This window comes from Onychomys torridus, chromosome 1 (genome assembly GCF_903995425.1).
Source record: "Onychomys torridus chromosome 1, mOncTor1.1, whole genome shotgun sequence".
NCBI lineage: Eukaryota > Metazoa > Chordata > Mammalia > Rodentia > Cricetidae > Onychomys > Onychomys torridus.
This window is the reverse complement of record NC_050443.1, coordinates 108605645-108749823: the sequence shown is the minus strand read 5'-3', so window position 1 is coordinate 108749823 and position 144179 is coordinate 108605645. Positions and strand designations below refer to the sequence as shown.

Here is a 144179-nt window from a genome sequence, read left to right as displayed (position 1 = left end):
AAAAAAATGCAGCAAATATTATGATATTCAAAGTAAATGTTGACACTTCAGATGTGACATATTTACAGGAAAGTATGCTTTAAAATAATTAAATAATTTCTGTAAGCTTACAAAAGAATTAAGATAAATATTAGGAGACCCTGACAATCATAAGAACATATTCCTACACTTTTGAATAAGGGTAATTCTATAAAAAGTCCCAAAATAGAGCTAATATTTTGCCACCATGAAATATATCAAATTACCAATACCAAAATATGCTAAAATGAACGTGCACTATGGAGGCTGTACCAAAGGAAACAGCGTCAGGCTCATCAGTACTGCCAAGTATCTGTACATGGGTTCCTAGGTATGTTCATGAAAAAGGAACTTCCACAAGAGCCTGGGTAATGAACAGGGCAGCAGAAGGGTGCTAACTGCTTAAAAACCTTGTTGTCCTATGGTTTTCCAATGCAGCTGCAAAAGAAAAAACTACATGGAACTCTAACATATTAGCTTATGAATACAAAAGGTGAGTGGTGTGTTCTTGTGCTGGGCAACTAAAAACACATCTTAACCCCTAGGCCCCACTTAGTAGCAATTTTCTCATCCTCCAACAAGTAGTCTTAGAACATAAAAAGGCAAAACACTAACACCCATGACTCCAAAACAGAAGTGTGTGGGACAGGAAATACCATGGAGCAGCAGCCTGGTAAAAGCAAACACTTAAACTTTGCCACCAAACAGTACTTGCTCAAACCAGTCTATCACTCAACACTAGAAACTATGGGTTCCTTAGAGAGGTACTTCTAATTTAGGATATCCCCACAATTAAATGCATACTCAAATTTGTTTTTCAAGACATAAATATTGCACAGGTAGTAGAACACCAACATTCTGGTGTCTCTGACATAAAATGGTATCTTATTTAACATATCAAACTATACTACTGAATTAATTTATTCAAACATTTAAAGCCAATCATGTAGGACTTTGGAGTACAATCCTAAATGAGACGAGAAGACACAGGCACTTGAATATAGGTTATCAATGATGAAAAGGTAGAGGCCACAACAATTTCATGACTAAGGGCAGTTATGACTTCACTGATCCAAATTCAGAAATAAGATCTAGTTACAAAAAAAAAAAAAAAAAAAAAAAAGCTGGATGTTGGTAGTGCACGCCTTTAATCCTGGCATTTAGGAGAAGCTGGCGGATCTCTGAGTTTTTGGCCAGCCTGGTCTACAGAGTAAGATCCAGGACAGCAAGGACAACACAGAAAAAACTGTCTTGAAAAAAAAAAAATCAGATCTTCCCCAAATTTATGATCAAATTATTTTTACTGAAATAAAATACTGATAGGTGTAAGTCTTAAGCTTTTTCAAACAAATGTCTCCGGCTGTCAGACACAGGCCTATAATTTGGGAGGCAGGAGAGACAGAAAGATCACAAGTTCCAGGCCAGCCATGTCTTCACAAAGAATCCCTGTCTCAAAAAGAAAAAAGTCCCCACCAAAAAAACTTTGATATAGCTGAGCTCTAGTCCTCCACCTTTGCTGCCCCATTTCAACCTCTACCTGCGTCATCAGTCTAATGGAATCTTCTATGCAAAATTTACCACTCACCTGATAGCAAAAACGGTTAGCGTTTCTAAATAGTCCACATCACAATATACATTTTGCAGCACCACAGACACCATGAGTTTAAGAATTTTTGTCTGGCAATGTTCCATTTGATGTTAACTGATAAGAATGTGACAATATTAAATATTTCATAGGGAGTCATATTAGCATTTTTAAATGATCAAAATAAGAAATTTTAATGTTTTAAGTTATTTAAAATTTCAAAGTCACTAGAAAAAAACCACACACACATTTTTAACACCCAAACATATAAAAGCTTCGGACAGTCAGTATGGGCACATCCTTTTTCCTTCCTTTCTTAAAGAAATTACATTGACTTGGCCACTCCCTAGATTCTTGGTTTGCCAGTTTACAAAGTACACCCAAGAAACAATATAATACACGCACTGAAACCATCCATCCTCTATCATCTTTGGCTAGAAGCCTCATGAAAGGACACTGAGGGATGAGAGGGCAGGCAGGCCATGTGCTCCCACCTTACACATCACTGACTGGCAGGCTGGCATCATCTAAGTCCACTGGCTCACCATCTTTTCCCTGAGGGCCATTTTTACTCTGAGGTCTAAGCAGAGCTTGTTCAGTCACTTTGGAAGTTGGTTCTCTTGGAGAGACAGTCTGGACCTTGAAGTTCCCTGGCTTGACCTTGGCAAGAGATTCGTAAAATCCTCGCTTCTCCATGGTATAGCTTGAGACCAGAGAGTGGCTGCGAGAGGCTGCGGAATGTGAGGTGGCTGCTGCTGCCCCGGCAGGACGGACCGTGCATTTGGATTCTGAAGGACAGCCGGAATGCTCCTGGAAAGAGGAGTGGTGGTCAGACACAGCTAGTCCCTGACAACAAAGTTAGTTAGTAACTCAATGTGAGACTTGATTCTCTGAAAAACAAACAACACACACACACACACACACACACATACACACACAAAGCAGAAGCATGAGCCATGCAGCATAAATGTGCAAGTTCCTTCCCAAAGCAATGCATTTTAGGGGTGAGTTCAAAGCAATTATAGCCAACAACCAATTCCACCTAGAAACTGATTCTGTCACCAAAAATGAATTTGTCAGCTTATGGCACTTTGAAGGCCTAGCTAGCCTAAAATGAAATATGGTGTTCCAACTGCAACTGAATTGTGTTGAAAGAAGAGTCTACCATCATTTAAGAGTAATGGGGATTATCCCAAGTATTTAAAAAAATAAAAAGACAAAATATAGAAATGAAAGACTATAGGTTAAACATCAGGAATCAAGACTTTTCAGACACGATTTTATCTAGTAGTCTGACAACTTGTTTTTTGCCTCTCAATTTCACTGCAACTAATTGCAGCTGATTTAACTGTTTATTTTGGGTAAGTCACACATTCATATGGTTTAAGATTTTAAAAGTAAGAAAGGGTACAACTGAATCACTTTTAAAACTCTGATGAAGTAAGATCAGTTGGGAATACTGATTTTACTGTACTTCTAGTAACAGATCTGAAGACACTGGGGGTGCTATGTAGCTCTGGAGTGTGCTCATTTACAACACTAGCTGCTTTGAAAACAGCACCGCGATCAGCAAACACGACAGGCTCCCATTACATGGTAAACTTCACCAGAGTTATAAAATGCCATGCAATTCTGGTGACATAGTTTATCCAACGTGGGCGCATGCAGAAATTTGCCTGGATCATAACAAAGTCACATTTTAAGTGTTGTATATATATATATATATATAAAAAATCTCAAAATGCATAAAACATGGAAATCAAAACTCTTGCAGCAATTCAGTCAGTTTCTGAAGCTCTGGAAGCTTTCATTAGCATGGTTGCTTCTGTCTTTTGTTACTATACATATTCAGTCTGATGACTACAGTAAAATAGTTTGCGTTAGTGATGACAACTGCAAAAGGCAGTCAGTTAACTCAACCTTCTGTGATCAGTTGTAAGTAGGAGCGAGTCCAGGCCCTCTACTAAGAAGGCACATTTGCATGAGAGCCCACATACGTGCTGCATTCACCAGCTCTTGATGTATACCTCTGTATACAAGGGTTCGACAGCCTTCTGGCCTGCCGCATCTGGAACACAGTGCAAAGCTAAGATTAGAGTTAACCTATATTGGGAGAGGGAGGAAAAGAGAGAATTCTGCTGATAGTCACAGCTCGACAGTCCGATTTGCCCCCACCACAAAGCACAAAACACAAACACCCTTCTCCAACTTTCCCTCTTCCCAACAGACATTGTTTTTGCAGAGAATCTCATACTTGACTGTTGAAAGTCACATAAAATGCAGGCAGTTACAAAACTTAACACCCATGAAAGATATTTCTTCAATATTCCTAAAGGAATACCTGTATAATGATAAATGATTAAAGAATGGGAAAAGTAGGTTACTATCTACTGATCTGTTATTATCAGCACCAGGAGACTGCTAAAAGACAGTATTACCACCAGGAACAATACCGACAGTACAGGATGTCTAGGTATACAGAATGCATCATAAAGGCTCAGGTACAGTACACCAGGAAAGCTGGCAACAGTGCTACTTTTAAGATGTAATTTCTCAACAGGGTTTGCATTTTCAGAGTGGAGATGAATGGCCAAAGTATTCCAAACAAAACAACTTCTTAGGATTCACTTGAACAAGATGAACAAGTGCTTCTCTTGCTGTGTCTGAGCAGATCATTTAGTTGTTCCAATGTTACTATCAAACCACAGCAAAGATACAAGCTTTTCTACCAACCTGATAAAAATCTAAATAACAATATGAAATTGGAAAAAAATTCATGGGAACACAAAACTACTTAAGGCTCTAGTTTGGTCAGTGGTATCCCAACACCACTAAGGAAAAAAATCTTAACTGAAAGTTAGCAAGTCAAGGGGAAACCAAGACTGTGTTTTGCTAGATCCAAAAGTGCCTTGAATGGTCAGGCCAACGCCACATCAAGAGTGCCAAACTGTCACACTCAGACCTACTAACAAGAACCTAAATGCAAGAACAAAGGAAGAAAGGCTCTACTCTTTAGCTGCTCAGCTTGTGCATTAACACAATGTGCACAGAAAGTTATGTACATGTGACACTACAAGGAAGCTCTGAATTAGGGTGAATTATTTTTGCAAGTCCAATTGGTATGACAGTCAACATGCAAATAATCTCAACAAAGAAAGAAACTGAAGGATTAGGGAAGAGGAAGAAAACAACTCCAAAGGATGCAGAGTCTCGCCAAGAAAGAGAAAACCTACAGAAGATGCTGATCTGCCAGGTCCCCGCTGTGCTACAATGGCGCCAGAAACTGCTTTAATCCAACTGTGCATCTCTTCCGGGCTATCAGCCTAAAGGAAAAAAAAAAGGCATATCTCAGACAAATTTCTCTCAAAATCACCTTCTATTTTCATATATTCCATACCTTAGTAACTGCAAACACATTCAAAGACAGTAATTTCTAAAAAATAGTTTTCAAAGCATTTTTATTTCTATTATTTATTTTTGTTTGTTTTCTTTTTCGAGACAAGATTTCTCTCCGTAACCCTAGCTGTCCTGAACTCTCACTGTAGACCAGGCTGGCCTTGAACTCAAGAGATCTGCCTGTCATCCACTTGCCTGGCTTCAAAACACTCTAATAGATTTAGTGTGTGTGTGTGTGTGTTTGTGTGTGTGTGTGTGTGTGTGTGTGTGTGTGTGTAGAGTGGAGTTCAGTAAATTCATGAATCATTGGTCCAGCTGTCCCCAGCTACAGAGGTCAAAAGAGGGCATTGGACTCCACTGGAGCTATAGTTACAGGCAGTTGTGAGCCACCCAATATAGATTCTGGGAATAAAACTTGGGTCCTCTGCATGAGCAGCCAGTGCTCTTAACCTCTGAGCCATCTTTGCAACCCCTGAAGGCATTTTTTTGTGTGAGTATGTGTTATTGGGAAGTTAACTGAGGCACTTACATGTTCAAGGAAAACACTCGGCCATTGAGCCTTTGTTTTAAATTTTGTGTTTTAGTTTTAACACAGTCACAACAAATTGCTCAGGCTGGCCTTCACTTCACTCTTTATCGAGGTTGCCCTTGAAATCCCTGCTTCAGCCTTTTGAGCAGTTGTGGTTATAAACATATGCCACTAAGCCTGGCTCAAAAACACTATTTTCAACCCTGGTTTTTCTGAGCAAGTTACTATGTGGAGACATATGATAGCCACTGCATGCTTTAAAACCAGGCACATAAAATTGTCGATGATGAATGTTTTTAGAAAGGAAATAAGAGGAAGAAACCAAAGAAAGTTCTTATTTTGCTGTCAAATGCTATAGTCTGAACTTGCTACATGTATAACTGAAACTTTAAAAATCATTCTGGCACCATTTTATGTATTAATTTTGAAATAATTTCTTGGGCTGGAGAGATGGCTCAGAGGTTAAGAGGTTGTTCTTCCTAGAGGTCATGAGTTCAATTCCCAGCATCCACATGGTGGTTCACAACCATCTGTAATGAGATCTGGTGCCCTCTTCTGGCATCCAAGCATACATGCAGGCAAAAGACTACACATGACAAAGAAACAGGGTTTGTCTGTGTAACAGCCCTACCTGTCCTAGAACTCGCTCTGTAGATCAGGCTGGCTTCAAACTCACAGAGGTCTGCCTGCCTCTGCCTCCTGAGTGCTGGGATTAAAGGCGTACACCATCACCACCCGGCTAGAAATAATTTCTAATAGGACATTGAATTAAAGATGTACTCGTAGTCAAATTCAGAGGTAGTCCCTTTCCTTTTTTGTTTGTTTGTTTTGTCTTTTCAAGTCAGGGTTTCTCCATGTTAACAGCCCTGGTTGTACTGGAATTTGCTCTGTAGACCAGGTTGGCCTCGAACTCACAGAAATCCACCTATCTCTGCCTCTCAAGTGCCGAGAATAAAGGTGTGTACCACCAATGCCCAGCTATAGGTCTCTTCCTTGATAAAGACTGCCAGTGTGAATTTAAATATAAGACCAGAATGTTCAAGGTGGAATAGCCACAGCACAAGGCTAAGAAGGTACCAACATATATACCTTCTGCTGTTTTAGAATCCCTCAGTCTTGAGAAGTGATCTAAATTAGAATCTAGAATCTACAATTTCCAAAAAGGTAAAATATAGAATGTTTCTGAGCTAATAATAATGTCTTTTTTTCTCCTTAAGTGATGATTCTTTGATTTATTGGGGCAAAACAATCTTCGCTATTTGTTTCAATTTTTAGGCTATGTTTTTTCTATGCTCTTTGTAAACTGCACATTGAATTTTGTTTTTTACCAATTCTTTGTGAATTTCACACAGTGTATTTTGAACATATTCACTCTCCTCTCCTAACTCCTTCCTCTCTACATTCTCATCCTTCCCACTCAACTTCAAGATCTACACCCCCTTCTCCATCAAGTCCAGTTTGTGGTGTGTGGCTAATATTGGAAGTGGGGCCTGCTCTGGTATATGGTCAGCCTACCAAGGGTCACACAGTGAAGAAAACTAACCCCCCCTCTCCCAGAATCTATCAAATGCCAATAACTTCTTCAAGGAGCATTTTTCAGAAGGCAGAACCTGAAGCAGGGACAAGGCAGAGCAGGAGCACGGTGATCAATGCCAGTGTGACAAAACAGAAGGACTGTTGATGGCTAATCTGACCTGGAAACATCCTAAAGAAATCAGTCAGGCCAAATTTTAAACACAGATGCTCCCATCATCACACTTTCACAGTAAATTATGAAAATTATGCAAATGAATGTTTAGTCACAAAAGAACAGAACTTGTGGAGCAGTCACACATGGAGAATGGTGGTATTGTGTTCCCCAAAATATTGTGCACCCTAATAAACTTATCTGGGGTCAGAGAACAGAACAGCCACTAGATACAGAGGTTAGAAAATGGTGGCACTCACGCCTTTAATCCTAGCATTCTAGAAGCAGAAATCCATCTAGATCTCTGTGAGTTCAAGGCCACACTGGAAACAGCCAGGCATGGTGACACACGCCTTTAATCCCAGGAAGTGAGGGCAGAAAGGTATATAAGGCGTGAAAACCAGGAACTATAGCTGGTTAATCATTCAGGCTTTTGAGAAGCAGTTCAGCTGAGATTCATTAGGATAAAGACTCAGAAGCTTCCAGTCTGAGGAAACAGGATCAGTTGAGGAACTGGTGAGGTGAGGTAGCTGTAGCTTGTTCTGCTTCTCTGATCTTCCAGCATTCACCCCAATAACTGGCCTCAGGTTTGATTTTATTAATAAGTACCTTTAAGATTCATGCTACAGTGTAGTGAATGTGGTGCAATTCTAAAATGTTTACAGAGGTGGCTTTTTTGTTTTTGGAGACAAGATCTCATTACACAGCCCTAGCTGGCCACGGATTCACCAGGATCCGTCTTCTGTCTTCTGAATGCCTTTAAACCCAATTAAAGGCATGAGTCACCAGAACCAGCTATTTCCCAAGAACTTTTAATGGAAAAATGACAATATATGAAAACAAACAAGATTTTATGCATTTAGTATGACCTTGCTTGCTGTAAGATCAATGCTTGGATGTGGGACTATATGTATTTTATAAACTCATTTTAACTTTTCTACAATAAGCAAATCTGCTAACTCTCATTAACAAAACAAATGCTCTTTCCAATAATTTCATTTATATACCTGAGGCTTTCCTTTTTATAAAGTTAACAAAAACAATATTAAAGAAAAACACAGAAAGATAATACATTTGAAGGCGTTGCTAAAATGTAAGTAAAGCAGCACTCCCTTTCTTCTGAATGTGACTCTGATCCATCTCACTAATTCATAACAGAACACTCCCATTTCTGAGCATGCACCCCACTACCAACCTACCGTCTGACATCTTTCAATAAGCTGGTAAATTATACTTGTCAAAACTGACAAGCTTTATTTATATTTATTTCACCTCTAAATGTTATTAATTTCTTATAAGAGAATCTATAATCGCCAAGTAACTGTCTTACCTGCACATAAAAAGTTCGAGACGTCGTTACAATTTCAAACAGGTTATCCCTCATCATTATGTCACTGTTAGGAAAAACAATCATCCAGTTGTATGTAAATCACAGTTTGATAGTTTCTCTTTCAGCTGTTTACTCAATACCAAATACGTGTCAATAAATGTTAGAGAAAAAGTGTTAGAGAAAAAACACCAACAAAACCACATTATCTTTTCCCAGTTTTGCATCACAATTCGCATGCTTTACACAGCTCATTTAGAAAAGATACATAAAGCAACTTTAGAGTCCAAGTGTTTACAGTTCATTCAATTCAGCATGGCACAGCTGATGCAACTCCTTGTGACAACCTGTTCTGCAGCACTTTGAAATACTAAAAATACCTCAATTTGTTAAACCTCAGAAGTTTCTTGTAATAATTTTTCCTTTACATTAAGGAGCTACTTCTGAAATGTCATTTACAAATGAGTCATTTCCTAATTGTTAGTTTTCAAATAAAATATTGCAATACTTTAAGATTAAAAAACAAAACAAAAGCGCAGCATATCTTAACCACAGTTAACAATCCACACAAGGGAGAAGCACATGCTGTAAGCTCATGAACCACAGGAGGCACTGTTCTTCAAACTGTGCATGCCAGCATCAGGCAGTCCCTTACCTTTGCTTACACTCTTGGACTTTATGAACTTCTTTCAGTGGTATTACTCGCAGAGGTTCCTTTTCCTGGCAAGAGAGCAAACAGACACAGGACACCTCACCACCAGGGCTAGCTATCTCACTTGGAGCTCACGTCAACCTCAGACACAACCCTTCTGAAACTTGCAGCAGCCGGACAACTTGTTCGATGCCCTTACACACACTGCTGTTTCAGTTTTTGGTCTCGTGACAATCACAAAGCAGCAGACGTGGTCATGGTGGACCAGGAAGGGCTCCACTCCCTCTTTTGGAATGTTTACCTTGGCATAATGGCACCATGTGTAGCAGACCCAGCTTTGCTATAAGCCTGTGCACATGTGTCTATATACACACTTCGGGAATGTCTGCAGGCAAGTTAAAGACGTGCTGTATCTACACTTCTAGGTATTGGGTTTAACTTTTATTTATTTTATTTATTTTTATTTTTATTTTTTTGTTTTTCGAGACAGGGTTTCTCTGTGTAGCTTTGCACCTTTCCTGGAACTCGCTTTGGAGACCAAGCTGGCCTTGAACTCACAGAGTTCCGCCAGGTCTGCCTCCTGAGTGCTGGGATTAAAGGTGTGCGCCACCACCGCCCGGCCCACGTTCTGATCTTAGGTTACCACATGGGATCCTTCGCGGCAGACTTGCTTTACTGTCTGTCTCCCTTACTTCAGAGCGGTTACTTCTTTGGCTCCTGTCATCTTGCAGAGCTATAAAACGTCACCTTATTTCACAGACTATGTCTCAGTCTGGGTCTCTCTGGTGTTTATTCATCCTGATGTGTAGGCCACATGCTTCTAGAAGGAAACCACAGCAGCTGACTACTTCTCGGCCATTCCTTCCAGGAGGTGCACGGTGTGGACTTGACCAACTGCCGATCTATGACTCATATTGGTCACCACTGAGATACTTGGAGCTCGATTTTCCAACATGATCTTCCCACCAGTTTCACCAAATATTGAGGATTCTTACCTGAAATCATTAATGGCATGGTTGCCTGCCAAATGGTGATTTTTCTAACATCATTCATATACGTATCAACCTGGAATTTGAAGAAACACTATTTCTTCTCCGTGCATTTTCTCTGGGAACAGCAGATCTATGATCTTGTCACTCAGCCACAGCCTCTTGATTGATGAGTACCATCTGTGCAGTGCATATCTGCATTTCCCTAATCCTGAGTGACACTGAGAATTGTTACATACTTCTGAAGACTACTTTAGTTTATTTTTATCGCTCTGAAGTGCTGAGGCCCAAGGCCTCAGATACACTGGGTATGCATGCTACCACTTAGCTCCACCCTCAGCCCAGTTTCTTTCTAAATGAGTTGTTTGGATTTTCTGCTTATTTTCCTTCCAGGTATTCCCCTCAATTTTCTGTCTCTCTTTGAACCTTGAGATAATCACAAATTTACAAAAAGACGTAAGAACATGGTCACTTCAAGCTCAGCTGCTGCTTTAGTCTGCTACTCTAAAGTCTTCATGTCATAGCCATCAAAGCCAACAAGAGGCCGCCATACAATCTTACAGGGGGAGAGTGCCTACTTGCTTGCTCTCTCTCTTTTCCTTCGGGATGAAGAATGAGGAACGTAGAATCCTGCAGATCACAACAGTTACCTTATTTTGTAGATTGTCCCTTCCCTTGGATGTGGCCACTACTGTCACCTGGTGACTAAAAACCTTGAACAGGAGCAGCACAGAGCTGATGCTGTGTTCTCTCATGACATCCTATCAGAGGGTAAGTGGTTTAAACATCCTCATCACCAATGAAGTTCACGAAACCTGACTGCCTGATGGAAGTGGTACCTGCCAGGCCTCTTCGCTGTCCAGCTGCTCTCTTCCCTCTGTGCTCACTGCTTGTTTCACAGCTTGTCCGCTCATCCCTATGTAGGCATCTTGTCCTTCACTGTAGTTACATGAACTGGTCACACTCAATCAGAGTCCTATCCATATGAGCACATGGATATGTGGAGTTCAGGTTTCTTTCAGGCGGGAAAATGATCATTTTCCCAAGACACAGTATATTTTACACTCACATGAGGACACAATATTGATGTCTGGTTCCATATTTGTTGAGTTATATCAAGAGCCCATGCTTTTATACCAGGAACCTTGGCTTCTTTTATCCTTGATAGATTTCCTCATTTTATCAACAACTATGTGTGTGACCATTCTCATCTCCGTCACTATCCACTTTCTGTGCATTCCCTCCTCTCTGTTCTTCAGGCTGGGAAGGACAGCCCCCTCATCACATGTGGGCTCTGAATGTCTACACCAGGTACAGGTTGCTTCTGCCATTTTACCCCATAACAGCTTCCTAGAAGAACTGACACTTAAGACAAATCTTAAAACACTCCTAATAGAGCAGCCATTGCCCATGAACAACTATAAATTTAAACTACTAAAATGATAAAATTGGTTTTAATTTTAAAATGAAATGAACTCACCTCCTTACCACATTGGTTACATCACCAGCACTCAAAAGCCACATGTAGCCTGCACAGAACAGTACTGGTGTGGAACATATCTAGCAAGGCAGAAAGTTCGACTGGACAGTAATGTTCTGATGCCTCCACTCAAATACAGCATGGAGTATACAAAAGTCCTCATTTTTGTAGAAGAGGCAGAGAATTTCATTAAATTATGCAATGACCTACTGTAACATTCAGACTACCTGATATCTCAAATAGAATATGGGGTGGTGGGGACAACACTTGATCTTTGATTCTGCCTTCAGAACACAACAAAGGTATCTCAAATGAAACAACTTAGAGTTGATCTGAAATAGGAAAAGAACGGGCTATAAAAAGCAGGGCAGAGAAGGCAGACAAGCAGAGGGCTGGATGCTGTTACGGGATATTCCTTTCACCACCTCTTCCAATGCCCCTCTGACAGAGGTGTACATATGGGGGCGGTGATAACTTCAGATCCACCAAAATGGAATGCTTCCTTGAAGATATAGTAGTTTTATTTAAAACACATTTAAAAAAATGTGACTAACCAAATGCATTACAACCAAGTAGTATGAAATACAGATGCCTTTAAAACCAGAGTCAGATATTTGAAAAACAAAACAGCATACACGCATACAATCACTACAGTGTAACTTGCTAAGCATTTGAAAGTATATTTACGAAGTAACTGCATACCAGTTCAGATTTGAAGTAGCCTATTGTGTTTTCATCCAATTGAAAGTATCTTCTCTTCCAGTTTTTCATCTACCAGAGAAGACACAGACATAGGCTTCAAAGAATGTCCAATGTTAATCACCCTTTAGTCATTCCAATAAAAACCCACAATCAGAAATGCCAAGCTGGTAGAAACAACACACCCTCCCCGAAGAAAGTAGTAAATGGCATTTCTCCTTAATAACCAGGCCTTGAATGATGGTCTCAGTCTTGGGCAGCTCACTCTCAAAAGTTTATGAATGACTCTGGTATTTCAGATTTTTCAAAACTTTATTTATTTTGATTTTATGTGCATTGGTGTTCTGCTTCCATGTATTTGTGAAGAATGCCAGATCCCCTGGAACTATTGGAGTTCCAGACAGTTGTGAGCATCATGTGGTTGCTGGGAATTGAACTAAGGATCTCTGGAAGAGCAGCCAGTGCTCTTAACCACTGAGCCATATCTCCAGCCTCTCAGATTTTTTAAAAAGATTTATTTATACATTTTATATGTATGAGTGCTCTAACTGTATGTATGACTTTATGCCAGAAAAGGGCATCAGATCCCACTATAGATGGTTGTGAGCATCATGTGGTTGCTGGGAATTGAACTCAGGACCTCTGGAAGAACAGTCAGTGCTCTTAACCACTGAGCCATCTCTCCAGCACAGTATTTCAGATTTTGATCTCTAACAGTGGAAAAGAAAGAAAAGGTATTCCCTTCCCTTATTGCCAGCCCAGCCCACAAGGTAAAGATCAGCACAGTAAATGTTATTAACCCATCAGGTTTATCTATCTACAATATGCATTTCAAGTATTTCATATATAACAGGTCAGCAATAAATACCAGATAGAACAAACCCATACAGAAAATATTTAATATACTTTCATAGGAATATTTCTGTCAATTTTTTAGTACCTGAAAGTATCTGTAAATTGGAGAGATGGCTCAGTGGTTAACAATGCTCTTCCAAAAGACCCAGGTTCAATTCTTAGCACCCACCCAGCAGCTCATAACTGTCTCTAAGTCCAGTTCCAGGGGTTCTATGCTCTCTTGCTGGCCTCCACTAGCAGTCCACACACATGGTTACACAGATGTACATTCAAATAAACACACATATACATAAAATAAAAACAGATAAAAATCTCAAAAAAATTAAGGAAAAAAATCTGTAAATGATTTTTTTTTTTTTTTTAGATTTAGGAATAAGGGTTACCTCCTTAAAAGCCTAATTAGCCTACAACTAACCCTCACAGCCTGGGGGAATTCTGCCTCACCTATATAGAGAGCCTATCTTGAGAAACCTCTGGCCCCATCTTCCTTTCCCTGGAACCAATGATCCAACAGGCAGGAAGAATTTTCCCATGCTAACCTATCAGAAATTGAAGAACAATCAAACAGATTACCAAGAGAGTTTGAAGTATTTCTTTATTCACATTTTTTCCTTCTGTTTTCAAATGTTAAACTTTATCTTCTCTTGAGATTCTCAAGATTTATTTCATACAGAATAAACCTTATAAAAGCTGATAAAAAAAACAAACAAATGAAAAAAACATCAGCTGGGTGGTGGTGGCGGCATAGCACACCTTTAATCCCAGCACTCTGGAGGTGGATCTCTGAGTTCAGAGCCAGCAGTCTAGTCTACAGAGTTTCTGGACAGCCAGGGCTTCACAGAGAAATCCTGTCTCCAAAAAAAAACCAAAACCAAAACAGCTCAGGTTAATCTAGAACTTTCTTTCCTTTCCTCCTCAGTCTTCCAAACACTAGATTATAGGTGTGAACCACAGCACCTGGCAGAAAAATATCTGGAGTCTTAGAAATACTGATTTGTAAATGTATTTGTCTTGTAGAAATCTCCTACCATGACACTAATAATGGGGACAACCTGGACTCACCTGTAGTGCTTGTTTAGCACCTGGAGCTGTGTCAAAACCTATACCTCTCATTTACCTATTTCAAAACCCACAGACCATAAAATAGGGTTAGAGAATAAAACTGGAAGCCTGGGAGATTAGGTGGCCCAACCTCAGAGCTGTCCTCTAGCAGCCACTCCTCCTGGTCCTTCTGCTTCTCCTATGGCTCTACACCTGACCCTGTCGGAGGGTGTGGGAATCAACAGAAGAACTTCCTGGGTTAAGATGGCTCAGCAGGGAAAGGCACTTGCGTACAGTGGAGCCTTGGAAGCCAAGTGAAGGCGGAAGGGGAGGACTAACGAAATTGTCCTTCTGGTCTCACAGCATCATGCACTGCACTCATGCTCCCTTCCCTCACCCGGACATGCTCACATATACACACACTGAAGTTCTTAATTAAAAAACAAACAAAAACCCTTTCTGTCATAAACCTAAACTCAGGAAAGTTCACTGCAACTAAATGTGGAAATATACAATAACTTACCCAGCTGCCCAAAGACCTTAACAACTGTGCTGTGTGATAAACATGGAGCAAGCCTTCTCTACCCTTCCCGGTAACAGACTGCTCTCTACTCGGGCTTTTCAAAAACAAAGCACACAACTTGAGTTCTGACTTGCAAGCTTGCTGGCACATGCCCTTCCCGACTTCACAGGTATGGTTAAGCTACTCACCACTGCTCCTTGTTTCACACAATACCCAGCTTTGATGACTGCACTGTCTGGCGGTGGCTTAGGAGCAAAGTAGGGAAGATGGCTTTGGGACCGTTTCAGGTTGTTTCTGTCAACAATTTCACCACATTCGTTTACTTCTTCTTTCTAAAACAAAGCAAAAGAAAGTATTTTCTTGCTTTAAAACATACTTTCATTTAATGTTATCTTAGAAAATCTTAAAATTTGTGACACTCAATTACAACTTTCTTGCCATTGATCAAACCAAACATCCACTTCTATAGTTTTGCAAAACTGTCTTTAGTGCTTTTTCTTGGGGTGAGGCACTTCATATTGAAATAATTTAAACAGATTCACAGGAAGTTACAATAAATATAAAAAGTAACAGAGGTCCTGTATACCCTTCAACCAAATTCTTCGCAAAGGGGAAGTGCATATTTCTAGGGTACATTACCCAAACCAAGCATCCATAAACTTTATTCAGATTTTAATAGTTATATATGCACCCTTTTGTCCATATGTGGTACTACCACATGCAGCTGCTGTTGTGGGATATCTGTACACTATGTGAAGATATATTGCTGTGACTGGTTTAATAATGAGCTGAATGGTCAATAGTTAGGCAGGAAGTACAGATGGGACTTCAGGGCAGAGAGAGAAAGTAGGAGATAATCAAGGCACAGGGGATATGCCAGGAGACACAGAGAGGAAACAGGAGGTAAAAAACGGAAGAGAGGTAACACCAAGTGATAGAACATAGATTAATATAAATGGGTTAATTTAAGTAATAAGAGCTAGTTAGAAACAAACCTAAGCTATAGGCTGAGCTTTCATAATTAGTAAGAAGTCTCTGTGTCACTACTTGTGAGCTGGTGGCCCAAAGAAAATCCAATTACAGGCTCAACAACAATCTCTATAATCAACAGAAAGAACTGCTCACTGTCACAGGGCAAGCTTGTGCTGCCCTTGATCACTCCCATTCATTTGTTCTGACTTTTTGAGAATACAAATGAAGTACACATTAAAGATCTTTTGAGATTTTTTTTTTAATTTCACTCAAAATAACTCTCTAAAGGCTCATTCAGGTGGTTCTTGGCGTCAACAGTTCATCGTCTGTGCTGCTATATCCAGTGCTGTGGGTGTACCACCATATCACGATGCTGACTACCTACCCAATTAACAGTGTGTGTTATTTCCAGCTTCTGGCAACTAGGAATGAAGCTATTATAAGTATCCACATATAGGATTTTGTGTGGCCATAATTACCCACTTTTTTAGGATAAACGACTAGGAGAGTACATACAAGGCTGGAGAGTAACTACAAATTTACTCAAAGATGACAGGAAAACCACCACATCAAATTGTTTTTGGTTTTGGTTTTGGTTTTTCGAGACAGGGTTTCTCCGTGTAGTTTTGGTGCCTGTCCTGGATCTCACTCTATAGACCTGAACAGCCTCGAACTCACAGAGATCCGCCTGGCTTTGCCTCCTGACTGCTGGGATTAAAGGCGTGCAACCACCACCACCACCACCACCACCACCACCACCACCACCACCACCACCACCACCACCGGGCCCCAAATGTTTTTTTAAGAGTGGCTGAACTGTTTTATTTATATCTCCACCAGCAACAGATGAAAAGTCCAAGCATCTCTACTTGAGTGTGATATTTAACTGTGTCCTTAATTTGAATTTTTTTCTACTGGCTAGAGATGGCAACTATCTTTCCTAGTGCCTATCAGTTCATATTTCATTTTTTGGTGAAGTGTCTATTTATAAATTTTGTCTACTTTTAAGGATTTTCTTTGTTTTGTTTTTTTTTTTTTTGTTTTGCTAACTACTGGGTTTTGAGAGTTCTTTCTGTACATAAAAGTCTTTAACTGGATAAGTAGCTTGTAAACTTTATTCTAGTCTATCTTTTTTGTTGTTTTTCAAGACAGAGATTCTCTGTTGTAGCTTTGGAGCCTGTCCTGGAACTCACTCTGTAAACCAGGCTGGCCTCAAACTCAGAGAACCACCTGCCTCTGCCTCCCAAGTGCTGGGAGTAAAGGTGGCTAGTCTATGTTTTCTAGTCATTCTCTGAACAGGGTCTTTCACAAAACAAGCATTTGAAATACTGATGATGTGCAGTTATCAGTCTTCTTTGATGGATAATGTGCTTGTTGTCAACTCAAAGGCTCTTTGCCTAATCCTTAACCTGTAGATTTCTTTTCCCATGCTTGCTCCTGAAAGTGCTATGGATTTTATGTTTTAAAGCTCAGGGTTAACAAATCCTTAGCATACCCAAGACTTCCTGGCTATTTACAGCATACACATTACAATCCCACAAATAAGTCAGTTACATTTTTAAAGCTAAAAAGAACAATTAAGTCTCAACTGTCAGGTGTATCATGAAGTATTTACAACCTGTTCTACATTTAAACAGGTCAATGACACTAATTAATCACTTAACATTTGCCCAATAGATTCTGAATAAATTAATCATTTCAATGAGATTTATATATTGTCTAAATGCTACTTTGTAATTTTTTTTTTTTTTCCCGTTTTGGTTTTTAAGACAGGGTTTCTCTGTTTAACAGTACTGGCTGTCTGGAATTCACTCTGTAGACCAGGCTGGCCTGGAACTCACAGAAATTCCCCTGCCTCTGCCTCCTGAGTGCTAGGACTAAAGGTGCCACCACTGTCAGTGCTACTTTGTAATTTAAAATTCTGCATTATAATAAATAAGATTATTTGAAATGTTTAAAAATGATATCTGTAGAATCTAATCTACAAAGTCATACAAACTGCTACAGTGTCTTAACTCATCTATCTACCAACAGCCACACAAACTGCAACAGTGTCTTCACAAACTTATCCACCAATAGCCAACACAAGTCATAGTATGGGAGAAAGTTCGGCCCAGCTACTCATCAATCACAAGTTTATCAGGCTACAATCATTACTTTTAGATAAAGCAATCACCCCACACCCTTTTCTCTTGTTCCTTTTTTTTTTTTTTTTTTAATTCAACTTTGACCAAAAAAATAAATAACTGTAAACTCCCCCTAGAGCAGAGACTGGTGCTATTATATATACTTTGAAAATCATAGAGAAAGATACTCAAGTTAGTTTATTGATGTTATAAGATTTCTTCTCACTAACCACAATCACCTGGCACAAGGCTTGAAAAAATATGTTATCTGTTAAATTTTAAAAGTCTATGCCAGATGATGGTGGTGCCCACCTTTAATCCCAGAACTCCAGAGGCAGTGGTGGGGGATCTCTGAGTCTGAGGCCAGTCTGGTCTATATAGTGAGTTCCAGGACAGTCAGGGCTACACAGAGAAACCTTGTCCTGGAGGGTGGGTGGGGAGGTGTCTACAAAGCATCAAAATCTTTTAAGATAAAAAGACAAAAGTAATGAGAATATTCAACACTGGCACATAGCCATCACTTTAAATTCTCGTTTCTCAACTATTACTAATTTAATTTGCATTAAAAGTGTATTTCCTCAGTAGCAGTATAAGAAACTTAAGTTCATATAAAAGTTTTAAGTCCATCTTTTAAATTACATAAATTTATTTTTCCTAATACCTGCACATCAGTACTTTTAGGATACAATCCAGCCAGGATTGCAGTCCCCAGGTCACAAGTTTAAAAATGTACACATATTTGCAGACTCTAGCCCAGCAACTTTACTTCCAAGCATTAATTTATCTTGGTATAGACCTGCAACCTCAGCTGCTCAGGAAGCAGAGGTAGGAGGAGCCATAGTTCAAGGCTAGTCTGAGCTACAAAGCAGATTTGAGGACAACTAGGGCAACTGTAAAAAGAACTAACATACAGCTCAGTGGTAAGGCTCTAGCCTAGCATGTGGCAGCCCCTAGTGTTAATCTCTAATGTTTAAGATACATGAATGTTCATCCCAACATTGTTCAATATAATTTTAAAAAGGCCTCCATTTCTCTATCAATAGAAGCTTATAAATTATGGTAAATCCACAGAACTCTTCAGCCATTACAAGTGACAGAGAATAACTTCTGATGACTGATGTAAGATATGCTGCTACAAAGTCTAACATGGAACTCCCATCTACACTTCTATAGGGAGAATACAAAGAACTCAGTTCAGAGAAGGATCCAATGTTTATCTGTGTAACTTCCGATCTTTTTTTACAATAAACATACAAAAGTTTGCGAAACATTTTCAGAATAGGAAACTAAATTAAGAGCTTTTGTAGTTAATAAATACTGAATTGACTCACAAAGACATTCTGTTTCAGTTATGATGAAAATATAAATATCAACAGGTGGTGGTGGCACACACCTTTAATCCCAGCACTTGGGAGGCAGAGGCAGGCAGATCCCTGTGAGTTCAAGGCCAGCCTGGTCTACACAGCAAGATCCAGGACAAGCTCTAAAGCTACACAGAGAAACCCTGTCTCAAAAAACAAAACAAAACAAAACAAAACAAAATACAAATGTGCAGTCCTAAGACCTACATTCAACAGGAGCATTTATCTGTTACCTGAGTTGGAGTGATGATGGGAACACCACCAACAATATCAGTTCTGTAGGACACTTGCTTCTTGCCACAGTCACCTTGGCGACTCAGGCTGTCAGAAGCTGGCTGTGAGTCTGACTGCTTTGGTACCTGGAAGAGTGAGATGGATTATCATGCAACCAGAATTGTATTTGCAACCCTCTCCACCATCACAGAATTTTCAACTAGTTGTCTGTCGATAAATGGCAAATGATAATGTATTTACAATACTGTAATTGAAGCTCTCGGATTGTTCCAGGCTGATAACACTTTAGGATCATCATCACCCACTGCTTGTGCAGTCACTACTTCATACACTTCCTCTTTTCTCCCCTGGCCAACTCTCAGCACAGTTTGAGAAGGAAGCAGGGGTTAGAGGCAGCAGTTGAGATCCCTGCTGTACTGCATTCTAGCCAAGTTTGTACAATAAAATGAAATAATCACACCTGGCATCAATAACATACTGAGTATGATTTAAAAGACATTTTATTTAGGAATTCTCACAGTCATTCAGAAACATTATCAACAATAAGAATGACAAATACAACGGTAATGTATAAAAATGTTTAAGTTAAAATTAAGTCATTTGTCCATCACCTGTGAACTACAGAGAAACTACTAACACTGTAGTCAAAGGCCCTACATGTACTAATGTGATTCCATCCAAGGCAGGGAATAGATATAAAACATCACCCAGAACATCACTAAAAGCTATTAATTCCCAGGCTCCACCCCCAGAATGAGTCTCTAGAACATCCCCCTCAAACTGCAGTTTTGGAAGGAACAGGTGCTTTTGAGGGACAGTGTTTCACAAACTACATTGTATTCTCATTGTACACCACACTGCACTCACCAGATCTGGAGAAGAGCTGGTGGACAATGCAGACAGGGGTTTATTTACAAAGACATTCTTTTCAAAATACTGAATAAGTATGGGCTGTGTGCGTGAGAAGATCTCAATCCATACATACTCATGAACATAACTGTCCATGGGTAAAAATGGCTTACATCTTAGGTAATGTCATTTCTCCCACCGCCTCCATTGTCAGGCTTTCTCTTGGGCTCTGGCAACACCCTCCAGCTTCAAATGCATATTCCCAATACAGTGGTGGAAATGGGAGGAAGAGAGAAAGGAAGCCTGGCACTGGTGGCATGTGCCTTTAGTCCCATCACTAGGGAGGTAGAGGCAGGTGAATCTCTGAGTTAGAGGCCAGTCTGGTCTACAGTGAGTTCCAGGACAGCCAGGGATACACAGAGAAACCTTACCTAGAAAAACCAAAACAGAGAGGGGGTGGTGGAGAAAGAGAAAGGGGAAAAGGGAAGGAAGCGGAAGGGGGAGAGGAAAGGGAAAAGGGAAGGAGGTGAACTCTGAATGCCTGTGATCCTAATAGGCCTCACTCTTGAGTGCTTTTTAAAGGTGATCACAATCGTGGACAAAGTGTTAGTTGTTGGCTAAAATTAAGATACCACACCCTATGGGCTGTAGAGATGGCTCAGGAGTTAAGAGCACCAGCTACTCCTCCAGAGGTCCTAAGTTCAATTCCCAGCAACCACATGGTGGCTCACAACCATCTACAGTGAGATCTAGTTCCCTCTTCTGGTGTGCAGGCAGAACACTGTATACATAATAAATAAATAAATAAATCTTTAAAAAAAAAAGATACCACACCCTAGAACAATCTGCAGATGAAATCTAGTACACTTTCTAGAATCACATAATTTCAGTCGTTTTGCAAAGTGTGATCCTGTCAACTAACTGAGAACAGAAAACAGCAGTAAGAAAATCTGAAGCCACAGAGATGACCTGAGATTGCCACTCTGTGGTGACCCTGGAAAGGGTTCTGCGACTCACAAGGACATCTAAAGAAAAGACTCTCATGAAACTTTAAAATACACTAATATATGCTGCCTTCCCCACTCTCCTTCCAGAAACATATCACACCAAAAATTCTTTTCTGTGCAACTGGCCCACTGCTGACAACCTGACAACCTTCACAATAAAGTCTATGCAAGTACAATCCTCCACTCAAATTTATGATTACAAAATTACCATCGCCTTGTTTTTAAAAAAAGTGCAAGTAAACTATCCAGATACAAAGTAACTCCCTTAGAATTTACAAAACACTCTTAATGAAAAGAAAGTCAAATCCAAGATAAAGAACCCCCACCCTAACACATACACCCCACCTGCAGATCAGCCAACTGTTAATGAGCACCAAATAGCCAACTCACAGAGCAGTGGACAAGTGCCAGAAATTAAATATGCTCTGCTCAATTGCTTCTTCCTCCTTTTTCTGTGACTATTTCTTGGGAGGGGTCTGAACACGTTCTTAGCAGGCATTTACTATGACCCCAATACAGTGTCCCAATATTAGAAAAGAAAATAATGACTAGAGAAGGAAGACTGGAGCAAAACAGACATGTACAACTGAAGTAAATAAGAGGCTACAGGCCTCTCAAAAGTTACAGAGGAGTAAAATTCAGCTAACCAGGAATGAGGACAGAGCTGGAGGACAGACCTATGTGTGTGATAAATTCCTTGGTGGCAAGACCTGTAATCTCTCCATCTGAGCTGGCTTGGTGAACACTGCAGGGCAGCAAGGTCATTCATTCTTTAGATCAATATTCGGCTTATTTGTCCCAGTTGCCATTAAAAAAAAAAAAATCCTTGTGGAGTTTCTGTTACTATTTTAAAAGACTAGTTTTTAGATTAAAAGCTAATGCAGACTTTTAAATCAGAAGTTACAATGGGGCCAGGTGGTGGTGCACACCTTTAATCCCAGCACTCGGGAGGCAGAGGTAGGCAGCTCTCCATGAGTTCGAGGCCAGCCTGGTCTACAAAGCAAGATCCAGGAAAGGCGCAAAGCTACATAGAGAAACCCTGTCTCGAAAACAAAACAAAATAAAAAACAAACAAAAAACAAACAAAAAAAAAAGAAAAAGAAAAAAAGGAGAAGAAGTTGTTACGGTGGAAAAAGACATTTTAGAAATAGTGGACTTCTGCTTAGGCAAAAACTCTGGGCATCTTCATCTCTCTTTAAACCAGCAGGGGTCCAGGAACCTCTACACTGATGGCAGACAAATACACATTTGAAAGCATGCTTCCAATTTTGATTTTTCCAAACTCAAGTCACTGAAAATGTCTTCAAGAATATTTCTTCTAATACTGACCTTTTAAAAATCTTTTTTTTTTAAACTATTTAGTAACGAGTTTACAATGTCACAGACAGGGAAAGTAAGGAAAGACAGACTATTGCTGTGAAAAGCAGTGCACTAGGTGATATACTACTACAATTGGAACAGTAACTAATCACCATACTCTTAGCCACAATGCACTAACAATCTCTAAGGTGAAATCACATAGTACTCAGCAGATCACTAAACTATAGTTGATCAAAATATCATTTGGGAATGATTACAGAGGAAGAAAAACTATACATGTACTAAAATGGAAATATAAATCTTTCAAAGATCTTACATGTAAATCATTAGCTATTTAGATATAAAATTAGACACATCACACTCCAATATACTTAAAAGTGCAAAATGCCTATGATGTCTAAATTGGTAAAAATCTTTAAACACACACACACACACATATTGAGACAGGGTTTCTCTGTGTAGCCCTGGCTGTCCTGGGCCTCGGTTTATAGACCAGTGCTAGAATTAGAGATGTTCGACACTACCACCTGGCTTTTTTTTTTTTTTCCTTTCTTTTTTTTTTTTTTTTAATTTTATGTGTATGGGTGTTTTGCCTACAGGTCTGTGTACCACCTACATGCCTGGTGCCTGTGTAGGCCAGAAGAAGTTACTGTGTCCCCCAGCACTAGAGTTATAGACAACTGTGAGCAGTCATGTGGGTATAGGGAACCAAACTCAGGTCCTTTGCAAGAGCAGCCAGTGCTCTTAACCACTGGGTCTTATCTCCAGCCCCAACAAAATACATCTTATTAAAGCCTGGGAATTCTCTTATTTCCCTATGTTTACCTAAAATTGACTCTAGTCAATTACCAGTTCTATATTTATATCACTGCATTTATAATTACTTTACCAATGATTTTTGTATCTTTATATTTTCTAAATATGAATTATAAAATCATAAAAATCATTTTCCATAATAACAGTAAAAATGTCATATAAAATAAAGCTGTAAGATCCCAAGAGCTAATTAAAGCTAATTAAATATTACCAGTTTCTCCTTCCTGCTGAAAAACTTGCAATGACATGAAGAAATATTTAGTACCACAAATAAATGGGGAGCAATTCAAGGCATTCCAACTTGGTAAAATGATTAGAACATTATTTCACTTTTCTTTAAATCACTAAAAGAAGCCAGCCAGTTCTGCTTATTACTATAGACTTATGAAAAACAAATTCAATAAAGTACTACATATAGACTTCATAAAGACATCTTCCAGGCAGGGAATATTTATTAGGAGTTCAAAATGATCAGCTAAAACCTTGTAAGACCATAAACTTCTGAATCTGCTCAAAATATTGCTATCCTGAAACTGCACAAGCCCCAAAATAACTTCTGCTTCTCATACAGCTCAGATGTGGTATGTAGGCGTTTTCTGTCATGTGGTAATAAGCTGTTCTGATGCAAGACAAAAAATCTGACCTAACTAAGAACAGCCTTGGTTAACTAGCTTAATGCTACTGCTGTGTGGCACAGACATAAAACCATTTACTTTAGATGAAATCTATATGCACTGATTTCCCAAGAACATGCTCTGTGACCGAAAGTAGATTAGGACCAGTAAATAGCTATACTTCACTAAAAACAAACTTTAATGCATAAAACCCCACATGTGAGGAGCTCCTTCCCAGCCCCTTCCAGGCAGCCTACTTTGTTTAAGGATGAAAGCTACAGCAAGGCAGTTCATGGGCTCAGCAGCAATAGCAGCAGCAGCAGCAGCAGCAGCAGCAGCAGCAGCAGCAGCAGCAGCAGCAACAACTTGCTCAGAAAAGTTTGGCTGACTTTAGGAAGGGGCTTTTTGCTCATTGCACTGCAGAGTTCAGGGTCCAGGGACCAACATGCTTGCCTGGGTTCCAGCTTCATAGCTTACCAGTGCTGAAGTCTGTACAAGTCACTCAACCTTTCTGGAAGTTGAGGGAAAACCTTCCATCTAAAGCCTATCTGATGGCACAATGTAAGTAATCAGTAAGTACTGATGTTTATTTTAAAGGAGTTTAATAGCAGGGAGTTGTGGCATGAGCAGGAGGGAAGAGTAGCAGGTCCTGGAACTCCAGGGAAAAGGGCAGATGAGAGAAGGAGTTTACAGCCTCAGACATTCCTAGAGCATACAGACAAGACCCTCTGGTTACCACAGCTCTTCAAACTCAATCTCTAAACCTGAGCCTTCCCTTGTTCAACCCCATCTTCTCCTTTGCCTGACAAGGTTAGAAAAGGGGAATGCTTGTGCCCATCCCCAAAGTAAGTGGTCCAAAGCCTCTTATCCTACTCTAGATGTAAAACAAAAACACAATCAGGATAAACAGTGATGTGAATCCTTACTAGGGACATAGTAAAAGGCATTCACAGGCTGACCTTCTCCACGCACAAAAAAAAGGCTCACATTCAGAACCCATCTTTTAAACCAAGCTTGAATATGCAACATGCTGGTAAGTTGAGGATATTAGACACATTTTAAAAATGTAAAGATTACTTCTATAAAGAAAAAATTTTTAAATACATACTTACTGTAATTTTTATAGCTTTGTTCAAGACATTTACCCACTCCACTAAGTCTTGCTGATCATTGGCTTGTAGAAAGTATTTTCTCATCCCTGCATTCATAACTGTCAAAAAAAAAGTATATGAAATATAGTTGTTACCTCTAAATTATGTAGACAACAGCTGCAAAGGTCAACCATATTCAACACTGCAACTCTTGGATTTCACAAAATACACAGGCCATATAAAACACCACTTTCATCACTGTCATGACCAGTTTTCATTAAATGCATATACCATTAAGTAGTGAGTCAGTGATGTTTACTGACTCCCATGATGCATACATACTTCAATCCCAGCACTTGGGAGGCAAAGGCAAGTAGATCTCTATGAGTTCAAGGCCAGCCTGGTCTTCAGAGTGAGTTCCAGGACAGCCAGAGCTACACAGAGAAACCCTATCTCAAAACAAACAAACAAAAAGAACATCACAATGAAACATCACTTGAGCACTTTCCTCCACACTTTGACCAGTATTGCTATGGGATAATTTTCTTTGGGGGAAGACTGGAGAGAAATGGCTCAGGAGTTAAGAGTACTGGCTACACCTCCAGAGGACCGTGTTCAATTCCCAGCACCTGACAGCTCACAATTGTGTGTAACTCCTGTTCCAGGGGATCCAACACCCTCTTCTGGCCTCTGAGAGCACTGCATACAAGTGGTACACAGACATACATGCCAGCAAAATACCCATACTAACTAATAAAATTATTTTTAAAAGCATTTTAAAAAATTCTGATTTAAAAAAAAAAAATTGTTTCGGGTCAGGCATGGTGGCACATGCCTGTAAACCCAGGACTCAGGAGGAAGAGGCATATGGATCTCTTTGTGTTCAATAACAGCCTGGACTACAAAGGAATCCCAGGCCAGCTAGGACCATATAGTGAGACCCTATCTCAAGCAAACAACACAAAGAAAAAAGAAAAAGAAACTCAACTTTTGCATTATAAATTGTCTTCCCTAATAGAATCCCTATACAAAAGCTTCTTCCCAATTGTGTACACAACGTCTCTAATTCCACTCACCAGTACTGTTATTAGTATCTGTATATTAGCATATACATCCATTGCTTTAAAGTCTTTAAGCTTGGGGGTTTGGAGTCTGAAATGTTATTTCATAGCTTCCTGGTAGCTGCTCCTCCATAGTCCAAGGCTCTGTACTACATTTTCCCTCTTTCTCCTAACCCCAGAGTGAAGCTGCTTCATACTGTTTCCAATGTCTAAGTCACTGCAACATCTCCACTGTACTCTTTCTGTCTTCTGACATTTGTGAAAATAATCCCCTGTAACAATTACTTTGGGACCAAGAAATGCCTCAAATGGTATTTCATTCAACAGCCCCTAACTGATACAGCACTCTATTAACAACCTAATTAGTTGCTAATTAGTAGATAACTAGACCTTGCTTGAATTTGAATTTAATTATTGAGAACAAAAGTTCTGTATGGGTATTAGGCACCTGCATTTACTTCATGAGCGTTGTATATTCTTTTTTTTTTTTTTTTTTTTTTTTTTTGGTTTTTCAAGACAGGGTTTCTCTGTGTAGCTTTGTGCCTGTCCTGGAACTCACTCTGTAGCCCAGGCTGGCCTCGAACTCACAGAGATCCGCCTGGCTCTGCCTCCCGAGTGCTGGGATTAAAAGCGTGTGCCACCACCGCCCGGCCAAGCGTTGTATATTCTTTCACTCATTTCTCTTGAGCTATTCAGTTGTAATGTACTGATCTGCAGGAACTTCTCTATTAACCAGTTTCTTTATCATAAGCACTTTCCCTGTGAATTCTCACTTTGCTCATGGTATCTTTGACTAAACAAATATTCTATCAGTTTTCCCTTTGATCTTATAGACTTCATGTATTTGCAAACCTCTATAATTTAAGCTTATAAACATTTTTTTTAGTCCCTGGTAATATTTTTAGCCCCGAAATAATATTTGTATTTAAAATTAAATTTTGTATTTTAAATAGTTACACTTGAAGCTTTCATCAAAAAAACAAAACTAACACACACACACACACACACACACACACACATACACACACACACACACCAAACAAACAACCTTTTTCTTTTGAAACAGGGTCTCCTTATGTAGCCTTAACCTGGAGTTTGATATGTGTAGACCAGCCTGGCCTCAAACTCATAGAGATCCACCAGCCTCTGCCTTCTAAGTGCTTGGACTAAAGGTATATTTTCTATGAAATTTATACATGCCCCCTTAAGGGACTGGGACTATGCACTTCATAAAGCATATCTGCAGATAGCTGTCTGCAAGTCATAAGGGGCTCTTTAATTAAACCTATTTATATCATATGCCTTTGTTCAGAAAATCAAATACTACTATAGGAGCTAAGGCATCTGAATAGTCACACACTGTTGAAATTGTTCAAATATAACATCAACTTCCAAGGCCAGGCATGGTGGAACACACCTTTATACTAGCACTCTGGGGAGGCAGAGGTAGGCCTACCTCTGAGTTCCAGGTCAGCCCAGTCTACATAGTGAGTTCTAGGACAGCCACGGCTACAGGGTGAGACACTGTCTCAAAACCAAACAAAAAACAAACAAACTAAAAAAACAAGAAATAAAACAAAGCTTCCAAAAGTCTCCACCCCAACAATGAATAATTAATGTACTAGCACTCAGTTGAACATGACCAAGAGAAGGAGGGAATGAAAATCCTCAAGGGAACACACAAATTTGAAATTAGGCCTGAGAACAAGCAACTCTGAACAGAGCTCCCTAGACTAAGTTGAAGATCCCAGAAGTCAAAGTATATCTTATGAAGTGCTACAGAAAAATTCATCTGAAAAGTAAAAAACTGTAACACACCATTAGTTGTACTTCTGCATGTTTCTAGAGCAGTGGTTCTCAACCTATAGGTAGTGACCCCTTGGGGATTGAACAACCCTTTCACAGGGGTTGCCTAAGGCCATCAGGAAACACAGATATTTAATTATGATTCATAACTGTAGCAAAATTACAGTTATGAAGTAGCAACAAAAATAATTTTTAGGGTTGAGGTCACTACAAGGAGAGGAACTGTATTAAAGGGCCACAGTATTAGGAAAGTTGGGAACCACTAGAAAATAAAAACATAGAAAATATCCTAAGTGTATTTTGGCATAACTAGGAACTCCCTAGGACACTGCATCTATCTACAAATAGCTTCTGTTGTTAACATCTGGTAGTCCAGCACAGTATGCATTCAGATCTTGTCCAGTGTCAGCTCAATGGTGACTTCTTCCCCAAAATATTGTTTGGAGTGCCAGCTCAGAACACTGAAGAGATTTACAATCTAAGTATTCGGGGCTGGAGAAATGGCTCAGCTCTTCCAGAATACACAAGTCCAACTCCAGCACCCATGTGGTCATTTACAACTGTCTATAATTCCAGTCCCAGGGAAATCTGACAACCACCACCAGGCACACACCTGGTGCCCAGACACACATGCAAGCAAAACACAAAATACACACAAAACAAAATAGTAAGTTTAAAAATAAATAGAATCGCCAGGCAGTGGCACGCCTTTAATCCCAGCACTCGGGAGGCAGAGGCAGGCGGATCTCTGTGAGTTCGAGGCCAGCTTGGGCTACCAAGTGAGTTCCAGGAAAAAGGCACAAAGCTACACAGAGAAACCCTGTCTCGAAAAACCAAAAAAAAAGAATAAATAAATAAATAAATAGAATCTAACAGTGTACTACAACTGCTGGCACTAAGCAAATGTATAATACACATACTTCTAAATGAGTAATATTTATATGAGGGTCTTTTTGAAAAGAAAAAAAGAGGACAACATAACTGAACTAAAAAGACTCCTTGACATTTGATATGAAGCTCAGTGTTTGCCTACCATGCACAGGCTCTGGGTTTCATCTCTAGCCCCCAAAACCCAAAACTAAAACAAACAAACAAAAAGCCCCCTGCAACTCTTGATATACCTTGTGGTTTGAATAAAAAACTCACATGCTTTTATTTTATGGCAAGAGGGGCAAAGACATCTGCTACAAACTAAAAAGCCAGGACTCAGCAAGGCTGATAAATAACTCACGCAGGGCTCCCAAGCACTGTCTGACTGAGTCCTGCTCTCCTTACCTATGCATCAGCAATGTCACGTGTCCTTTCCCAGAGAAAAAGTACCAATGCATGTGAAGAAACGTACACAATAATCCTCTATCATCGTCCTCTGGAAAGTGGTGTGTATGCAATGCAGGGGAGTGAGTAGACAGGGGAAGGAAGAAGCTGTGAATACCACAAACACAAAGCTAAGATGCCTCTGGGCCACCAAGCTTTTTAAGCAAGAGTATCATATGAACTTTTAGTCCTCAGAGGCTTGTCTGCTTCCTACCTTTTCACCTGAGTACATTTTTATTCAAATCTTTACAACAGAGCAAATGAAACAAATGCATAAAAACCACAGCACAGACATTAGTATAAGCAGCAAAAACCCTCTCTCATGATCCAGGACTAAATGGCTGTGGTTCAAGTGTGGCCACAGATCTGGTGGTGATGGGATATGGATCAGGTCTTTCTCACTTTTTTGGGGGGGTGGGGGGAGAAAGTGGCTCAGTATGCACTCCAGGCTGGTGGCCTGGGACCTGCCATCCTCTTGAAATGCTGAGATTACAAGTTTATTAGTGAGATTGCCACATCAATTTCTCTATTACCGCTTTTTAAATTGGCTGATTTTTTTGCCTTTGTTTTTTTAAAGTTAGCTGGGAGGTGGTGGCTCATGCCTTTAATGCCAGCACTAGGGAGGCAGAAGCAGGCAGATCTCTGAGCTTGAGGCCAGTCTGGTCTACAGAGAGTTCCAGGACAGCCAGAGATACACAGAGAAACCCTGTCTTGAGAGGGAAAAAAAAAAAAAAAGGTTTTCTCCTGAGTTCTGCATTACTTGTTTCTTTTTCTGTCTGATAATTCTTAAATACTAAGTAATTTGGGCTGTCTGTTACCATTTTAAAAGAGGGACTAAAGAGGATGGTTGTTCCCTCTTGGGTTGGGAGGCCCTAGTGGAAATATCCAGATGTCAGTACCGTTCTTCAGTTCTTAAGGGTAATCAGGCTCTACCCACCTACTGCTGGCTGCAGCTGGCTGCAGGTTCCCTGGGGCTGCACAGGACAGGGCTGTGTTCAGTATTCAGATTCTCCTTTAATCCTCCTTTTCAGTTTCATGCTTCATTCCTTCCCTTCTCCAGGATTAGTTTTAGTTTCTATTTCTGGACACGCCACACATCCCATTCCCTGCTGGGCTGGGGGAAGGGTGGCTGCCCACATGAGCCAGATGGAGACAGAGACTGGAGTTTTGTTTTGTTTTAAAAGACATCCAAACAAAGAACCTCAGGCCCCCTTCACTGTAGCTTCCCCCATCCCCCAAACAGGCCCCACCACCTAAGCCTATTAGAGAGGGATGGAGCAGGGCACAGAAATGGTTAGCTCTTCACTGGCCCCTTTCTCTGCTCTGCAAAGTGAGCTGCTATTCCTCCATCTGCTTCCATATTTATACACTGAAGGCCACCTGCTCATGTCTCCTACCTTTATCAAAGATAAGGTTTGAGTGTTTCTTTTTTCCCGTTTCAGGGGAATTAGAGACATCCTGCCACTAAGAATGAAGTCGGCATCCAAGTATCTCTCTCTGAAAGCAACTGTTTTATGAATCTCTTCTGTATTCCTGACAGATGCAGGACTACAGAAAGAAGAACAAGAGCCTCATCTTACTCTTTGATTCCAACTAAAATCACCTACTCTAATTAGGCCCAATAACTATGAATGTTGAGTTTATTACTTAAGTGTTAAAACTAGGTGTGTTTGGGCTGGAGGTGCATTTAGCTCAGTGGTAGAACATTTGCCTAGCATGCTCAAGTCCTAGGTTCGATAACCAGCACTACAAAATAAGCACGTGATCATACATTCTAACAGAATTCTCTGTTAGGTGATCTCGAACACTGTCTTATTTAGTAAATAACTGTAATTCTAATCTGCAGTAATGTATAACTTTTACAAAAGTTTCTTAGTAGTGACAAACACACTAGCTTAATGGCTTTTCTTACTGGGTATATGTGGCTGCTATCTGAACACCAACCTGCAGGAGAAAGCCACCCTCTACACACAGAAGAAAGCAAAGAATTTTAACATTTACTCTGCCCCAAAAGTACCCTTAAAAAAAAAAAAAAAAAAAAAAAAAAAAAAAAAAAAAAAAAAAAAAAAACTTGAATGTAAAATAGTCTCTCCCTTTTTATACCAGTTAGTCAGTCTTAAATCCTGTCCCTTCCACACTTGAACACGTGGAGATGGCGACAATTTTCTCAGTCTGACCTACTGCTCATCCTCTTAACACACTCTAATTTCTCAGTATGATCGCACATTACCTGTAGAAGCCAGAGGTTTCCCTGCTGCTCCGTCCACCCTCCCTGGACCCTCTCTTGCCCCCATGTTTTAGTTACTTGCCTCACTGTTGGAATAAAGTATCTGGCAGAAGCAACTTAAGGAGAGAAGTTTACTCTCGCTTACAGTTCCAGGTGGTGCAGCAGCCCATCCTGGCAGGGGAGGTGTGCAAGCAGGAACAGGAGGCAGTAGGTCACACTGCATCCAGTCAGGAAGCAGAGCCTGAAATCCGTGCTCCACTCACTTCCTCTTCAAGCCCATGTAATGGACTACTCACATTAGGGTGGATATTCCCACCTCTGTTAACCTAATCTAGAAACTCCCTTACTGACATGTTTAGAGGGCTGTTTCCATGATGACTCTAAATTCCATAAGCTGACAATAAAGATTAGGCATCACACCCCAGCATCCTGTTCCACACTGTCCTGCAGAAAAAAAGGTTCTCTTCTCCTTCCCTGGCCCTTTCTATTTTCAGGACATTTTATTTCCACATATAAGGGAAAAAACAAACATGCCACTTCTGGGCAAATGCCTAAGGAAATGAAATCAGCATACAGAGACACCTGCAAACCCATGTTAGCACTATTCATATTAGTGAGGATCTGCCTGGATGGATGTCAATCTCCGAGTCTCCATACTTTTTCTTCTAAGGCTCCTTCCTGTAGCTTCTCTCACCTACATCAGCTCCACTCAGGTTGAAGGCCTTAAGTATATTAGTTCAAAAGTCACAGGACTCATCTACCTGCTTAACTCCCGTGCATGGAGCCAGCACCTTCATTCACCTCACATCTGCTTCAGGCACTCTACTTTCTTCCTTTTTCAAAATAAGGAAATGCACTGCTTGTTAACATACCACACCCTGACTTCTGCCTCCAGCATCTGCCTCCGGTCCCTACATCACATTCCCCCTGCTGCACATCTCTGCCCATGAGTTCTTATTTCTTCTTACTGGTGGTAAAAATTGGTCAGCGATTTACTTGGTCCCCAGCATGGGTTGTCCTCATCTATGGTGGCACCATTGGCTCTATATCCCCTCTATCTTCTGACTGCTGGAATGATAACGACAGGTATTGTGGTTGTCTATCAGCTGGTCTGAAATCCTTGAGGCACTAATACTCATTCTCCCACAGCCGAACGTGTCCTTGGGCATTCACTAAGCACCTGCTCACAGTTTATCTAACATCCTCAACTCCTCCGGCCTCCAAGTTGTGAATACCTCATTCCCTTGCAAAAGACAAAGTCCTTTGCATTATTTATGTGATCAATAAAGAAAATAAGGTACAGAGCTAAAAAATACCTGAAATATTGCTGGGTGAGATGCAACAGTTACACATGAGTGTGGGGAGGTTATAACCAGGATGAGAAGAGGAAAGACACTTGGGGTTGGTAGCCAGGGTCAGATTTTTATTCCCTCATCTAGATGATGGGTGTAAAGGAATTCCTTAAGAGATCCATTAAGCCACAGGTTTGTTTCTTGTGACTGTATTACTTTATAATATATCAGCCTAATTTAAAATAACAGGGCTGGAAAGGTGGCTCAGCAGGAAAAGGCACTTGCCATCAAGCCTGATGACCTGAGTTCAATCCTTTGAACCCAAGTGGTGGAAGGAGAGAACTGACTCCTGTAAATTATTCTCTGATCTCCACATGAATGCTGTGATACACACACACACACACACTTTTTAAAAAGAACTAAGAGGAGGCTGGTGGAATTGTATCATTTGAAGACAAAATAATGTAAACATGGCTACTTACCAAAACAGAACTCTGCCTTTGGCCTTAACTTAGTTGCATCACTAACCTAATTTAAAAAAAAAAAAGAGGTCTGAGTTACTCCTCCACATGCTACAATACTCAGTTTCAAGTACTATACAATCTTCCACACGTACAACTTCCCACCTAGCATACCAATTTGAAATTAAAATTTAAAAGCAACCTAACGATAGCAAATTAGATACAAAATCTGGGTCCCAGTTGTAATATAAAACAATACTTCCACATTTTCTTTGACTAAACTTCTTAATCCAAGAAATGTGAAGAAGTCAAAAGTGTACCTGTAGGAGTTATGTCACACATATATTTTATAACATAACATACAACATGCCCTCAATGCATATAGAAACTATGGGTATCCCAAACTTATTTCTAAGTTAGCAGCCAATTTAAGTAAAAATGGTGGACTGCAAGCTTATTTATCTAGAGTTCAAAACTCCAGAAGGCCTTAATCTCTTAATCTCTTTGAGAAGTCAACCTCCTACTCATTAAACACAGAACAGCTCAACGCATCAGGTGAAACAGCTAGCCACACTATGTCAGTACTATCCCTCTGAGTAAGATGCCCTTAGACCCTATTCATGACCTCTGCTGGGCTGTTCCCAGTAACAGGACTCATATTTTGTATTTCAAAATAAATTCTACTCTGGAGTTCCTGATAAATCCCCACTACAAATTCACATGATGAAGTTTGTTCTAGGAATAAATTCTAGGGGAAAATAGCATACCTAAAGTGGGCCAATAAAATTGTACAATCCAAACTACATTTCACTGCAGGACAGAGGGGAAGGAGAAGCATTACACAAAGGGTTACAGTTTAACTAGGCTTGGTGAAGCAGGGGAAACAGTGGCCACTCCTTGCCTGCCTCACTGAGCTAATACTTCATTTCATGGACAATCTCCCATTTTAGAAGATATAACGCAACGACTTCTAGTTTTATCAACTTAAAGAACTTCTAGTCACAGTAAGTGGGGACGATCTTCAGCATCACTGCTAAATGACAGACAGACACTACTCTGTTCTGTCCACACTACCACCTGGGGGCAGGAATTCACATATGAGAGCAACACAATGAGAATTGCACAAGATGGTACACACATGTAATCCCAGCCCTCAGGAGGATTGAGAACTCCAGGCTAGCCTGGGCTGCACAGTTAAGATTTTTATCTTAGAAACACCAAATAAAGAACAACAACAAAAAAATTAATGTTTAAAAATAATATATAGAGTCTACCTTTGAAATGTAGGTAAGTTTAATGGCTCCAACCCGTGATGATCCTGAAGGCAGGTTCTAAATATAAATATTAAAATACAATTATTACCCAGCATCATTTAGGTATTCTATAATACTAAAAACATTTGAAAATTTTTAAAACACTTTACAAATATACTTTATTTAATTTACATATTTACTAGATCTGACATCAAGATAACAATATAGGACTGTGGGTGTGGCTCTGTGGTAGAACACTAGCCTAGCATTTGTGAGGTCACAGGTTCCAACCCCTGCAGGCAAAAAAGTGAAACAAAACAAAAAGATGACACCTGGGATAAGGAGCTGAGTCTCACTCTGCTCTATGTATCCTACAGCTAAAGAGCTGTCTGTCTCATTGTAGCTAAACTAATATCCTTTTTTGTGAGCTTCAAGATTTGTAAGTAAGATCAAATTTTGTTTATGAAAGCAATGGGAGAATATTTAGAGACACAAAGAAATACAGTTGTAAGATTAAAAAAACTATTAATTTTACATTGATCTAGTAAAACTTCTTTATCAAATACATCTCTTTAAAAATATTGGCCTTCTGACTCCAGGCAGGGAGCAGATCCATGCCTTGCTCAGCCATCCTGAGAAAAGCTTCCTCCTGTAGCTGACGGGAACAAATACAGAGACCCACAGCTAGACACTACGCAGAGTGAGAGACCTTGGAATACTCAGCCATCAACAGCATCTCTCCATCAAATCCCTCCTTCTCGGGGCTAGGGAACCCAGCAGAAGAGGAGGCAGAAGGAGTGTAAGAGCCAGAGGCCACATTGTTTAAATGGTTTAAGTGCTATGCTATAATCTAATGTTTTTTCAAAATGGAAATGTGCTGTGCATACTTTTAAGTTCCTTAGCTCATTTTGCCATATACAAAACTTTTCAAGTCTCTTCAAGTTCCCTTCCTAGTATAGATACTTTATTAATTCTGTATCATTATCAACTTTCTCAGCAAAACACAGCCACAAAATGAGTTCTTATAATAGACTAGAGTGGATTTTCAAACTGATGGTTAGTGGCAAAGAGAGAAGAAAAAAAAAAAAAAAGGAAGTGGCTCCCCAGGGAGAGATGAACAACTGCTTATTTTCATCAAAGCTCTTAAGCACTTGGACATACAGAATGAGATGAAACCATTTGAAGTTTCTATTTCTCAGTAATTCAAAATGGCTCTAAATCTGCAATTTCATATGGCTTAATCTAATAGTTTCAGCAAGATTTCAAGAAAATGTCTTCGTCTTAATATTTAGAGGTGAAACAAACTTGGTATTGACTATTATACTGACTGATAGAAACAAGATTTTAAAAAGTTCTCTTAAGCTAGAAAGAAAATTGTAAGGACTGAAAAAGACTTTATGTACAATGTTCAGAAAACTCAATACACTAATTACAAAAAGGACAAATGTCTTTTTAAAAGTTCATGTGAGAGTTCCAGGACAGCCAGGATGGTTATACAGAGAAACCCTGTCTCGAAAAATCAAGAAAGAAAAAAAAAGTTCATGTGAGCTGGGTATAGTGTTCCACACCTGTAATTCCAATGCACAGGAAGTAGAGGAAGGAGGATCAAGAGTTCAAGGCCTGCCTTGGCTCTATAGAATTTAAGACCAGCTTGGGCTTTATGTGTCCCTGTCAAAAAAAAAAAAAAAAAAAAAAGAAGGAAGGAAAGAAAAGAAAAGAAAAGAGCAGGGGCTGGAGAGATGGCTCAGAGGTTAAGAACATTGACTGCTCTTCCAGAGGTCCTGAGTTCAATTCCCAGCACCCACATGGTGGCTCACAACCATCTGTAATGAGATCTGGTGCCCTCTTCTGTATACATAATAAATAAGTAAATCTTTAAAAAAGAAAAGAAAAGAGCTAGAAGTATAGCTCTCAGTGGGATAGCCTGAGTTTAGTACAGCTGGAACACAACTGCCTTACACACACACCCCCACTTATGCACAAAAAGTCTATGTGAAAAGACCTAGCTGAGTGCAAAGCTGGGAAGACACCTTCATGCCAAGACAGACTATTAATCCAAACACACTGCAGACACCTACAATGACTCCTTTGCCCTTGCTACTCTGAATCCAGGAATCATCACTTCTCCACTTCTAGGCCAAAGTCAAATCCAATCTTCTAGGTTAGTTTTAAATATCACCATCTCCAGTATGTCAGCTCCCTCTGCTTTTTTTAAAACTATAACTTTTTCTGATTCGAAGCCTGTGTTTCATACACGGTAACAAACACACTTCATTTTGTATCTATCTTTGTGTATATCTGTTAAGTGAAAAGTTTTGGTAAAAGGGAGAATTCTAAGAAGAATTTGTATAAGAATAAAAAAAAATAACAAAGAGTTTTATGGAGAATTCAGGAGAACCATATGTAAGGTCCTCTGCAAAGAGAGACCAATCTAGGAGAAACATTGACAAAATATGCCCTGGCTCTGCAGAAACCAGTAGCTGAGATCTTGCAAAGAGGATTCAGTGCTACCTCTGAGGGACTCATGTCCCAGCTAAACACACAAGACCATAAAAGACAAGAATCTGATTCACATGTTGAGGAAAAGAAATCAACATAAACCTTTTATTTCTGCTACCCTGTTATTTCTCCCACTGACTCAGACCAAGTAAATGAAGATAATAACCATGCAGCTGCTGAGACAGGTAACTCCCTCCCAAGAAAGGTCCTTAGACCCAGAGGCAAAGGCATGAAACAAAGTGTCAATAAGCTCTGCATGGACAGTGACAGAGGATGCTATTGCCCTCTAAAAAGCCTCATCATACAAAGTGAGTACATAGCTAATATAAACTGAATTAAAATAGAACCCATCCCATCCACCTAAATTTCCAAGATTGCCTGTAAATAAAGGGCTAAACCTACATGATAGAGAATCAGAGTGTAAAATCAAGATTGATAAGAAGAGCCAGAACTGGGTTTTAGTAGACAAAAATAATAACTGACAATTTCAAATATGATACATACTTTTTAGCCATGCATCACTCAAGCTATAACCAAAGTGAAGAACACGGAGATGCTTTCCTCCATTGAGGAAACTGAACTAATACTAAGGTCATTTGTAACCCCCAGTCTATATAAATGAATGCCTACACGTTGTCATAGCAGTACAGGTAATGAAGAAGAGAGACTAGTTACAGGGGACCTATTTCTGGTTATGTGAAGCATGGTGAAATTCCTGCTCCATCCCAGTCCATACAATCAACACACTGGGTAGAAAGCTGGACAGACTCATCCCTTACTTTCCACATACTTCACTGTAGCACACACCTCCATTTTCAGCTTTTAGAATAATTTTGATTTGAAATAAAGAGTTCCACAGGAAGGAAGTTTTCAACTATTCAGCGGACAATTTTTAATCCTGGGCCTCTCACTGATCTTAAAACTGGGATTTTTTTTTTTTTAATTATATTTATTGGGGCAGAAGGGTTTGAGGGAGGGTGTGCACATCATGGCTCATGTGCGGAGGTCAGAGAACAGTTTTGGGAGTCTGTTCTCTCCTTTTACCACATGGATTCCAGGAATAGAGCTCTGGTCCTCGGACTTGGCCACAGTGCCTGTACTCACTGAACCAACTCTCAGCCCTTAAAAGTGGTATTCTACTTTTCAACTTCTTACATCTATCCCAAAAATTTGCAAGAAAACAACAAAATTAAAGTTAATTTCAGTCACAGACTCATCACAACAACTGACACTCAAGTGATCATCACATGATCAAAGACGAATACACGTGCCAGAGAGTATCAAGTAGCTTCCGTAGTCTTTCCAAATGGTAATGCTCATAGTCTTAGGCAGAGTAACTTAAATCTGTGAATCGTCAGAATTTTTCTACAAGCTGAGTACTTCCAAGAAGGGAAAAATACATATGCATGGATAAATTTTAACTTCAATTGAATAAACTTAATTTTACCCTCTGAAGTTCAAACAAGAGTACAGGTCACAGGTACCAACAGGGGGAAGAAAGTTAAACCAGTGGAAATAAATATAAATATAAACCAGTGGAAATAAATATAAATATAAACCAGTGGAAATAAATATAAATAAACAACTTCTTTAGGATGTCATAAAGTAATCTTTGGTTTTTACAAACCTGTGGATTATCCATGTACCATACAAAGCTGTCTTCTCTGGTATCCAGGATAAAATACCGTCGAAGAAATTTCCCACTGTTTTCATTTTCTTCAATGTCTAGAAAACCACAAATGCGATTCTGTCGATCCACATAAGGCATTTCTGGGCTTGAACATTACACTGTAGAATAAAAACAGTAACAGTAAGCTCCTAGGAAGAAGTAATTTCTAAGTGAAGATCAAGATTAAACTTGGACTTAAATCTATTCCACAAGCAGCACACTTTCCAATGTATGTGAGACCAGTTATCAAGAACTCACACCAACATCAGACACACTGGCAGAAAGCACTTTAGGGCTTAAGTTTGCCACAAATGTGCACGAAATCCAACTTCAAACTGGTGTGAACAAAGGAGAGCCATTCTACTCAGTTAATAACTCACTTGATCTCCTTCTAAAATAAAACCAAGTGTGCTAAAAATTAGCCACTCAAATTTTAATTTCCTCACAAATCAAGATGACCTAACTTTTAAGATTATTCATGGTTTTAATATTTTTTTAAAGATTTATTTTTTTGTTTGTTTTAAGACAAGGTCTCAAAATGTATTCCTGGCTGGCCTAAAACTCAATATGTAGACCAGGCTGGCTTCCAGCTCACAAAGATCCTCCTGCTTCTGCCTGATTTATTTTTAAGAGTGTGAATATGTATGTATGTATGTATGTATGGGGGTGTGTACATGCAAGTGCAGGTGCCAAGTTCAGAAGACAGTGCCAGATCCCATGATGCTAGAGTTACAAGCGGTTATAAGCTGCCTGGTATGGGTGCTAGGATTCGAACTTGGGTGCTCTTCAAGAACAGTACGAACTTAAACCTGGGAGCCATCTCTCCAATCCCGTAGAATATTTTTAAATTCACACAATAATTAACATTCACTGATCACTGCTATATGCTAGCCTCTGTGACAGTTTCTTTTCTAAGCATAATCTTAATCTTCAAAGCAATCCTATGAACAGGCATCAGTATTTCCACTTCTCAGAAGTCAAAACTGACAGGGGAAGTGAGCTTTCCAATTAAGATAGCAGGAAGAGGTTGGCAGTGGTGGCGCATGCCTTTAATCCCAGCACTCAGGAGGCAGAGGCAGGCAGATCTCTGTGAGTTCAAAGCCAGCCTGGACTACAGAGAGAGTTCCAGGCCAGCCTGAGCCATATATGTGAAGAGACCCTGTCTAACAAACAAACAAACAAAAGACAGCAGGAATATAACAAATGCTTAAACATATACTCCTAGGATCTAGACTCCTATCAAGCACTCTGTAAACTGTTCAAAATAAAATGAATCAGAATAAACAGCTAAACAACAAAGAAAGATGGACCAGGTATCCGCATTTCCTGATGGAAGACATTCAAACATCACCTGTGAAACCAACATGATAAGAAAAGATTTTATTTAAATATGATTGAGTTACATTCTTTGATTGAGAATGTAGATTCTCCTACAGTCAACTACTAGAAGACAGGAAGATACTCAACTGCTCCACAAGAATTCAATCAGCAAAAGCCAAAAACTGGGAAACAAAAGGACACACAATCCAATTTCTTCAGAAAGTAAAGAGGAGAGATTTAACTTGTTAGAGGAGTTAGACATGGCCTAGCAGTTAGCAGCACTGGCTGCTCCTCCAGGACCATGGTTCAATTCCCAGAACCCACACGACACTCAGAACTGCTTGTTACCCCAGTTTCAGAGGATTTGATGTCCTCTTCATCCTCTGCTATGCACTGCATGCCCATGGGGCACACACACATATTCAGGCAAAACACTCACACAAATAAAATAAAAATAAATCTTTAAAAGTGTTACAGTACTCACTCAGCATGTACAAGGACATAGGTTCTAGCCCCACCAGTGCAAAAAAAAAAAAAAAAGAAAAAGAAAAAGAAAAAGAAGCCTCAAACATGGGAGTACAAATACAACATACCTCTATCAGATAACTGATATCTAAGAACAGTTAATTATTACAACTCAATAAAACAGACAACAGTAAAATGGGCAAAAAGCTTAACATATCAGCTCAGCTAGCAAAGATGTACAAATAATGATGCTCATCATTATTCAGAAAGATATGACAGACTTCTAAAAACAACCCTGAGATGCTCTTAACGCCTCCTAGGACAGCCCAAACAAACTAACAAAGCACCTAGTACCTACCCACTGTCAGGGATGAGAGACAAGCAAACTTTCATACACACTACTAGGATGCAAAATGCTCTACCAACTCTGAAAAACAAGTCAGCAACAGCTTCTAATAAAGTTAAAAATACATACAATACAAACCAGAAACTCTACTTCCAGGTATTTATCCAAGTCAAATGAAGGTCTGTTCACTCAAAATTCTGTAAGCAACTGCTTACAGCAACTTCACTCTTAAGTGTCAAGAATCAGAAGCAACCCAACTGACCTGCTGCTGAGTGAGCACAGTGCTCTAGCCGGTGCAATGGAGCTGTACACTTGGAAAGGGTGAACCACTGATGCACAGAGCAACAGTAATCTCATCTGTACTGTGCTATGTGAAAGAAGGCAAACTAAACATGCTGTGGAGACAGAACAGATCACTGGGCAAAGAAGAAGCTGACTTCAAGTGGTAAATTTAGGGTGAAATCGAATGTTCTGTACCTTACTTGTGAAATTCAAACTATGCACTTAACAGAGCTATAAGGTCTACAAGCCACAGGACAGAGAAATCAAGCTGGAACTGAGTTGTAGAGTCCTTCCCCCTGGCTTGAGTTCACAGTGCTGGAAGTTGCTGTAAAGGCTGCTAAGGAAAAAAACAATCAAGATTTCATCCACCTGTAGACCTGTGTGCTCTAACACTGAGCACCAGGCAAGATATGCCCCCTGGAGCAACAGAAGCCACTATTTTAGGGATAACCAACCACTTTGTGATTGAATTGAAGGCCTGCTCCACAGGAAGGAATACACATCTGTTATAACCTGGTCAAAAGCCTATTAATGGAGAGGCCAGAGGTCCAAAGGGAGAATTTACTATACCATTGTTGCCCTAAATGGACATGTTGTCAAACTACCATAAACTCACAGACGAGTGCCATTGGAAGCCTAGGACCAAGAAGTTCCTTTTTGCAGAAGGCAAGAACACTTAATGCAGAAGCTCTTATCTGGCCAAAATGCCAAGAAATAGTACCTGTTGAGAGCTCAGTCCAAAATAGGATATATACATCACCATCACCTCTCAAGACCCATTGAAAAAGTAGGGGTGAGCAGGGCGGTGGTGGCACACGCCTTTAATCCCAGCACTCAGGAGACAGAGCCAGATGGATCTCTGTGAGTCTGAGGCCAGCCAGGCTACAGAGTGAGTTCCGGGACAGGCTCCAAAGCTATACAGAGAAACCCTGTCTCCAAAAACCAAAAAAAGTGAGGGCGAAAGGAATTAAAGAACTGGAGGGAGGAGGGCAAGTGCCACAAAATATTGCCATCCAGACATGACACTGCCATTGCAATTACGAACAACAGCTATGGATACCTTCACAAGACTAGGTCCTTCAACATTCCATCATAGACAGAAGAAGCACCTATGGGGCTCCATCCTTTCCTGACAAGCTTTCCTGCAGCCACTGGGGGACTAGTTGGAGAGATTAAGGAGTTGAAAGAGAAAAGGTAGAGGGTAATGGGTGTGAATATAACCATAATACACTGTATATATGTATGAAAATGTAAATGATAAAAAACATATTAAAAGAATGAACTTCATGCAAAGTAAAAAGAACAAAGTAGCTACCCCACCATGATAGAAAAGATCACAGTACTTGGTTAGGGAAAGGACCAACTACAAAAGACTTAAAAGATTTTTTTGAGGGGTGCGTTTTGATTGTGGTAATTACACAGTTGCATACTTATGCCAAAATTCACAGAACTGTACACTAAAATAGATAAAATTGATTGCAAGTAAATAACATTTCAGTTATCCTGAGTTTAAACAAATAGTAGCATACGTACTCAACAAAATAGCTAAAATGAAGCAGACTGGCAATACAATGTATCATCAAGAACATAAAATATCCATAATTTATTTATATATTGTTGATGGGAAATAGAAAATAGTAAGCCACTTCAAACATAGTTCTACCCTATGACCCACTTATACCATCCCACAAATTAACCCAGGAGAAATGAAAACATGTAAACAAAGAAAGATTGATGATGCTTACTTAGAGCAGCTTTATTTACAGGCTATAAACTAGAGGCAAAGATGCCCCTCAGCAAGTGAACTGATAATAAATGCAGCACAGCTAAATGATGGAATACCAGTTTAGAGCACAAAGTAATTACTGACATGCAACAATTTGGATGAATCTCAAAATCATTATTATACTAAGTAGAAAAAAATCAGGAGCCGGGTGGTGGTGGCACATGCCTTTAATCCCAGCACTCAGGAGGCAGAGCCAGGAGGATCTCTGTGAGTTCAGGGCCAGCCTGGTCTACAAAGCAAGATCCAGGACAGGCTCCAAAACTACACAGAGAAACCCTGTCTTGAAAAGGCAAAAGGGGGAAGATTAATATAAAAAAGCAAATTTAAAGGTTAATAGTAATCTTGAGCCTGGTATGGTGGTATGCATATTTAATCACAGCACTTGAGAGGCAGAGGCAAGCAGATCTCTGAATTTAAAACTAAGCTCATCTACAAAGTGAGTTCCAGGAGAGCTAAGGCTATGAAAGAGACACTGTCTCAAAAAAACAAACAAATAAGTGAATAAAACAATAACAATTTTAAGAAATCACTGATGAATAACTACAAGTAATTTTTAAAGAATTTGAATGGCAAAAAGTTATATGCATAAGCAAAGTCAAAAGAATATGTTTGCAACTTATTTCACAAAGGGCTACTTTTCATTGCCAAGAAATATCAAGGAAAATATATCAAAGGTTCGTCAAAAAAAAATGAGTCAGACATCAATAGATACTACATAGAAAAAGATACAAGCAAACTTTGTGTGCTTCCTCACAGAAAAGCACTGTAGCCTGAGGGCCTAAAAAAGGGCAAACAGAAGAGAAACCTCTCTACAATGTATCTGAATCTGAAGTTCTGTGAACTCTTTGAAAACATGAGAGCAACAGCAAATCACCACTGTGTGTAATCCCACCACTGAGTGAGGAGATGTAAACACCTCCAATGAACTTTCTAAAACCACCAGATGAAATGTCAGGGAGAATAATCATATTAATCATAACTTCAAAATATCACCCCACAGTTTTCTTACTAATCACAAAGAGGAAAATGTATTTTTTCAATGGAGGGATCTTACAGCCCTACCTTTACCAAGTGTTTTAAAATCTAATGAGTCCAGAAACTTGGTCTTAATGGATACGAATCTTCTCTCAGTAGAGTACACTGTACGATTCTACTGGTATGAAATATCCAGAATAAAGCAAGTAGATTAGCAGCTGTCTACTTATAGAAGGGTAGGCAGGAAATGAGGAAATGAAGATGGGAAGGTATGTGGGGATTTTTTTTGGGGGGGGGAGGTAATACAAATATTCAAGATTTTGTTAACAGCTATACAACTGCAAATACACTAAAAATCAATGAACTGTACGTTAAGCAGATGAACTACACTGAGCCATAGCTAAATAAAGTCTCTTTTAAAAATGAAATAATTATAATTGTCTTTCATCCTAGAGAGCATCAGAAATCCGCAAGGGCATTTCCTTTCCCAGACCTGTGAATGATGGTATGGTCTAAGGCTTCATTTCTATTTAAACCTGGTCTCTTGGTGAGCTCACTTTCACATGTCTAAACAGTAAAGGTTCCAGACTGGTACCTTCAGTTTTAAACATCCTTGGACTCTAGACACTGCCCACACTATAGAATCCACTTACTTCCCTAACATACATCTCCAACTCACAGAACTGAACCTAGACACTCCCCTCATAAACCTGACCCTCTTGTCTTGTCCATCTAAGAAAACTAGCATGCCCTTCTTCTAATAGTTCCAGCAAAGTATCTCAGAGTCACGCTTGATTAAAGTTCTCCCATCTCACTCCATGTCCAATACATCAATAAATCCCATTGGTTCCATCTTTTAAATATATACAGATTCCTTCCATTTTCCAGTCTTGCTGCTACCTGGATTACTGCATGGACTGCCTTGCTTCTTAGTCTTTGCCCCACCAATTAGTCTTTTGCAACCAATTCTCAAAACTGCAATCAAAGCAATTCCATAATTTAATAAAACACAATTCAAGTGTTTACTCAATAAGAACAGATATTTACCTTTTTTTAGGTGCTGTTCTAAATAAATATTAGTTTAATCCTTATAATAATACTACACACAGCCCACAGCCACAGGGTTGGGAAGAAGCAGAGCCAGGATTCAAATCAGGGGAGCCCATGTCCCCTAACACTACATAGTATCTCTTACTACTCAAAAAAGCTGCAGTAAAGTGGATGCCAACCTCAGCTGTTTAGTAAAATGACCTCCAAATCTCTGAAAACCCCAATGTCTTGGATGGCCTGATGATGCCCAACTCTAGCCCCTCAAGACTAACTATAGAGGAAATTCTGGGATTAAATCCAGTCATCAGTACTTTCCTGTTCACCCAAGGCTTCTAAAACACTGTCATTTCAACAGGATCTCAAGTCACTCAGAGCAAGAACCTGGGCCTTTACAAAGACCTGTTCCCTGCCGTCCTATTACACCCCCCACCCACCCACTCATTCATCTGCCATCAGACTAACCAAACAAGCTCTCAGAGCAGGGCAGGGAAGGACCTCTTAGCTCAACTTCACTTCCTTTAGTGAAGACATTGCTAAGACCGAAGTAAGCTCCAGTTGCTGAGCCTCCAAACCAACTTCTCATCCCCCCCCTTACCCCCCACTTCATTCTTCTCTTTAGCACATATGACATCTAGCAGACGAGGGCTTATTTTTTTTACCTGCATCTTGTCTATTTCCCCACTCTGGAATGCAACCTTCATGAGAGCAGGGATTTTTGTTTTTGTTAACTCACTGCTGTTTCTCCAAAATCTACAACAGCATGATAGAAGGTGTTCACAAACTCCCTTCTGAATGAAGTGTGAAGTAACTCATAATTACTGCATCAAATGTTCAGGGTTTCCAGATACAAAGCTGGTTTTTCCTCATCAGATAAAAAGTCATGTACCAGACTTAACTGGTTTGTTTAGTTGACAGAAAGAAAAAGGCCCTAGTACTATATTCATATTTGAATTTATAGTCTCAGCAAAACAAGTATCAGGAAAAACATATAATTACATGATCAACCCACCTTCTCAAACCTATTTTCAGTTTGATACATGTACTAAGGCATAGGTGGATTTAAAACTCAGTCACAAATTAACATTCACAGTTGCCATCTCATCAGTTGGGAACCAAAAAGCAAGGAAAGACAAAACAAAGATCAGGCAGAGGAAGAAGGAAAAGGAAGGAAAATGTAAATGTTATTCTGAAAGACCTCCCCAGGCCACAGATCGTCACAGCATTTGTTAATCAGATGTTCTATGGACCAGAATCCCACACAGACAAAGCAGAAACATTCAGTTGTTCTCCCTTACCCATGGGGGATGGGTTTCAGGACCCCCACTGACACCACGGTCTGTGCTGCTCAAGGCCCCATGTGAAGTGGCACAGTATTTCCACATAATTCACATGCCTTCTCCTGCTGCTGCACAGCACCTCTAGATTACTTAACAACACTGAACACATATAAATAAATATGTATAGATATATAAATGTTAGTATAACAATATGACAAGAAAAAAACCTATACATGCTTAGAACCGATGAAATCTTTTCAATCTATGGGTGGCTCAATTGTGGACAAAGAGTCTACACTGTACAGACATCTATACAGTTAACCATGGCTTTCACCTGTCACATTAGCTCTCAGGGCTCTGGCACTCAAGGTACCACCTTAACATCCTTTTCTTCAGTAGAAGCAACTGACAGAGAAGAAAGAAGTTTTCTACATCTTCAGGGAGAACAAGACAGAAAGTGTTCACCACATACTCTACCTCCCTGAGCAAGGGAAAAATGAGAATGGAGTATTAAAAAAAAAAAAATTAAAATAAAAGCAGCAGGGCACAGAAAGGCAGTCTTAGGCAGCCTACAAGCAAAGAAGTGAGTTTCTAATGGACTGTGTGGGAATTGTAGGCATACCAGTACTCAAGTGGTCTCGGCATTATCAAAAAACCTGACTAAAGAGAAAAGGATCCTTAACCCTCCTCATCCCCACATAGGGAACAAGCTGGTGGAATGAGGAACGGAAAAGGTTTGGCCACAATAATTTCATACACCAAAACTGTGCCATAGGGAGTGCAAAAATCTCACCAGAAATATCAGCTTGTATCTCAGACCTGCTATCATTAAGGAGAAACAGATAAGGAATAAGTGCATTTTTCCATTCTTCTGACCAGTCCCTTATCCAAGCAGATCCCCAAAGAGAAATAGCAAAAGGTTACATGGTAGCAAATTGCAATCCCTCTGTATCCCAAGAGCTTTGGGCAGTAAGTGGCCAGACTCTGGGTAAGAGAAAAAAGGAGTTCTAAACTGAGTATCAAGACTGAAGCTTTAAATTGGAATAGATTAGACTAGAGCTTTTTTGGGGGTAGGGGGAGTTCTAGACAGGGTCTCACTATATAGCTCTGGCTGTCCTGGAACTATGTAGACCAGGCTGTCCTGGAACTCACAGAGATCTGCCCGCCTCTGCCTCCCAAGTGCTAGGATTAAAGGAGTATGCCACTACACCCAGCTCTGATTTGAGCTTTTAATAGCTGTATTGATAGAAAAACTATAGTTACTCGTGGGTATGAGGGAAAAAAAGAAAAATCCTTCAAACATGACTGAAAATAGTGAACATTAAAACTGTCTTACATTTTTTTGTCACCAGCTCAGACGTCTCAATAATCCAATGGCATATGGACCTGCATAACCACCCTTAGTAATGGGAGGGAACTTCCACCTAACATGGAAATTCTCAGGGAGGATTTACAGTACCCACTAAAAAGCTGCATCAGAAGTCCTCTGAGGTCACTCCTAACTCTAGCACTGCTAACAACTATCTTTTGGAGTGTAAAGCTATCAGACGGACAAGTCGATTAAGAGTTTTATTTGGAAACAGTATTTTATTCTAAAAAACACTCAAATCCTAAATGACTCTAATTTTCTTTTACATTTAAGAAAAATTCCAGTTCAAAGAAAGTGTGGTATAAAAATCGCCAAAACACTATCATTTAAAAAAATCAAAGCTATTCAACTTGTCCAATGGCTCATCAAACAAATGTTCACTTAAATACATTCTAGGAATCACAAATGTACATCTTTTTTTTTTTTTTATCACATAGAACCTACAAGGAAAACTACTAATCCTTAAATTGTTCAGTTACTCTTTAATTGTAACAGAATCCTAGTTATGTAGCAAGTTAGCAGCAGGATGTCTTTTTTTTTTTTTTTTTTTTTTAAAGACAAGTTCTTTCTATTATGTGGCTTTGGCTGACCTTAGTCCTGCAATTCACTATGTAGATCAGGCTGGCCTGGAACTCACAGAGATCCACCTACCTCTGCCTCCCAAGTGCTGAGTTTAAAAGCAGCCTCAACGGGATGTCTTTTTCTTATATGAAAACATTCCATACATGTACTTCTAAAAACAACTGAATATTATAGGCAAACATCTAAAGCTACTTAATGTTTCTGCCACATGAAGTAATTCCATGCACAAGTCAACCTGTTCTCAAATACTGCATACTCACGAATAGCCAGGATAAATGAATAAACTAATAAAACTAAAACTTGATGTTTTTCTCCTACTGAATCAATCTTATTTTATTATTGTGGATCTGAAATAATTTCTGAAATTTTAAATAAGTCTTGATATGTCAAAAAACGCATTGCTTGGGCATATGGGAGGTGATTATTTGTGTATCTTCAGCTCATAGCTGGCATCCTCTGGGTGCTTAAAAGCATCACTACCGCAGTTCTCGAAACTTTTCAGTCAAAGCAGAGCCGCAACAAGCACATCTGTCCAGTCACTACAGTCTACCAAAAGGCCATCTTCCTCATTCTCACACAACAGCTATGTAGACAAGAACAAGTGCACCCCACACAACATGCCCAGGACAAAGTCCGACTTAAAACACACTCATAAATTAGTTCTTAGATTTCCTTCTGGCTTACAAGTTATACAGGGGGGGAAAGTGGGATTTGCAATCTGACGAGGTGCATAATAATAAAGAACTTTCATTCAGCCTTAGGCCCAGAAGTCAGTTTTTCAGTAGAAAAGTACACATAAAGATGTAAGTTTCTACGTTTCTCCAGTATCTTCCTGGGCATCGCCCACACATCTTACCCCATCGTTGAATACTGCCCACAATAACTGTTTAAAGAAAAGGCTCCAATGCTATTCTTAACATCCTTAAATACTTCTAAAAAGGTCCTTCCTGCTTATGAACTCATGACCGTTTCCTCACAATTGTAGACTTATCCTGCCCTACCGTCTCAGCCTCCGCCAAACAGATGTACACAGTACCTCTTTCCTATTTTGCTACACTGCTAAACCCAGACAGAAAAAAAGATACAAACCTGCTCCTTTCCCCCAACAGCAACAGTGAAACCATTAGTGAACAGGATAAGGGAGATAGAAGGCAACTTGTCCATATCACTTCCCTGCAGTGGCTTTACTACAAGCAGATTCACAGTATGTGCCTCGACACAGGGTTTTTTCAGGAGAATCATCATTTGACACACTGTAGGGTTTATAACACTATAAAATAAACTATTAATTTAAATTCTGCCTGATTTAATATTCCTGTTTAAACGTATCCCTGCTCTTAAAAAAATTAGCTTTCCCTAAGAGAGTTAGTACAAAATATGGAATATTTAAATTTAAGGAAAAAATGCTTCGCCACATGCGTGTTGGCAAGAAAAACTTTAAGACGCACGCACTGTATTCAAAATGCATGTTACTATTTTTGAAATAATAGTTCCTCAACTCCAGCTGTAAACTAAAAATGGTTTTTCATTTTTACCCGCAAAGCCTGAGTTACTCAACTTTCTCCTAAACTTTGCAGTCGATTCTTGCAGTGGCAGTCAACGCAGAAAGCATGGACGCTTGCGCCTAGGAGGGAAAGAAAGCAGACTCCTCTACAGTTTTACGATAAAAGACAATGGTATAAACCTTGGAGTGGGCTATTTGTTCCAGCCATAATGCACGCAGGAAATAAGCTTTTCTAGTTAGAAAACTAATTTACAAAGGGCAACAACTTTATTAGAGTACAGAAAATCTTATTAAAATAGGTAACAGCCAACTTATCCAAGCAAGTATTAGAAAGGATGGGAAGGCGCACTCGAAAACGAAATGCCATAAACCACCTGTTCCTTAAACCTGTCCTCGGGACCTGACCCCAAACAGCAAGTCACTTTCTGAACTGACTTGGCCCTGGGTCGAGGCTCTCTGCCCGGGTGTCGTAGCAGAACAGGGATTCTAGCAAAGGCGGAGCACCACGACCAGCAGAGCGCTTTCAACCTGACACCACTTTCTTCCCGGACGCTCTCCCGGGTGGGTCCATAGAAAGCATCTGAAAGGGACCCCCAGCCGGCCAGAGCCGCTCCCGAGGCTACCCTCCTCCAAGTCCGAGCCCCGGGTTCGGGTCCCACCCGCGTGACCTTGGCCGAGGCACTCCCAATCTTGCCACCCGCTGTCCGCACGCGCGGGGAAGCCGGGCTGTACCGGAGCGAGCGGCAGGGATGAGGCGGACACGGCCCAGGAGCCGTGCCGCTCCGACAGGCGTCGCCACCGGGATCCGGGACAGGGGCCGAGCCGTGGCAGCGAGAGCGAGGACCCGAGGGGCTGTGGGCCTTGGCGGGGACCCGCACGGAGGGCCGCGGGGCGCAAAGGAGCCGGTGCACAGGTGAGCCCGGTCTCGCCCAGGTGCACGCGCTCCCGCGGACGTGCGACGGACGAGGCGCGGCCCCGCGCCCCCTCAGCAGCCGGTGGCCGCCTCACCCTCGCCTCGGCCCCGCGTCCCTCGCCCCGCTTTCCCCTTCCACACACCCACACCCGAGCTGCGCGCCTCACGCCCCACTTTACCGCGGCCTCCAGCCCGGAGCACCCGCGCCGCCGCGGACCCGGCTCCTTCAGGCACTCAGCTGCCGGGAGCGGCGCCCACGACGGCCCGCCCGCGCACTGCGCACGCGTGCACGCGCCGCCTCTACCCCACCAGACGGCGACTGAGATTCCGGAGCGGGCACTCCCAGCCGCGGGCACTACAAGTCCCGGCAGGCTCCGCGCACGCCCGGCGGCGTGGCGGGCAAAAGAATCGGGCGTCTTCCTAGTTCTAGGGCGGTGGCTCGCGTCCGCGCGCGGGGCGCTGGGTCTTTGGGCCGCGCTGCATCTTGGGGCTTGCAGTTTTCGAGGACCACGAGGCTTGGCTTGGGATGTGGAACTCCGGGTTCTCTGATGTCATCACCTAGAGCTGCGAGGCGCAGGGATCTTTAAAAATAGGCTTGGTTCCTTTGCAGATAATTTTCAAGCGGTCCCCGCAGTTGGCTCAAGAAGCATAAAATTCACCGGTTGCGCACCAGTTTTTCACTCATAACTATTTCTTTCTCGAAATGCAATTTCGCTTCATCCTTATAATGGTGTTAATAGTGTTAAGAGGCCAAAGAAATTTAAAGGATTGGTCAAAACCCGTTCAGAGAGATATTTAGAAATACTCAACATATTTGTTGAGCAACTACAGGGCATGAAGTCTCTGCCCTCGTGGAGCCTGTGTTTCGTAAGGGGAGCTAGCCCTTTACAAAGTACAATACTTATAGATATTAATACACGGGAAAGAAGAGTGGGGTTCAGAGACAGGAGAGTCAGGCTTCCTCAGAGAGGACATCCTGTCCAGCAAAGTTCTCTGAGGAAGAGGTATTTGAGCTGAAACCTGAAGAAGGAGAAATATTCAAACACGCAAAGAACTGGAAGAGAATTTGATGTGCCACCTTTCACAGTGAGTGGCACAGTCCAGACTCTGAGACGTTTGAGGGTTTTGTGTTCTTCGTATCCTCTCTCTACAGCTGTGGATCATGCCCTCTCACTAGAAAATCTTTATCAACACTTCTCATGACACCCTTCCTCTGCTGTGTACATGAAACAACCCTAGGTTATGCTAGTCCCAGAGCTGGGTAGAGGTGAAAACTAATTGGCAAACTGCCCTGTGGCTGACTCTCTGGCTCCTCCTCGCCAGCTGCTTTACATCCAAGATGATCAGCATGTTACCTTCTGAGAAGTCTCAGCTGCACAGCCTTGCTGAGGACCATCTGTCTTTTCTTAGGGTCCGAGCAGCAGACTCATCTCATCTACATAATGGCTGGAAGAGTCTACAAAGTAGTCAGAGCAGACACTTTTATTTGGTCCATTCACTCACTGGGCTTTTGTCCATCTAACTAAATATATAGATGGCATTTTAAAGAAGTTTTCACATAGAAATCCAGACATCACCTGTCTGATTTTTCCAGGTTTTGGAGCTTCCTCGATTCTTGAAGATCTGAAAGAAATCTCTGGCTTTTCAGCCCTTGGAGCCCTAGAAGATTCCATTGGAAGTAGTTAGGATATATTAAACAGAGTGCTTGTTCACATTTCTGTAACAAAATACCCCAGAAAAGCAACTAAGTTAGGAGGGCTTATTTGGGTTCACAGTTTGAGGGTATGGTCCATCATGGCGGGCAAGGCATGGCAGCAGAGGAATGGGGTGGTTCATCACACTGTATCGGCAATCAGGAAGCTGAAAGAGATGAACGCTGGAGCTCAGCTCACTTTCTACTTTGTATTCATTCTGGGACCTCAGCCCATGGACTGGTGTGGCCCATATCCAGGGTAGGTCTTCTCTCCTGAGTTACACTGCACTGGAAATTCCCTCACAGATACGTCCTAAGGTGTTCTCTCTCTCGCTCTCTCTCTCTCTCTCTCCCCATCAAGTTAGCAATTAAGATCAACCAACCCAGTGTGAAAGTCAAATACAAGTTCAGTGTCCCTTTGTGAAAAACCAGACCGCCAAAGCAGTGAACCTCTGACTCCTCTGTCCCTGGTGTCGACCAGAGAGCCATCCCTCTCCTGGGTTGTCATTACCATTTGACTGAGTAGTGTGCAATTGCATAACAAACCCTAAAGCTCATTGGCTTTGAGAGCTAAATATATATACAATGACAGAAACCAGAAAAGTGACTCAGTTTGCCCAATGACACACAGCAAAGTAATCCCAGGGCTACTTCAAGGTTGGGATCCAGCCAAAACTTGATAGCTCTTGATCTGCCTTTAAGTGCAGAGACTGAAGGGGGGTAGGTGTAGGTAATAGAAGGTTCTCTGCTCTTCCACTGCCCCCCCTTTTTTAGTTCATTACATAACAGTACTTTCAGTGTTATTTAAATAGAAAAAGGGCATAAGCATGTGAAATATTCCTCTGCTGAGGTTAGACTCTGACGGCAAACCAAATGAAAGTAGACCCAGTGAAAGAACCGAGGTGTGCTGAGATACCTCCTAGAGCCAGTCTCAAACCAAGGTTCTGTGACTTACCTCTGAAGCATAGATGTCCCATCATCACCATGCTTCGAGTGGAGACCATACTTGACTGTTTTATTCCAAACACTCCTTGGTTTCTTCCCATACACTTAGAGCATGACATTGGCCCCTCTGATAAAGCCAAGGAGATTGGATTGGAGAAGTCAGAAGACTGGTCCAAACGCAGATGGTGTTACTGGCTGTCATTCTCCTTGGTGATAGCCTTTGACTTCCTTTCCCCAGGAACACTTTATCATCCCTTCTCTGCTTTTTACTTTCTCTCCTTCGCAGTGCTCATATATTATTTATACAAACAGAGGAGACCATCACATACCTCTCTCACTAATCTGATTTGCCTCCTATCCCACTAGAATAGAAACCCTACCCTGACCATGTTTGATCTAATGTTTAATTCACTGCTGTTCTCTCAGTGTCTGGAACAGAAACGTGTGCTAAACAATGTCACAAGCCTCCTTTCCTGCTGGAGCCAGAATCAGAAGTCAAACCACAGGAACAATTCCTGATGTAAATCCCTGTCTAGCCAGAAGTCAGGGCCAAGGTAGAGCAAGGATTAAACATGAACAGAACACTCTCTGGACCCAGCTCTGTTCTGTGTTTCCTCTGAAAGCTCGGAATCAGAGAGTTAAAAAATCAAAAACTAAAATCTAAAACTACAGCTCTTCCCTGATGTTTGGTGTAAATGTAGAAGTAGAGCCAGGAGAGAATCGGGGCTTTGCCTCTGCAGCTGCAGAGTGGAGAAGCTGGCTCCTGGCTCGCTGCCACACCCACACAACTGGCAATAAGCTATGATAGGGAGGTGGTTCCAGGTAATTACCTGGGGCTGGTCGGGTTAAGGGATTTGCCTGGACTACAAATGAGGTGGCTGGAGTCTCCTTCAGGAGCCACATCTTGCTCAGCACAACCCTGCTCCAGGAATGAATGTGAAGGACTGTCCTGGGTTGATGCCTGCCCAGGTGCAAGACTAGTGAGATTTCCAATTGGGTCAGCAACCAGCCAGAATCCCAGGCCCACAAAGAACAAAAGAGAGAGGAGGTGGGGGTGGGAGAGAGACAGAGACAGAGACAGAGAGAGAGACAGAAAGACAGAAACTGAGAGCAGGAGACTAGCTCTACCACCTGGAGAAAGCAAAATTAAGTCTCCTGATTTCTGGTCATCAAGCAACCAGGAAAGAGCATAGCCCTCCACATCTGGATCAATGTGATATAAAAGCACCTAGTGCCACTAGAGTGCCCAAAGTCTCTGGCCACTCTGGGGTCTAGGAGCTTCTAGCCACATGAGACATCTGGTTATATTATAGTCTAATTCTTCTGACCACACATGGCAGTACCAGGGCTGGAGAGAAGCCCTAAAATTGAGCCACTCAGATTGTTACACATTATCCAAGCCTGTGCCCTCCTGCTCCATTCAGACTTGAAAAGCAAAGCTTTCTAAGTTCAAGCTCACCATACAGCTATGATTAGGTTGCTCATAAGGTAATGAACATTCTGGAAGGTGAAGGCTCTTTTCAGAGAAAACTGAGAGAGACTCTGGGAACTGGGAACAGCTGCATCGTGGCATCGCACATCGTCAGCCTATAGGAAATCCCTCTCAGAGCACAGCCACATGCCTGTCCCACTTCAGCCAGACTCCAGCTGCAGTGAAAGCTTGTCGGCCTTTCCCATCCATCTCACCGTTTACAAGAAGTGATCATTAGCAACCAACAACAAGAGCTAAAGCCTCGAGGATCCCAGCGGGTTAAATGCAGGCTATGATCTGCTTCCCACTAAAGAGAACGTGGAAACCACAGCTTTTATCCCGATCCCATGGCTGCCTTGTCCCATCCCAGAAAAGGACCACAAGGAACCTGGGTTCTACAGTCCATCTGCGTTTACCAGCTGGATGACCTTGGCCATTACCTGACTTCTCTGAGTGTTAATATTGCTTCTTTGTAAATGGAGGGGATAATAGTTCTTCTTTTATGGTTTCCTAGGGAGTCTTAAATGAAATAACACATGTAAAGTCTGGCCCACAGACTGGCCCATCCCTGTGAGCCAATAAGTAGTTTAGCCCAGCTTCTCGGGCTACTATGGACTCTACACTCACCAGGAGACTGGCATGGGATTGGCAACTTGGGCCTTGGGGAGTTGAGCATGTCTGGGGAGAAGGGCCAGGTAGATCCCGTGTAGAGGAAGTAGAAGGACGCCAGAGACAAGTCTAATGATTCTGGTTTGTCTTCTCAGGTCCACCCTGCTATCCTATCATGGCCACAAAAATAAGCACATATACCTAAGAGAGACTAAGACTTGACTTTGATAGTTTCACTATTATCATCCCCTATGACTCCCTGAGAAACACTTTAAACTTAAAAGACCCCCAGGTTGCTCCCTCCTTGACAACTGGCCCGCCCCCAGCCACCAGCAAAAGCAAGTCTAAATCCAGCATTCCTTCACCGACTCCCCCCCCCCTCCCCGCATGTAAACACATCTTTGTTCGCAGCTGGCATTTAATAACTGTACTTTATAGTGAGACAAAAGCTGCAATCAGCGTCCAACAATGGAAGCTGCAGTCAGTGCTGAACAATACCTCCAATTCCCTTGGTGATCTCTCCCATCCGCAGCTGTGAGAACCAGAAGTTCAAGCGTGAATTCCATTCACCATTATTCACCCAGCCCCACTGGGGCTTGTTTGAATCACGGCTTTCCTGCCTCCTCAGCGGGGCTTTCGAGGGTCTGAGATGGCATGCCAAGCCTGGGCCAGGGCCAAGAGCAGGTGTACCCGCAGGAGCTGGCTCTGAGAAGTCTGTACAGTGATCATAGAACAAAGCCAGAGGGCTCCCAGCTGGAGGGAGCATCCCTGCACCAGCACATTATGCAAGACTTACTCCAGATGAAAGAAGACAATTTCTGAGGACGCTATGGTCTCACATTCCAGAACATGTCCAGCTGCTGGCTGCTGTACCCAGGTCCTGCAACCTTGGAGAAGAGAGGTCGCTGAGACTGCTCCAGCCAGTGCCAAGGTCTCTGCTGCACCACAGTCACTAGGGCCCATTAACACAGTTTGGTCTGAACCCCTGGCCACTTTTTTGTTTTGTGTAGGTGAGGTTTCTTGTAGCTGAGGCTGACCTCAATTTCCAGATGTAGCCAAGGATGGTCCTGACTTTCTGGTCCTCCTGTTTCTACTTCCTAAGTGCTGGGAGACAGGCCTATGCCACCACACAGCGGCTTACATAGTGATGGAGATTGAACCCAGGACTTCATGCATGCTGGACAAACTAAGCAACATCTTTATCTCTTATCTTTCCTTCTTTCTTTGAAATTTGTTTGAGATATAACTTAAAGTCTCAAATTATTAAATATAAAACTCAAAAAGCTGTATATACTACCCAAGATATACTTCCAATATTCTTCAAGACTTCTACGGCAGCTGGAGATAGCCATTCTTCTGGCTTCTGTCGTCTTAGAGTGCTTGGTTTTGCCTGTTCTTGAACCTCACAGAATAGTATTAGCACATTATGTTATGCAGTCTTTGGTGGTCTGAAATCTTTTGCTCAACATTGTTTCTATGAATCAAAAATGTCATTGTGTAACACAATGCTGTGTTATATTGCACTTTGTGAACAGCGCACAATTGGTTCTTCTACTATGGGACATTTGAGGTTCCAGTTTGAGATGATGGTGAATAAAGCTGCCTCGAACCTTCTCATGCAATGCACCTCTTTTGTGGACATTTGTGCTCTTAGCCCCTGGGGGTTAAGTGGCTTTGGTAGGTCATCCAGTAAGGGTGCCTTCATCATCTTGAGAAATGTAAGAAGCTAGTGTTAGAGTCTAGCCCCTGCTTGCATACAATCTGCCCATCTCACAGATACCAGCAGGCTATTTTCTGTGAGTCAGATCAGACTTGCCTGCCGGATACTACTCTTCAACCTGGGAAGTAAGTCTGTATCACAGGGGTGCCACATTCTGTCTCCCACCCACTTCCCAGCTCCTGCCTGGGAATCTGAGAGCCTGGCTGCAGCCTCGTGCTGTAAACACTCCCCTCATCCTCAAAAGGGATGATGAGGCTTACCCTGTGGGCTCTGAGTCTTTGGAGAGGCCTTGCTACACTGTTTCAAGCCAGGTGCTGGGTGCTAGGCCCTCAGAGTCCCTGTCATGGTTGCCCCTTTATGTGTCCACAGAGCTAATTAACACCTCTTCTATTAAATTCTCTAGGCCCCCAGTACTCTGTCTTAGTGTCCTCTTGAAGTCACTTCCAAAACCCAACAAGCAGCAGCAATACTGCTCTCAGAGAGCTACCCCAGCTTCATTCCCACCAGCAACGCAGGGGCTGGAGAGTTGCTGTTGCTCCCCAACCTCACCAGCGCTGGCTGTTATCCATCATTGACCTTTCTCTCTTATCGTTTCAAGTGGGAACATCACAGACTCTAATCATGGTCTCATCCATCTTAAATATCTCCACATTACCACAAACAGCCTGGGCTCAAGGATCTTAACAGTCATCTGGTTTGCAGATGAAAAAAATAAAAATAAAAACATAAACAAAAAACAAAAGATAAGAAAAAGAAAGAGCGCAAGACCAGCACTGGGCTCCCTGCTCCTGAGCATAGGTTTCTCCCTAGCATGTGTGTCAGCTTTCTGGTCAGGTCTGGCTGAGCAAAGCTGGCATGATTTTGATGTGTCAGCGTCACAGGGGAAGGGGTGGGGGGAGCAGGCGGAAGTGGTGAAGCTCCTGGGCTGGCTCTGGGGGCTCCCACAGGGGTGTTTGCCAGCACCATGGCTAGAGGGCAGACAAAGCTCTCAGGTATTAGTACCTGGAGAAGCCAGGAAAGCAGCTGCTGGCACCACACTTTGCCCAGCAGAGCCAATCTCTTTGTGCATTCTCATTACTGGACCAACATCTTTTGGTCAACAAACAGAAGTCTGGTCACCTCCTTTGGTTCCTTCCTAACCCTCCTGGCCATGGTCAGCTAGTACGGAGTATTGTCAGGGATGACTCTCTCTCTCTCTCTCTCTCTCTCTCTCTCTCTCTCTCAAAGAATTTTACTTTTTATTTTATATGTATGTGTGTTTGTCTGCATGTGTGTATGTGCCTGGTGCCCATGAAGGACAGAAGACAGTGTCAGGTCCCTGGAACTGCAGTTACAGGTGTTGTGAGTCAACACGTGGGTGCTGGGAATGGATCCCAGTTCCTTCCCAAGAGCAGCAAGTGCTCCTAACCACTGAGCCATCTCTCCCAACTGACTCAGCCATCAGGGAAATCTACCCATCCCCCCATCTCACTATTCCTCACCTGAGCTGGGCCTTGCCATCTGTGCCTGAACTCCATATCAATTTCCCTCTAGAGCCAACTTTCATGTACAAACTCTATAGATCTGTCCTACTTAAAAGTGTTTCGTGGCTCCCAGGTGAAGCTCTAAGCCAGTGGTTCTCAACATGTGGGCCATGACCCCTTTGGGTCAAACAATCCTTCCAAGAGGTCTCCTAAAACCATCAGAAAGCACAGATATTCACACTATGACTCATAACAGTAGCAAAATTACAGTTATAAAGGAACAATTAAAACTAATACTATGGTTGGGGGTCACCACAACATGGGGGACTGTATTAAGGGGTCACAGCATTAGGAAGGTTGAGAGCCTCTGCAAGCTCAGCACAACTGTCTTTTGCTGTCTGAGTCAGCATAGGCTTTGCTACAGTCTGATAAATGGTCCCCAGGCTTAGTCTGCACAAGGCCCCTGTGTCAGAAATCAGCTCTACTGAGGATAGTTAGTGCCCAGTAAACCACACGCATATAAAGACTAAATACAGCACAGTTCATTCTAAAACCACACCTTTGAGAACATCACCACAATGGAAATAGTGAGACACTGACACCCCAAAGTGTAAAACTGCTCTTCTTCCACCCTTACCATTTCTCCTCCTGCTCCCCACTAGCTGCCACTGCCTGTATTGATGCCTTTTAAGTTTCTAGACCCTTCTATAAGCAGAATCATACAGTAGGTACTCCTTGGTATGTGGTTTCTTCTGCTCACCTATTTGAGATGTAATTGTATAACCTGTACCAGTAGGTTCGTATTGCTGAATAGTATCCCAGGGTATAGATGTGCCACAGTCTGTTTATCCATTTACTTGCTGACAGACACTTGGGTTGTTTGCCCTCCTGAATCTATTTTTTATGTTGCTTCCTCTATGTAGAATAGCTTTTCCCTTCAGCCCTAACCTACCACCTAACCTCAGACAAATAAAATCTCTTTGCTCAGGGCAAAAAAAAGGGATGAATATTAAGATCTTGGTGAAAGTTCCACTCCTCAGAGGAATCCTCCTGAGCTCTCCGGGGATAGTGGCCATCTCCCCTCTGCATGCATCCCTCACTCCACATCCACTTTATACTGTAGTACTGACTTCAGCCTATAGCCAGGAGACTGATTTCCTCACTAGCAGGGCCTTGTCTTAAGTGTCTGGCTGAGACTCTGCCTAAGAAAGCCAGGCATGGTGGTGTACGCCTTTCATCCCAGCACTCAGGAAGCAGAGGTAGGTGATCTCTGAGTTCAAGGCCAACCTGGTCTACAGAGTGAGTTTCAGGACAGGCAGGGCTCCACAGAGAAACACTGTCTCGGTGAGGGGGTGGTGATAAAACTCTGTCCAAGTGCAGTGTTCCAGGTATTGGGAGGACAGAGGACTGGCAGCTTGTTTCTAGGAGGCAGGTCTACTACTAGGGTGTGTGTGGGCAAGTCTGGGGGCAGATCTGGCTTTGGGAGAGGTGATTGGCAGTTGGAGACAAGCTCTAGGCCTAGAAGGGACTGGAGAACATAAAAGGCAACATGACAAGACATTCATGGGACACACTGGAAGAAGCACTGGGCACTACTCAGGGTTCCCTTCTGGCAGCAGACCCAGGTAACTTCCAAACTCTCACTCCCAGCTTCAGACACTGAACTCCATAGCCGCTGTGGATCCTGGGAGAACGGATTCTCTGGATGGATCAGGGAGCCCAGCAACAAAAGACTGCAGTCCTGTGTTCTGAACTCCATCTTGGGTAATACCATGTGGTCCTTATTCTTCAATTACCATGGGTTCCCAGCGGAGCTTTGGACCTGTCCAAAAGACTCATCGGAGGATTCCATTTCAAATTTCATTGCAGAATTTCTTTTATTTCTCTCTTGTTCTTCATATGAGTCCATTAAGGCCGTCGATACAGTTTTAAATCCAGTATGGCAACTCAGCAGCTATCCTGAGAAAGCCTCATACCCAGGATCTACCTCTAGTTAGGCTTTTTGTCATACAGAAATAATAAGTAGGGGCTGGGAAGATGGCTCAATTGTTAAAAAGCCTGCCATGCAAGAAAATGACTTCAGTTCAGACCTCTGGCACCATGTAAAAGAAGCAGGGAATGGTCTCCTATGTCTGTAACCCAAGCACAAGCTAGTGGACACAGAGCTCAGTATCTAGCCATTTTAGCCAATCAGTGAGCACCAGATTCAGTGAGAGACACTACCTCAAAAACCTAAAGAGGAGAGCAGTAAAGGAAGACATGCAATGTCAGTCTCTGAAACACACACACACACACACACACACACACACACACACACACACCACAGGCATATACAGCACACATATACCACACATACATTATACATATTGCACAAACTTCTCTCTTTCTCTTTCACACACACACACCACACAAACCTCTCTCTCACATACACACATATCCCACACAAACCTCTCTGTTTCTTATACACACACACACACACACACACACACACAAACCTCTCTCTCTCTTTCATACACATACACTGGATAGTAAGTATTATTTAGAAAAACTCCTTTAATGTTATGACAGTGACTGGCCTTTTACAAAAACCTAAATGAGCCGGGCACTAGTGATGCACACCTTTAATCTCAGCACTCGGGAGTCTGAGGCAAGTGAATCTCTGTGAGTTTGAGACCAGCCTGGTCTACAGAGCAGGTTCCAGGACAGCATTAAATTAAATTAAAAAAAAAAAATGATCATGTGTCTGTGATCTAAGTTTTTGACCCAAGATACCAGGTTCAAGCCCACTGCTTGCTGGCTGTGTGACTTTGAGCCAATCACTGAAATTTGGTTCTGGGATCAGTTTGTCTTCGCGTTGGAAAACCAATCTCTGTTGCATCTCTGCTGCAGAAAGGCTGTGAAGAGGCGCGTGGCACATAGTAAGCACCAGTAAGCAAGCGCCTTTATGATGATGTCCACTAGGCCCCTGCAGGAGTCACATGGGCCTCTGCGCAGCCTGCTTCCTGGCTTCATCATCTGCTTCCCAACAACAGTTGAGTCTGTTCCTCTGGAAGTTCTCCTGCTTATCCTGAGATGCCCTCTTGCACTTCATTCCACTGCCCACATGCTGCCCGCCAGACTGTTTGTTTTGGATGCAGGAGGCCAGCCAGGGAGTGGCAGGCCTGCCCATACGCTTCCTTGAAACAAAAGTTGATCCCTGAGTCATAGCTGAGAGAAACCAGCACATCTAAGCACCCACAGACGTGTCAGAGGCAAAAAGCCCCGGGGCAGAGTGACAGGGATAAGGATGGGCCTTGCAAGCCAGACAATAGAAGGAGAGTTACCCTAGGGAAATGTAGAGGAATACATAATAAATACATAATAAATGTAGAAGAATAAGTCCTACAGACTCTGAGAAGGCACTTTGGGAGCAAATGCTCTACCCCACCCCAGTCTAGCCTCCTGATCACTTGTCTCTGTTTCAATTCCGGCTTTAAAGCGGATTTTGCTCTCCGGCCTCATTCGCCAGGCTCTCTCCTGGCAACATCCCCCACTGTCCTTCAGGTCTAGCTTGCTGTACCCACTCCAGGAACCTTCTCCATTCCCCCAGCACATGACTGTCACCTTTCACTATCAGAACCCATGGCTTTTCCCCCCACACACCCAGTGGAGAGAGCCACTTAAAAGTGCTGCCCTAGGCAACTAATCCTTAGAGCACACTTTGCTGTCTGAAGAACAAAGCCTTTGTAGTCGGAAGACCTGAGTTCAAGTCCAGAGTCTGTGTAGCAGCTTCATGGTCTTCAGCATCTCCACAACTTCTCTCAGGCATACTTTTCTCCTTTGCCCATAGGCCAACACAGGCATCTCCAGGGGTTATGGTATCAAGGGAATGTTAAAGTACTTGGTAAACACCCAGATCAAATAAAAGCTGGAGACAACATGGTTGAAGTGCCAGGGAGGCCTGGTATGAAACCTTGGCTCAGTCTCCTGCTCTTGACTCCCTTTAGACATGTCAGCCAATCTCTCTGGGATTACTTTCCTCCTTGGTGGGTGGAACGTTTAATAACTGCCCTTGGAACTAAAGTGACAGTCTCGTGTGTTAAGAGGTTAGCACCATACCTGGCATATGGTAACCTGGCAACGGATGTTAGCGCCTCTCCTCCCTCGCTGCTAAAGGAGCTCCAGACTTTGGAGTTTATATGTGTCTGTTGGCTGCCTAGATGATTTCATTACTGGCTGACCAAATGAAATGATAGATGAAAGGTGAGTAAGCAGGTTGATGGATGAGTGGAGAGGGGATGAATGGATCAGGGGATGGAAAGAGGGAAGGAGGGAGGGTTGCAGGGTTGAGGGATAGGTACTGGATAATATGTGTATTTGTGAACAAAAGACTATCTAACTGGATAAATAATAAATCAGCAGTTGGATAACCAAACTGATAGCTAAATGAAATCCAGGAGAAAATTAAGCACCTAAATAAATGGCCAGTGAATGGAAAGAGCAAAGCCCTAAAGGAAGGACAGGGAGACTGGACAAGAAATGGCTGTCCCCTGTGACCCAGAGGCTGTCTCCTTCTGTCTGTCTTTTGCAGTAGAAGTAACATGCTTTTTACTACACAGGCCCTTCCTATGGGTAGACAGATCTCACTGATGTGTATCCAAGGCACTAAAGTTCCTGAAGAAGCAAGGCATGATGGCACATGCCAGTAATCCCAGAACTCACGAGGCTGAGGCAGGAGGATTGTAAATTTGAAGCCTGCCTAGGATATTTAGTGATACCTTGTCTAGAAGCAAAAACAGTTTTGGAAAATAGCATCTTTGAAGATGCATCCCAGCCCGTGTTGGCATAGAGGTCAGCCTTCTGGGACCACATAAACAGAGAAAGGGCCCACTCTGAGCTGCCATGGAGAGGTTCTGCCTATTGTCCCAGGTATCTTCTACAGCCTATGAAAGAGGGGGCCTCGTTGACCTCATTGAAGAAGATGTGCACCCCACATCAAGTTATAATGCCAGGGGGTAGGAATCTGGAGGTGGGCACGGTTCACAACTGTGAGCCCGTAGGTCAGGCAATGAGTAAAGACCTATGTGTAAAGACATCCTGGCTGAGAAAGTGCTCACCAACACTGGCCTCTCTCAAAAGTCACCCTGGGAGGCAGCCAGACAGTGCCAACCCCCTTCCCACCCTTAAATAGACCCTATGCCATAGTAAGGATGTCCCCTCCAAGACTCATATCAAAACTTAACATCCCAGTGCAGAGACTGTTGGTATTTGGAGGCTGGGTCTTTGGGAAGTAATTGGGGTTAGCTGAAGTATCATGCTGGGGTCTCCACAGTGGGATCAGTGGTCTTACAAGAAGTAGAGAGGAAGCCAGGCATGGCGGCGCACAATTTTAATCCCAGCACTCAGGAGGCAGAGGCAGGAGGATCTCTGTGAGTTTGAGGCCAGCCTGGTCTACAGAGAGAGAGAGTTCCAGGACAGCCTGGTCTACACAGAGAAACCCTGTCTCAGAAAAACAAAACAAAACGATGACAACAACAAGAAGCACCTGTGTCACCCTCTGCATGCCATGTGGCAGCATGAAGGCCTCCCAGATGCTGGGTATCATGCTCTCAGACTCCTCAGATTCCTCAGCTGAGGGTCAAATAAACTCCTATTCTGTTTAAGTTGCTTGTTTTGAGTATTTTACAATAGTAACACAAAACAAAGATAATCCCATATGGGAGAAGATTCTCCCCAGGCTTAAGATTGGTAGCAGAGCAAAAGCAAAACCCTCAGTTTGGGGCTGGGGAGATGGCTCAGTTGATGAAGTGTTTGCTTTCCAAGTACAAGGACCAGAGTTTGGATTTCTAGTACCCATCTGAAAGCCAAGCACAACAGCCATGTCTGTAACCACAGTGGGGAAAGGGTGAGGTAAAGACAGGTGGGTCCTTGGAGCTCTTTGTCCAGCCAGCCTAGCCAACTGAATGAGCTCTGGGTTCCATTCCCAAAAAATAAGGTGGAAAGGGACCAAAAATGATATGTGATGTTGACCTCTGGCTTCCACATGCACAAACATGCATGTGTGTAGTTAGAGTTTTCCTGCCTGGCCCAGTCAGGACAAATCTCTCTTACCTGCCAGTCCCACAGTCGCTCAGACCCAACCAAGAAAGCACACAGAAACTTATATTGTTTACAAACTATATGGCCGTGGCAGGCTGCTTGTTATCTACTTCTTCTATCTTAAATTAACCCATTTCTGTTAGTCTATACTTTCCCACATGGCTCATGGCTTACCAGTGTCTTTACATGTTGCTTCTCATGGCGGCGGCTGGCGGTGTCTCTCTCCAGTCTTCTACTTCCCAGAATTCTCTACTCTCTTGTCCCGCCTATACTTCCTGCCCGGCCACTGGCCAATCAGAACTTTATTTACACAGAGTGATATCCACAGCACTTCCCCTTTTCTTTTCTTTCTTTCTTTTTTTTTTTTTTTTAGGAAGGTTTTAACTTACATAGTACAATTACATATAACAAAACAATTATCAAGCAAGAATTACAGTTACAATATTAAAGAAGATATCCTATCTATCTTATATTTGTGAGTCTAAGGTTTTATATCTAACTTATCTTTTATCATAATTGAGGAAATTATAACTATCTAGTCTTCAACCACATCAAAGACCTCAGAAGGATATAATATTACTTGAGAACCAGGAGAAGGATGCAAGCAACTTTTGGGAGTCTTGCAAGAGTAGACAGAGACAGCTGGCAGCCTGGACAGTCACCTAATGTTCCTTTGTAAAGTTGGGGCATTTGTCTTCAACCCACAGGGCTAGAGTCTCTCGATCACTTCTCTCAGTGTCGTGTAGAATGTCTGGCAGTTTCCTCTGCGAAGCAGGAACCTGAAGGACCATTTTGTCAAGCAAAGCTTGGTGGTCACTTTTCTATGGGTCTTGCATGTCCAGTCGATCAAGCAGTCCAGGCAAGAACAGTTTCTTGCCCAAATGGCTATTTTTGCCAAGGTGAAGATAAGATATGAAGTGTCTTCAATGCCCATCCTCCTCTCTGAAGTAAATCGGTGCTGCCAGGAGCAGACATGCCTCACTGTCCAGAAAGTCTAAATTTTGAAAGTATTTTAAATGCCATATTCTGTAGGTCTTTGAAGTATTTGAAGATTACCTATCTATCTGAAATATGTCTATGTATATCTAGAAGACTTAACTAACATGGCTACAAGTATGATTATCATAGATGACTAATTATTAATCTATTTTTATTTATCCATTTCAATTTAAAACGAGCTATACAAACATAATACCTTAAACACGATTAGAAATATACACACAGTATAACAAAATTAACTTTAAGTTTGTATCAATAGACTAAAATCTATACCAATGTAAAACATTTTAAATGAGTTGTTGCTCTTTTAGAAGTAAGTTCATTAATCTACCCTTTCATCCTATCATATCTATATCATACCCCCTTTTTATCTTTAGAAAGAGATTGCATTTATAATCAACTTGTTTTAAATAAAATAGTGGTTTTTCTCTGTCCCACACCAGAGGGCTCTTCTGATTTGGGACACAAGAAGCTCTTAACCTTTTATTTTAACAATGTGCTTGGGTTTAGAGGAGTAAGCCAATTCCATCTCCAAAGCTAGCTGGGAATTTGGGTGTAGTTTTTCTTACTACTTCCTGCCGGAGGGGGGCGCTGTATCTTATGGGGATACAAAGAAAATTTTAGGATTATGGAGTAGTCCGTGAGGGTGAATCTCTGAGCCAGTTGCCTTGAAACCATTCTTGATGTTGGATCATCTGGGCCATGGTGTCATCGGAGACCTTTCAGGTGGTCTTGGCTGATCAAACCTGATGTATCTTAATCTGGAACAAATCCACAGCCTCTGGCTTTCTGTGGAAACAAAAGCAGAGACTCTTTTCCAAAGCAACATATCTTTATATCCAAATTTTGAAATCAAGGTGCCTTTAAAATTTACATATTTGTTTAACTCAACAGCTTTTACGATCAAATCTTTTTTTGCAGTTAAAAATCCCAAAGATAACACAAACCAGATTCTCTGTGTAATATCCATCTTTGTAAGACTGAAACGCCCCTGTGGCTGCTGGCTCCACCCACCTCAGCTTTCCAACATGGTGGTGGTACAGTTTACCGCCAGCTCTGGGTCTGGAGCCATGTGTACCATCAACTATCAGAAGCAGTTCTATCAAAGCAGTGCATAGCCCAGAAACCTTTTTTTTTTTTTAAAAAAACTAGCAAAGGCTAAATCCACCATGCAGCAGAGTAAAGTGTCGCTTGTAGACTCCATTCCCGCTGCACTGCAGGTCAGACACACACGCCAGGAACCCGCCATAGTAGCTCAAACCCGCAGGCTGCCGCAAACTTAAGAAAGAGAACTAGGAAGCTGTTTTTAGCTCTGTTTTAGAATCTTTTTTCTCAGGTTTTAGGTGGAAATTCTTGCCAACACGTTGGACGCCATTTGTAGTTAGAGTTTTCCTGCCTGGCCCAGTCTGGACAAATCTCTCTTACCCGCCAGGCCCGCAGTCGCTCAGACCCAACCAAGAAAGCACACAAAAACTTATATTGCTTATAAACTGTATGGCCGTGGCAGGCTGCTTGTTATCTACTTCTATCTTAAATTAACCCATTTCTGTTAATCTATACTTTGCCACATGGCTTGTGGCTTACCAGTGTCTTTACATGTTGCTTCTCATGGTGTCTCTCTCTAGTCTTCTACTTCCCAGAATTCTCTACTCTCTTGTCCCGTCTATACTTCCTGCCTGGCCACTGGCCAATCAGAACTTTATTTACACAGAGTGATATCCACACATGTGAACCCCCCCACTTGCACATACATGCATGTGCACAGCCCCCACCCCCAACACACACACATAATACACCTATCTTAGTTAGGGTTTCTTTGTTTTTCCACTTTTCTTAGAACAGGGTTTTTCTGTGTATCCCTGGCTGTCCTGAAACTTGCTCTGCAGACCAGACCAGGCTGGCCTCGAACTCAGAGATCCTTCTGCCTCTGCTTCCCAATGCATCAAAGGCATGCACCACCACCACCCAACTTCGCTAGGCTTTCTATTGCTGTGACAAAACACCATGACCAAAAGCAACCTGGGGAGAAAAGGGTTCATTATTTCATCTTACAGTTTATAAGTCCGTTTCTGAGGAGGCCAAAGCAGGAACTCAGGGCAGGAACCTGGAGGCAGGAACTGAAGCAGAGGCCGTGGAGGAATGCTGCTCACTGGCTTGCTTGCTCATGACTTACTTAGCTTGCTCTGTTATGACACCAGGACCACCTGCACAGGAGTGTAACCACCCACTATGGCTGGGTCCTCTCACTAATTAAGAAATGTACTGGGTCCTCTCACTAATTAAGAAAATGTACTGCAGACTTGCCTACAGGTCAATCATATGGAAGCATTTCCTCAATTTAGAGTCCCTCTTCCAAGATGACAATAGAGTGTGTCAAGTTGACATAAACTAGTCAGCACAACACCATACACCAGAGAGAGAGAGAGACAGAGACAGAGAGAGACAGAGAGATGAAGGACCCAGTTCACTTTACTGTCGAAATCCTACACGTACACACTCCCAACTAAAAAATAAAAACCAACCTTCGCTCACCAAAACCAAGCATAACACAACTGAACTGACATGTTTTCATCCGCTTGCATGAAAAGGACCCTTCTAGGAAGCATTGGGTTGTACTGTCACTGCTTAGCACATCGGGGCTCAAACAATTATGACTGATTGCTACTGCTGTTACTAATTGAGACAATTAATATCCACCAGCTTTAAAAAAAAAAAAATGGAGAGGATCTCTGTTGTGTGTTCTCTATTTGGTCTTTAACTGAAATTTAAAGATGCTGGCCGAGTGAGCATGTGAGAGGGACTGAGTCCGGAGGCATCCGCCCAGGCACGCCCATGGTGAAGAGGTGAGGGGTGAGGTAGCGCTATCTGCTTCTGAACAAGGATCAAGAAAACAACGGGTGTTACTGGACTCCCGGAGAGGCCATAACCATCAGGAAAGACTAAATATCCCTACCGGGAATAACCCCTCAGTTGATCCACACACCCAGCCATAGTCCACGCCACTCTTGCACAAAAGCTCAAGACAAATAGTCATCTTCTTTCCATTCCCTTCCTTTTCCCAGCATGCATCAGGGGTCTTAACCACTTTAGATTTTAAGTTGAAAATAACCCTGACAGTACATAGAATATGAAGACAGTGAAAATCATCCCCACATGCCATCTCAAATTGGGCAGATATCTTTCCAGATACCTCTCTACACAGACCCATTTAGCTAAAGATATGTAATTTCACAAAACATGAAATTCTACATCATATTCTTAAAAAAAAAAATTAAACTCTGAAGCAACTAAACATGCAGGAAGTTACAAAGAGGGTACAAAGAAGCACCCAGTATTCTTCACAATTTCCCCCAGTAGTTACATGTATACAGTTACAGTATAATATCAAAACCAAGAAATTGGCATTGCTACAATGTGTGCAGATAGATAGCTTTATTCCATTTGTTACACTGTGTGTAACTGTGACAGTCAAGATACAGATCCAACCTGTCACCACAAATGTCTCTTGTGTTTGAAGTTGACTTTGGGGTCCATCCAAATCTTTGAGTTAACAGCTTATTCGTTTTTTATTGATAATTTGTATTTGCATGATTTAAATATATTGCAGTGTGTTTGGTTCATTCACTTATTGGGAGATTTAAGAACTATATTTTGTTTACTTCCAATCTGGGGCTGTTACAAGTAACTAGATTTTAAATAGTCATATGTACTGCCTTCATTTTTATGTGGTAAGTTCCCAAAAGTGAAGATTCTGGGTCATGTAAGTGTAGGTTTAGATTTTTTTTTTTAAACTAAAAAATAATCATTATAAATGGGGCCTGGAGAGATGACTCAGAGGTTAAGAGCTCTTCCAGAGGTCCTGAGTTCAATTCCCAGCACCCACATGGTGACTCACAACCATCTGTAATGAGGTCTGGCATCCTCTTCTGTGCACATAATAAATAAATAAATCTTTACAAAAAAATAAAACACTCACATTAAAAAAAAATCATTATAAATGGTACCTTTTCCCTAGATTTTGTTCTGAGCAATACTCCATTGTATCAGAATGACCGTTCTGTCTGTATAGAGAAGTTCACTGAGATGCAGGGTGTGGGATGAGCAGCTGCTTGAATGCTTTTGGTATGATGTTATTTGTGAGTTCATTAAAATAAAGCAATTTCAATTCATTAAAAAATAGCTGGACCATTTCACTTGCATCAGCAATGTGTGGTGGACCCATCCTTCCCATCCTTGTCAGATTTGGTCTTATCACTTTTATAACAGCTACCCTAAGAGGTAGCTTTTTATCATTCTTTGTGTTTGGAAAACTACCTTCGGCTATATCTTAGAGTCTGTCTCTAGGCAACAAGTGATCCTAGCTTCCCTTCAACTGAGAACTATTGCTTTTCTTTGATCTTGATATTTTCACTGGATATGGAATTATGAGTCAACAGTGGTGTTTTTTAGAATATTTTTAAAAAGTGCCTCTTCCTTCTGACCTCCAAATTTTCTAATGGAAAAATCTGATGCTATCCAAATGTCTTATCAATGTTATGGGTTTTTTTTTTATTATTCAAAATATGTATTTGGTGATTCCAGGATGTTTTACTCGCTTTCAGCTTTTAGAAATTGTCTATAAATGATTCTAAGCATGGATTACTCTGAGTTTTTCACAGTTATGATCCAACTGCTGTCTTGACTATGCAGCCTCACATCTTTACCAGCCTAGAGACACTTATAGCCACTGTCTTCTTTTTCAATGCTTTTTGGCCCCGCCCTCTTTCCCACCCTTCTGGGGGCTCTCGCGGTATAATTCTTTCTTACAGTCCCGTGTGTCCCTTGGGCTCTCTTCATTTTATTCAGTTGATTTTCTCTCTTTTGTTTGGATTATGTAGTTCCTACCTTCAAAATGCTGCTTCTTTCTGTTCTTTTCATTCCATTATTACATCCATGGAGGGGTGGCTCTTCTGTTGGCTTCTGCTTTGTTCTGTGTTTTTGTTGTTGCGAATGTATATTGTCTTCATCATCTGCTTGAGTAGATTTAGAGTCACCTGGGACACAGGTGAGGCACACCTTTAGGAGTATCTTCGAGGGCATTTCTAGAGAAATTAAACAATGAGGAAAACTCACATTGAATACGCCAGCACCACCTCATGGGCTGGGAGCCTGGACGGAATGAAGGAGGGAAAGACAAAAATCCAGCAGAATGCTTCCTGCCCAACATCAGGTAGTGAATTTCCTGTGCCACATATGGGACACGCCATGCCCACGGGGTTAAGAAATCATAGGCTGCACTCTATGAGCTGGGATAAACCCATCCTCCCTTATGTCTACGTCAGCTGTTTCGGTCACAGAAACTAAAAGTAACATTGTGCTTTCTCAGCTCCAAAGTTTCCATGGCTCTTCTTTGAACAATCTATTTATTTACTGAAATTTCTATTTCTGTACTGACCATTTCACACACGAGTGTGTGTGTGTGTGCATCATATATGTGCACATGTGTGAGAGTGTGCATACCTGTATGCATGAGGGAGCCGAACAATGAAGCCACGTGGCTTGCTTGAGACAGAGTCTCTCACCTAGCTTTGAGCAAGGCTGGCAGCCAGCAAGCCCCAGCAATCCTCCTGTCTCCGATCCCCACAATGCCGGGGTCACATCTGTGACCCCTGGCTTCTTAGGTGGATGCTGGGATCTGAACTCAGACCCTCATGCTTGCATAGCTGATACTCTTACTACTGAGCCGTCTCTCCAGCCCTGGGATGAGACTCTCTAGACTGCTCGCTTGCTCCCTCACGGCACTTTTGCGGTTGATTTATTGGCATAGAGAACTGCTAAGTCTTTGTCAGGCAACTCCAGTCTGCGTCATTTCATGTTGGATTCTGTTTTCTTCTTCCACTTCTTCATTCAAGTAAAGATCTTGAAACAATGAGTAAAATATTGTTTTGTTGAAATTCAGACATTTGGGTGCATTCTCTGAGGCTCTGGATATTATTATCTCTGTGTTCCAGACCTTCTGTAGTCTTCTGAAAAACCACACTGGCGGGGAGCTAAATACCCTGAGCTGAGCTAGGTATTGATGGACTTCGAAGTTCTCTACTTGTCCTCCACTGCCACAGGAGGTGGGTAGGAGGTGTGAGGGAACACCTCATTATTTCTGGGAAATACAGATCTTCCCACTAGGTTCCAGTTGATATCACTTTAGCTTTGAAGAGCAGGGGTGCTCATTTTGCACCCCGAGTGGCCTCCAATGACATTGAGGTCTAGGGGTCATCTTGTTATTACTGATCAGTAGTGAAAAGTGATAGGAAATCACAACATGTCCACACGGTTAGGCTTGCCCAGCGGACCGCCTAATTATTTCCTGTTCAAAATAGCCATTTCCAGGTCAGAACATCTCTTGTGGCTAGGACTCCGTGGCTTTACATGGTTGCTGTAAAGCGCGCGCGCGCGGGGCCATATAATCTACGTGCATGCGTGGAGTAGCCACATGAGGTCCTGTACGCACATGCGGCCCACTCTTTAAAAAGCTGGCGCCATTTTGCACAGGCCTCTCTCCTCTCCTCTCCTCTCCTCTCCTCTCCTCTCCTCTCCTCTCGTGTGTGCTTCACACAGGCCTGTCTCTTCCTATCCTATATTAATAAACAGCTCTTCTGTGGATTTGTCTTGTTCGGGACGTGTTCCTCGCAGGGTAAGAGCACCGCCTAAATGACTAGCAAAAAGTCCCAAGTTTCCATTAGCCCTTTTCTGACACCACCCTAGCTAGGAAGGAGCGCAGGGTGGGGTGGGGGGGGTAGGGCATCTGGGCCTCAGTAGTTCAGGCTTCCTGGACTATCTCCACTCCCACGCTGTGTGGCTGGGAGGGCAGGGAACCTGTTGTGGCAAGGTCCTCACTTGGCCTGCTCTTACAATAACAACACCCCAGTGTGTGGGGTGGGTGCTTGAGTGTGAACTGGATTACTGCTACATCTCAGCAACAGCACAGCTTGATTGGCTTGAGTGTAGGCGGGGTCACTAAAGTCATGTCGAGGCTTGGTTCCCAGTTCAGGGTGTCAGGGCATTTGTGCTTGTGAGGGAATCTGTCCTCATGAGTCTATTCCTTCTGCTCTTGAGGAAACGGGGTCCTTGCCACCAGAGCTCATGATTAGGAAGCTGTGTCAGCTGCTCCTGTTCCCTTCCCCCTTTCCTGTAGGTGCCCACTTCCCCTTCTGATTTTCTCTGTGGATGGGCAGCATGGAGCCTCGCCAGAAGTCCACAAGACAACAGTGGCTTCTCAGCCTCTCGACCATGAACAGAAATCAACTTCTTTTTAAAAGTACATTAGCTAGTCTCAGACATTCGGTTATAATTAAGACTGGACTAAGGAAAAAAATGTGCAAGTGTACTTTCATATGTATAATTGCCTGTACCTCCAGAGAACTAAGTTAGTTATAGATAGCTATTTAAACATTCTTCCTTTGGTATGCCATCCAGTGTTTATCAGCATTATCTGATGGAAAGACTTGATAAAGAGTTATTCCTCTCTCTGACTCCAAAGTGCTCCCCCAGCTCTTTAAACTCAGCAAAACCTTCTCGGGCTCCGGTAGCAATGGTCGATTCTCAAAAGGGAAAAATCCCAGGCTGAAGGCAACCACTATTGACAGGTACAGCCCACCCCTCACACAGATGAAGATGTAAAGGTTTTATTAAGTAAACACAGCCAAAAGCAAAGTTGAAAGCCCAAGAGGTCAGAGCAGTAGAAAGGGGGAAATGTGGTGATGTTTATTTGTGCTGAAATGTGATTTTATTTGTATGTTAATAAAGTTGCCTGGGGGTCAGAGCTAGTAGCAAGCCGGAGCAGAAGTCTGGCAGTGGTAGCACACACCCTTAATCCCAACCATACACAGATGACCAAGAAGCCCCTCCTTCTTTCTCCTTGAATGACAGATTTCAGATTCCAAACACTTAATTTCCTTTGCAAGACTCGGAGTCTTTTAACCAGAGCATAGCCTTGTGGGTATCCAATAATCCAGAGGGGCCTAGGGGAAATGAACCTGCCCCATGGCCCAGGAAGGCCTTGCTAGATGGCCTCTGGTGTGATTTTGATCTCACAGCAAAGCTATGGGACCCTTTGAGTTCTAGTCTGTCCCCCAGTCTTGTCCCAGGACCCTCTCATCCCCTTTCCCTCTCATCACAACTCAGGAGCTGTCACCACGTGTTAAGGAACGGTGTCCACTGTCCCTCCTCAGTCACTCACTAATAAAATGTCTGCCCTAGCTTTGGATCAAAGAGTTCAAATGTCTATGTGTGCAGAGGGCTCCTCCTCACTGCTCACCCACGCTGTGTACCGACCCCCCCCCCCCCCCCCCCCCCCTCACCCCCCATCCACCCCCAGACTGAGGTGGTAGGTGACAACACTCTCAAACCATCTCTCCTGAGCCTCCAGCTATCCTGTCTGCAAGGTGACAGACAGCACCAAAGGTCAGGGCTGCTGGGTGAGACCTCTGCCAGGCAGCAAGGGAAGACTGGGGCCAGCTGCTCAGAAGAGAGTCAGCTAAAGGTAGAGGGTGATGTCATGTTCCTGCCTCCTCCTTCACACAAGCATTTACCCTCCAGCTGTCCCAGAAATATGGCTTGTTAAATTGGACCTGATGTTTTGCCTGGATCACTCCTCGGCTATGAGCCCAGTGTCACTCTGTGCACAGTTCTTACCTTCTTGTGGCTTTGGGGTCCATTTCTTATCTCAACCACCAGGCTGTGAGTGATAGAGGAGAAAACTCAGATTTCTACACTCTCCTCTCCCTCTCCTCCTCCTCCTCCTCCTCCTCCTCCTCCTCCTCCTCCTCTTCTTCTTCTTCTTCTTCTTCTTCTTCTTCTCTCTCTCTCTCTCTCTCTCTCTCTCTCTCTCTCTCTCTCTCTCTCTCTCTCACACACACACACACACACACACACACACACACACACACACACACACACACACATCTATCACTGAAGTACAGGGATAGAGCTTTGGGTGGTCCAAAGATGCACAGTCAAACAAGATAATTGATAATTCTTGGGCAAGAAGAACTGAAAACAGAAGTTTCCAAAAAACAATAGTCTTTTAATCCAAAAAGAATAGATTGCCAATGGTGCAGTGGTGGGATTCAGGCAGTGGAACAGAACAAGCATGGAGGAGACAGAAACTGTGGCCAAAGGTTTTTTAAGATCTGAGGGCAGGTCTGACCTACTTAATCACACACAATTTTGTTGTGACCATATCATTTTTCATTTTCCTTAGGACAAAAACTTACCTTTGTTGACTTAGAAGAGCAGCAAAAGAATCCATTAATTTACCATTAATTTAATGTGTATGTGAGAGCGAGGTGAGCATTTGTCTGTGTGTGTGTAAGTGTGTGCATGTGTCTGTACAAATGTGTGAGTGTATGTCTCTGTATGTGTGGTGAGTGTGTGTGCACACTCGAGCTCTTGCGTGTGTGCGTGCGTGTATCCAGGGGTGTGGAATCCAGAGGTTGATGTCAAGTGCTTTTCTCAGCCTCAGCCCCAACACTGCCGCCACTGGGCTGTGCAATCCAGGGCTACTCCCTGGTTTCAGGCTCCCTCTCATGTGTAAGATGAAGATAAAGTCAGAACGTCACAAGGTTAAGCGTTAAACCCGATGATGGACATTGAACGGCTGGCGTCACAGGGCCCACCACAGTAAATTCAGATAACTAATGTTATTGCCACAAGGTGATGTCACTATTGCTGCAGTTGTTACACAGCCTCATACCCCGGCCTCTCGCCATGACGTCAGCTCCTTCACATGTCCTGCTGTTGAGTTGTTTTGTAGGAGGAACGACCACCAAATACAGTGCCCTACTGAATGAGGTAGAAGATGCAGTTGAGAAATGGACCGTGGTCTCGTGGATTAAAAAAGTTACCGAGTGAATCCTAGTGAGGGTGCTAGAGGCTCCCACTATCCCTCAAGCTGCCAGGGAGACCAAGGTGCTCAGAGAGTCTGCAGACTCTCTGGTCCAGAATCCTCAGCCCAAGGGCTGAGTATGCCATTGACCACCACAAACAGTGAGTGGTGTTCCAGACACACCAAGGACACCCAGTCAGGATGGCTGCATTCCCAGATCACTGGTCGCACTTGAAAGATGAGGAACAAACAGAGTCCACAATATTCAAACGATATGCCTGTGATGACCTGGACAGCAAGGTGGGGATGAATTCTGAAAACCCGATATTCATTATTTCAATGATGCCTCAGACCATACCTATGAACTGCTGCAGAGCTGAGCAGAGAAAGGCTGTGTTGTGAAGCCTCTGGCATTATTTTGGGAGTTCCAGAAGGCTGGCTCTCCTTGGTACTTGCCATCTGGCCATCAGGGCCAACTCTAGGTCACAGAGGCACCAGGTTTCATTAAGAGAGGTTGAGCTAAGGAAATTACGTCTTGCCTGTAGTTTAAGCTTCGGCAGGTCCCAGTTATAGGATAATGCATTGCTCTATATGAGAGTCTTCATGAGTGACATAGACTAGTGACTCTATCAGCCTTTTAAGGAGTGAATGAGAGACTGTTTATATTCTTGGCCCTTTATAGTCAAGTGAGAGGCCTGCATAATGATGGAGAGCATGAGACTGCAGAGCATGACATTCAACTCTTTCACCTGCTCCTTCCATGAGAATGTTGGCCCATCTCTCCATAATTCCCACCCCAGCTCTGACCACAGATGGCCAGCATCCAGTGACAGGCACAAAACTGATGCTTTGGTGTGAGGCAGTGGCTGACAGTGAACCCTTGTCAACCATGCTGGCTGTCCTACTCCAGTTCCCTTGGGTAAAGAGGTGACTGATAACACCTTACATTGACTTAACAGTTACAGTTACTTGACAGTTACTGGTCAAGCTCATACAGCCTCACATGTTCAATCCACTTTTGACTTCAGGCTCTATAATATGTTCCACAGGGCTCAGAAGAACCAGCTTTCTGAGGGAGACTCTAATACCTGTAACTTCCCATGAGTTCTGTCCTGGGGAAAATGACTTGCTTCAGTCCAAGTCAGTGCACCCTGGCTGGCAGAGGCTTCCTGCTCTTTCCCAGTGTCCTCTGGTCTTGCCCCACTCATTGCCCTGTAGTCTATCTGGAACCTTTGTTCCTTCCTGTCCTCCCCCAGGTCACTCAGTTGTGATAAACTCCATCTCAAGTTCTAAGGTGAAGAATTTAAAGTGGAGGGTCCCTCAAAAGCCCCACACCCAATGTTAGACACTTATACAGTCCTTAGACCTTCCCCATCTTATAGGCAAAGCTTTAACTAGGCATCAGGTATCCTGCAAATAAGGCCAGGCTTCTTCCTGGCTCACAATAAGATAAGGAAAGATTGCCCACTTTTTTTTTTTTTTTTTCTAAATCATTGGGGACATCCAGCTATGCACCAGCATCTACCCAACATGCTTACTGAGTGACGGCCATGTTCCCAGGTACTTGGTACTTGGTGAAAAAACAAAACTTGGAGTCCTTCTGCTGCTTAGGTTCTGTCTGTATAGAGTGCATAGGACTGGGGTGGGAGGGGCAGGTAAACTGAATAAATTCTATGGTCCTTTGAAGGTGAAAACATTTAGTTGAGTAAAGAGGATATGGATGCTGAGGAGGGAGGGTGTGGTCCAAGTGAGCTTCAAGAAGAAGGTCGCAATTGTCGAAATTGTGCTCAAGATTATAAGAGGTGAGCCCATGGCAGGAATGTTTTAACTTTTAGGTGATGTGATGGCTGGCTTTAATTGTTAATTTGACATATTCTAGCATCATCTGGGGAAAGAGTTAATGAGGATTATTTATGTTAGATTGGCCTCAGGGCATGTCTCTGAGAAGGTTGTCATGATTGTGCTCCTTAAGGCGGAAAGACCTTCCCACCGTGGGTAGCTTTCACTCTGCAGGGGTTCCTAAATTAGGTAGGAATGAGGAAAGCCACAGCATGCCTTGTCCCCACCCTCTCTGCCCTGATGGGGGATGTAATTAGCTGCCACTTTGACCTTTCACACAATGATGAACCTAGACCTGTGAGCGAAAATATGCTTTCTCTCCCCTACACTGCCATTGACAGTATTTTATCACAGAAACAAATAAACTTAAGGCAGGTGTGGAAATGCCAGGGATTGCTCCTAGGAGACTCTGAAAACAACAAATACTAGAAAAACAAGACTGTTAATTCCAAAGTGAGAAAATGCTAAATGCTAGAATTAATAAAAATTTAAACCTCCACATGTAACATTTAATAAGTTCCTTAGCTGTTAAATCGAGGTAGAGTTTTGGGATGCTTAAATGAATAAAACAGATTTCTTTCACTTCACAAAAGTTCCAAGTCTACAGAGTGACTAAGAAAGCATTATTGATTACACACTAAATATTATTACAGCAGAATAATTTCAAAACAAAGCTGTAAACATTCTTTCAAAACTGACAACAAATTATCAAATCTAGGTTAGATTAGATGTGGAAGGCAGCAGGTTTTCCTTTGTGTCTTGTATAGAAGCCCTAAAGTGGGATCAGGTCAAAGATGGTCCTAAGGTAATAAATAGTCCCACCCATTGTGTCTCATGTCCCAGTGTCACATGAGACACAGAGGGACTTTTCAAGCTGAGAGAGTCAGCTGCCCAGCATAAGTGGTGCTGCCCATTGTGTGTAGAACTTTTTTCTTCTCAGTGCTCACAAAGGAGCTGAGGGCCTCAGCCTGTTTCCTACCAATGAGCTGCATCCCAGCCCTCAGAATTGGCTTCTAATGTCTTTAGAACTGTCTACATGCATCAAGGAAGTTCTGGTTAGCTTCTTTGTTTTCTTGAGTGTTTCCCTGTGGAATCTCATCTTCCCATGCCTCCCTTTCTTTCCCTGTGTCTCTAGCTGGGTATATCTCACTGCTGAAGGTATGGTGTCCAGGGAAGAAGGAAAATTCTTCCACCCACTAGATGGACCAGATTGCGTGAATTTAAGACTCTTCAATGCCTGCTATGTGTCTGGTGCTGGACTGGGTGCCTGACCAGAGGAAGAATTCTAGAACCCCTTCTCTATTTTTTCCTTCTTTCAGTGCTGGGGTTTGAACCCTGAACTTTAATCATGCTAGGTGAGTTCTCTATCACTGAGCCACGTTCCCAATCGAGCACCTACTCTTGAGCTACTGTACCCCAAAGCTCATGTAACTATGCTGATTTGGAGTCTGGTCCTCTAGAACAAACTGTTAGCAAAAGGGGCCAGTGAGAAATCCCCTGAATGGACAGAAAACACACCATCAAGCTTCCCTCCTGCCCAGTCTGCCTCCCCAGAGAGCAACCCCACACTCAGCATCCCCATACATCCTTTCTACTTTATACCAGGTTCTTAAAACATGGTCCAGAGACCAGCAGCCATGACCTGCAGCTTTGATGAATGAAGTCTCCCATCTCCCCCAGCTCCACCAAGCAGGAATTGCTGGGGTTGGAAGTCCATGAGTCTACGTTATAACAAGCCCTCTGCTGATTTCAATGTTGCAGCTGCTGCTCAAGCCTGAAAACTGTTGAACCAGATCAGTGGTTCTCAACCAGTGGGTTGCGACCCCCTGTGCTGAATAACTCTTTCACAGAGATTGCCTAAAATTATTGGGAGACACAGATATTTACACTACAATTCATAACAGTAGCAAAATGACAGTATGAAGTAGCAATGAAAATAGTTTGATGGTTGGAGGTCACCACACCATGAGGAACTGTGTTAAAGGGTAGCAGCTCTAGGAAGGTTGAGAACCATAGCCAAAGATGATGTTCTCCATGAGGATGAGTTCCTGCTCCCATAGTTTGATGCCACAGACTCTGGGAAGCCCTGTACTTTGGAAGCTTTCCTGGAGTCATAAATAGCCCAATTCATGGACTGGGGAAAAGATGTGATGCCATAGATAACTGAGTACTGAGGCCAGGTGGTCTGTGGACCAGTACCTGTGTCAGAACACAGGCTCTGAGAGGCTTGATGTTTTTCCTGAGAAGTACTGGGGTCAATAAAGGAAACAACCCAAGAAGTAGTCCACCTCACAGCTAACACTCAGCCTAAGTTCCAATACCATTTTGCAAATTAAAGTGTCACAACTCTGAAATCATGCTCCAAATATTTGTCCTGGGCCTCAGAGCTCACAGGGCAGTGACAGCGTTTCCCAGCCAGGACAGGTGAAGCACAGGGTTTTGTCCATGTTCTCAGATCACCCTGTCTCTGGTTTTCCTGTGGCTTCCTCCCTTTTATGGCAGTCCTCAACAACCCAACAAGGCCACCTCTGCCCCCTGCTGAAGGTGGTGGCTTTGGTGGCTCTTTGGGAGGCCCTGTAGCCAGATCAGTGGGTAGTGAGCTATACTGACCTCTTTTCTTTTGTCTGCTGAGAAACACTTGGACTGTGGATTCAGGCACGGAAGAATACCAAACATTTTCAGAATTCTATTCTTGAACAGCAAGCAGTCTGTCCACCAATCTATACCAGGCACTCAAAGGCTGCTCTGGGGACTGGTATCAGGGCCCAGGGATTTCTTATACAACCTCTGTGGGGCATTGGTAGTCAGTAAGTGTTTAGAAACAGTCATACTGTTTGAATGTCACTGTTTGTAAATGTGTGATCAGTGAGCTCAGACTGTGGAAGCCTCTGTTCTTCCACGTTACATTTCAGAGTCGTCATCATAAATGATCTCCATCATTCCCACATAGGCTTCCCTCAGAAAGCTATGAGAACTCAGAGACCAAGAAACGTGGAGACTTGGAAGCCTGGCTTACATAATCTCAAAAGGGTCCTCTGTCTTTTTCTCTGCCTCCTCTGGCCCCATCCTTCCCTGCCTTTGGTGCTACAACTTTTCAAAATCTACAGTGACCCAGGAACATTTCTTTCTGAGGAAGGCATCAAAGGAAAACCCATAGCAGTGCTAAGATGCATTTTGGACCTTTACCCAAGCACTGGGCAGCCAGGAGTGACTTTCCAAACGTCTTACCTGTGCCTGGAGGAGCCTAGTGAGGAGGGACAAGAGGCAGTGAGGGGCCAGCAGGGGAGATGCAGTCTGGGTTAATGCCTCAAGACCCAGAGGAGGACAGAGGAAGATACCGAAGGAGGTCCTTGGTACCCTGAGGGAAGAGAGGGCTATCCTTTGGTGGGAGCATCACATACATTCTTCCAAAGCTTTCCACTGACCCCCTCAAACCACCACAGTGGAAAAATCCTTTATCTCCTTCTGTGCCTCTTCCACTTGGCTGGTTTGGGAGATTTTCCAGCTCAGTGAGCCGAGGACTGAGAGATAGGCTGCTTGTGGCTTTCAGATCCCAGACCTCCAGCCTCCGTCCTCAGTCATTACGCTGGGGGAGTCAGCTAATTAATTAGGCGACCTTTGTGCGTGGTTGGGCACTGTGCTGGGTTCTGAGTGCAGGTGCTCTGTAGGCATGACCCCTATTCACAGAGTGGCAGTTCACAAGCAGGCAGTGAGCAAGCTCCAATCAGAGAGCAGCAAGCAGGGGGAAGACATAAGGCCAGAACTAGCAGCTTGGTGGCAGGCAGCTCCTCACGGCTCTTTAGGCAGATTCATGTGATGTGACAGAAGAGTCTTCAGAACTGAAAACCCCTCCCCAGACTCACACATGAGCGCCTGTGACTAAGCTATGCTTTGAGAGAGGCGTGGTCCCACCTGTGCCGTGACCCGAGGGCAGCTGATCTGCTAAGAAACAGGTGTCTGCCCTGGAAAGAAATGCCCACCAGCAGACCCTGTGGAGGCCGGAGGGTGCCAAAACCTCACCAATGGGTGGGCACCTACGTGTGTTAGGCCAAGGGCCGGGGTCATGGTTACTCCCATGCGTTCTTGGGGGAGCTTAGGAGAACTCTGTCTTTGGCTCATGTCTCTTGGTGACTCTGACTGCCTGCAAGGAAGCATTTCTCTACCGCCATCTGGACAGTGATCCATGATGGGGTCTGCTAGATTTCTTGAGATGTAGCCTTCAAGATGCCAGAACGCATCAGGTGATGTCTACGGCGCTATGCTGTGTGAAGGGGTGGGCATGTGTCTGTTTGTGTCCCATCATATTACCAGAGCCCACAAACAGTAGCACAGCCTGTGTCGGTGAGACAGTCGAGTCCACTGGAAGAACTCAGAGCCAGTCCTCCTGAGCCCAGCTCCAAGCTAGTGGCCACGCAGGGTTAGGTAGCAAAGGTAGATCAGCTGCGAGCTACAGCCCTTCCAAGGAGCCGCCTAGCCTCCTTTTGAGTGAGCCTAAGCAAATTGGCATGAGTAAGCTGACACATCAATGGCTCGTAGATACCCACAGCTTTGGCGGCTGTCTATCACTTGCTTCAGCTGCACAGGAGAAGTTCCCTCCATTTCTGTAACTGTACACACCAGTCTGCATTAGTTACCTGTGGCTGCTGTGACAAAGGACCGCAAACTGGGAAGCGTGAACAACATACTCGGGTTGTCCAAACGGCTCAGCACTCCGGAAAGGAGCTTACCACCGAGCCTGAAGACTTGAGTTAGATTTCTGGGATCCTTTTTGTAGGAGAGAACCCACTCCTACATGCCTGACCTCTACATACACCGCGACACCGGACTACCAAATAAATACATACTTTTTAAAAATACCCTACACATAGCTGGGCGGTGATGGCGCATGCCTTTAATCCCAGCACTTGGGAGGTAGAGGCAGGTGGATCTCTTTGAGTTTGAGGCCAGCCTGGGCTACAGAGCGTCGCGTTCCAGGACAGCCAGGACTGTTATACAGAGAAACCCTGTCTCGGAAAAACAAAGACAAAAGAAAACAAAGCAAAACAAACAAAAAACCCTATACACTAGTTATCTTGTAATTTTGGAGGTTAGAAGTCCAAAATCAGTTTCACTGAGCCAAGGTCAAGATGTCTAGGCTGGTCCCCTCTGGTAGGAATCCATTCTTGCTTCTTGAAATTCCCCAGGGTGGCTCACACCCTCTGGCTTGAGGCCACATTACTGAATCTCTGCCTTTGTTATCACTCTCTGCCTTTGTTATCACTCTCTGCCTATCAGCCCTCCCGCCTTCCTCTTAGAAGCCCCTTGAATGAGGGCTGATAGATGGCTCAGTGGTTAAGAACATTGTTTTCTTGCAGAGGGCCCTAGAGCTCAATTCCCAGCGCCCGCATCAGGCAGCTCACAATTACTTGTTTCCCAAGCTCCAGGGAATCTGACACCCCATGATCTCATACACATACATATGTACACATAAATAATATTTTTTTAAAAAGGCCCCTGTGTGGGGCTTGGGAGAAGACTTAGTCCATAAAGTACTTGCCTGCGTTTGCTCCTCAGAACCCACATAAAAAAGCTGGGCATGATGGTGTGTACTTCTAATCCCAGCCCTGCAAAGATGGAGACTGGCCGATCCCTGGTGCTTGACAGCCAGCCAATCTAGCCTCCTGTGTGAGTTACAAGTTCAGTGAAATTCTGTCTCAAACAAATAAGAGAAGGTGTTGGTGCCTGAGGACCAGCATCTGAGGTTGCCCTTTGGCCTTGGCGTGGGGGAGGGGGCGGGGAGTGAGAGCACTCAAGCTGTTTGTCATATAGGGCAACAGCTGCGGATTGCAGGAGTCGGGACACAGGTGTCTTGGAAGCCATTATTCTTCCTACAACTCTCCCTGCCCCCATCCATCCTTCGCTGTCCTCACAGTGGCTCTGTGAGGCGCTGAGAGGTTGGGCAACTTGCCAAAAGTCACCCAGCCAGAAAGTGGTGAGGAAGCGAGGTGGGATGCAGAGTTGCCTGGTGATTCTAACTTAACAAGAGTCTCACAGTGCCACAGGAGGCCAAGGCCCAGCCACTCTGCAAAGACCCTCCCATTCACGCCTCCTCCAGCCCCAGCTCAGCCCTTTGTTCTGCTAAGGGTTAGGAGCCTGTATTGTCTGAGCACAAAGAGAACACCTGCAGACTGTCCTAGTTCAAGACGTGACCCACATTAGAAGAATAGAACCAAGCAGGCCACAGCTGGCTCCAATGCCCCCGCCCCGCCCCCCACCTTTATGACACTCCAAAGGTTGCTGGCCCAGTGTCTCACATGTGGCTTGGTCAATGATTTTCTCAATTAGCCCAGAAGTGCATAACCTTTGTATTACCTAGGGAGATGTATGGTGTCCAGGAGACCCTCAGTCTTGATCCAACAGCAAGGAAAAAAAAAAAAAAAGGTTTTGTTTCTTTGACACGGTTCCAGACCCCTCCCCCAAGGCTATTAAGTCAACATTGACTTGTTTTAAATAAGGCACTGTTAATTCAATATTGAAATAGCATTGGATGGGGCTGACAGGCATTATGCATTTTCTCAAGGACGTGTGGACAAGCAGTTGAACCTGCCAGGAATAAAGCACGATCGGGCCACACTAAGATATCCAGTGACTCACAGAAGCTTGCTGGGCCAGCAGGCAGGCTGAGCTGTTCAATAATTCAAGGATTAAAGAAAAGTTAATCACTGGGCAGGAAGCTCCCTCGTGACAAGCCGTGCCCCCAGCTGCCATCCCATGCAGCCTCCTGGCCTGGCTTCTTGTGGTAGTTTCCATCTTTCTCCTGCCCAAGTGTGCCCTGGAACGAACCAGACACTATTGGTTGGGTGAGAAATAGGTCAGGGGAAAATGTGGGTCTGGGTGGAAAACCAGGAAATCTGTGAAGAGAAATAAAGCTGGAAGCCACGTTTGCTTTGCTGAGGACCAGTTCTGACAATTGGTGGATTGGCCTCTTTAAAAGCATCAGGTGAGGGGCCGACCCTGGGATCAGGGAGATCAGGTCTTCGGGAGACAATGAGTCAGGAAGGATCCTCACTACAGGTGGGAAGAGACTGGTTTCATGTAACAAAGTGAAGTGTTGCACACCTATGGACCTATCATCTCAAATTAAAATATTTAAGATATTCATATTTTGGGAGTCACATTTATACACTTTAAAAGCTGTCCAATTCATAAGTTCCAAAGGTATTACCATGGGAAGGTTCCACAATATTTTTTTTTGGCTTGTTTTTGTTTTGGTTTTATGGTTTTTTTAAGACAGGGTCTTACGTGCACCCCTTGTTGTCCTTTAACTCACTCTGTAGACCAGGCTGACCTTGAACGCATAGAAATCCACCTACCTCTGCCTCCCAAGTCCTGAGGTTAAAGGTGTGTACCACTATGCACAGCCATAATAACTTTTGTGTGTGTGTGTGTGTGTGTGTGTGAGAGTGAGAGAGAGAGAGAGAGAGAGAGAGAGAGAGAGAGAGAGAGAGAGAGAGAGAGACAGGGTTTCTCTGTGTAGCTCTGGCTGTCCTAGAACTCACTTTGTAGACTAGGCTGTCCTCAAACTCACAGATCCATCTGCCTCTGTCTCCCAAGTGCTGGGTTTAAAGGCATGTGCCACTATGCTCAGCCCCCATATACATTCTTAAAGTGGATTTACTTAATGACAAGAGTGTGTTTCTGCTAACTCTTGCTGGGCATACATAGTAAAGCACCCTCCAAAACTTAGAGACTTACAACAATGACTTTTAATGACTCTGAGTGGTCAGCCTGAGAGACCCTCTGCAGGGTCTCCCCTGGCATCTTCACCAGACTGCATCCCACTGGAGGGTGCTGGCCCAGAAGGCTCTATCAGGCAGCTTGAGCTGGTGGTTGTGCTGAAGCATGTGGTTCTCCTTCACATGGCTCTCAAGTGTCCAGCAGGCACTTTGTGAACACAGGGTTCCCAGAGGACATGAACAGGGGCTGCATGGCTCCTAGGCTCTCAATTTTTTAAACATGTGCTGATGCTTTTGTTATATTCTGCTGGCCAAGTCAAGCCCCAGGTGCAGGCCAGACTCAGAGGGCATAAAAATGGAATCTCTGCATCGATGGGTGAAGCTAAAGAACCAGGGTGTAGATCCAAGGTTGTATGACTCACTGAGGCCATTATCACTATGATCTATCACAGGACTGGACATCCTGAGCCCTTTTCTTTCCTCTTCCCCGCCCCCTTTTCTTCTCAAATAAGGTCTCATGTAGCCCAGGCTGGCCTCAAACTCACTGTGTAGCCATGGATGACTTTGAATTTCTGACCCTCTTGTCTCTACCTCCCCAGGGCTGGGATTACCGGCATTCATGACAGTAATTTGTATGACTCTGGAGATGGAATCTAGGGCTTCATGCCTGCTAGGCATGCACTCTACCAACTGAGCCCCAGGCCCTAATCCCTTTTCTAGCACGTACATAGGCCCAAAAAAGGCAGCCAGCCACTGTCTTTCCAGAATATTTAACTTTATGTGAGCTGGTAAATCACTTCTGAACAGTCTGCCCAATGTGATGGGGGAGGGGAGGTGTCTGTCCCCTGAGTGGCCACAGTGACATGGCTGTGACCAAAGCAAGCTAAAGGGTTATACAGGGAAGCAGATGGATCCTCCCCAGCTTTGGATAGAGCAAGTCCTGAGCCCAAACTCCCCCCTCATCTAGGGTTGCCATAAAAACTCCTTGATGCCACTTGACCTTCATGACCCCTCCATGACCTTTACTGAATGGCCATCTAGAAAGACAGTTTACTGAGGCAGCACATTAGAAAAGAGTACACATGTCATCAGGGGAGACACACACTTCAAAGAGAAATAAAAATTCAATGCAGGTAACTGCCCTCCAGAATCCTTAAAGTCCCAACATCCACATCTCCATCATCCTCCAGGATCCTTAAAGTTCATCATTTTTATCTCTACCATCCTCCAGGATCCTTAAAGTCCCATCATCCATATCTCCATCATCCTTCAGGATCCTTAAAGTCCCATCATCCATATCTCCATCATCCTCCAGGATCCTTAAAGTCCCATCATCCATATCTCCATCACCCTCCAGGATCATTACAGTCCCATCACCCATCCTGCTGCTGGCTCTGACAGCCCTGGCCACCCAAAAAGAATCTCTGAGTTTGGAAGGTACCACCAGGCTTCCCTGTATGGGCTGTCTGTATATACTCTTCTGAGTTCCCAATTTCCTTCTCTTTGTTCTCGATTCAGCTTTATGTTGTGGGATTTGTGCATGACAGGACTCGCCCATTCGAGTGCACAGACCAGTGGTGGTCAGCACATGCGTAGAGCAGGGCAATGTCATGCCGCTTGGTTGTAGAATACTTTCCTTACCTCAAACAGAAACCTGTATCCTTTGACTCTTGTCCCTAATCTCCCTCCGCTCCTTTCCTCAGCCCTAAAAAAACTCTAACTGGCTTTTTGTCTAGAGAAGTTCCACATTTTCTTTTTGTTTGATTGGTTTCTTGTTGGTGGATTTTTGAGATAGGGTCTTACCTAGCTCAAGCTGGCCTCAAACTTGTTATATTGCTAAGGCTGGTCTTGAACTCCCGATCTCCCTGTCTCTACCTCTCAAGAACTGGGATTATGGGTGAGTACCACCATGCCCAGCTCTGGACATTTTTCCATGAACAAACTCACACCAGATGTGGATTTGGTGACTGCTTCTTTTATTCAGTATGCTATTTTCAGAGTTCATCCGTGTACTGGGCACAGGTCTTCCATTCCTTTACTTGTGCTAGGTAGGGATCAAGCCAGAGAGAGCCCTGAACATACGAAGCACATGCTCTACCACTGAATTATACCCCCAATCTGAATTGAAGTTCATTATATGGCTTGCCCACATTTCATCTTTCTAATTACGCATGGATGGATATGTAGGCTTTTCCTTCTTTGGGAACTTACAAATAGTATTGCTATGAACATTCATGTGCAAGCTTCTATGTAGACATGTGTTTTAGTTTCTCATGGGTATGTACCTAGGTCCTTCTAGGAGGAACCATTGCTTTATATTTCATATTATATTTCTACTTTATATATTTCCATTGTCAGTGCACAAGGATTTGAGTTCTCTACATCCTTCCATAAGCTTATTCTACTTCTCACTCCTATTTCTGACCTTGGGTTAAGTACCCCCTCCCTGGGGAGGGCTCTCCTTTGGACCTCCACCCCCAGGGTCTAGGCCTGCTTTATAGTTTCAAAGGACTGCCCTCTCATTGGTACACACAGCCATCCTCAGTGCTTTAACAACCTTCCCAACTGTCCTTTCCAGACACTGGGGCTCCATAATGGCAGCGACAGTCTTTTTTTTTGGGGGGGGGGTGTTTCGAGACAGGGTTTCTCTGTGTAGTTTTGATGCCTGTCCTGGATCTTGCTCTGTAGACCAGGCTGGCCTTGAACTCACAGAGATCCACCTGGCTCTGACTCCTGAGTGCTGAGATTAAAGGCGTGTGCCTCCTCCTCCTCCACCACCACCACCACCACCATCACCACCACCACCACCACCACCCAGCTGTGACTGTGTCTTTTGCTCACCTTTGCAACCCTAACTCTTGGCCTGGCTGCAACTCATGTATCTGGAGTCAAGGATCAGGAGCACAAAGGTTACATGAGTCAGAATCATGAGAAGCATCAATGTTGTCTTCTCTCTTGTTCCTGCCCTGCCCCCAACGTGGCAGCCATTAGCTATGTGTGACTGGTTACTGAACATGACTGCCAAGCAACATTCCATTCTGTTTTATTTTGATGAATTTAAAATATACATACATGCAAATAGAAAGCGTACCAGTGATATTACAATCCAGACAGAGCTCTGCTTCCCTGGCCTGGAGTATGGCTTCTCCTGGTTCCTGAGAGATGGCCTTCACCACACTAGTTCAGCTGAGGTTTTGAGGTGGCCCAAACTGAGCCCGAGACATGGCTGGTTCCACTTGTGCAGGGAGGCAGAGGGTCTTGAGCCCTGAAGAGTGTGATATCAGAAACGCTGGTCCATGTTCCAGAGTGAGCACAGTGCTGTCGTTCCATTGACTTCCACCAATGGCAGTAAGATGGCAGAGAAGCCAATACCCAGTTTCTTTGTGGCACTAGCCATGCTCCAAGCACTCAGCGGCTGCAGGTAATTTGTGGCTACCGCCTTGGGCAGGACAGACATACGGTATTTTTGTCTGCATAGGAAACTCTGTTGGCTAGCTCTGCTTTAGGGCTTCCTCGGGGGTTGTGTGGGGTGGTTGGATTGTTCTCTTTTCCTAGAAGCTCCTCCACTGACAGCTGGCAGGACTCAGGTCCAGGCACCAAAATCTAACATCCTATATCCATGTGGGAGAAGTGGGGCCAGTCCGGCCCTCCTCATTGCCCTCCACAGTCCACTGGTCCTCTGAGAGCTCACATGCCCAGCACTTCCCTCCCCAACCTAGGTTTACAAGGGCTTTCTCCCTCCTCCTGGTACTGGGAGACACAAGGGTCTGCAGGACACAAAACCTCTGAAAAGAGGAGACAGAGTTAGGGGTGGTGGTGTAATCCTGTAATCCTGAGGCAAGAGGGTTGTGAGTTCCAGGTTAGCCTAGGCTACATAGTAAGATGCTCTCTCAAAAAGGAGGTAGGCAAGCCTGAAGTGGTGGTGCACACCTTTAATTCTAGCACCTAGCACTCAGGAGGGAGAGGCAGGTGGATCTAAGTTTGAGACCAGCCAGAGAAATCTTGCTGCTGTCTCCTCCTCCTCCCCTCCCTCCTCCTCCTTCTCCCCCTCATGCATATGCGTTCTCTACATTTACTTCTATTTATTTATTTATTTATTTATTCATTTATTTATTTATTTATTTATACAAGGTCTCTCTCTCTCTCTCTCTCTCTCTCTCTCTCTCTCTCTATATATATATATATATATATATATATATATTTCACTATGTAGACCAGGATGACCTCAATTTGAACTCACAGAGATCTGCCTATTTCTACCTCCCAAGTTCTGTGATTAAAGGTATGTACCACCCAGTTCTACATTAGTTTTCTGAGACAGCATCTTTCACCGATTGGCCAGTAAGCTTCAGGATTTCCTGCCTTGGTCTCCCCAGCAGTGGTGGGGTGTCCACCACCACATCTGGCTTTGTATTTATGTGGTTCTGAGGATTCAAACTCAAGTCCCATTCTTGTGTGGCAAGCACCTTATCCACGGAGGCATCTTCCTAACCCACAGTTTATTCCTGTTCTGACAAGCCCATAGTAAAGTAAGCAAGTGTACACTTGCCCATCTCCACCACTCCTGCCTCACCGGCTCAGCTGCTCCTCTACTCTCTAAAATCACCATCTGTGACTGCCCCTTGAAAGACCCCAGGGAGCCACTGGTCCAACCATCTCCTTCTGCATCAGGCCCCAGGAAGGATGCACCCAAGCCTACACAGCATCTGGCTCAACCTTCAACAAGAACAAAATGACTCCAAGCAGCATGTGAGCTACAGGAATCAAGTTTATCAAGTGTTCACAACATGTCTAGGGGCTTGATAAAGTCACTATGGTTGGTTTTATACCACCAGCACCAGCATCAGATTCAATTCTGAGGCTGATTTGCCTAAGGCCACACAGCTATTTGGGATCCAACTCTAGGTCAGCTGGAACCTGAAAGTTGCCATGTGTCAAGCGAGTCTGAAACCAACTTCTGAGGACCAATCTTTCCCTCCGTAGGGCCTGGGATGAGGTGAATGATGAGAAAAGTGAGCAGAGAGTTGGTTTCCAAGGCAGCACATAGGATGCCACACTGCCCAATGCCCATGCCCACTGTTTTGGGCACTGTAACCATGAGTCATAAAATCAGAGTCTATGAAGTTTCCCCTCATAAGATGAGCTTGTGAGAGTCTCTTGAGAATTGTTTCGTCTCAAGACTTGTACTTTGCAAGTTCAGAGGTTGTATGTTTGGACCCCTTGCCTCTCACCCCAGATAGGCTGGTTTCATTTTCAACAGTGAAGCAAGGAGGACCCAGTGCTGCAAGGTACGAGCTCTAGTTTAATTTCTGTTGCTACTGCCCAAAGCAACTGTGTAGAGGAAAGGATGGTTTTGACTTACACCGCCGGGTACGTCATTGAGGGAAGTCAGGGCAGGAACTCAAGGGAGACCTTGAAACCAAATCTGTAGAGGGATGCTGCCTGCTGGCTCAGTCACGAGTTCATGCTTTTCTAATACAACCCAGGACTGTCTGCCCAGGGAATGGTACTGCCCACAGTGAGTGGGTGGGCCCCTTCTACATTGACTAACAAGAAGACGCAGCCTCACAGACATGTACGTTGGCCAATCTGATCTGGGCAATCCTCAATTGAGACTCCCTTCTCAGATGACTCTAGACTCTGTCAAGTTGACAGTTAATGTTAACTAGGACAATGAGTTTTTTCTAGATTGCCAATTTCAGTCATTGGAATTCTGGCTCCCAAGTTCGAGGTCAACTGTGCCCTCTGGTGGACAGGAGTGGATTCTCAGAATTAGAGCAAATGGTTCTTCTATGGGGGGAGCTAATTCACGGAGACTATATTGATATTGCATTAGAGGGCAATTTCTTTCTTCTTTTCACCCAGGATGGTAAAAGAGATTCCTACGCTTGTTGGCTTGTGGGGGATAGGAACACTGGGAAGAAAGACCAATGTGTGTGTGTTGCACAGTGAGGATCCTCATGGAGGATGGAAGCTTCTGATTGCAATTCTTTCTAGCATCACCCACAGTCCTCATGTGCCATGCATACATAACACATTTTGAATGAATGAAAAAAACAATCCAACCTCAAAGAGACCCAGAAACCACGCCAGAGAGTCTTCCTGCCAAGCTCCTCAGTGATGGTGGTCGTCTCCCTTCTGTATTTTTTCTCTCATTATTCTTCAGCAACCTGTTACTCAGGAGGGAGAGGCAGGTGGATCTAAGTTTGAGGCCAGCCAGAGAAATCCTGCTGCTGTCTCCTCCTCCTCCTCCTCCTCCTCCTTCTTCCCCCATGCATGTGTGTTCTAAGGAGTGAAATAACCATGCTTGTCTGGTAAACTGCACCTCCAGGCAACTGTGGTCAAATCTTGTGGACGTGCTGTTGGATGAAAGTGTGCAGCTGCAAAGGATGCCTGTGATGGTGACTATGGGTTGTCGCCCTGACAGGATCTGGAATCAACTATGAGACGGGACTCTGGGTGTCTTCAAGGTTAACTCAGGTGGGAAGACACACCCTAACTGTGGGTATCATATCATCGTCCACGGGCTGGAGTCCCAGACTGCAGAGGAATGAGAAAGTGACTAAACATCATCAGTCCTCTCTTTCCTGACTGCAGAGGTGATGCCGGCTGCCTCAGGCTCCTGATGTCATGACTCGCCTGTACGGTGGACTGCACCCTTGAACTGTGAGCCCAAGCAGCCCCTTCTCATTCACGCCATTTCTTGTCAAGTATTTGAGCACAGCAACAAGAAAAGTAGCTAGCACAATGGCCGAGGCATGTTGCTGTTTGTAAATTAGTCAGACACCATGGCCAAACTAGTTGGTGGTGTTGGAAGTCTGGGTAGTGTTTGCCGGGGTAAGGGAGCCTAGGAAAGGCCGGCTGGAGCATGCAAGACCTGACCGTTATGGTTTTGTCATTGTTTGTTTGTTTGTTTATTTAAGGCAGGCTGTCCCAGAAGCTGCCTGTAGACCAGGCTGGCCTCGAATTCACAGAGTTGGGATTAGAGGCATGCACCACCACTGCCCTGCTCCATTATTTTTTGGTATGAGCACTGGTCATATCTGTGTCCACCTCACAATGGTTCATCCATCTATATCCTGGTGGATTCTTTTTCCATTGGCTTTGAGTTTTTAAAACAGTGCGTTAGAATGTCATTTGTTCAGGTTACTGAGCATTTATAGGGCTCTGATACCCCATAGTCCTTGTGCCTGAGTGAGTGACTCACTGGTCCTCACCTTAATCTGAATTATGAAGGCCATGTTTTCTAATATCCACCCCATTGTGTCATACATGTTTCCAACTCGGTCACACTCTTGCTGTGCAGCCTGGAGGTGACAGCTACCCCAGTTTCTCTCCTCTCTTGTCTCCCCAGCTCCCATTACTACTTCTCATGGCCTGGACCTGAATGGGAACAACAGTGTAGAAGCATGGGACACAGGAGGGAGGGGACAGACCCGGCAGTAGGCTCCCAAAGTCTGGCTCTTTAGCGCTGATTCTTCCCCCAGCTCTACCTTCCCCATTCCCACCACCCTTCCAGCCTCCCGAGATTTTCTGTTGGGAAGAAAACTCCCTCAACTGTGTGTCATCCCACAGCAGCCGTCAGAATGAATGTACCCTCACATTGTCTGCACAATTCCCTCAGCTCTCCACATTCTCAAAGATGACAGGAAACACGGAGAGGTGGACACACCTGAAGGTGACCCTTTATACAGCTCTCCCTCTCTCTTAGGAAAGGGTTTAACCTCTAACCCAGAGGGGACAGGATGTCTCCCAGGACTGCAGGATACTGTGTGAGACTATTAGTAGCTACTGAGGCTCTTAGTCGTACAGCTGCAAGAAGATTAGTCTGTCAACGTCCCGAGTGAACTTGGACATGACTTCTCCCCAATCCTATCTTTGGATGAAAAGAGAAACAGATTACCACTAACCTATAATGTGAGAGCTTGAGCAGAGGACACGGTGGAGCTAAGCAGCAGACAGCTGAGCTCTGGGCTCCCCTCATTAATGTCCTTTTATTTCCTCTTAGGTAGACAGGTTGATCGGGGCAGGGGATCCCACAGATTCCTCTGAAAACTGTCAAGATGCTGGGAAAATGAATGCAAAGCTGGCATAGATTGGGATGCCCACAGTTTGGATTTTCAAGGTCTGAGATAAGAAACAAAAGAGAACAAATGAGACTTTCAGGACAAGTGCCAAAGACAGGTGCATCCTGGTTCCCAACGCTGGCTACACAGAGTATAAATCAACAACATTTTAGACATTGTTTAGACACAGTAAAGTGTATAAATCTTTGGGAGGCCACACCTGTGCTGCCACCTGATCAAAGTGAAGCACATTGCCAGCCTAGCCTCTCCCCACCTCCCCCAGAGAGAACAACTGTGCTGACTCCAGCCCTCCCCAGGGTCTGGACTGAGAATGACTCCGGTTTGTGGGACAGCCCCATACCCAATAGAGTACCAGCATGAGCCCCAATTGCAAACCCCTTCTGGTTCTCTGGCTATTTGGGGACTGTAGCCACCAAAAGTTAGGTAGGTACTAAATCTGCTTAGATGTTGGTGCCACCCTAGGGTTGATGGGGCTCTGTCCTCCTGGGCTAGCCTTAGGAAAGATTTCAGAACTGATGAGTTGTGATACCTCACATCTATACATAAATACCTAATGACATTTACAAGATGGGTTTACCATGCCCCTGACTTGATTTGTTAGAGTCAACCACAACTACTGCTTTTCATTTTAGAAGGTTTTCTTTTGGTATCAGTTGGAACGTGATCATCCTTAAGAAACTTGTTGGCGCCCACTAGGTTTCCTAGTGGCTGTACCCAGCAGGACTGCATAAGAAGTTGATTGGACCACGGGCCTGGGTACCAGGTGTTTGTAAGAGTCTAACTAGCAAGGGAGAGGTCTTTTGCTCCATCCCTTGGCATTGTTATAAAGAGCCCTTTGGACTAAAGCCCTGGGCCCATTTGGATAAGGATCCAGGTCCACCTGAGTCTATCCTGTGTTTTCTGTCTCTCTCCTCTCTATTTCTAAGTCTCTTATCCCTCATTCCTCAAGAATTCCTGGGGGCTGGTCTCCCACAGAAACTGAAAACAGTCCTCTGACAGGTCGCTGGTGGCTTGAAGATAGGGATGCCCATAAAGGGGTAAGGGAGGGAAGGAGCAAAAAGGGAACAGAAGGGAGAGAGAAAAACCAGACAAGGAGGATGCTCACGTGGCTTTTGCAGCCTGGCTTGACGAGCCCAAACTTCTGTGTGATCTGGTTTGTCCTGAACTCCTGCCATCTGCCATCCACCATCGTCTGGGCTCTGATCTCATACTTCACCAGGCGCTCAGCTCTCAGGCTGATGGCACTGTGCTCGCAGACAGGTGAGGGGCACTCCAAGTCAGTGTGTCTTATTCTCTGCAAAGAGAGTGGCCCATCCAATGTAGCCTTGTGACAGGGTGACCAGAGCTAGCAGACAGTTCCTGACACACGGCCTTCCTGTTTCATTCTATACAGATGGTATAAGGCCATTTCTCCAAATGGCCACTGCTGGAACCCTGTGATGTCTGAGACCTCTCCATATGCAAACCACTTTCAATGGACTAGGGCTTGACCGTCAAGTCAAGCTTCCTTATTGCTGTGCTGGGATAAAGCTCCAACAGTGTATACACAAAGGCCAATGATGCTGTTACATAATTCATCCCTTCCATTCAGTTAGGAAGATGGCTGAGGGCCTGGTGACCAAGATTGGAGGGCCCAGGCAGAGAAGAGACTTGCTGTGGGGACACATTAGAAGGTGGTGGCCAACGGGGACTAAAACTCAGATTTCATCATTTGGTATTCATTCATTTATCTATCCTCTTATTTACTCACCTAAAGTTTCTAGGCATGGAGACGGACAGCAAAAATAGAAAGCCAAGTGAGAGCTTGACGTTTAGAGAAGAGAGATTTCTAAGCCAATCCTAATGGAATACAGCAGTCCTTCACCGCAGTACCCATCATTGTCACTACCAGCTCTGCTAGATATGTGCAGTACTGGGCTAGGAGTGCAGCCCAACAGTACAGCACATGCTTAGAATGCACAAGTGTAGTCAAAAGTTTCTCAGGTCCCACGCCTGCCACCCCCCAATCCCTCAGCCACTTCTAAAATAATCATTCAGAGGCTCAATACTAATTATCAACTGTATAGCCAACGGCAGGCTTCTTGCTAGCTAGCTCTTATAACTTAACCCATTTCTATTAATCTATAAGCTGCCACGTGGCTGTGGCTTACTGGTACTTCCACATCTTGCTTCTGGGGTAGCTGGAGTCTCTCTCCAGACTCCACCTTTCTCATTCCAGTCTCTCTCCTTGGATTTCCCACCCGCCTCTAAACTGCCTTGCCATAAGCCAAAGCAGCTTATTGATTAACCAATGGGAACAACATATATTCACAATGTACAGAAAGACATTCCCCAGTACACTAGGCCCTGAGTTCCATCCCTAACTACCAATTTCAGATAAAACATATACAATGCTTTCTATGCCCAATCTGTTGCAAGCCCTTTGCACAATAAACACATTAATACTCTGAGGTTGGTCCTGTTCTGCTGTGTCACTCTAGACAGACTCATCCCCTCTCCTACTTGTGGGCACTACCTGTCACTTCTTCAAAGCATGACCGTGATGGAAAAAAAAAAAAAAACCCAGCTATTATGTACAAACTGACAATGATTTGACTCCCAGGACAGACAAGCTGAACCCTGCCTGACTTTATCAAGAGGCCACATGACATGAAAGGGAAGTCACTCAGAGTTGACAGCCTCATCTGCTACCAGTACCGACCTCCCCAGCTGGTTGTGAAAATCACATGGCATTGCATCCATGAGTGTGAACAGTGCTTTCAGACACAGCCTGTGTGAATGGTGAACTAATGATTCCTCTATTTCTTTTAATCCCATGTGAACCAGCTCGCCCTGAGTGGCTGCTTCAGAGGTGTGTCTTCCCTGTGCTCCTGCTTCTTACCTGCATAGAAAAACTGTAAGAGGTTGCATCATGTCTGATTCCCTTTATCTCAAAGAAGTATCCATATATAGAAATCCTTTCCGAGTAAGTGGTATATTCCTACATTGAGAAAGAGAAGCGACAAAGTGAGAGGGGGAAATACCATCTGTATTCAAAGGCAAGAGGACACAGGAAAACCAGAGGGACACACTCAGAAACTGCCACTGCTCAGAAACAGCTACCAACTTCTTCCAACATTCCTAACTGTTACTTTGCATGATTCTTTGTGGGGAGAAACAATGAGTTCGGTGTGGTCTGAAATGACCTGGGGGCTGCAGTGACTCTTGTTCCAATGTGATGGGCCTGTGAGACATGCCATACTTTTCTGCAAAAAGATCTACTTTGGTGGGTCGCTGCAGCCAGGTATTGAATCCATCTCCCAGATGATAGACTTAGGTCCCAAGTCCCTGAAACATGAGTTCTTTTAAGATCTGTGCTAATTACCTTAAAAGAAGTCATACAGCAGCATTAAATATATATGCATTAAATTAAAAATATAATAAATAAATATAATTTATTTATTAACAAGCCCAAGGCAGAGCACAGCCACCCACCCCAGATCCTGTCCTGTGACTGAGCACTGAGATGCCTCATGCTGGAGCTCCTTTGCTAGACATGGTTTAATTGGAATCCACTGAACCAGCTCCGTGAGTGAGGCAGGTCTTGCAATTTGGACTGGAGACTTGCTGAGTCTTTGGTAGCTATCAGCCCTTGTGTGTGTGTGTTTGTGATTAGCCCATGATTTCCCCAGATGTTTCCTGCTTTTAGGAAGAAAACTCTCAACTCCCAGGAAATCGCTTCCATCCTGGGATAAGCAGGGACCATTGGTCACCCTAGTGGGAAAATCTGGACCACACACATCAGATTGCTGACTGGTTTGTCCCTGCCCTCTGTTTTATGAACTCGATTTCCTGGGAGTTTGATGGCTCTGCTTCCAGAGGTCAGAGTGGTCATGGGTGGCCCCACAGAGCTCCTTGGTTGGGCCAAGTTTTCAGTACCTGCCTAAAGAGCAGCCCAAACCTCAGGGCTTGTGTAGAAAGATCTTTCAGGTGGACCATGTTGCCCCCGTTCTCCAGCTGAAAGGGAAATGCACACAGCTTACCTGAGATGCATGGTAATGCACTCCTTATCATTTCCCATCCACCCACTTCTGGATCTCTAGGCCCCATGGTTTTGTCTTCAGACACTTACTGAAAACCTACTATATCCGAGCACTGTTCCCAGTGTTCCCAGAGTATGTAGAGGAGAGAAGAAAATGGCGAAGCAGTGTGGCCAGGGGAATAGAAGATGCATGTCAACAGAGTCATCGTGGGAATGATCATAGTCACAAATTCAAGAGTGAGCAGGACTCATGTGTGACATTCTACAGAGAAGACTGGAAGGTGGGGTGTGGGTCTCAGGAGCCTGAGCTTACAGCCAAGGGTAAAAGGAAGGATTGGGTTGGGTCAGGGGGTGGGAAGAAGGAGCTGGGAACTTTCTCAATGGCAGTCTTTCTGGCCACCTTTAGAGAAGAGTTCTGAATTCTATCCTAGAGAAGCAAGATCTCTCTGTGGAGCAGCCCTCTAACGTGCAGGGGGAAGGGCACTTGGAGGTCTGGTTCCAACATCACAGTAAGTACTTGTGGTGCTGGCTGAATTTTAACTCGTGACTCATGCATCTTCAGAACTCAAACACTGTCCCGCTTCATCTCTGAAAATGTTCCATTGGAAATGTACAAGAAGCAGGGCAGTTTGTATGGACAATCCACAAAGCAGACACGTGGAAAAATACTCATGTTTGCCAGTCATAAAAGTAATGCATATTTAAAGATGAAATGCCATTGTTCCCTCCTCAATTAACAAAAGTGGTCTGAAATTTAAATGCTCTATGCTGCCAAGTATGTGGACAGCGTGGGTGAGTGCATTTCTTTTGGGGGCAGTCATTTGGTCCCAACGTATTTATTAATATGTACCAGGAACAAAACTGTACATATGCTATAGTGCCAGAATTTCTACTGTAGAGAATCTCCTACAAGCAAATAATTCAAAATACAGAAAAATAAACTATTATGTGAAAATGTGCTCCCAATATAAAGGCAGTAAAGACAATGAAATATTGACTGTGGCTGTTGTCTTTGGGTGGTGGTCTGAGGGGTTTCTTTTCTCTGTAGTTTGAACAGTTTCAATAATAAGCACATTCATATTTGTGTCTACTAGGGCCTGGGTTTGGAGGAAGGTGTGATTAAAACTCTTCAACCCTGGCTAAATTTCCAGATCACAGGCCACGTGGGACCTCGCCCTCTTCTCTTCCCTTGGAGGAGGCTCCAGATAGGCCTCAGAGACCCAGAGATTTCAAAGGAGGAACATATCTCCAGAAAATGCAAAACTGCTTCCTTCAGAAGCCGACTCACTGCGTGATAATGGTTGGCTGTAACCCGGACCAGCCAGGACTCAGGGAAGAAATTAATGTGCCTTAACTCCTCCAGATCCTTGCCTTAGAGAGACACAAGGGGAAGTGGTTACAGGCTTGTTCAGAACACAACTTCAAACGTCTGATTTACAGAAGGAAAAGCAGAGCCATCAGGCAAGCAAAAAGGGCTAGTTTCCTTTGAATATTTGTTGATAAATGGGAGGCCGGTATCTAAGAATTACTACAGCTATATGTGTACTCCAAATTTATTCTTTTTGGGGGGAGGGGGTTCGAGACAGGGTTTCTCTGTGTAACAGTCCTGGCTGTTCTGCAACTCACTCTGGAGATCAGACTGGCCTCAAACTCACTGAGATCCGCCTGCCTCTGCCTTCCTAGTGCTGGGATTAAAGGCGTGTGCCACCACTTCCCCACCCCAAATTCAATCTTAAAAGAAAAAAAAAAAAACTTACAGTACCAAGGAGATAGCCCAGTGGGCAGAGTGCTTGCCACGCAAGGGTAAGGATTGGAGTTCTGGGTGGACACGTGTAGACCCAGAGCTGGGGAGGTAGATAGGAGATCCCTGGAGCAAGCTGGCTAGCTAGGCCAGCCCAATTAGTGAGAGACTCTGCCTCAATATATAAGATACAGAATGATGAGGAAGACACTTGATGTCAAATTCTACATGAACACACAAATGCATATGCTTGCATGCTTACACATATATGGACATGGACACACACACACACACACACACACACACACACACACACACAGAGAGAGTTATACAAAGAAACTTCAAAAGGAATAAAATAATCACTCCAAACCGGAGAGCAATTTCAATTTAATAAGAAACGTCTTGTACTATATACTGTTTATTGAAGTTTCAGTTAGCCAGATGTGGTGGCTCATGCCCTTAAGGCCAGCACTTGGGAAGCAGAGGCAGGAGGATCTCTGTGAGTTTGAGGCCAACCTGGTATACACAGTGAGCTCCAGGCCAGCCAGGGCTACATAGTGAGACCCTGTATCAAAAAAACAAACAAAAAACCAAATAATTCTAGCATTTAAGTTATATTATTTTTAAAGAAACAGTCTCAACAATCCTGCCAGAACACATCACTGCCAAATGAACCTTCATCGGTTCTCAGGAAACTCCGGGAACAGAGAAAGTTGACATCAAAGTCTCTGAGTCCGGCCAGGCAGGGCCTTTCCCTTTGAACAGTTCGCCAAGGTTTTTCCACCCTTTTGACATTACTATCAACAAACATTACAGAGAAGAAGGGAAGCAGCTAGTTAGGTTGTACACTGGTCCTATTCAAATCTGCTTCTGGCAGGGCTGGAGAGATGGCTCAGTGGTTAGGTGTTCCTTACCTCTCTTGTAGAGGACCTGAGTTCAGTCCCAGCACCTACAACAGGTATCTCATGACCACTGTAGCTCTAGCTCCAGGGGACTTGATAGTCTCTTTTGGCTTCTGTAGGCAATTTCACCCTCTACCCCATACAATCAAAAATAATAAATCTTTTTTCTTAAAACTGCCTTCTGACCAGACGTAGTGGCACACACCTGTAATCCCATCACTATTTTCCCAGACAATATTTTCCTCCTCTTTCCACATCATGTCACCTTTCCTTCACCCAGAGCACAAGGAACAGGCAACAAAAGCCTAGCTTAGGACAGAGACCTGGCACTTGAGGGTTCATTGGACTACGCCTCTCAAATGTATTCATATGGAAAAATGTGCCCCTGGTGTATGCAGTGAAAGAAACATTGAGTTAGTTTGTGGGAAACTGTCCCCGTGTGTGTCATAAGGGGGAATTGAAATCATTACCCCAAGCCTGTTGTACCACATCAGGTCAGCCAATTAGAAAGCCAATAAACGGCAGTGAACGCTTCTGGTCTCATACTCTGCTTGTATTCACCGCAGGAGGGGACAGGAAATGAAGCTGAGGTTAATATGCTTAGCCTGAGCATGTTAGAAACCAGAGATGAAGTGGCTCACAGATGGCTGGAGAGGAGACAGCCAGGCCAGGCTACACTTTGTAACAAAGTTGGAACAGAAGTAACTGTGGACTTCTAAAGAACTGCAGTCTAGCTGATAAAGAAGGGGAGCCACACTGCATACTCCTCCGGAAGCCCACATTTCCTTCTCTAGAGAAGACCATAAAGCATTTCACCTGCCGGGACAATTGGTTCCGGCAGGTGAAATGCTTAGGAGAGAGCCAGTTTCTCTCCCAAACTGCCAAACAAGCGAAGTGACCTAGAAGCTGATCTCATGCAGCAGCAGGTGATTCAATTAGATGTCAAGAGAACAGCCTCAGGCTATGGGTGGGGCTTGCCTAGCATGCATAATTCGACAGGGTCAGATCCCCAGCACCACATAAATGAAGTGTAGGGAAACATAATCCTAGTACTTGGGAGGTGGAGACAGGTGGATCACAAGTTCAAAGTCATCCTCGACCACATATTGAGTTTGAGGCTAGCCTGGGTATATGATACTCATCATATCTCAAGAAACAGGAAAGAGATGGGGGTGGAGGGCTTTGGGTGGTGACACAGGCCTGTAATCCCAGAACACAGGAGGCTAAGGCAGGAATCATCACCAGTGTGAAGCCAGCCTTGGCTGTCAACTTGAAACACTTGGGAAAAGGGACCCTCAGTTGAAGACTTGCCTCCATCAGATCAATATGTGGGTATGTCTGTGGGGGCATTTTCTTGATTGCTAATTGATGTAAGAGGGCTCCGCCCACTGTCGTTGGTGCCGTCCCTAGGCAGGCGGACCTGAGCCGCATAAGAAAGCTAGTAGAATGTGAACCTGGGAGTAAGCAGGTAAGCGACTTTCCCCAATGGTTCGCTTCTCCCCTTCTGCCCTGACTTCTCTCGATAACAGACCTGGAAGCGGAAGCCAAATACACCTGTCCTCCCTAACTTGCTTTTGGTCATGATGTTTACCACCACAACAGAAAACAAACAATGATAACCCTTTCTACCCATCATGCTATTCATGGAACTTCCGGTTATCCGCCATTTTATAGCTGGGGTTCCTGAGACTGAAGTCATCCGTCTTGGAAGTGACAACCCCCGGGAGCATTCCTGTAGCAAAATCTGCTGGGGGTCCACCCCAAACAGCCTTCCCATGCATGCAGCCACATGGGTGATGACACTTACCACTGGTGATGCCATGCAGACGCAGGCAAAGGAAGAGCGGCGTCCAGCTCTGCCCGGTATCCTGTTCCAGAAAGCAGCACTTCTTGGGAAAACTTGGAAGAGAAGAACAGAAAGCCTTCAGAAAACTCCTCTCTGGAATGAGGAGCTGCTGAAAGCCATGACCTAGAGACCCAGCAGGGCTAGACAAGGCAGAAGTACAGACACAGGGACCACTTATTTAATACGAAGAGATAAGTGGTTACGTTATGTTCCCCTCTACATCTGAGCCACAGGCCTGTCAAACCCAGGCTACTTGAGAGGCTGAGGCAGGAGGACGGCAAACCATACATGGACTATAGAGTGAATTCAGGTATGTGTGCCTAGAACATACATATTAAATGAATGATGGCATCCTATGTCATCCACAGGAGATTTCTCTACATTTCTTCTTAGAGTTTTAAAAATCTGTGGGACAGACCAAGTAAGTTCTGTCAGCTCCATCTTACAGAAAGCCAAGACTTAGCTAGGCTTTAAACCCCAGAACTGAATATCTGACTCCTTAACAGATGCTGCCCTTGCAGTAAAATCCAATTTAGGCTTTTCAAAGCATTAGGAATTAGGAAGAACCTGGGAGCCAACTCTGGATCCCTGGTTCCACTACCAGTTCTGGGATGGCCAGTGTCAATGTTAGTGCTGAAGATCAGGAATGGTAGAGAAGGTCAGATTCCCAAGGGAAAGATGTTCTCATGGAGGCTCACACCTACCACCCTTGACACAGGGTAATCAGTGAGCTGCCGCTTAAACACAGTCAGATGCAACTACAGCAGGGAAAGCCAGGCCTAGGGGAAGCGTGTCTTCCTCAAACACAGAAGCCATGAGGTTCCAATTTTGCTACACTGCTTGGAGTGGGAAGGCTACTGGAGGAGACCCAGGGCCTGGCCCTCCCTTTGGGAAGCACTTGGGGCATAAGGACTGTCAGGCAGGCCCTCTCTGGACAACCATCCTGTCTCAGAGAAATGGGGAAGAGCTTTGAGACAAGCTCTTGAACTCCATAACCCTGAGGAAGTGGTGAGGACACACAGGGTTATGGCTAGTCAGCTCATCCACCAACCAATCTGGGGGCCTGGAGTCAGGCATGCCATGGTCCACTCCTAGCCTGGACACCCCTCATCATGTGACTCAGCCTGTCTGAGCTTAATTCTCTTCTGTGGAGACAAGAGCCACATGTGTCTCTTTTGGTGGATGGACGAAGCCAAGGTGACGGGGCTTGGGAAGTACCAGGCACAGTTGCTGGAACCCAGCAAAGTCTTCTGTGCCTTTGAAGTTTTCCCAGGACTCAGGCATGTTGGCAACATGGAGTTGCTCCTGGAGACATTCATCACCATTGTCCAAACTCACAGAGATCCACCTACCTGGTGGCCTCTGATTTTCTAAATTCTCAGAGAGCCTGAGGGGTGTGACCCACACTCTGGAACCAATCCACCTCACTCTTCTCCTATGGCTTGGTGACATCTTCTAACTATGCCACTACACAGGTCTAGCTCAGCACCTTTCTACCTGTCTTGATGGTGACAGCAAACTTCCATCTGATGTCACACAACAGGAGCAGTTGGGCTGCCTGGCTGGGGACCTCCTGCCTGGCTGTGCTGATGGATTCCAGGTCTTGTACAGCTTGTCTGCCCAGCCACTGTGCCCTGTCTGTGCATAGACCTCATAGATGGTTCAGTACTTTTCAGGAGCAAACTGTCTAAAGTTCCTCAGCCCTCAAGGATTGGACTCCTTAGGGAAGACAGTTCCTGGAAACTCAAACACAAACTGGTCACCTCTGGGTCCTGCTTTCAAAGTGTACTCTCCCCAGACCTCCTGATAGGTGGTGCTGGAGGCAAATCCCCTTCTGAGGTCACAGACTGCAATTTTAAAGACCATTCCAGCCACAGTTTTCTCACTTCCTTCTTCCCACCGTCTGTTGGGGGCAGTGTCCCTTCCTGATGAGTAAGTGTGAGGCTCATAGCTCTACTGGCCCTGCATTTCACACCTGAGCCACGAGGTCCGGCCTGAGGATCCGACATGCGTTGTACAGTGGAGGAATCTGATGTTATACCTGGGAGTATTGGTTACTTGTTTGTTTGTTTGTTGCCTGACGGAAGCATCTGAAGGGAGAAAAGGTGTTGTTTGTTTGTTTGTTTGTTTTATTTTGATTTTTTTCCCTCACAGCTTCAGAGGGATTTCAGTCCCTCACAGAAGAGAAGGCACGGTGGAACCACTCTCTGTGGGCAGCAATCTGTGGAAGAGTCGTCTCACATCCTGGTAGGCCAGGAAGCCAAGAACACAGGCTGGAACCAGGGTCAGGTATGACCTTCATGGGCCAGGTACTTTTGCTAGTCATGACCCACCTCTTAAAGGTTCTATAGCCTTCAGAAGAGCACCACAAAATAATAAACAAAGTCATAGGCCTGTAACTCAAGCTACCTGAGAGGCTGAGGCAGGAGAATGACAAACCATACAAGGCTACAGAGTGAGTACAGGCCATTCTGAGTAACTTAATGAGACATTATCTCCAAATTAAAAGTTTAAAATAGGGCTGGGATTACAGAGCAGTGTCCTGGTGCACACCAAGCATACATGTGACACTATGTCCCATGTGCGCGCGCGCACGCGCACACACACACACACACACACACACACACACACACACACACACACACACACACACATACTCACACACACGCTACACACTGGGGACTGAGTATTTAAAACATGAGCCTGTGAGGACATTTCAGATCCAAACTATAGCACCGCAGACACCAAGAGCTACAACTTTCTCCTCCTTCGAGGGAGGACAGGGCTTAGGCTAATGGACATAAAGTTTCAGTTTGCCAAGGCAACAAAGTTCCAAAGACAGTTTATGATGCCACTAAAGTGTAGAGAGAAAAAAGATGAAAACGGCAAATTGTATGGTGAGTACATTTGATCACAATTAGAAAAAAAAAAGATTTAAGGTTTAAAAATTATTTTGCTTATGAGAAATATTTGAACCCCCCATACACATAAATAAACTATATATATATATATATATATATATATATATATATATATATATATATATATATATATTTTTTTTTTTTTTTTTTTTTTTTTTTCTAGACTGGGTTTCTCTGTGTAGCCCTGGCTATCCTGGAACTCACTATGTGGACCAGGCTGGCCTCTGCCTCCCAAGTGGTTAGATTAAAGGTGTGAGCCGCCACCACCACCCAGCAATAAATAATGTTTTAAATGGACTTTGAAGTTTGCTGCCTTGTTCATGATCAAGTGTATGGGTTTTACCAGCTGTTTGCTTAGTTTCTGTCAACTTGACAAACTAGACTCACCTAGGAAGAGAGAACTTCAGGAGAGGGATCACCTCCATCGGATTGGCCTGTAGGCACATCTGTGGGGCGTTTTCTCGATTAACAGTTGATGTGAGAGCACCCAGGACACTGTGGGCAGTGCCACCCCTGGTAAGTGGTCCTGGGTGGTGTAAGAAAGCAATCCAGGCAAGCTAGTAAGGAGTGTTCCATTATGGTCTCTGCAATGGCTTCCTTCCATGACAGCCTATACCTGGAAACTGAAGTCAACACTTCTCTCTTCAGGTTTCTTTAGGTCTGCGTTTTATCATAGCAATAGGAAGTGAAGGATTGTAGTAGCTTTCCTAAATTCTTCAGTAAGTGGGATGGAATGGGAGCTTTTCCTCAGTGGAGGAAAGCATTAGCTTTGTTTACATATTCTTTCCTATAAGGAGATGTTAAGATTCATTCTGGACAGCCTGTCTGCTTTTCCAAAATAATCACTTGGAAGAAACAGCCTGTAAGGTGCCAAGGTATGTGTGTCTGTCTGTCTGAGTGCTCATGAGTGAATGTATAAAAGTATGTGTGCACATGTGTATGCAGGTGCATATGTTGCATGTGTGTGCATGTGTGTGTATTCACATGTGTGCTTCTGTGGGGCACAGGCTCCCTTCCTACACCATTGTACGTAGCAATAAAAGCACCTGGCTGAATCGAGAGACCTTCCGTCAACGTACCAGGCACATGGGACACATTCAGAAGTATTTGGTGAGTGAATGACACATTTTGTAAAGGTCCACGAGGGAAAGAAAATGGAGCAGGAAAAGCTCAGACATAAATATCTACATTTGCCTCTAGCCTTTCTTCGGATGAGGCTGGAACAGGTGAGAGGGAGCTATGTGACTGAGGTAGCTGGTTTCTATTCTCGACTTCCTTCAGGATGCCTAGCCAGCCGGACTGCTCCCGCAGCTGTTGCCGGGCCTCCTGGTAGGCTGCACATCCTTGCTCTCTAGTATTCATGCAGCTTGTCTCACTGTGACCACATTCAGACAGTCTCACATAGGAGGTCCCCATAATGTGCGGTCCTCAGTGGCCACTCCATTTCTTCTCAAGAAGAAGGCTTAAGATCACTGTCGTTCAAATGATTTCACCAAAATGTTCACTATCCCAGTAGAAGATGCTCTCCTCACTGCTAAGGTTGGGCTAGTGAGATGAGTAGCAGTCCCAAGGAAAACTGAAGGGTTTGGGGCAGTGTTGGGTGGCTAGAAGCTTGAGGTTCGGGGTCAAATGTGAGTCAGTATGCTGAGAAGTGTCTATGTGCACTACACACTGGGAAGAAGGCCCATTGGCCAGCTCCACGAAGCCCATCCTTGGTGGAGGGGCCCACACTTCAACTCCCTTCTAGCACATTTTCCTCACACCTTAACCACAGCTCCAATGAGTCACTACATGATAGCTCACTCCCTATCTCCCTGTGCAAAGACAAGAGCTGACCTGCAGCCAACTGGTAATTTTCCCTGGTGGGCATGACTCATTGGAAAGAGTGTCTCTGGGATATTAAAAGAGGGGGGAGGTGGGACTAAAACATTTGGGTTCCAAGCAAATTATATAGAAACAGAGCACAGCACACACAATTCTGCCACGAATAATGCTTTCCCCAAATAACAAGACAGGAAAAGAGCAGGCTTTGCAGTTAGCACAGTGCACAGATGTTCCAGGAATGGATGAGATGTTTCAGAACAATCCAGATGAAACTTGGCTCAAACAGGTCAATTTGCTCATTAATATGTGAAGACATACTTATCTGCTAAGTTCCCATGAGCAAAGAACATGCCTCATCATGCCAAAAGGTCCCAATTCCTGTTCCTACAGGAACATGGACCAGAGAAGAAAGCAAGGTTGCCCATGGCTTCCCTTCTAGAACAGACTCTTTACAACTACTTGGGATAGGCTTTGGCTACAGGGTCACCACACTCACCCACAATCTTGGATGATATGGATGTGATTTCACGTTTAATATAGAAGTTTTATGGTCTGCTCTTAAATATTCCCCATATGCTCATGTGTTAGACTTGGTCACTAGGGATGAAGAATGCTGTGGGATGTTCTGTATGTTAAATGTGTTGCTCTGATTGGTAAATAAATAAATAAATCCCCACTGAGGTTGGGGATTTAGCTCAGTGGTGGAGCACTTGCCTAGCAAGCACAAGGCCCTGGGTTCAGTCCTCAGCTCAAAATAAATAAATTGAAAAATAAATAAATAAATAAATAAATAAATAAATAAATAACACCAATTGGCCAGTAGCCAGGCAGGAAGAATAGGTGGGACAAGGAGAGAGGAGAATTCTGGGAAGTGGAAGGCTGAGGAGAGAGACACTGCTAGCTGCTGCCATGTCAAGGAAGATGTAAGGTACCAGTAAGCCACAAGCCACATGGCAAAGTATAGATTAATAGAAATGGATTAATTTAAGATAGAAGAAGTAGACAATAAGAAGACTGCCATGGCCATACAGTTTGTAAGCAATATAAGTCTCTATGTGTTTACTTGGTTGGGTCTGAGCAGCTGTGGGACTGAGGTAAGAAAGATTTGTCCTGACCGTGGGCCAGACAGGACCAGGAAAACTCCAGCTACAGGAGAAGCCTTCAGGTTTGGGCCTTGTGGGAAGAAATGAGACCCCCAGTGCTGCCCTAGGTGGGATATTACGACCCTAATCCTTTCTTTCCTTTTGCTTCCCGGTCACCATGAAGTGCTTTGCACCCACCATCATGTTCGGTGCCAACACAAGCCCAAAGGTCACAGAGCCAGAAGACCTGCATTGAAAGCCTTGCTCCTGAGCCAGAAGAGACCTTAACTCGGGGAAATGGCTCAGTGGGTAAAGCGCAAGCATGAGGACCTGAGTTTGGATCCTGAGAACCCATGAGAAGCCAGGCGTAGTAGCATGTGTGTCTGTAACCCAGGGCTCCAGTGGTGAGCTAGGAGACAGAGACAGGAGAATCCCCAGAAGTCTGATGGCCAGCTAACCCATTGTATCTGACAGTAAACAAGAGACTGTGTCTCAAACAGGGTGGAATGTGAAGACCAACACCCAAGGGTGGCCTTGACATGTGTTCTGTGACACACACATCTCTGCACTCACACATAAACCTGTGCGCACACACACACCCTCCACACACACCACACCCCACACTCATGTGTGCTTGTTCATGTTTGTACACACACACACCACACATACACATACGAGAGAGAGAGAGAGAGAGAGAGAGAGAGAGAGAGAGAGAGAGAGATATTAAAACGAACAAGAGCCCTTCAGTATTGTGCAGATAAACAGAGGTAATGAATAGAAAGTTTTCTTGGGAGTGCCCAGTAAGACACTCTCAAAGGGCACTCAGTATTATCACTCTAATGATTATTTTTTACTTGAATGTTGAGATACACTAATTTTTAGATTATTTAAGTTTAGAGACTATAAGAAACTAGATTCATGCTAGGAAACTTCTGCACATTCAAATGCTTTTCATTTTTCCAGAAAACCCAGAATTTTATATGCTATCTAAAAAAAAAAAAAATAGAAATGAAAACATCTGGCCTGATGTTTTCTTTTTTTTCTTTCTTTATTTTTTTTAGAGTGGAGGATCGAACCCAGGGCCTTGTGCTTGCTAGGCAAGTGCTCTACCACTGAGCTAAATCTCCAACCCCAGGCCTGATGTTTAAGGTCAGTATAGTATGGTCATTTTCCTGAACTGTTACCTTCTGCATCATGGTTGTTACTGGGCACACCAGTTCTCCAAGCGTGTAGCAATCTCTTAGCACAATGGCTGTGGTGAGTGACTCTTCTAAGTGGTTTGAAGCATCCTGTCACACCAGGCTTCACCCTATGCTCTCCAGATGATGCTAACGAAAATTATATTACTGACTTTTTTCCCTCACAATATTTTAAGCAAAATAGATAGCTACAGGGGTAGCTCAGTGAGTAAAAGTGCTTGCCACCTAGCCTGACGACAACCTGAGCTTGGGTCCCAGGGATTCACACAGTGGAAGGAGAGCACTGACTTCTACACGTCGTCCTCTGCCATCCCTGTGCATTTGGTGGCATGTGCACCCATATCATAAATAAGTAAATGATTCATCAATTAATTAAAATGGTTTAAACCAAGATACATACAATTTAGTGATCAACGTTAAGGTGCGTTACCTGCTAAAAAATGCCAGCATTGTCTCGTGGATTGGAATCATCTGGACCTTGCCGTTCAACTGCAGGTAAACCCACATGAGTAAGGTTTTCAGGAGATGAAACTCACTAAAGGTGAACAAGCTGGTCAAAATGACAGATGGAGAGGAAATGTTAGGACTAGGAGGAAAAGGCCACTTGTAAGAAAAAGAAAAGGTAAAAATAAGTCTGGGGGTGGGACACAGCCAGCTGGAGTCTAAAAGTGGCCTCAGACAATGAGATGCTGAGTAACTTGTTTAGAGTGACTCAGCTCAGCTGAGGGAGAAGCAGGAGCTGGAGGCTGGGTCCTGAACTCTCAGCCACCCGCCATGCCGTTACTGACATGATGTTCTCATTCGGTGAGCTCTCACTAAATGCTGTGTTTTCAAGTCATTATAGGTTCTACTGTAATCCCATAGAACAAGCCTATGAAATTGAGATAGACGTGCCTGGCTTTGATAGCTGTCGAAGCTGGTCCTAGCCTTGTGTTTATTTAGCATTTCAATTTGTGTTCATTGTGGCTCTTTGCATTTATTTTAATTTTGATCCATTGCACACAGATACTTAATAAGTTAGGTTATTCAGTCAGCCATTATCCCTTCTTGCCTGCTAAATTTTGCAGCCAAAGTGAGTGTCTCGTTGGCCCCACTGGACCTTGGTCTGGCTCGAGGCTGAAATGAATAACTTATCTCAGGTCACACTGTTCTGGGCTCAGACCCAGGCATGGGTCTGGAACCTCTGGGATAGGGCTATGATCCCTCAGCTGTGAAAGGGCAACCCTAGCCACTTCTCAGAATAGCAGTGGTGAAAACCAGAGGAGAGGACTCACTGTGTAAGTGTCCAGCTGCTGCTGTAACTGTCACAGGGCAGCTTAAGAGGACACACATTCATCATGGTTCTTTGGAGGTCAGAAGTACGAAATGGAGCTCACTGGGCTCTGATCACGGTGTGAACAGGATAAGTTAGTCCTTCCTGGAGGCTCTAGGGAGAATCTTTCCCCTGCCTTTCTTGCTTGGTATCTGGAAAGCTCTGTCATCCCCTGGCTTTGGCCCCTCCTTTGGCCGAGTCAGCAACGCAGCATCTTCTGATGACCTCTGCCTCCACCTCTTCCCTTTCACACATGGTAAGAGCCTTCCTGTGACATGCTGGGCTGACCCCAGACCCCAGGGTAGCCTTGATTTTTGAAGTCAGCTAGTTAGCGACCTTCATTCTACCTGCAACCCCAACTCACCTTTGTCATGTCAGAGTTCAGAGGTTCTAGGGATTATATGGGCATCCTTGGGGCCATTACTGTGCTGACCACACACAGATAAAGTACTTAGGACAATGCCCAGCACAGGACAATGTGCTCAGCCATGGCAGGTCTTTCTCAAAGTGGCAGTGATGGCTTCTGGCTCCAGAGCCCATGGCCACGGCAGCAAGAATGCACAATGTCACATGGGGTGGTGACACACGCCTTTAATCTCAGCACTTGGGAGGCAGAGGCAGGTGGATCTCTGTGAGTTTGAGGCCATCCTGGGTTACATGGTGAATTCCAGGACAGCCAGGGCAACACAGCGAAAGCCTACTACATCCGAAGCCGCTGCAGCCCTCTCGAAGGCCTCAGGCTTCTGCTGGTTCGACTAGCAAAGGAACTGTTTCAGCTCTTCTTAAACCCACTGATTCTTCTGGTGTCAGAGCCTGGGCACAGCTCCTGGCTGTAAAACGTGTCATAGCCTCTTCACTCCTCACCTCAAGGGTCATCGTAGGTGGAAACCGAGCCAAATCGTGGCTCTAAAGAGCAATGCAAATGCAATCCTCCCACCTCCCACTCTATTTCTGGACACTGTATAATTGCTTCATTCCTTGAATTTGTCTCCAGGCCACCTCCAGGTGCACTGTCTTGAGTCTGGCCAGACAGAACCAAGTTGGTCACTGTCTGGGCGACAGCAGCACGGCAGGAAAGGGAAAGTGCTTCTTAGAGGCAGATGCCATGTCCCCATCGAGAATTTAGTCAGCTGGGTCAGGGGAGCTGACTGTGTGGCTTCTAGAGGAGATGCTACACATGTGGCCTTCAAGTCTAGAAAGTTTCCATGTCAGAGTAACTAGAGGGATGATCTGATTCCATCACTCAGATCCTGGCTTTTATCACGACATTTGCTGAAGTTGAGGTCTTTGCATTTAGGACAACATCAGTCTCTAAAAGCATTTCCAGGCATATCCGAGCTGCAGCCCTGCATGCCGCATGGACCCCAGGAGAATGGTAGATACATCTTGATATAAAAATCATAAATTTATTGAAAGCATTGTGAAATTTTGTTTTTGTCTTTTTTTTTTTTTTTGTAACTTCATTGCACACTCCTTGAACTTGAACATTGTAGATGACAATGCTGTCTCAATGTCAGCTGCATGTGACATGGCTGCATTAACCCCTGCAGGAAGTAGCCACGAGGAGAACATTGGCACATACTTTGAATTAATCCAAGAGCTTTGGAGACCTCGGTGCAGATGGAACTCAGTCTCCTACATGGCACTATGCATGTTCTCTGGTTTTTGCTTGCAGCCACCTCGATGTAACTGATACTGATACTTGTTCTTTAGGAGAAAATCGTCATCATGCACAAGACACTGTCTTCTTATTCTATTTTTCAAGGAAAATGCTGTGCATAAACAATAAACCTCCTTTCTGAACACTGACTGTGGAGAAAGCCACGCCCACGTAAACAGGCTATGAACAAGGACATCCATTACTGCTCTGTGTGTCATAGCAAAAAAGCTAAATAAAAGGCCTTTAGAAGAGGAGTGAGAAGAGATGGCTGTGGATTTGTTCCGTAGAGTCCTGCACAGAACTCAGACTTAGAAAAGCTGATTGAATACATCAGCATGGGTTTGAAAGGAGCACAGAGCCTGGCCTCAGTGAGTAGGTCATGGCACCGCCCTACCGCCACAAGGATGCTGATTTGCAATATAATCTGTTATTTGTGGGTGTACAAATATGCAGATAGAGTTCACACACATGACTGGGGGTTCCTACAAGCGCCTATCAGCCATTCCCTTGTTTTTAGGAATGGTCTAGCACTGGAGGAAAGAAGTGAATTGCTTTGTTGGTAATATTCTGTTCTTACTGATTGCTTTGTTTTTTTTTTTTTTTTTTAAGATTTATTTTTTTTATTATGTGTACAGTGTTCTGCCTACATGTATGCTTGCAGGCCAGAAGAGGGCACCAGATCTCATTACGGATGGCTGTGAGCCACCATGTGGTTGCTGGGAATTGAACTCAGGACCTCTGGAAGAAGAGTCAGTGCTCTTAACCGCTGAGCCATCTCCCCAGACCCTGTTTTGGTTTTTTGAGACAGGGTCTCACTACATAGTTTTGGCTGGCCTGGAGCTTACTGTGTAGACAAGGCTAGCTTCAAACTCACAGAGATCTGCCTGTCTCTGCGACTGAGCTGGGATTACAGGTGTATGTGTCAGCACTCCTGGCCTGATCTTTTCTTGCTTTCTTTTCTTACTTTTGTTTTTCAAGACCAAGTTTTTCTGTGTAACTTTGGCTGTCCTGGACTCACTCGGTAGACCAGTCTAGATTTGAACTTAGAGATCTGATTGCTTCTGCCTCTCAAGTGCTGGTATTAAAGGTGTGCACCACCACTGCTCAGCAATTTAGTTCTTAATTTATGACAAAATGTTACTATTTATTTATTTAAATCAGTGAGTGTATTGTTTTCTGTATAAAAACTTGTCCAGTAAAATGGGCCAGAGAGATGTCTGAGCAGGTAAAGGTGCTTGTCACCAAGCCTGATGACCTAAATTCAATGCCTGGGACCCATGGTAGAAGAAGGAAACTGATTCCCACAGGTTGTCCCCTGACTTCCACACATGTGCCAGGACATACATGTGCATGCACATACTCATGCACAAGAGTGTGTGCATACACACACACACACACACACACACACACACACACACACACACAAACATTGCTGTGGGATATCATTCTATATGCTGTGAATGTGTTTTCTCTGATTGGTTGATAAATAAAATGCTGATTGGCCAATAGCCAGCTAGGAAGTATAGTCAGGATAAGCAGACAAGGAGAATTCTGGGAAGAGGAAGGCTGAGTAAGGGATCACCAGACAGACAAGGAAGCAAGATGACAAGGCAAAGCTGAGAAAAGGTACAAGACACATGGCTAAATATAGATAAGAATTATGGGTTAATTTAAGTGTAAGAGTAATTTAAGTATAGTCAGTAACAAGCCTTAGCAAATAGCCAAGCAGTTATAATTAATATAAGCCCTTGTGTGTTTACTTGGGGGACACAAGTGGGAAAGATTTGTCCCAACCACCAGCTGACTGGGACACAGAAAAACTTCAGCTACGAAACATAATACAAAATTTTAATGTTTTTAGTAAAAAACAGTAAGATCAGCATCCTTATTGATCTTGACCACTGGTAAGAGAACTGGTTTCATAGGTATATTAGAGTCTGGGGACAGCCATGGCTCAAAGGGAGTTCTAACCTGGGTTCAAATCCATCTCACCCGCTGTGTGGGGCAGCAGAGGGGAAACACAGCTTTGACTAACGCTTCATTTCCCTTGCTCTCCATCTCACAGGTGAAAACTGTAGATGAAAGGACCCAGCACATTAGGTTGCTGTGGGGAGGAGCCCTCTGGATACCCACTCAGAGTGTTCTGTGTTTGACAAGTGCTCAATAATTGGCAGGCATTGTTCTTGTTTGCCAGAGAAGGACCAGCTTCAGAAATTCCATGTGGGGCAGCTCAGCATCACACACCCAGTCAGAGTGTGGGACAGGTGTGGCAAGGATGACAGGTGTCTTATTTTTTCTTTAAACAATAGTGTGTGTGTGTGTATGTGTGTGTGTGTGTGTGTGTGTGTGTGTGTGTGTGTGTGTGCGCGCGCGCACACGCATTCCATGGGGTATGTGAGTATAAGTGCACACGTGTTCGAGCTATGTGAAGCCAGAGAACAGGTATGGGTGCTCAGCTCTCACCTTCCACCTTGCTAAGGCAATAGCTCCCTTGTTGCTGCTGCAGCCTGTACCCAAGGCTAGCCCTTGAGTTTTTAGCCCGCCACCACCCATCTCATAGTAGGAGTGCTGGGATTTACAGATGTGCACTACCACATCCAGCTTTTTACTTGGGTTCTGGGGGTGGAACCCAGGTCATCAGGCTTGCACAGCGAACACTTTTTACCTGCTAAGTCACCTCACTGTGTCTTTTGTTTAGGGAATTCCCAGGATTCTGAGCTTCCCTGGGCCACAGATAGGAAGCAGGGCATCTTGGAAGGCGGCTAGGCTCACCACAATACCACCAATGGAGATGAAGCAGAGGATCATGGGAACAGAGGAAATGGGCCTCCTGTTGTAGGGTACCCTTTTGTGTAGATGGGAACTGGATTGTCCTTGGGCTTCCAGGAACTTGGAATGAGGTTTTCATAAATTAGGGTTTGGAGAACAAGGCTCACCTGGTGGTGACCTCTACAAGGAACATGAACTGAGAACCACATTCTAGGCAAACAAATTAAGCCTAGAGGCCCAGGAGGTCAGGGAAACAGTGTATGTTTGTATAGAGTTTGCAAAATGGAAAGTAAAACCAAAAAAAGATGAGGTCAAGGGACTTTTAGAGAGGAAATGCTGGACAGCCCAGTGGTAGAGGCTTCTGCTGAGAAAGGCTCCTGATTCTTGTGCCTTCCTCACAGGCTGGGGTAAAGTGACAGTTGGGTAGATGGCAGGTCAGCTGAGTGCGCTTCCTGCTCTGGGCTCACACAACCTCTCAGGACACATAACCCAGGCCTGGTTTACCTCTTTCTAAGAGGCCTCACTTCCATGATGAATAGGAGGCAGGATGTGGGCCCCGGAGCCCGCAGAGGCCCTGCCCAGCTCCTCATCAGCTGTCTGCTCTAAGGGGTAGTGACTTCTATAGTGAAGGTTGGGAGTGCTGAAAGGGCAAGCATGCAGTAGAGCACTTGGTGAAAGGGTTTGGTTACTGGAGGAGGTGTTCCCTCATGATTAGATGTGGACAGTGGTGGTGCCAACCCTTCTCAACGAATGCCTGAAAGAGACCCTCTGGTCTGGTTACATTTCTTTTTTTATTTCCTTTATATGTATATGCATGTGTGTGTAGAGGCCAGAAATTGATATTAGGTGTTTTCCTCAATCACTCTCTGCCTCATTTTCTGAGAGGGCCTCTCACTGGCCTGGCGCTCACTGACTGAACTAGGCCGGATGACCACTGGGCTCCTGGGATCTGTCTGACTCTTACCCTCCCAGCATGGGATTGCAGATGGGAGCTGCTGTGAAGCCAGTGGCCACTCAAGATCCAGTTCAGCTTAAGAGGAATTGAGGAGTCTGGGTTGCCTGAGTCTTTGTCCACTTCAGGCTGTGTGAACTGAGGATGTAGGTCCTTAGGCAGGAAACCCTGGCCTAGCTGCACAGGTGCCTCCTGCACAGAGCCAGAAGGACAAAACCCAGTTTCCACCTCATGTTTGCCAGGCTGACGAGTCTAGACATTTGACACGTAATGCTCTGGAACTATTTTCCTGCCTGGTGAGCATGTTGTCAGGCCTGGGTCATCACGGATGTTCTCACTGTGGTCAGATTTTTTTTTCCATCTTTTTCAGTGAAATGTTACCACTGTGGGACAGCTCAGCTTTTCCAAAGGAGGGATGGGTGTTATGTAATGTCTAAGGACGCCATGTTTACATGTTCTTCAATTTCCTGACCCTTTGCTCTGTTGGAGGGTGGAGTGGAGGGTGGTGGGTACAAGAATAAAAAAAACATAGGGAACCAGAGCAGAGTGTCTGGGGCCCACCAGTGCCCTGCTGCTCTTGAACTGGCTTCTGGGATCTTCCTAGATAATGGTGTCCCTCAATACCAGGACTCTGCCTTGCTGCCCTCCTTCCTCTGTTCATTTGAGGGCATTGGGTGTCACTTAGTAAATCTAAATTGTGGAATAGGTTAATGATCCAGCATGGACACACACACACACACACACACACACACACACACACACACACACTCCAACTGAGGGAATCAGGTGTCCTCTTCTACTATTGCTGTATACCTTACATGTACCTTGTCCCTTTGAGGCAGGGTCTCTCCCTGACACTGAAGCTCACATTTTTCTTCTAGCCTAGCAGCCAGCAAGCCATAGCAACCCCCCATCTCTGCCACTCCCCAACACTGGGGACATGGGCATGCATGGGACCATGCTCAGTTTGTTATGGGGTGCTGGGATCTGAACTCAAGTCCTCATGGTTGTACAAAAGGCATTTTTACTCATGGCACCATCTCTGTGGCCCTTTTATACAGAATTTCTAAAAATCAAGATACTTTCTACCACATAAGCACAACAAACATTTGTGGTTTTTTAATTTTACCACTAATATTTCTTTAAAGTAGAATATGATTCCCACCTTTGAAAGTCACCCAAAGGGAACATGTCTTTAGAAAATGTCCATGAGCACCAAGAGCCATCTAAAAAGAGACTTGATGTTTAGGTGCCTTCTGATGCTGTGATATAACACTGTGACCAAAAACAACTCAGGAAAGGAAAGGGCTTATTTCAGTTATGACACTTCTAGGGCACAGTCCATCTGCGAGGCAAGTGAAGACAGGAACTCAAGCATGAACTGAAGCAGAAACCATGGAGGAACACTGCTTATCCTCTCTCTCTCTCTCTCTCTCTCTCTCTCTCTCTCTCTCTCTCACTCTGGTTCATGCCCAGCTAGCTTTCTTATACAGCCCAGGTCCATTTGCCTAGGGATGGTACCACAGGGGCTGGGCTCTCCCACATCAATCAAGACATTTGCCACAGACATGGCCATAGGCCAGTTTATCCTGTACAGTTCCTCAATTGAGGTTCCCTGTTCCCAGGTGACTCTAGGTCATGTCAAGTTGACAATAAAAATTAACCACCACACTTGACAACTGAGTATAATATGTGGTCTTAAACTAAACTTTGAATCAGAGGGAGAGAAAATAATGTTTCTGGGTCAGTGATATCCAAGTATCACGCCAATGGCAAGCTTCCTGAAGATAACTGCCTTGTCATCATATTTTTTAAAAATTCTCTTTCTTGAGGCTGGGGGGATGGCTCAGAGGTTAAGAGTGCTGGCTGCTCTTCCAGAGGTCCTAAGTTCAATTCCCAGCAACCACATGATGGCTCACAACCATCTATAACTGTAGTCTCATGGGTCCAATGCCCTCTGCTGGTGTGCAGATGTACATGCAGACAAAATTACCCCTATTTATAAAATACATAAAAAGAGAAATCTTTTTTTAAAAAAAAAAAACTCTTTCTTAGGAACCATCTCTGACAGCATTTGGTGAGCACTTGTTCATAGCTTACCCCAGTTCAGAGGTGTGTGTACGTGAGTGTGTGTGTCTGTAAGAGTATGTGTGTCTGTGTGTGTGTGTTTGTGTATGTGTGCATGAGTGTGTGTCTGTGTGTGTGAGTGCGTGTATGTGTGAGTGTGTGTCTGTGTGTATGTGTGAGTGTGTGTCTGTGTGTGTGTGTGTGTGTGTGTGTGTGTATTCACATATATGCCAAAAATGAGGCAAATGGCACAAGGGCAGAACACTAGGGTGGGTAACTCAGGGCAAAGGGTGTCCCTGGGAGGGACTGTGGTTTGATTGAGTTTTTCTGCTCTGTGATGGTGTAAAAACCATTCACATTCAGTAGAAGGCAAGGTTCAAAGCTTGATCTTTTCCTCGAAGAGTGATAAGTGTGGTGTGGTCCTTTCTCATGATGTTGGGCGACCATCCTGGTATGGCAGCCCTATCAGCCAAGACATCACAACAGTGAACACTGGACACCCTATGGTGGCCCTGTGGCTGGGCTGTGAGGTCAGGGAAATTAGAGGCATCCTAACACATCTACAACGTGGGCTGTGCTTAGCTTAAGATGGCTGTAGTCAGAGGTAAACCATCCAAAATTGACGAGCCAATGTTTTTCCCACTATTCTTGTTTTTTCCTGAAGTTTGAAATTTTCAAGTAAAATGTTTAAAAGAGGAATTTAAAACAGTCCTGTCATCTTGGCAATTTCATTTCTAGAAGTATAACATAAGGAAATAATCTGAGATGAAGGAAACTACACACTGAAGGCCAGTTACTAAGATGTGAATGTTGGTAAGCATCAGGGATTGGCTAAAAGCCAAGGACTGGCCATAGCTCCATCAACAGCCAGAGAAAGTAGGAGACAGAGCTGGACAGGACAGGACAGGGATTTCAGGCAGGAGGAAGCATGCACAGTGTGGCTACACCTGTGCAGAGAGTCCGAGGACGGTTCCTGTGTGGCTGTGTGTCAGAGCAGGAGATGGTAAAACCAGATTTACTTGTAGAGATCAAAGCCAGAGCAAGATCCACATTAGAGGTGTCTCATTAGAGGGCCTTGCCACGGGCCACGATGATGGAGGAGGCCTGGCCTCGAGGTGGCACTGGCATACTGGAGTGCTCAGTCTGGAAACAGACTTGGCCTCATGGTCAAGGTGAGGTCGAAGTGGTGTCCAGAGGACTCCAAGGTTCTACTGTGTTCTGAGGACATTGAGCCTGGAGATGGGTGTGCAGCAAGGGCTGGGGCCTCTGAAAGTTGGGGTATTTACCTTTGACAAAGAGGCCAAACAGGCAGTTGGATATCCAGGTTTAGAAATATTCAGTAAAGGAGTATGGACTAGACATAAAATCTTGTTTGGGATGAGAGATTTTTCTTCTCTTTTTCTGCCTTTCCCTGTTTTCCATAATTAATGTAAAAAAAAAATTGTCAAACTTTTTTCTTCTTTTTTTAAAAATAATGACTTAAGCAACAGTTCTTTGCTTTTCTGGCCTCGGCAGGTAAGGAGACAGCTGACAGCAGCATATCTTACCTAGAAGGAACAGAGAGTACCTGACCCCACATGTGATACCCCGAGTTTTATCTCCCATCCAAGTCCTAATTGTCCAGGAGAGTGGAGAATTGGGAACTAAAGATCAAGTCCGCAGGGATATAGGTGTGCCCGCCACTGGCGTAAATCCTTCCCCCCCCCCAGCCCCCATTTCTTCCCACACACTCTCTGGAGGCAGGCACACCAGCTCTGACCTGGGAGACTTCAGCACCTTGTGCAGCAGATGCTGAGGGATGTGCCGGAGGTGGATCTGTGTCCCAACCAGAGGTACCAAGTTCATTGCCAGCCACTTCTCGCAGGAGACAATGAGCTGCTCTTCCATGTACTGAGGAGGCGACATAGAAAAGGATTGGATAAAGAGTGCCTGGTTCTCAGCCCCCTCTGCTGGCTTGCAGTGACATTGCGTGCAGAGGTGTCCAATTTTCATACAAACTACCCTGGGGTCAGTACAAGGGTGAGGGGTGGAGAGTAGGGTGGGGGAAGGTTGGGAGTGTGGCGGGGTGGAGGGGTGGAGGGTATTCACAGAGTATTGAACCTCACTGATTTAAACCACTCCTATGAGGTCGGCTCCCAGTTTTCCCCATGTCACCAATGGAGAAACTGAGGTTCCAAGGCGCCTTCTCTTTCTGCAATCACAGAGAAACTGGTCCAGCTACGGTTCAGGCTACCTGAGCAGAGGCTTGTAAGCTGAAGGCCCTGGGTTGCCTTCAATAACCCACTGCAAGTCTGGGGAGGAATAAGCCATGTGGAGCTCAGAGGCTGCTCCAACATACATTTTAGAAGAAAGAATTAAAGGACAGGGACTGCAGGGGAGGTGGGCACACAGTCCCACCCAAGATGCTAGTGGCCACTGATAGCTGCTGGAGAGAGTGTTTTTAAATCCGTGGCCCCTAGTAATCCAACAGGCTCTGAGAGCATCAGGATAGCACAAACTGTACTCCGTGGGTTGTAAGCAAACGAACAGAGGACACACATAGTGGTGGTTAGGGGAAAGGAAGGGCGGTGGGGGGAGATGGAGGATGGGTTGAATATGATTAAAATACACTATACAAATTTGTCAAAGATCTAATAAAAAATTAGGGGGGGGGAGGGAAATATGAAAACAACTCCTAGAATCAGGGAGATCTTGAAAGGATCTTGGTAGACTTTGTGTGTTCTAAAGGTCCTTGCATGTCCCGAGGACATGGGTTGAGAGGGTCTTGGGGGGCAGACCTTGCATGTCCCGAGGACATGGGTTGAGAGGGTCTTGGCAGACCTTGCATGTCCTGAGGACATGGGTTGAGAGGATCTGGGCAGAGCTTGCATGTCCTGAGGACATGAGTTTTTCTGGACTAAAGGCTTGCTGAGAAATGGTAACCAGAATGCAAGGTGTCACCAAGAGTGACTTTCCAGTCCCGTGGAGTGACTCTGGGAGCCAGATGGTTCTTTGACAAACACTGAGGGTCTTTCTTAGATATAGTATCATGACATGCTGGCTCTGTGGGAACTGTTGCCCTGAAGTCTCATAGTGTACCGCTAGTCAGTGAGTGGGAACTTCAGGGCAGGGTTAGAATTAGGAGGTAAGGCTTGGGAATCAGCACGGGCCTTCAGCAGTCAGTACCATGAGCAGTTTGCATCTGTTCCCAACACTGACACACTGACTGGACTCAGCTGGGATGAGAGCTCATGGTCCCATCTATGTTCCAGAAGGAACTTGCTGCCTTGGTGAGAAAAGTCACATTAGAAACTGTTCTCAAAACCCAAGATTGAGCTTTTTCAGGCTATCTTCTTGTTCATGCATCTTTAAAAACTTAATTTCTTTCTTTTTTTTTTTTTTTTTTTACACTCTAAAGTTAAGTATTTCTACTTTTGAGTAGGTGCTTTTGAGTAGACATATTGGAGTTAGGCCCGGTGGATGACATCCAGGAGCTGGGTGCTTTTGAACCCCTGGCACCCCAGGGCCCACATACTCCACCCAGCTGGTCTCACCTTGCAGCCAGCCAAATAGAAGTTCTTGACGGTGCACGGTGTGAGTCTGGACAACATCATGTTGACGCACCTGTGGAGAGAGAGCTGCTGATACTGATGACTCCCACATGCTGTCAGAGAAGGTGGGGGCAGAGACTTTTGTTCAGCGCTGGGGTGGTGGCAGAGACCTCTCACTGGGAAGGGAGCCCTTACTTTAGAAACTTGAACAAAACCAGCAGGCCTGTTATAAGAGCTCTGGGCTAAGAGAGGGAGGTAAGGCCAGAAGGAGCTCAGACTCTTCAGAGGGCAACTGAGAAGCCTCTTCAGCAGAGCAGCACCATGGCCTGGAGCCAGAGAAGCTCTGCCAAGATGGCCTCTGGGTGGCCTCCTGCCCAAGGCTTTTTTTTTTCTTCCTGACACACTGCTGGGTGGCTTCAAATGTTATTCCTTTCTGTCCACTAACAAATTCCAACAGTAACTTTCTGATGAATAGCTCAGTGCTTTCTCATAACTAGGCCTGGTTTCCACTGATCAATTCCTCATCAAAATTCTGTTTACTGATCACATACCATGTGCCTGACACCGGCCCAGGACTCTGATGTGCAAGGAACAAAACTAATGGCCAATGGGAGGACACACACTGCTAAGTACACACTTGAACAGATTACCATGCTGTTATAGTTGGTTAGGAGTTAGGATAGACACACCCAAACTGCAGCCCAACACATTTGTAGATGACGTCATGTCTCAATGTCAAAAGGTTGGACACCCTTGGGCTAAAAGGCTAGAGCAAAAGGTACCATGGGAATGCAGAAAAGAAGGAATCTGACTGTGCTTAAATCTGAACAGCAATCAGAAACCAAGAGAGTGGAATTTAGGACCTGGAACAGCAGGACAAAGAAGTGTCTGGGGCGGGGATTGAGAGGCCAGTATCCCGAGAGAAGAAAAACCATTCGGGAAGGCCAGCGGCAAGAGTGTGTGCAGACGGTGGAGGGAAAGCAAGGATGACAGAGATGACATGCAGAGAGAGGGAAGGGTGACCGAAGTGAGCTGGAGGTCGGGAGCTGTAGAAGGGTGACGTGCCACATAGAAGGTGGCATCTCAGAAGTGTCTGTCACTTAACCTTCTTATCTGATGTTAGGTCATAGGTCATGTTCAGGCATGAGGCATGCTCACCTTACCAAAGAGGGCACAGAGAGCAAGCTGACATAGAGCTGTCAGGGCATCATTTGTCTCATTAGCACCCTGTGGTCATGGCAACATCAGTTGAGATTCACTTCAAGGCTAAGTGGTGACTCTTGCACTTATTGATTACATTTATGAGCATGTGTGTATAAGTGTGTGTGTGTGTATAAGTGTGTGTATGTGTGTATAGGTGTGTGTATGTGTGTATAGGTATGTGTATGTGTGTATAGGTGTATGTATGTGTGTATAGGTGTGTGTATGTCTGTGCAGGTGTGGGAAAGCCAAGGCATGTGTGTGGGATTCAGAGGACAACTTACAGGAGTTAGTTTCTTCCTTCCATCTTGGGGCTTCCTAGGGATCAAACTCAGGTTCTTGGGTTTGGTGGCATGCATCTTTCTGCTCCGAGCCATCTCATTGGCCCCACATATTCTAAACATATCCATCACTGAAGCCAGAGTAGCCAGTGAGCAGGGGGCTCCCCAACCCCACGCCCCTAGAGAACTGATTTTACTGACTTCTGTTTTGCTGTGGCACCTTTGCCAATATGAAAAAGAACAGAGACTTACTGTCCGTTTCCTCTTTGGCTATCACTGAGGACACTGAAGATAACCACAACTGCTGTGCATCTCCCAAGTGATTTGTTTCTCTAGATTTTTAGGTAATTTTAATCTCCATCTCATGTAATCCATCAAGTTTCCCCTAGTCTTAGCTGCTAGAACATTCAGAACTGAATGTGTGGTGTACCTATGCTATGGTAGACAAGTCTTTGTTTTTCTTTCTCCCTAAAAAAAAAAGTAAAAATAAATTAAGGTGTCCAGTTGCTTTTATTTTGTATACTGATTTTAAAGCCTGTACTAGAACAAGGTAAGAAATAACCGGTGAATGAATAAATAACCTGGCCATGACTAAGTTACCCTCCACCCTTGTGTTCTAGGATGGCCTCGTTGCTGCCAGGAGACTTGCCCCAGCAGGGCTAGACTTGAGGACAGGAGAACCCTGTGCTGAGTTGACTCTAGGCCTACAGTGATCTTGTTATCGAACTTATGAGTCGCAGCCTAAGTCCCAAGCCAGGTGCAGCCACCCAGCCTCAATAAGCCATTTAAAAGAGTCCAATTAAAAGTAGAAAGCAGAAAAAAGGAGATTTATTCTCGCTAATAAGTTCTGCTAACAAATACATTTGTATTTATTTATGTGGGCACATTGGCAAAGAGAAATGAGATCCAATAGCCATACCACCTCACATCTGTCTTTGGGGCTCTGATGTGAGATTAAAGTTAAACTAGAAGATTCTGCCCACCATGGACCCATCACTGTCTGGCCTTCAGTCTCAACCTGTATGGTTGTTTGACAAGTAGCCGGAACTATGTGGAATCTTTTTCTGGGACACAAGTTCCCCCTCTGACTGGCACCTTTTCCTTTTCTCAGCATGAGATTCCTAGGGAAATTTTCATTTCTTTGTGGTCCATTGTTTCAGATCAAGAGACACAAATGTCTTTTTAGAATATCTTCATTTCTGCCAGGGCCTATCAGAATTCCCTACCTTCTGTTTTAACACCACTGGTTCATAAGATTGCAAAGCCCATCAGTTCTCATCTTCATGTCTCTTGGGCCTCTTTTCTCCCAGAACCTAGCTCAGATCCTCTCTGCCTCCCAGCTCTTCCTTAGTACCAGCCTACCAAATTACAGTGCCCAAAGAACTATGCCCACACTTCAGAGGGGTTCCCGCTCAACCATTCTTCATGTTTCAGGTCTCCCTCTCTGATGACTGTAAACCAAGTAGAGGAAGTTGCTGATGTGACATCTGAGGTCCTGTGTGACCCGGGCTCATCCTAAACTCCTGGTTCACCTTTCGCTTCCTCTTCTGCTCCAGCCATCCTGAGTCATGCTGTCATGGCACTGATCTCATCTGTGATCCCAGCTGAGGTACCAATGCAAACATCAATGAGAGGACCTATGCAACATCACCAAGTGACACATGTGTGCACAGATTCCATCTGTGAAAGACCTCCAGGATGTGTGATTCAGACTCAAGTAGCTGTCAGGGTGGATTTCTCATAAACCAGGACCTCAGCTGAGACACCCTTCAGGGTCTCATCTGATGCTTGAAGTTACAGTGCTGTGAGAGTGACCCAGGGGCTCTGTTGTCCTACTATACGAGCATATATGCATGCACACCTACTCATGCACACCACACTCATGGCTAGCATACTCCTATCAATTATACCACCAGCTTCTCAAACACAGGCTCAATTATGTGGCAGGCCTGCCTGGCCTCTGACCTAGAATACTAAGCCCAGTGGTATCATCTGAAGAATCTGGGGCAGGCCCCATGTACCCAGGGTCATGAGCAGGTCAAGAGGCTTGGCTTGTTATGACTGTAGTTCTTCCTGTTCTGGCACTCAAAATAAAACAAGGGAGGAGGCAGGAGAATAGAGACCTGCTCTTCTTCGCTCATGAGCCAAGAACATGATGCTCACAGTCATATAATGCTTCCAGAATCAGAAGAACGTGATGCTAACAGTCATATAGGACTTCCAGTATCAGAGGTAGTGGGTGGAGACTGAAGGTGGCTAGAAGCCCGCTTCAAGAGGAAAGCCACCCTCTCAATATGTGGGCCCAGAAAACAGCTGCTCGGAAATGATGTGAGTGGCAAGCTGTGCTTCCGCAGGTATTACAATAATCAGTTGAGGCATCAGTTCTCAACCTGTGGGTCATGACTCCTTGGTGTCACATATCAGATATCCTGAATATTAGATACTTACATTATGATTCATAACAGTGGCAAAATTACAGTTATGAAGTAGCAATGAGATAATTTTATAGTCAGGGGTCACCACAACATGAGACACTGTATTAAAGGGTCCCAGCATTAGGAGGGTTGAGAATCACTGGACTGGGCTGAGCTGAAGTGGGTGTCAGCTACAACATAAGGAAGATGGGAAGTCTCAGGCAATGTCTGACTCTCCCAGCCATCATTGCCTACATAGTCAAGGCCAGCTTCCTTAGACAACCACAAGACACCACACAAACTAACTCTGACTTCAGCTGCTCATGTCCCATCATGAGCAGCTCTGCAGCTCTGCAAGTCTGGCCACAAGAACATGCTGGAAGACTTTCTCAGACCCCAGACCCATCTCAATGTGTCCCCTGAAGATTAGTCCAGACCTCTGCACACCTGAAGAGTGCTTGGCTTGTGGGGCATCTGTATCCCCAATTGGCCTCTGAGAAGCTCCAGGGGGAGTACCTGAACTGAGTCACTCTCAGGTACCCCAAGGAATGGGCTGACAGCTCAGAAACATGTATCATTGAATCTGAATGTGTGGCCTCTAAAATTAATGGGTGAGATCCTTCCAGATTCCCCAGGAGAAAGCCATCTCTGCCCTCTCCAGAATAGCTGGTGTCTTCTGTTGGCTTGGGTGGGACATTCATTCACTTATACAAACTGAGGCTTGCCAAGGAGCTGTGGTAAATCTTTGCAATCCAAGCACTCAGGAGGTTGAGGCTGAAGGATTGCTAGTTCAAGGCCATCCTAGGCTATACAGTATGGCCTTGTCAGCTACAACCCAAACTAAAAACTCACTGAGGCCTGGGGAGGTTAAATGAGCAAGGCAGACCATCTAAGTCTTTGTACCAAATTGTATCACAATTGCATAGGAAATTGGACAATCACACAACTCCACTCCATGCCTGTCTTCAGGACCAAACGGATTCAGTAGGTATACATCCCTGCAACTTGGAGAAGGAACAGGATAGTCTAGAAAGACAAATCCCACAAAGGGATTTCCATGTGGCACACATACCCTTTCAGAAGCACCAGCACAAAGGAACTTCAAGAGATGCTAAAAGGAGGATTTCAGAGAAGTGTCTTTTCTTATCACAGGCACAAACTGTGCTTGAAGTTAATCCTACCCAGCCCGAAGGAACGTAACATTCGGGGGTTGTTGACTTCACTCCACCCTGCTTGACTCATTTCCTGTGTTGTGGGGATTTTTGAGCCATAGGCTTGCAAGTGCAGCCACTTGCCCATCTGTCCCTCTGCATCCCAGAGAAGACCAAGAAACAGCTCTGGGAGGAGCAGAGGAGTGAATGGGGGCTGAATAAGCAAAACCTCCCCTGACCAGCACCCTAGAAGGGGTTAGGACCTCACAGAAGCGAGTGACAACATGTCTACCTCACCCAAGCCAAATGGGATGGTGTAGTGAATGATTGTAGGTTTGGGGTCCTGACTGCTCTACTTGGAAGCAAGTTTTGTGTCTCTCAGGCCCCAGCTTCCTCATTAGTAGAGCTAGATCAGGAACACTGCCAGCTCTCAGGGCTGCTTGTGGGGAGGACAGTGGTAGGCAGAAGGAGCTAGGCCCTGTAGAAAGCTGAGAACCATGTCTGACCATGGCCAACACACCATCTCCAGGCTTTGGAGCCCATGTTCCCCAGTCCTCAGCAAATCCCAGGCAATGGTTAGGAGAAGATGATGAGCCATAGTTTATAACACAAACCACTGTGGCATGTGGTGAATGGGCGGCTTACTACAGAACTAAACAGGGCCTTCACCTCTCACTCATACAATTGCTTTGAAGTCTGCAAAAAAAAAAGGCCCTTTGGTAACTGGAAGCTGGTGGCCAAGCCCCATTGGGCTACATCACTCAAGGCTGAGATGTGTCCTCGGGTTCTCATGATATACAAGCCCCAGGGCCCAGGTGACTTCAGAATGTAGAAGCTTTAAGACTGGACTTAATTCTCCTGGTCCTCCTCAAGCTCCATGAGCCCACCTTTTGGGCAGCCAGACCAATCAGCAGCCCAGCCACAAAGGCCATGGCCCAAAGCAGACACTGGGATCATGGCCACATCTGATCTTTGCATTTATAAAAATGAATTTTAAATTATATCAATCAACTTTGTGGGTGAGAGAGGAATGTGCAGGCCACTGTGCACATGTGGAGGTCAGAGGACATCTTGAGGGACCTAGTTCTCCACTTCCACCATGTGCATCTTGGTAATCAAATTCAGGTCACCAGGCTATGGCAAGTGCCTCTAGCACCTGGGCTACTCACTGGCCTGATCTTAGCATTTTTCACCTCAAAAAGATTTACCATGACTATATGCAACATTCTCAACAATTAAAAAATATTTTCAAGAATAAAACAAAGCTTTATCTGAAGTCTGAGGACAGGCAGAAGTAAGGAAGCCAGCTTAGGTGTGTGTGTACTTAATGGAGAAATTTTTTCTCCTCAAATGAACTCAGGTAAGAATCGATAGGAGAGTCAGGTTTGAGGGAAGTCACTTTGCATACCTGCATAAACTCTTCCCATGGTAGGCTCTCCCCACTTGTAATTTATTCCTGTGAATCAAGAACTACTTGGCTGACATGCACAAAAGTAATGGGGGCTGTCATAAACACTTAATGCATCAGGGGTGAGTTTCGTGATGTCTCTTTCTGGCTTCTAAGTCATGCTTGGTACAAAGGGAACTCCAAGGAAGAGGAAAGTGTCATGAAATGAGCTTCAAAGAATACTCCCAGCTGGGCTGGAGAGATGGCTCAGAGATTAAGAACACTGGCTGTTCTTCCAGAGGTCCTGAGTTCAATTCCTGGCAACCACATAATGAGATCTGGATACAGGCACACATGCAGACAGAACACTGTATACATAATAAATCAATAAATCTTTAAAAAAATAAAAAAGAATACTCCAAGTTTGCACAGGCTGGCCTATTCCTCCTGTCATCCTTACCTTTGAAATAGGCGGTTGAACTGGAGGATGTGAGCAGAGGCCAGCACACCCAGAACATTGTCCACATTCATCTCCACCTCGTTCATGTAGAGGTTCTTCAGGGCCAGGGCGAAGGCTGGGGTAGCAGCAGCAGAGGGGAAGCCATTAGTATAAGATTTGTATGTCACCCAGGGGTCTCACTACTCCTGTAGCCAGGCGTGGGTATAGATACTTGGAGGAACGGTGAGCGCTGACGTGGGTGCAGACTACCTGGGCAGATGTCCGCCTGGACCCACAGCTTCCTAGGAAGCTGAGGATGAAGGTGAGGACAGCTGATCTCCACTATAAGGATCCTCCTTTGAGCCTGTCTTTGGAGTCTGTGTGTCAGACAACCACAAGACCAACATGTCCCCCTGCATATCTCCCCTAACCTGGGGTCCATGCCCCCACCCCCCCTAGGAATGTGTCTTCTTGAATCTGTGGAGAATGTTACATACAGGCTGGTGCACTTTTTTTCTAGATCCATAGAGCTTAGTGAGGGGTTTCCCTTGGAGTCTGAGAACTTCAGAAGAGGCCAGGCACTTCTGGGAAGAACTAGGATAATTCATTGATTTAGAAACCAGACTGTCTGGCTAGAGGTCAGATGGCCTTGGCCTCCTGGAAATGCAACATGTGCCAGGATGGCATGGCTATGCTGTTGCAATGTACCGTGAGGACCCTGAGCTGTCTGTACCAGTGCCCCAGGGCACTATCTACAGTGCTCCAACCTACCTATCTACATACCTGTGTCATCACAGCACGCCATGCAAGCTGTGTTCACACAGATGATTGCTTGGGAAAGCTGAGGAAAGGTTAAAAACTCCGCAGGAACCTGCTACTGCTGCTGGAAGCCAGCCAGTGGGGGACCAGCATGGTGGGGGTGGGTCACATGCTGTTTGGGGAGAAGGGTAGGCCCATGGGTGTCCCTGTTCTCTACAGGTGTGAGCTCAGTAGGGTGGTTCCCCCAGGTCTGAGAAGCCTGAACATCTTCCCCTTCCTATATCTTGTCCCCTGACCAGTGGCCACACTGATCTTTAGGAGTAATCTGCTTTCCTATGTGTCCCAGCCTTCCTGATCCTTCTTTCTGTGGACTTCATATCTCTCTCTCTCTCTCTCTCTCTCTCTCTCTCTCTCTCTCTCTCTCTCTCTGAAGGCCAGGAGTAGTTGATGTCAGATGTCTTGTCTTTTTTTTAGGCTGGGTCTATCACTGAACTTAGATCTCATCACTTTGGCTCAGCTGGCTAGCCACTGATCAGGGCTTGACCATGTCTGCCTCCTTGACCCCATCCAGCACTTGGGTTACAGATGTGCATGCATCTGGCTTTTCCTTGTGTGCAAAGATCTGAACTTGGATCCTTGTGCTTATGCAGCCGGCTTGGTACTGTCTCTGGGAGGACTGACTGTTCAGTGGCCTTCTCAGAATATGAAGACCGGGTTACATTACCGACTCTGGTGACTGCCGGGTCATTGACCTTCAAGGTAATGATGATCTTCTTCACAGGGGACTTTTCTTTGATCTTCTTAGGTGCCTGAGCTAGTGAAGAGAATGAAGTGTGAAGATGGAGAATGAGGCCCGCCACCCTGCACACAGCCTGGGTCTTGGCCCATGTCATTTGTATTGTTAGTTTGATTGTTGGGTGGATATATTTTAGTGTTGAAAACATAATTTGAAATAGTTTGAGACTCACAAGAGGCTACAAAGTGGCACAAAAGTTCATGGGTCACTCTCTCCCTGCTTCCCCCTGTGATCTTAGCATTGCCAAGACGGTGACTGAAACCTGCATTGCCTTGCCAGACTTGTTTCCTGTGTCCTGCTCTCTGCCTCCCCCTCTCTTGCTGGGCTTGTTTCCTGTGTCCTGCTCTCTGCCTCCCCCTCTTTTGCTGGGCTTGTTTCCTGTGTCCTGCTCACTGCCCTTCTCTCTCTCTTGCCAGACTTGTTTCCTGTGTCCTGCTCTCTGCCTCTCTCCCTGCCCTTCTTCTATTCCCCCCTCCCCCCCATCCAGGCAGTTTGAGGGCAAAGCGGGCCTCAACCACTGGTTTGGGTGCCCGGGCTGCACAGTCAGAGCAAGTAGCAAGTGGGAACACAGTGGCTACCTGCTGAAGGAGGAGTAAGTGGCTGGGACATCCACATCGTGGCTCTCTTCTTTTTAAAAGTATTATTACGCTGGGCGGTGGTGGCGCACACCTTTAGTCTCAGTACTCGGGAGGCAGAGGCAGGCAGCTCTGTGAGTTCAAGGCCAGCCTGGTCTACAAAGTGAGTTCCAGGATAGCCAGGACTGTTTATACAGAGAAACCTTGTCTTAAAAACAAACAAACAAAAAAGTGTTATTACATCCATATATCCATGGCACATGTGCAGGTCACTTCTCTTCTACCACCAAGTGGGTCCCAGAGACCAAAATCAAACTTTTGGACAAAGGCAAGCACCTATGCCTGCTGAGCTATCTCACAAGCCCCATACAGTGGCTCTCGATGCTTTGCCCCATGGGTTTTCAGGTTGAGAACCCCTGCCACCAAAGAGTTCTGGGTGAAGGGATGGGGCTGGCCGATTCATTGTTAGCTAGTCCATGTACTTGGAGTTGTTCTAAACTGAGACTCTCAGAGGGCGTTTCCAAGAGCATCCTTTCTCCTTGGCACAGAGGCCAGAGCTTCACCTATGATCTCAGGAGCTTCCTGGCCTCTAACTTCTCCCTAGGCTCTAAACTTACCAGTCTGGGTTTGCCTCCCTGAGTAATGTGGTACTCTCTCCCTGCCTTTCTCCTTCTCTAGGGGCCTACACACAGGTCCTTTTCCCAGAGAGGCCTTCCCTGGCTGACGCCATATGGAAAACAGCACCATTACCCCAACTTCATGGCATGTTTCTTCTCCAAAGACCAACTTACCACAACCTGCTATTATACCACCCATCTGCTGTTACACAATGGGCAGGCACATTGATGGTTCACTAGCCACACCATCCCCAGGATGTGCCATGGTCTTTCACACACTGGCCATAAGTCAATATTAGCAGAACCGACAAAATGAATAGGTTCTAGCATCACAGAGCTCAAGATTGCATGAGATGGGAGCCAAAGAGGAAGTCGTGCTATAGAAAAATGAGCCAACAAAATTTCCTTTTCCTCAGCATCCCCTTACAACCCTCTGACATTTATCTATATTCAGACTTAACATTCAGCAAATATTTATGAAGTACCCACTAAATGCTATCCTTGCCTACCTCTGTACCCACTAAGTGCCAGGTTTTACCAAGCTCTGGATCACTTTGCTCTTGGCCTGATTGCATGGTATCCTGTATGCATGTTCTTGCCAATCAATTACTCACCCCTATTGTAGAAAGCAAAATATACTACACACAAATGCCTTGTACACAGTATACACACAGGAGGGGGTGGCTAGTATTATAATGGATCATGCTGCTTACCATGTTTTATCATTTTTTTTGAGGTGTTTTACTATCCCCTTAGATGCCTAGCACAATGCCTGGTAAAGCAGAACAGCCTATTTTTTTTTTTTTTTTTTTTGAAGGAAAAGACAATATCAGCTAGGCTGGAGTGAGAGACAGATGCACAGGCCCAACCTTTCCTCTAGGTTATGTCACCAATACCCAGACAGATAGAAAGCTAACCATGCTCCTGAGGTCTGTGGAAATCAAGGCAGTTGGAGTGTGCTTAGTAGAAGAGGCCATCTCCTTTGGATATCATCCTATACAATAAACACCTGCTCCTAGTTCAGCTGCCCATCAATGTTAGGTAGAAAAAGGAGGAGCAGCCGTGGGAAGCCTCAGGAACCTACAGCTCTCCAGCTCTCCAGCACTTTTCCAGAAGCCTCATCCATGCCAACTACAGGACAGCACACAAGACATTCCCAGCAAGACCCAAGCAATGATTGTGAGATCAGTGTGTAGCCTTGGGCTGGAGGCTCTGTTTAGTTCTAAAGGCACAGAGAAGCTGGTGATGGTTCCATGGGACATCCTGGAAATGCATGCCCTGGAACTTGTCAGTGTGGGTGGTTATGAGGAGGGCAGTGACAGTCATAGTCATGGAGTTCTCATTACTATAGCTTTTCTGGTATCTGCAGCTAGACTTTGTCACTAGCAGGCTTCTTGGGTTAGAGGGGCAGGACCTAGGGACACTCTTCTGGACCCATGAAAGATAGCATGAGCACTGCCCCCCTTTCCCACCACTGGCTCTCTTCCTTTCCAGTGTACTCCCTCTTTAAGTCATCAGAGCCTCCATTGATGGCTCAGTAGGTGGTCTGACCTGAGCTCTGGGAAGATGGAGGAGTGTAGCCCTGTTCTAGAGGACGTGAGGCAAATGCTTAGGAACAGAAAAGACATCACAAGAAGGGGCTCAGGTCTCCATGCTCCTGTGGGGAGTCACAAAGTGGCTCACCTATCTGACTCCATGCCAGTTCAGATGCTGTTAGGCCAGGTGGATGCTAGCAAGTAGGAGAGTACACTCCAGGCTCAGGGAAGGGTTCTGACTGGGGACTCTGGCTGCCTGCCTGGCTGTATAACAACAAAGCATAGCTACCACAACCTGAAAATACAATCCCACTTTGACCAGTATGCTGGCTAGCTTTGAGGACCATGAATTTTCCATTTCACCTGCTTATGAGTCAATCTGGAGTATATGCAGGCTGTTGTCCAAAGAAGTTTGTCTTCTAACTGCTGAAGACATGTGGACTAGGAAAAAGGAGGGCCAAGGTGGTTAGGGTGCACAGAGGAGAGAATAAAAGAAGTGAGCTAAATTCTTTTTGGAAGGAGATAAGTTGAGAAAAAGAAAAGAAAAATAGAACAGCAGAGAAAGGAACAGAAGGAGAAACACACATCTTAACCTCTAACCAGCACAAACAGGGCAAACAAGTCAGATTGTGGAACTATGCTTTCCTTCTAGAAAGTTCTTCAGGAGATTCAACATAGCTCATCTTGTCTACTCTAAGAAGTAGGTAGGCTCTGTGTCTTCAGTGGCTGGATAAGACTTGTTTGTTACAAAGTCAATAATGGGGATGCACTGAGTACTTGCTATATGGCAGGTATTGTCCTAGAACTCCACACCTACTACCTCCTCTAGGCTTCAAAGTCACAAAACAAAAACTACCATCCCACTTCATGACTGAGGAAGCAGGTTCAACTCATAGTGAGCTCACATTGTAGAGCATGATCTATCACTAATGAAGATGAGCACATGCCAATCAATGACCAGGTTCTTCCAATCCTGAGAATATTGCAGCTCTAGTCCAGGTCCGTGGGGGATTACCTTTCAGAATCTTGTTCAGCTCCCTTGAGGGTTTTTTCATGTTCTGCATCAGGGCTGTCAAGTAGAGCTTGGCCAAGGTCTCAGACTGAAGAATCTGTGGGTGATGGAGTTCCCACTTGAAGCCCAGGCATTCTAGAATCACATCTGAGGAGAGAAAGTGATGCTGAGTCACACTTGGGAACACTGCTACCTGAAGATAAATAGGCTCCTCCCATGGCCACAGTTACTCAATAGATAGCAGAAACAAGTGGCTTCCCAGGCCTTTGTGTAGCATGGGACCAAGCGCTTTCTGGCTTTGAGGGGTACTAACTGAGGAGTGTTATGACAATCTGTGCTCTGAGGGTTGCTGACGAAGTTGTAGATTTCCAAGGCATGTAAGCAGCTGTCTAACTCAGGGGCTTGAAAACCGCTCAGAAGGCCTTTTAGGGACCCTGTTGAGTGGAATCTCTTAGGGGGCTTCATATTGAAGTAAAATGGCACTGTAAAGAAAGCCTTTTATAAACCATAGAATGCTTTATGTGGGGCCATCTAACCTGTGTCTCTCATAGATGATTTAGAAGAGACCTTGATCAGAGGGCAGATGAATGATGCCAAGTGAGGCATGAGGGAGTGGGTGAGAGGACTCTGCATGACTTAACTCTTACAGTTAGTGCAGAGCTGGGCGAGAGGCTGGTGAAAGGGACCATTGTTCTAAACCAGACATGACTTAGAGGGCCACTTGCTGTTTCTTGGCTTTGCCATTATTTTGACCGTGTGACTTGGGCACCTGTCTTTCCTTCCTGATATTGTCATTCACCAACTTAAGATATTGTTTCATGTTGGAGTTCAGAAACTTGAGTTTATGTCTCAAATCTTGGATGACCTCAGGTAGTTGGGTTATGCTGGGTTAGGGGGGTACATGTCCCATATATGTAGGGTGATTATAGGAAGGAACAGAATTATAGGTCCAGCATGCTCCTTCTCTGGTTATCAATCTCAACTTCTAAGATGGTCATTACAAAGCAGACATCACTAACCAGGCCCAGTGTTCTCTCTCCTCAACATGAGAAGGTCTCAGACTGCTTCTCTAGATCCAACAGAGTTGGCAGATGAGAAGGAATTACTAGCTTTACCTTAGAAAAGAGGCTGCCTCTGACCTCAGGCAACTGTTCTCTGGAGTTTAACCCCAAACAGCTCCTTTAAGAGGCTGGCTTTGGAGTAGGGGTGTGACTCAGTGATAGAATGCATGCCTGGCACAGATGAGGGCCTAGGTTCAGTCTCCAGCATAACAAGATAGAAAAAAAACCCACTACAGTTAACTTTCCACTTTCCTTACCTGGATCAATGGACCTTTTTCCTATTCTGATTTATGCTCCTATCAAAGACAGAAAAGTCCTTTGGGACAAGTATCAAGCTGAGTGTCAATCATGATACTTTAAATCCCAAAGGGACAAAAAAATCCAGCTGCCCATTCCTGAATGCTATGTGTAGACTGTTCTAAAGGCTACTTATTGTCATCAGTGTGTTTGTCTTTTTTGTGTCACATGTACTCATGTGTGAGGAGCATGGATCCCCTCCTCACAATAGAAGAGTGTTTACAGGTACCTGTTTCCTGTTAGACTCTGTGGTGCATGAGACTTGTGGTTCATGCTGGTTCTGTTACACGGGTACCATAGTAGAGTCATGAAGTCAGCATAGTTCTGACCACTCACCTGCTTCCCCACTTTGGGTGCCACTGTTCGTGATATTCTCAGAGAGAAGCTTTTGGAATTTTGAAATGCGTAATCTGGAGGGAAAACACAGACAGAAGATCCAGAGGTTAATAATAAATCAATGTTTTTGTTAACTATAACACTTATGAGAGGTGTGGGAGACAGGCTATATATGTCTTAACTCATGGTATGAGCCAAGAGTTGGAGAAAGAAGAGCAACATTCCCAAACCTTAAATGTCTGCACCAGATAGGACCCAAAGGGCCATGTAGCTCCATCTAGCTATTTTTGGCTTTGCCATTACCTTGGCTGTGTGACCTGGGGTACTCGTTTCCTCTTCCTGATATGATTATTGCTATTCACCAATTTAATGATAGTGTTTCATGGCAAGGTTCAGAAACTGGGCCACAACCCATCCTACTGTATACTTTACTAAAATATCATTCCTTACACCATCCATCTCCATAGCAGCCATTCCTACATCATCTATTGTTATAGACTCCATCCCCACACATCCATCATTCCTGTATCCCTACATCATCTATCTTTACAGCATCTATCCCTAAATTAGCACCTTATCACATTTCTCTCTTTGTGAGAGTTTTCTCAACTCTTGACATAATTGATCCCAAAGACTGATCCCTGTTCCTGCTGGTGAGAATGACCTACTAAGGAGATATTCAAGACTACCCCTGCCTGAGGAATGGCACTTCCTTCAGAAAGTCTCTAGAACTTTAAACTCTAACATGGCATACAGTAGGTACTCAATAAATATCTGATAGAGAGGAGCATAGAGTATTCTTTTCTAGGACATTAACTGCCAATCTCAGGACAGCTGAAAATTAACCTTACAGTCTACCCTGAACCCTACCCTGTTCCTCTACCCTGGTTCTTGTCTCAGGACATGGACCCCCAGGTATCCAAGCCAGCCAACTGGGCATCGTCACATCTGATCACTTGTCTCCATTTGATGAGATGCTCTCTTCTACCTGTTCATGTGCCCTTTGCCTTCATTGCTCAACCTTTGTTCAGGCTACTTCTCGTCTGCCCAGTCATTGCCAGTGTCCCAGCCTCTATCGATTCCTTTCCTTGTCTCACCCCACACAATGTACACAGCTGGTCTTGTCTCTCTGATTTGGGATCCACCCTTGTATCTCCATAGACCACTGGCAAAGCTACAAGCTCCTGCCTCACTATAACCTTGTGCCTCCCACTCTGGCCATAGCCTTTTCTGGCTTCCTGAATGCAGCTCCCACACATTCACAGACCCCCTTCCTGTGCCGGGGGCTTTCTGGCTTCTCTCCAGGGGCTTTTACTAATTCTCTAGGAAAATCTTCATTGTTGCTTTCTCTAGGCCAGCACCCCAGCCTCATAGAGCCTCGAGACTGTCCCACTAAAACTTCTGCAATGTCTTCTGGTTGCCTGTCTACTCCTGAGTCCTTTACACAACACCAGGGTGTCTGTTTACTGCTGAGGCCCTGGCGCAAGCCACTGTACAAGTGTTGGGTCAATGTCCACTCAGTCTATGAGTGTAAATAGCAACAGTGATAATGCTTTTCACAGACGCTGGGTACTCTACATGCAGAGTGTGAAAATAAACTAAAACGAGTCACATATTCAGTTAGAAGATGATCGTCCCAAGAAAGCCAATCAGCCAAGGGACACTTGTAGACCACATCTGGTCTGTGTATCCCAGGGTCCACTTGGGAATGCTGTTTTCCAGTGATTCAGAAGCCCTTATGAGCCAGGTGCATGGAGGCGGTTTGGGCAGGAGCCTGTTTCCAGAATAATAGTGACAGAATGCCATCCTTTCCAGGACAGAAATGGCTGCAAATGACTCAACCCCAGGAAGTCACTGGGAGCCTGAGCTGTTTACTCAGCATGAGTGATGGACTGGACCCTCATATCCTCCATCAGTCACTTAGGTGACATGTCTGAGAAGAGCTGGGCAGGGTTAAGAGTTCAGACCATCACTTTAAATGGGACTGGTGGGTTTTGGAAACTCCAGGGCACTGTCCATGAGCTCAACCCGCCTCATAAACATCCCCATTGCCAGCTGAGCCAGGAGATGCCAGATGACAAAATGGCCACACTACCTTTCCTTGGGTGTGACCACTGTCTACTATACAGGCTTTGGAGACCTCAAGATGCAGGCTCATTTGAGGATCACTTGTAGAGTCTATGGTATAAACATCTCCTTACTCACCAGGAGGAAAAATGCCCTGTGAAGATGTGCCAGGGGGCAGTGGTAATGTGATCATAGGCTGGACCTTCTTCCCTCAAGTTGTGGCCCATGATGAGGAAACAGAAAAGGGAATTTGAGAACTTTCTCAGGGAAGTATAGGTCTCCTGGAACAAGCCACACACGGGAATGCTGGCTTGATACTTAGGTGTCAGGGACTCCAATCCAACTAACCGGGAAGAATTACACAGACCTGGGTCCCAGTCCCTCCATTTTCTTCCACATGACCTTGGGTCCTGCCTCTTGGTCTCAGAGCTTTCCCCTATAAAACAAAGATGGCTGGGCAGGGTAGAAGGGTGGATGTCTGAGGAGCCTACCACTAAGTCTACGCTTGGCTGATGTTTGTTCTTTTTTTTTTTCTTTTCTTTTTTTTTTTTTTTGAGCTGAGGATTGAACCCAGGGCTTTACACTTGCTAGACAAGCGCTCTACCACTGAGCTAAATCCCCAACCCTGATGTTTGTTCTTTTGTTTCCTCTATAACTCAGGTCCTATGTCCCTAATCTCCCTCTCCCTGAACTGTATAACTCAGGTCCTATGTCCCTAATATCCCTGTACCTGAACTGTGCTCTGATAAAACAGCCAGGGGTCTGCTGTTGACATCCTCACCTCTTTGCATGACCTTCCCGTCCTTGATACAGACTTGATGTTGTAGACAGGATGAAAGGGCAATACCAACCAGAGTCACCAGCCAGGGATCAGGAAGAGCTCTAGGCTCATTTCCCAGCATGTCTGGATCTGTAGTGGGTGGGCCCTTCCTTTAAGTCTTGGCTGGGCAGCACCTCCCCTATGCTGCCTCTTTGGGTAAGTGACAGTGTGCATCCACATATGCCAGAACCCCCCAAGACAGCTTGAATTGTTTTTGAGTGTGACTGTTCAAGGTTTTTCCATGAATAATGTCATATAAGAGAATATATTCAATTTGTACATAAGAATTTAGGGCTGTACGAAAGGAGACGATACTCCTGTGTCTCTCAGCCCCTGACCCCATTCTGTATTCCAGGCAAAGCCATCCACAGAGCTCTGCACAGCATCTCAAAGTGAGCAGCCTCAGAGTCCCCCACGCCCTGGAAACCCACAGACACAACAAGCAGAGCTGGCTAGTTGGATGGTACCCAGGGCACTGACCTGTCCCAGGCATAGCTACAGACCCAAAATAAATGGGAGCTGGGAGCCAAGTGACCCTAGATGCAATATGTTTACTACAGTTTGATCTGGCTCCTGTCAAAGTTGACAGTGATTCCATGTGGGAAAAGCCACAATTACAACACAAGAGGCAGGGCCAGGACTTTTCTGATGAGGTAGGAGCTGTGTGTGCTTTGGGGGACACATGTATGCTACACAATACAATTCCAGACACTCACATGCACACCTGCCTTGAAATGCGACATCAGAAAGTCTCCTGGTATCTAAAGGTGCATATTGTTGGGAATACTTCCTTTATTACCTAAATTAAATGTTGTCTATCAACATAAAAAAAAGTAAACAGGGGCTGGAGAGATGGCTCAGAGGTTGAGAGCACCAACTGCTCTTCCAGAGGTCCTGAGTTCAATTCCCAGCACCCACATGGTGGCTCACAAACATCTGCAATGAGATCTGGTGCCCTTTTCTGTATACATAATAAATGAGTAAATCTTTTAAAAAAATAGAATAAATAGAACACCAAATAGAACCTTTAAGGTGCTTTCCAAGAGTTTTTCACAGTCCCAGGGATATATTCCCACTACAAAGATAGAATTGCAATCCCCATGTTTGTGAAAGAAAATCCATTTCCCCCACATCGTGGCAGACTCCACCAAGAAAATTGTACAATTTATTCAGAGTCTACTATTTGTAAGAATAATACTCCATTGGGCAGTGGTGGCACATGCCTTAATCCCAGCACTTAGGAGGCAGAGGCAGGTAGATCCCTATGAGTTGGAGGCTAGCCTGGGCTACAGAGTGAGTTCTAGGAAAGGCTCCAAAGCCACACAGAGAAACCCTGTCTCAAAAAACCAAAATAACAACAACAACAACAACAACAACAAACCACAAAAAGAACAACACTAAATATTTCTAATACATAGCCTGATATAATGTACCAGATTTAAACATCCATTGAGTTTTCAAGGGAGTTTCCATCATGACCATTTCACAGATGAGGAAAGTGAGGCTCAATGAGGTTTAGCCACAAGCTAAAGGTCATATTTGACCAGTCACTCAGCAAACATGGAACTAGCAGATCTTCAATGCCAGACACTGTGCCAGGGGCAGCCTTTGCTTAGGCAGTCTTAACCATGAGCACGAGACAGGACTACTGGTTCAGAGATTAGTGGCATCAAGCCGGGGCAAAAGCACCCAGAAGTAAAGGGTCCTTCTGCAATAAGTTCCTTTGCTGTGTCCTCAGGACAGGCAGAACTCACAATTTGGAGAAGTGATGGTCTAGCCTGATGCTAACACTACTTACTAAGAGAGGGAAGGGGAACGGTGGCCTGGGTAGAAATGGAATTCATGAGAATTCACATCAAAACACTTAGCCACGGTGCTTTTTCAAGAGGTCATTTGCCCCCTGGATGATGAATTTAGAATCTACTGAGGGTCCAAAGCTCATATATAAAGGAAAAGCTGCTCTTTTGTTACCACCAAGAGACCTTGTCAGAGCAAGAAGTCACTTCAGACCCTGTCCATGCCTATGTATGGTCTTCTAGAGAGGCTTCCTTATAGACAAACCTGAACCATCTAGCCAGCCTGGTCTAGTCATCAAGTACCTCCCCTCTCTTTCTGGGCTGCCATTCCCTGCCCTGGGCCTTCGATCCTTCCTACCTGTCTGGGTTCTTCAGAGCTTCGTCAAGGTCTATGTTCAAAACATTGCACATCTGGGAGAGTGCCAGCAGGTCTCCACAGAAATGCTCTTGGGGAAAGCGCCACCGGTTGGTTCCACCAACAATCTGGCGCTCCAGCCGAATCTTGCGCTGCTTGATCAAAGAGAGAAAGACCTTTAACTTTACCCCAATGCCAGCTCGCCAGCTTTCCCAGACTGTGTAGCACAAAGAAAATCAATACACATTTTAAACTGCTGCTGAACTCTTGGACCTGGCTAGCATCCGTCACAGGGCATCTAGTCAAGATAAGGGTGCCGTGTTCTGTGTTTCAAACTATGAAGTACTTTGGAATTTGGGGTCTGGAAGAAGAGCTTCCCAGGACAAAAAGGCCAATTGTTTTTTATAGGTTGCTAAGAATCCACAAGCAAGTATATTCCTATGCTTCAAGTACTGTTCTTTGAGTACTTAGCCTAACATCAATCAGAGAGATACTATGGATAGAGAGTTTTCTTTTTGGCAAAATACATAACATGAAATTCACCATTTTATTTATTTATAGTGTGCAGTTCAGTGGCATTTAGTACGTTTACAATCTTATGCAACCATCACCTCTATCTAGTTCCAGAACATCTTCATCACTCACCAAAGGACCTTGTATCCATCAGGCTCCCCATCCATCACTGTCTCCCCATGGCAGGTGACCACTAAGCTGTTTTCTGACTATAGTTTTGCTCACTCTGGATATTGCAAGTGTAGAATCTCACAGTGTCTGGCTCCTTCCAGTGGCCAGGCTTCCATCCATGTTATCAGCACTTCCTTCCTTTTCAAGGCTCCATGACATTGCATTATGTTACTCTGCCACAAGCTGTGCATCATTCCATCAGTTGACAACATTTGAGTTGTCCCTGACTCTAGCCATTAGGAATTGTGCAGCTAAGAACGTTCATATAGTTTCCTTAACAGAAGAGAACACAAGAATCCAACTCTCCGGCTCATGACTCAGAGACACTTAGCAAGAAAATCTCACTGCAAGGGATCCATGGGAATGGAAGCTGTCAATCCTAAGCTAGCCAGGCACCAGGGGAATAGTGAAAATGTGGGATGTGGGATCTGAGTCTAATTCCGGTTATTGCCACTTACTGATGGACAACTTTGGGCAAGTCACCTTGCCTTTTGAGCCCCTCAGACATCATTAAGTTGGGGATTAGTTTATATGGGGATGGGGACAAAGATGACGATAGTGGTGATACTTGTGATAATGATGGAAATAGTAGTAGTAGTGGTAGTGGTATGTGTGGTGGTGATGATGGTGGTAGTGACCCTGGTGATGATAGTGATAGCCATTATGGTGATAATGGTGATGGTACTGACGGCAGTTATGGCGGTGAAAGAGATGATGGTAATCATGATTGAAGTGGTATGTTAATAGTTACGGTACTGATGGCAATGTCAGTGATGGTAGTGATTTGGGTAGTCATGGTGATATTGATTACAGTAATGCTGGTGGTGAGGTGTTGGTGCTGGTGATGTTGGTATGATATTCGTAATGGTTGTGGTGGCAGGGACAATAACGGTGACAAAGATGGTGATCATGATGATGCCACCTTAGTTTGGGAGTCATCAAGAGGACAAAATGAAACCGTTTGGGAAATGTGTCTTAGCACAATGCCCAGCGAGGTGACTGTGAGCTGTGGATTGAGTTTAGCTGTGGTCCTGCTGTAGTGAGGCACTAGCATGGACGGGTTCAGCTGTGGGGCTGCTCTCCAGTTTCTGGACAGTGTTCCCTGGACTCCCCTTCCCTGGAATCAGCCAGTCAAGCTTGAGGCCTTCCGTGGTGCAGGCCCTGGCCCTTGTGGGAACATAGGAATCTCGCTGTAACCCTGTACTGCTTGTCTTCCCATGCTGTGTGTGAGCGTGTGAGCATCAGTGCACACGTGTGGTGCCTGTGAGCATGAGCATGTGTGTGTGGTCAGAGGCTGACAGTGGATATTTTCTTTACCACCCTTTGCTTTAGTTTCTGCATGAAGAGTCTCTGACTGAATCCAGAGCTCAACAGGTCAGCGAGAACAACTCTCTAGCAAGTCCCAGGATTCTCCCGTCCTTTCCCACCCCCAGCACTGGGGTGCTCAACCCATACTCAGGTTTTCTAAGGGTTCTGGGGGTCAAACTCAAGTCATCAGTCTCGCATGGCAAACACTCTATTGACTGAGCAATGTGAACAAAAGTTTCCCCGAAAAGAAACTATTCCTGATGATGAAATTTATATGAGGTTGATTCATTGATGACGACTTCAATAACTGTGGAGAGGTTGGAATGATGCAGGTCCAGAGCCTAATTACAATTTAACATGGGCTGTCTTCTGTCCCCTTACTAGCCATTCCTTGCCTGCTTCTGTGTCTGACACACCCTTGTGACTATCAGGTGAAACATTTTGCAATGTATTAACAGCCTAAAATCTCAAAATGTCATCAGTTAGCACACACACTCGTAGCAGAGATTTCCCCGGGTGGCTGTGACCCTATCTACCTCGTGGCAGTGTACTTGACAATGTATTGATTTATAGTTTTCTGTGTTCTGTTAATATAAAATGTCGTGAAGCTGTTACCATGTTAGAAAATGGACTTTAGAGTAACTTAAATCTGTTTCCTGAGGCAAGATCATCTCTATTTGGCTCCAGAATAAACTGTTCCTTATCCCCTTGAGGGGAGGATTGTGGTTTTTGCATCAACAACCATCTCCCCAGCTCTGCCATTAGCTGCCTTCTGGTGAAAGGATCCACTTACCGGGTTCAACATTTTCATGAATGATAGTGGGGATGACACGGAAGGAAAGAGATGAACACCTGGAAGACAAAAGAGCTAAAGCTGAACATTTCAACACTCCCTGAAGCATCTCATCAGAATATTGTAGCCGAGACTGATCTAAAGAATCTCTGTTTACCACAAAAAATATAATAATGAGAAAGCCTCAAGTGTGGATCATGTGTCAAAGCAAGACGGTATCTAGGTTTTCTGTTGTTAGCTCACTCTGTGTTAGATGTGGAGCCTCATATTACCCAAGAGCTCCAGCCTGGAGCTACATCCCCATGCCTGGGTTCTAAAAGGCACATCTGTGGATAGATCTATGCTGTCATGTTGGAAAAGCGGTTCAAATGGGGTGGCACAGATGATGACATCTCATGTTGTCAAGAGGATGAAGGGAGGGTGAGCATGGAATTCTTTATTTGGACCAGGAGACAAAGGGGGAACTTTAGCAATTAGTCCCCAACAACAGGTAGAACCAGGGCTGTACTGGAGCCCAGCGGATTCATGATTACCTTGGCTTAAAGGCCATGAAAATGGACTGGCAGAACATGCCTTCTTCTGTGGTTCTGAATCCAAGTAGGGCAATTTGGTTACAAGCAACAGAAACCTATCTGATTAATGGGATGCCAAAAAAATAATAATAATTATAGGAACAGGAGGGTAGGATTGCCTGAAAGATGCTCATGGGAGGAGGACACTCCCAGACTCCCAGAAGGACCAGAAACTTCTACAGGGACTGAGGTACAAGTACCAAGCCTGTTTTTGTCAGAGGTTCCCACAGGGATGAATCAGTTTCCCATACTCTGTTTCTACGAGGTTCTGAACAAGCCAATTTTAAAAATACATTTTAACTTTAAAAAAATTTTATTTTATTTTATGTGCATTGATATGAAGTTGTTGGATCTTCTGGAGCTGGAGTTACAGACAGTTGTGAGCTGTCATATGGGTGCTGGGAATTGAACCTGGGTCCTCTGGAAGAGCAGTCATCTGGAGCCATCTCTCCAGCCCCTCTAATTTTTTTTAAATGCATACATTTATTTCATGTGCAGCAGATCTCCTGGATTCAGAGTTACAGGCAGTTACAAGCCCCCAGGTGGATGTTGGGAATGAATCCTGGTCTTCTACAAGAGCAGAAGATAGTCTCAACAGCTGAGCCATCTCTCCAGCCCATCAAGCTCAAATTCTTGACAAGTGCATCCCACTGACCTAACTGAAACACCCAAGGAATTCTTCCAACTAGATTTCATGTAATGGGGGCTCAGTAGTTCCCCAAAGCAAAACTGAGAAGGAGGGGGAATAATGGACAGGTGAAGACATTAAAGTCTATGGCACTGTGGACCAAGACGCTCAGCTACCCTCTGCTTTCCGAGGAGCACTTGACCGAATTGCAGCCAAGGCAGCGGAATGGCTCAGTCATGCATTCATTCTACAGGTACCTTCTGTGTGTGAGCCCAGGGAGGGTTGCTTGTTTCTGAGATATGGCAGAGAGCAAGATGGGCATGACCTCTGCCTCATGGGATTTCCATTCCATGTGAGCAGACAGAAT

At 44.3% G+C, this 144179-nt stretch overlaps 2 protein-coding genes across 7 annotated transcripts; both read right to left on the bottom strand.

Moving 5' to 3' along the window:
* Positions 1–1241: 1241 nt before the first annotated feature.
* On the bottom strand, positions 1242–51013 carry Plekha1 (pleckstrin homology domain containing A1). 5 transcript variants are annotated; one of them, XM_036204113.1, is made up of 13 exons: positions 50802–51012; positions 38712–38872; positions 34607–34663; positions 33354–33399; positions 25193–25290; positions 19474–19599; positions 14970–15113; positions 12366–12434; positions 9198–9262; positions 8546–8609; positions 4837–4926; positions 3601–3671; positions 2127–2413 (listed from the first exon to the last, which is right to left on the bottom strand). In XM_036204113.1, the coding sequence occupies exons 2-13, from the start codon at positions 38850–38852 to the stop codon at positions 2203–2205; spliced, it is 1182 nt and encodes a 393-aa protein (XP_036060006.1). In that variant the 5' UTR covers positions 38853–38872; positions 50802–51012; the 3' UTR covers positions 2127–2202. The 5 variants fall into 5 exon arrangements, with proteins under 5 accessions (XP_036059999.1, XP_036060031.1, XP_036060006.1 ...); XM_036204120.1 differs by having other exon boundaries at positions 3631–3671; positions 50802–51010; XM_036204131.1 differs by having other exon boundaries at positions 2353–2413; positions 3524–3671; positions 50802–51013.
* Positions 51014–93074: 42061 nt separating this feature from the next.
* Positions 93075–142630, bottom strand: Btbd16 (BTB domain containing 16). Of its 2 annotated transcripts, none has more exons than XM_036171530.1 (15): positions 142559–142630; positions 139831–139973; positions 134790–134863; positions 133099–133242; positions 129285–129374; positions 127823–127937; positions 120933–121002; positions 119159–119289; positions 109070–109189; positions 101575–101666; positions 98413–98495; positions 97022–97099; positions 95985–96083; positions 94209–94397; positions 93075–93143 (listed from the first exon to the last, which is right to left on the bottom strand). In XM_036171530.1, exons 1-15 carry the CDS (start codon positions 142628–142630, stop codon positions 93075–93077), a joined length of 1569 nt encoding a protein of 522 aa, XP_036027423.1. The 2 variants fall into 2 exon arrangements, with proteins under 2 accessions (XP_036027423.1, XP_036027507.1); XM_036171614.1 differs by having other exon boundaries at positions 139831–139979; positions 142613–142630.
* Between the last annotated feature and the right edge of the window lie 1549 nt (positions 142631–144179).

Coding starts and splice junctions, on each gene's coding strand:
- Plekha1 (XM_036204106.1), bottom strand. CDS start 38,852: ATGCCTTATGTGGATCGACAGAATCGCATTTGTGGTTTTCTAGACATT. Junction 25,291..33,353: donor AAAGGCAGAGTTCTGTTTTG/GTAAGTAGCCAT, acceptor TTTTTTTGACAG/TTATGAATGCAGGGATGAGA. Junction 9,263..12,365: donor GCTACTTCAAATCTGAACTG/GTATGCAGTTAC, acceptor CTCTCTTGCCAG/GAAAAGGAACCTCTGCGAGT.
- Btbd16 (XM_036171530.1), bottom strand. CDS start 142,630: ATGAAAATGTTGAACCCGGTAAGTGGATCCTTTCACCAGAAGGCAGCT. Junction 121,003..127,822: donor TTCAACCGCCTATTTCAAAG/GTAAGGATGACA, acceptor CTCTCTCCACAG/GTGCGTCAACATGATGTTGT. Junction 96,084..97,021: donor TTGGGCTGCTCTTTAGGCAG/GTACTGAAAACT, acceptor TTCTCAATGTAG/GAATATACCACTTACTCGGA.